At 41.8% G+C, this 140,670-nt stretch overlaps 3 protein-coding genes across 5 annotated transcripts; 1 reads left to right on the plus strand and 2 right to left on the minus strand.

Annotated features, from left to right (window-relative positions):
* Positions 1 to 33,986: 33,986 nt before the first annotated feature.
* LOC121623272 (nodal homolog 2-A-like) lies at positions 33,987 to 35,810 on the plus strand. The gene is made up of 3 exons (XM_041960510.1): positions 33,987 to 34,293; positions 34,744 to 35,522; positions 35,658 to 35,810. Exons 1-3 carry the CDS (start codon positions 33,987 to 33,989, stop codon positions 35,808 to 35,810), a joined length of 1,239 nt encoding a protein of 412 aa, XP_041816444.1.
* Positions 35,811 to 36,351: 541 nt separating this feature from the next.
* Positions 36,352 to 39,519, minus strand: LOC121623288 (eukaryotic translation initiation factor 4E-binding protein 1-like). Its single transcript, XM_041960529.1, has 3 exons — positions 39,304 to 39,519; positions 36,896 to 37,090; positions 36,352 to 36,789 (listed from the first exon to the last, which is right to left on the minus strand). Exons 1-3 carry the CDS (start codon positions 39,437 to 39,439, stop codon positions 36,761 to 36,763), a joined length of 360 nt encoding a protein of 119 aa, XP_041816463.1. The 5' UTR covers positions 39,440 to 39,519; the 3' UTR covers positions 36,352 to 36,760.
* A 5,491-nt stretch (positions 39,520 to 45,010) lies between these two features.
* Positions 45,011 to 111,701, minus strand: ank1b (ankyrin 1, erythrocytic b). Of its 3 annotated transcripts, XM_041959681.1 has the most exons (43): positions 111,576 to 111,701; positions 79,923 to 80,024; positions 75,392 to 75,490; positions 74,251 to 74,349; positions 73,976 to 74,074; positions 73,300 to 73,485; positions 72,599 to 72,697; positions 72,253 to 72,351; positions 72,003 to 72,101; positions 71,503 to 71,700; positions 71,257 to 71,355; positions 70,898 to 70,996; positions 70,217 to 70,315; positions 69,661 to 69,858; positions 69,239 to 69,337; positions 68,940 to 69,038; positions 68,506 to 68,703; positions 68,207 to 68,305; positions 67,761 to 67,859; positions 67,386 to 67,484; positions 66,447 to 66,539; positions 66,154 to 66,226; positions 65,949 to 65,969; positions 64,426 to 64,549; positions 64,114 to 64,177; positions 63,582 to 63,694; positions 62,127 to 62,351; positions 61,402 to 61,556; positions 60,991 to 61,202; positions 58,962 to 59,166; positions 58,672 to 58,768; positions 58,306 to 58,534; positions 57,779 to 57,907; positions 56,185 to 56,304; positions 55,101 to 55,185; positions 53,869 to 53,943; positions 53,644 to 53,775; positions 53,207 to 53,365; positions 52,418 to 52,489; positions 46,431 to 47,076; positions 46,179 to 46,308; positions 45,618 to 45,689; positions 45,011 to 45,079 (listed from the first exon to the last, which is right to left on the minus strand). In XM_041959681.1, exons 1-43 carry the CDS (start codon positions 111,699 to 111,701, stop codon positions 45,011 to 45,013), a joined length of 5,694 nt encoding a protein of 1,897 aa, XP_041815615.1. The 3 variants fall into 3 exon arrangements, with proteins under 3 accessions (XP_041815615.1, XP_041815614.1, XP_041815616.1); XM_041959680.1 differs by lacking the exon at positions 52,418 to 52,489 and having other exon boundaries at positions 46,044 to 46,308; XM_041959682.1 differs by lacking the exons at positions 52,418 to 52,489; positions 65,949 to 65,969.
* Positions 111,702 to 140,670: the final 28,969 nt, after the last annotated feature.

Below are 140,670 nucleotides of genomic sequence, written 5' to 3' on the forward strand. Positions count from 1 at the left end.
GTTCTGGGAACATGACTGCAGTCTGTGGCTGAAGTCTGTGTAACACTGAATGTCTCAAACATAGAGAAAAATACTTACCCTCTGTCCCAGGACAGTGTTCACCGCCGCACTGTCAGTGATGTTCAGCTCGGCCACCACATTTGGCCTCTGCTCTTTCCTGAACAACATGAAGGCATTGGGTGGTTTCTTTATGTGCGGCTCATCTGCGGAGGTGTTCGGTTTCGGATGTGGAGCAGCAGGGCCAAATGTAGTGAAAACATTTGCTGGGAGCTGGTACAACACCTCTCCATTCCTACACACAGAAAGAGAGACAGATGTATTAGATAATAGAAAGCACGTGTGTGTGTGTGTGTGTGTGAAGATACAAGCAGAAGCTCAGTAGCTATAGTGTTCACTGGTTTGTGCTTGTTTCTATTAATGCGTGTGTTTCTTACAGCATTCCAACAGGAATCAGGTTGTGAGGGTCACCTGGCTGCATGATGTTGTGATCGTACAGCAGGGGCCCTCCCTGGTAGATGACGGGAGCAGCTTGACCAGCGTTCACTCCCGGGGCAGCCATCATTAGGCTTGGGTGCTCCAACCAGCGTGGAGCTGCTTCGACGGGGACGCACCCACCGTTTCCCTGGCTCAGATGTTGCACTGACCGAGGGTGGGGGGCATATGGGGGATGAGATGCCGGAGGTGGAGATGGAGGCGGAGCGAGCCGTGGCTCTCCCAGTGTCTGTTCAATCGCGGCCTCCAGAGGCATAAGTTCTTCAGATGGAGATGGAGGCGGAGTGATCGGTGGCTCTTCCAATATCTGTTCAATCGCGGCCTCCAGAAGGGTCCGTACTTCATCCCACGTCATCCCCTCCATGGCGGCATCAAAGTCCGCGCTGTAGTCCATTTCCGATGGTTTTCTCTGAAAGCTCTATTCGTTGAATCCTCTCTGTCTAAAATGTGTAGCTCTCTAGTTCTCCTTGACGATACTCGCTGTTCTCTCTCTGTAGGTTGTAGACGCGCTGAAGCAGTAGTAGTATCCAGTCGTCCTATCGCAAGTTGGGTCACATTCATACAACTCTGGCTTAAAATCTCTGACGTCATACATCCAGGTGCCTGTGCGCCAACGTTCCAGCTGGTTGCCATGGTGTCCAGCACCTCTCCATCCATGCTCAGCTCAGACAGTCAGTGATGGAAAGTAACCAAACACAGTTACTGAAGTGCTGTGCTTAAGTACAGTTTTGAGGTGCTATGCTTTTTACCTCACAAGCTGCAACATTAAAGTGGTGCTTACACATTATAGCGACTTCAAAGAACAAAGAGTCGCTGAGAGGCTGAGGCCGGCCTTCCACTTGTCTGACGCGCTTAACGGAAAAAATCACTGAAATACGAAAATATATTTGACCTTTTTATTTGCGGAAAACAATGATCAACTTATGATATCGTGCACAAATTCATAATCAAAGTGATCACAGTGATCAAAGGAAATAGCGGTCAACAAAAAATACGGCGACCCTGCTCACCGTCCCTCACTCTCCAGCCACACACGACAAAAAAAAAAGGTGAGCAGGGGCTTATGTGTAACATCCCCGCCCATATCCACTTGACCTACATATTCCCTCATCAATAGAATCACACAAACCTAAACAATAACAAACACCAATATTTCAACCAACACACCAAGGAAATCCCTTCAAACTCATTCATGGCTCCCACACACATACATAGGCCTACATATTCATTCCAATCCAACAATATGATATAGAATTTTGAAATGGTTTGTTCGTTTCAATTCAAGTTTCTGCTCGTACATATTCACTCTCAAAAATCTTCACTGTGGGAAAATGTGCTGATAAATTATAATAAAGTTGCACCGCATGGCAGCAGCTTCGAGTCGACACTCAGCCTACGTTGCTGCTGTCAGCTTGTCTGTTATCATCTGCTCCAGGTTTGTGGTGATGAAGGATCACATCGGGGCTCATCGCCTTTGTCCAAAATAAATATGTCAGTTGTATGAGAGAGAAGTCAGACTCCTCTGGGTCACTGTGCTGCTAAAGATTTCCTCATCCTTTCTGCTCTCCAATGCTGCACCATAACCCTTGCAGACATGAAATGTACACGAAAATGAGGCACAGATTGCTGGGTGTCCAGTGATTATTATCAAAATGTTCCAAAAAATCTGCGAGAAAACGCTGAAATATTTACAAGTGTTCAGATGAAATGCACCCTACCTTGAATAAATTTCCATTTCTCTGGAGTTGAACATTGTTGGAAACATTTGGCATGATTTTAGTACACAAGTAAACAAGAAAGGTCAAGTCGTTTTTAGACATTTTAATCATATCTCTCAGTAGCAGTAACATACTGTATCTATCCATGAATGTTGATTTAAGAGCTGTTAAATCATCTCATTTTCCAGCCATTATTCTGTCCCTGTTTTTTAAGGATGTATTTCTGACTTTCTTCTCTGACAAGCTTTGCTTTCTTCATCTTTGAGTTTGATCAAATGCCATGAAAACCAATCAGCATCGCGCATCGTGTCCTTTGAGAAGAGCCATCCCTCATCTGTTCGTCTGCTGCCCTTGCTGCCCTTCATCACCTGATCACGTACCAGCACAGCAGCTCCCTGTGAGCAATTTGCCTCATTTATCGTAACTTTGCAGCATTATAGCTGTTTCTCAAATCATGTAACATACTACTGTAATCGTAGGCAGGTGTTGAGTCGGCAGTGTGTTGTCACCGGAAAAATGATTGTTTCTCTTTCTTTTTGTAATAAACAGTGAACGATGTTGAGACAACCTCCAGAAAACAACCAAAACAGTGTGTTCCTTATTTGCTAAATGGTGGATTCCTGATTGACCAGTAAATAAATTATGACCGACCTAAATCCTCAAGTTTATTTTGTTGTCTTTTGAAAACGCTAAAATAAAAGCACAGCAGTTTGCTGTAAATTGTTTCCTCTCCACCTGAACGCTGGTCTCACTCCACAGGTGCGTTTGTTTACATTTTGAGTCGGTGGATTTCAGCTTTTTTACCACCAGCTTCAGGGTCATAATACATGACAAATAAGCAGGAGTTTTACGACAACATTGTGTTCACAAACAAGTTGACAGTCCAAATGTAAAACGAAACCTGCTCAGGTCTTAATCTTAATGGAAAGGCCACTAATTTCATACCTTAACACACAGAGATCTAATATTCAACAGTTTGACATTAAACTGTGTTTGCTTGCTGACTGATATTTCGATCCTTGACTCCATTTATTCCAAACTCCTCCAAAAGAAAAAAACGTTTCAGTGTTCAAAATCCAGATTATAGACGTCATATAAAAGCCATAATATTCACATTTTATAGTCAGAATAGGAGCTGACTGTTAACAAATCTGGCTACAAGTGCCTGAAAATTGCACTACTTGTTCACATTTAACCACCAACACAGATCAGTGCTGAAACACCGCGCGCAATGCGCACAGTTGCGCAAACATCGGCTCCAGCGCTGTGGATAAGGGGGAGTGACGCAGGGCGCTTTCCCTTGTCGTGGACACAACATTGCGCATACAATTCTGCTGCCGAACACACTTCAGCGTATTCAAAGTTCAAATGGTCTCTTGTCTGGTTCATTATTATTGTTGTTGTATATTCAGTGGGCCACTGGATCAACTACATTTTTAAAAACAAATAGCCCAACAACATCTTTGCTGAATATTTAATGAAATTACATTCATTCATATCTAATCAGCCTCAAACGTATTAAATACATGCGCAATAGGCCAACAATGGCAGGATCAGGCGCTTGAAACTCCAATATAAATCAACCAGTAATTAAAATGCAGCACCGAAAATATCAATCCGGTTTTATTTCATTTTTCGGACAAATAATTGGCTGATGGTACTGTAACCCTCGTCGTGTTATATAAACAGAGCACAGGTAGGTGATGATCAATGAAAGTAGCTGGACCAGTATCAGAAGACACTAAGCTGTCAACAGCCAGTGTTTGTCAACATCAACAATGACACAGAAAACCATGAGCTGAGTTTTTTCAATTATTAGAAATAACCAAAACAATTTTTAATACAACAATACTTTGAACAATGGACAGAAAATAACACATTTAAATAATAAAGCTGGCAACGAAGAAAAAGAAACCCTCCGTTTCCAACGTTGACTGTTCTTTCGTTGGGGCCCTTTCGCAGTTACCATCAGTGTATCAGTGTCTACTCCATCTTACCACACAGTCCGTGAGGGAAGGGGGAATCAGAAAACTCTGCACACCTTGGATAACAATGGTTCACTTTGGTTCACACTGGGAATCACCGGTTCTGGGATCTAGGACTGACGTTCATACAGTCCCCAGCAGGAAAGTGATGGGGTATGGCTCCAACCTTTTCCAGCCGACCGACGTCACCAACACACCACGAGGGAATCCTGGGTAAACCTAAGAAAAAAACCTGACCTGTAGATAGGCCAGACAAGACCCAAAGGGCTTGGAACATTCATTCAGTGTCTGTGCAAATCATGTTAATTTTCTCTATTTCTCCATGAATTGTTACCAATTAAATACACTCCATCTTGTAATGATAAGTTCAAATCATGTTCTCAAAGAAATTCAGTTGTACAACAAAAATCAATTTTACGTTCAAGTTTCATTCGCAGTTATGAACAATAACCACATTTAAAGTGCTTCATATAACCATTCAAGTATTCAATGGGCTTCAAGATTTCTTTATTATCATTGAGCATGACATGTCAATGAAATTTGCATTGCAACCCCCATGTTCAAAACAATAAGAAAGATTATAGAATAAAATTAAGATACTAGAATAAAACATGCAGAAAAAATATTCGTACATATAATAAAAATATACCAGAAATGAAAATATACTAAGACAATAACAATATACTAAACAATAAACAATAAAATATACCAGTGAAATGTACCAACAGCAGCTGAAATATACTAACATGTATAAACGATAAAATAGACCAATGAAATGTACCAATATACTAAAATGGATATATTGAATGCAAATGGATGACCATTTAGTTCAGCATGTGTGTACTAATATGTTAAATACACAGAAGGTGCAGGTGGAGGTGAAGGTGTGAAAGTGCAGTGTGCAGTGGCTCATAGTTCTCACAGTCTCTCATGTGGATGTGGAGGCCCACGAACATGATGTTGTCCACACGCTCCACCACTTCTCCGTCCATAAGGAGGGGGCGTGATCCGTCTTTCTGGACCTCCTGAAATCCACAACGACCTCCTTGGTCTTCCCTGTGTTCAGCACCAGGTTGTTGGCTGAACACCACTGGGTGAGCTGGCGTATCTCCTCTCTGTAGTGGGTCTCGTTATTTGAGGTGAGACCCACTACTGTAGTGTCGTCCGCAAACTTCACGACTGTGTTGGTGGGGTGTATGGCAGCACAGTCGTGAGTAAACATGGTGAAGAGGGCCGGGCTGAGCACACAACCCTGTGGCGTGCCTGTGCTGAGGCATGTGATGTGATGTTCCCTATTCTCACCACCTGAGGCCTGTTGGTGAGAAAGTCTCTGATCCAGTGGCACAGTGACACAGGCAGACCCACTGCATGTAGCTTCAGCGCCAGCTTGTCTGGGATGACGGTGTTGAATGGTGAGCTAAAGTCTACAAATAGCATCCTGACGTAGGTGTTGGGCTGCTGCAGGTGGGTCAGGGCTGTGTGCAGGGTGATGGAGACAGCATCCTCTGTGGACCGATTCCCTCTGCAGGCGAACTGAAGGCTGTCTAGGTCCGAGGGGATGAAGCCTCTGAGGTACATGAGAATAATCCGCTCAAAGCACTTCATGATTACCGGCAGGTGATGGTTGTCTTCTTAGGTACCGGAATGATGGTGGAGGACTTGCGGCACTCAGGCACTCATAGACAGCAGCTTGGAAATGTCCAGGAACACTCCTGCTAGCTGGTCAGCGCATGTCCTCAAAGTCTTGCCTCACACCTTATCCGGTCCTGTAGCTCTGCGGGTGTTGATCCTCCTCAGGGTGGATGTCACCTGGTGCTGCTGCAGGACGAGGAGCTGGTGCTGCTCCTCCAGCCGGGGTAGGTGTGTATCTTCTCTGCTGCCTGATGTGTCCAGGCGGGCAAAGAAGCTGTTTAAGGTGTCAGGCAGGGTGGGGTCGTGGCTGGCGAGCTGAGTGTTGGGCTTGTAGTCCATTATGGTTAGTAACTAACATTTTACAAAAATAAAACACCAAAGTACCCTTTCTAATTCAATCAAAATTGCATTAAATGCAGTCACAAACATATAGTATAATAGAGGCATTAAGGCACCGCCGGCTTCTTTGTCCCTAGGTGAAAGAATGCACTCAACATTTACCTCTTTATTTACTATAATAATAAAAAACAAATAAAACACAAACACAAATAATTCAAATACTCTTCAATATTTTCCCATTTGTAGTAAACGTAACATTAGAATAATAACATCAAATAACGGCGCCAACTAAGTGGCTAGGCCCAAACGAATAGACTATTAGCAACCCAGCGGCATCGTTAGCTTCACAATAGCTCCATTATCTTCACAATAGCGCCGAATTGTTAGCGCCATTAACACATTCAACATAGTAACAACAAAATATAGTAATATCACCATCCCAACATTCTTTTCAGTGTTTCACTCACCACTGAGTCAATGTAGCTCTACAGCGCCTCACTTCATAGACCTGCACTTGTCCAGTAGCACTTTTCTACAAGGTTTAACGTAACAATACAATAATCAACAACTATTTAACAATCTCAAGAATTATTAACTTCATTTACAAGGTCATTTTCAACTCTTACACAGAGGATGATCATGGAATTACTTTTGATTTTATCGATCGGCACACAAGCATGCCAGAGCGAATCCAGGAAGTGATCCAGGAAATTAATCTGTCACATGACATTCACTGAATATTCTGATTGGCTGGTTGTGGAGCATGTGACTCAACCCCTTCCGTAATACACAATGCTTTTGCCATGGTAATTCTTCCTTTTTTGTGCAAATGACTTTATGCATTTTAAACAGACCTTCAAAAGCAACTTCAAACAGATGTATATATCTATGACTTATTTAAATATTTATTCATTTTAATGAATTAATCCCAAATCAGCGGTTTTAATAATTTTCTATCAACTTATCTGTTTATTTAAAATAACATGAATTATTTAAGGGATGATTATGATGCTAAGAGGTATGGTTTTAGATTTGATTTCATCATATTCAAGCCTGGGCTACACGAAAAGGCTGTTCACCCCTCAATCAAACTGAAAATTCATCCCCCACATACCTTCACAGACCGCTCCATTGGGAGAGAGCTTACATCCAACAGGACAGGCACACAGAGCTCCCCAGGCTTCATCCACACACACATGGCTACAGCCACCGTTGTTCATCGAGCAGATGCGACCTGCAGGTCACAGCTGTACATTCACCAGAAGCATTTCACTGCATCACGTGATTTGGAGATTAAGTTGCGGTCAAGTGTCCAGTAGTTTGTTGCAGCGACTGCTATTATTGTAACGTGTCTCAAACCTACCGCAGGTTATGGGCTCGTCGCTGCAATCTGAGCAGTGAACTAGGCCATCACACCTCTCCTCTGAGGACAGACACGTCCTCTCCACACAGACCTGACAGAGGAGGAGACAGTCAGGACTAAACTATTTAATTGGCACACATAACTACCCCTTGTAAGGAGCCTCCTGTTTGTCTTTGATATCTTTTCACAATAAATCTCAAAATGGATTAATAAACCGCTTCAAGGAATATCACCTGAATTTCAATGGACTGCACCTATTGATTAAAAGTATTAATTGAATAAAAAACAAACATTTTCTGTCACCTCTGGCAATAGTTAATTGGGTTTTTTTAATCTGAGGAGGTTTTACGATATGAGTCTCCACATTATCTTTGTTTTGTTGAAGACGAGGCCGCACTGAAGACATCTCAAAGATTGGTTATCTCAATACATGCTGTCGCACTTCAACACTAGGTACTACTCAAGATAAATTAGAAATAGAAGCTTTTGTACTTTGGGTGAGGAGGAGCACACCAGGCTGGACTCATTCGATCAGCTGATCTCAGTCTTCAGCTGATAATTTGGTGACCTCTTGATTGGTTGGAACTACAACTAGCAGCCACAAGGAACTTTATGGAATAGTTTGGACATGTCCCACTGACTGACATTCAGGTTCCTGTGACCCTCCACCTTTCTCAACACACTCCTCTTCGTCAGGGTTGTCCAGGCAGGTGTTCAGTCCGTTGCAGCGCAGCTCTTTGGGGATACAGATGTGGTTTCGGCAGGTCCAGTCAGACTCCAAACAGCCCTCTGTAGCCACACACAAGGAAACTGGCCGGGGGGGCATTCGGGAGAGACTGGGAGTAAAACAAGACACCATGAACATCATGGAAAGACAGGATTTAGTGAATACAATACATTTTCTCTTCAGGCACAAAAGTTCAAAAACTATGAACTGTGTTTACTGAAAACGGTTTACAAAGTGTTCCTGAGCCCATGTAGTAACATCCTCTCTACAGTCATCTGTTCACAGTGGTGAACCTCGCTCCATCCTTGCTTGTGAATGACTGAGCCAACATGTTGCTGCATCAAGTTCAGAATAAGAAGATATTTACAAAAAATCAAAGAAGCTGATGAGGTAAAACATTAAATACATTGTCTTTGTACTGTTTTTCTTTGGAGTTTCTGTCAAAAAGGATTAATGATCACATTCTGTTCTCATGTTTTACACAGTTTGCAGTTAGCGACTGTTCTGGAGTCATGCTTGTGTGTTAACACGGAAAATTGTAAAAATGACTCAACAGTGAACTGCAGGAAACAGTATTATTCTGTCATCTTGTACAAACAGCCATTTGTTTGTCATTATTGTGAAGCGGTTTGTTGACTAAAAGCAGAAACTCAAATCAGTGTAAAATAACTGCAGCAGATTCGATTGAAGCTCGTCTTGTTGACTTGTTAAATATGGTGTTGACCATTTCAGACTCACAAGAAAACAGCTATGGTGAATGAAAATACAGCCATCTTAAATTAATTTAGACAATTTATTAGAATACTTCTTACTTTTGCACAGGGACAGGAAGTATACCTACCTGCACAATCCATTTTATTAGATCCATCCAGACAGTCTGCACCTCCATCACATCTCCAGATATCAGGGAAATGCAACAAAACAGAAAAGGTTGCAAACACATTACATATTGTGTGCTCCTTCAGCATTTTGCCTGTGATTTGTTTACATGCCGAGCCACACGGTAACTTAGAGCCAAACGATGTCTGACTACAACGGACAGGAAAATGTAATTAAAGTTGTCAGGCAGCCAGAAATGTAATGTTTCATCGGCTCAGTAATGACAGTAAAGCATGAGAAATCCTGCTGAGCCAAGTTTCTTGACCTTGTTAAATGTGTTACATTGTGGGTTTATTTAACAGTTCTGATTGAATTCAACTAAATTCAGAGTGTTTTTTTCACACTGATTTGTTATAAATACTGTAATCACTTTTTCCATACCCACCATGTGCACTTTCTACCTAAGTGCAATTTGTGCAAAAACTGTTCTTCTGCCCTCGGTTAGTGTAACTACGAACCGAGACAGCGAGCTAAACATAAATGGTTCCAGCAATAAAAGGACACGTTGTTGTCTCGTTGTGATGACTGAAAAGCATTTTCTTAATTTGTGAAACTGTCACATACACAAAAAGGAAAAAATACATAAGTGCAATGCGTACGTAACTCATAGCCTAACTGTGATTAACATCACACATCACTTGGACAGCACACTGTTATGCTACTGTCAGCTGATGGCTAACAGTATCAACTCACTTTCATACAGCACTAATACATAGAAAATACGACACTGTAAATCCCAAAATAATGCAAAACACAATGTAACACTTCATTGATCCACATATACTTACAGATTATGGTTTGCCAAGGCTTCCAAACCACAAACTATGCGAGAAACACCTCGACATGTTTATATGTCCCGTGCTGGATTCAGTGTTATTTAGCTGCTACTTACGACACTTGGCCACTAGGTGGCACTGTTATTATACATGTTCACAACCAGAAACGCAATTAATGCCACAATAATGGTGACAGCGAAATCTATTGGCAACAGGAAAAATAGAATAGACCAAATAGGTCCAATTTTTACTGCATTATAACAGATGGACTGTTTTACTTCTGAATTACTGAATGTCTGAAAGAACAACTGTTTAATTCTAAAAACATTTTGGCAGTATATTTTTATGGCAATTTTACTTATAGTCCGTTGTGGCAATATATGCAGTATGTATGTATATATATGTATTATAGTGTACAAAATGTACACATATATAGTCAGTTTTTATTTTCTTTTTTCAACTGCTTTTACCGGCGACCTGTAATACCCGAATTTCCCCGTCTGGGGATTAATAAAGTCTAATCTTAATTTGTAGTGGATTTTTGAACATCCTGAACCATTTTCAGTATTTGTTTTCTTTAAAGAATGCTCCATTTATTTGATGAGAAAATCTACACACAACGCTGACAAAGTCCTTTGCAACAAACCAAACTGCTATTGAAGAAAGAAAAAAGAACATCAGAGAAGACTAAGGAGGTCAACTCATCACACAAGGCCACACTGGGCCTAAAACAGTCCTGCTGTGTTTTGCGCTTGATTGTCATGATTGTCACAGAAAGTTTGCTAAAATAGCAAAAGAGCGCGAGTCTATTTTTTCCAGAGCGGCTAAGGCCCAAAATACTATTACATCTTTCACACACCTTTTCACAAACTTTCCCTTTTCACTAATTTTATCCAAATATGGTTTAATGCAAAGCAGGCACAGAAACAAGAGAAATCAATCTGCAAGTTCTAATTTTCCGAGTTTGCATTACAAGTCCAACAAAGCTTGTCGCAATTAACTCCCAAACTGCAGGAATACACGCCATTCTGCCTCGTTTATGTTCAGATGTAAAGAAAATGTGAAAAGGCCCCCGCAGTTTGTTCAAGCGGTGTAAACACGCTCACGTGCATTCAGTCACACAAGTTCGTTAAAAAAAACACAGAGAAGACGTTTAACCTCGGGAAACTGTAAGACTCGTATGAAAAATCAAACAAACAAAATGCCGTACGTCCATACCGGCACGCGGGGCTCATCGGGACAAACTGCGTCACCTGAGCGGAAACGCTTTTATCAGCCTCCCCTGCTGCAGGTGCGCGCGCCATCGTAGACGGTTCAGCTTCCGTTACCCTACATGAAGTACAGTGAAATGTAACATAACATGATGCCATTTACCCCATTCAACAAGGTGCGATTTTTAATGCTTTTTATAAAGATTTAATTATTTATTTAAAATTGTGGCAAAGAGCGAGCTGTGCACGTGCTGCGGTTTGTCCAGTGAGAGCTGGGAGAGCAGCTCACATCATGTGACTCCTCTCCTCTCCTCTCCCCAGCAGCTGTCAGTGCGTTCAGGGAGGCGATGAGGCCATGCGCATTTTGGATTGGATTTGCGCTTTTACGCACTGAACCAATTGCGAACAAAATTCTTTCATTGTTGTTTTGAATCAGTGCCCATGAGTAAAACTAACACACAGATCAGCGTCAGAACAGCCGTGTGGATTTACTGATACGGCGCTGGAAGGTTGCGCATAAATATTCAGCTTTAGATTTAGTTAAGTTCCGCTTTTCAAGATAGTTAACTATATTTTCATTTCTGGCATACTTTGATTACATTTACGAATATGTTTACTTCATGCTGGTTATTTTATTCTGGTGTCTTAATTTTATTATATAATCTTTATTATCTTTCTTATTATTGTTTCTAACATGGGGGTTGCAATGCAAAATTCATTGACATTTCATGCTCAATGACAATAAAGAAATCTTGAATCTTGAACTAGTTTCTCTCCGCTGCTCCAACACCGTCATCAGTACAGCCAGTTGTGGAAGAAGAACTCAGATATTCTACTTCAGTATAAGTGGCAATTCCGTGGAAATATTCATATAAAATGTGAAATACGTGTAAAAATACATGTAAAAACTCTGCATTCAAAATCTAACATAAAGGAATTAACTATTAGCATCATACGCAACCAAGCACAAACGAATTATGCAAAATGGCTCGTTTCAGAATGATATTGATCACTGCATTATAATTATGCATGAATGTGTGAGCATAGCTAATGTTGCAGCTGGTCAGAGCAGGGATAATTTCACCAGCTTTATATAATATACAGCGAGCTTTATCCAGGATAACACATCATGATTTATCAGTTTTTTTTATTAATAGTATGATGAATCTGAAAAATAAGACATTATAATGCCAAATAAGTGTAGTGGAGGAAAAAAATAGCTTCCCTGGTACTGGTTTCCAAAATGTAGTGTATGATGTAGAAGTATACGGTTAGAGTGTAGAGTAGCGTTTAATGTCAATCTTCAACTGATTCCTAAAAATCCTTATTATAAATCAAATATTATTCATGCTGTTAGTACGTACTGTTAGTACGTACTGTTAGTACGTACATTATATCTTTTACTCTGTTTTGCTGTTTTCATCGTTAGTTTTCATCTGTGATACACTTGAATTTTAGTATTTGTTGGACCAGAGTTTTATGCACTTATGGAATACATTTACCCGCTGTGTGTGTGTGTGTGTGTGTGTGTGTGTGTGTGTGTGTGTGTGTGTAAAATGTAACACTTCTTATTGTGTGTATACACATTGTTGCAGATGCTTAATGAGCTAATAAATTGTTGAAAAAACTAAAATAGTTGATTAGTTCACAATAGAAGAACCAACAACTGGAGAAGCTGCAACTGCGGCCTGCACGCTGTGATGTCACCTCACGAGGAAACAACATCTGGAAACCAGTAATCAATAACTGTCAATTCATTCAAATCTTAAACAAATAAAAAGTACCGCTGTAAATAAAAAGTATGACTGGATGGACTGTTTGCGTTGGTCATACGCCTGATGGCTAGTTTCAACATGTGGTTGCTGTTCCCTTTTCTTGTTTGCTTGTTGAACAAAACTGTTTCTCTTGACATTTAAATCATAACAATCCTTTAAATACAGTTGTTGCACATTTATTTGATATTGACAATGCTGATATAAAGAGAAGATGGCAGCTGAGGTGGTGCAGTGAGACGAAGGGGCTCAAGCTGCTCCATCATCGCTGACCAAGTGGCGGACCTCTGTCGTTTGTGTGATGGTGCTGATGGTTTGGTTTTCAACAGTCTCTGTTTCGGTTGGTGCAGCGGCAGGGGCCAGCACTGTGGCCGCTGCTGTTGGAGAGTCCAGCCAGTAGATCTGTGGCCAGCTGCAGTTGTTACACGAAGGCGTTGCTGCAGTCTGTCTGTGAGGCGAAGAGTTCCATCACATCTGTCTGTTAGGCGAAGAGTTCCATCACATCTGTCTGTGAGGCAAAGGGGTCCATGACACCTGTCTGTGAGGCAAAGGGCTCCATCACACCTGTCTGTGGGGCGAAGAGTTCCATCACATCTGTCTGTGAGGCGAAGGGCTCCATCACACCTGTCTGTGGGGCGAAGAGTTCCATCACACCTGTCTGTGAGGCGAAGGGCTCCATCACACCTGTCTGTGGAGTGAAGGGCTCCATCACACCTGTCTGTGAGGCAAAGGGTTCCATCACATCTGTCTGTGAGGCGAAGGGTTCCATCACACCTGTCTGTGAGGCAAAGGGTTCCATCACATCTGTCTGTGGAGTGAAGGGCTCCATCACACCTGTCTGTGGAGTGAAGGGCTCCATCACTGCTGTGTGCACGGGGTTCACACACAGTCTCTTGGCTTGCTGACTGATCTCTCCAGGTTCAGTAGCACATGCTGCAACAAAAACAAACAAAAACATTGTTATAGTCAATGTTTAAATCCAAAGGGATGAACTAATTTGACTCTTTAAAAATAATGTTACAAATAGATTTCCTGGAAAAAATGTTGATGAAATCTATATATTTTGACAAACTGCAATCTATTTTGTCCGAATTACCGAAATATTGTCTTACCTTCAGTACTGGTGGAGACCTTCCTCCTCGTCCTCTTTCTCTTCTTGCCCTACACAAAAACAACACATAAGACTGAGGTTAGTGGGCAAGAACAAAACTATTTTCAGCGACTCTGTGTCATCAGCTGCTGTGGTGTGAGGGAAACATGTGTGAGTTTTGTGTGAGCACTGTGTACATACATAATTGTCTCTGGATGACCAGTTGGGGTGCAGCTCTGCGTGGAGCCGTCGCTCTTTGTCCGCCTCTTCATAATATTTGGCTTGCTCTTCTTTGGATAGGGACTTCCACTGTGGATAGACGACAACGCGCGGTCAGCACACACACACTTAAAAACAGGACTTGGCCACACACACAAAACGGGAGCAGAAAAGTACACGAACAGATGCATAAATGTGCTCACAGATCCACATTAACGAGTGCAGGCTTGTGATAGTAGAGGAAAATCTGTTCTGGGAACATGACTGCAGTCTGTGGCTGAAGTCTGTGTAACACTGAATGTCTCAAACATAGAGAAAAATACTTACCCTCTGTCCCAGGACAGTGTTCACCGCCGCACTGTCAGTGATGTTCAGCTCGGCCACCACATTTGGCCTCTGCTCTTTCCTGAACAACATGAAGGCATTGGGTGGTTTCTTTATGTGCGGCTCATCTGCGGAGGTGTTCGGTTTCGGATGTGGAGCAGCAGGGCCAAATGTAGTGAAAACATTTGCTGGGAGCTGGTACAACACCTCTCCATTCCTACACACAGAAAGAGAGACAGATGTATTAGATAATAGAAAGCACGTGTGTGTGTGTGTGTGTGTGTGTGTGTGTGTGTGTGTGTGTGTGTGAAGATACAAGCAGAAACTCAGTAGCTATAGTGTTCACTGGTTTGTGCTTGTTTCTATTAATGCGTGTGTTTCTTACAGCATTCCAACAGGAATCAGGTTGTGAGGGTCACCTGGCTGCATGATGTTGTGATCGTACAGCAGGGGCCCTCCCTGGCAGATGACGGGAGCAGCTTGACCAGCGTTCACTCCCGGGGCAGCCATCATTAGGCTTGGGTGCTCCAACCAGCGTGGAGCTGCTTCGACGGGGACGCACCCACCGTTTCCCTGGCTCAGATGTTGCACTGCCCGAGGGTGGGGGGCATATGGGGGATGAGATGCCGGAGGTGGAGATGGAGGCGGAGTGAGCCGTGGCTCTCCCAGTGTCTGTTCAATCGCGGCCTCCAGAGGCATAAGTTCTTCAGATGGAGATGGAGGCGGAGTGATCGGTGGCTCTTCCAATATCTGTTCAATCGCGGCCTCCAGAAGGGTCCGTACTTCATCCCACGTCATCCCCTCCATGGCGGCATCAAAGTCCGCGCTGTAGTCCATTTCCGATGGTTTTCTCTGAAAGCTCTATTCGTTGAATCCTCTCTGTCTAAAATGTGTAGCTCTCTAGTTCTCCTTGACGATACTCGCTGTTCTCTCTCTGTAGGTTGTAGACGCGCTGAAGCAGTAGTAGTATCCAGTCGTCCTATCGCAAGTTGGGTCACATTCATACAACTCTGGCTCAAAATCTCTGACGTCATACATCCAGGTGCCTGTGCGCCAACGTTCCAGCTGGTTGCCATGGTGTCCAGCACCTCTCCATCCATGCTCAGCTCAGACAGTCAGTGATGGAAAGTAACCAAACACAGTTACTGAAGAGCTGTGCTTAAGTACAGTTTTGAGGTGCTATGCTTTTTACCTCACAAGCTGCAACATTAAAGTGGTGCTTACACATTATAGCGACTTCAAAGAACAAAGAGTCGCTGAGAGGCTTAGGCCGGCCTTCCACTTGTCTGACGCGCTTAACGGAAAAAATCACTGAAATACGAAAATATATTTGACCTTTTTATTTGCGGAAAACAATGATCAACTTATGATATCGTGCACAAATTCATAATCAAAGTGATCACAGTGATCAAAGGAAATAGCGGTCAACAAAAAATACGGCGACCCTGCTCACCGTCCCTCACTCTCCAGCCACACACGACAAAAAAAAAAAGGTGAGCAGGGGCTTATGTGTAACATCCCCGCCCATATCCACTTGACCTACATATTCCCTCATCAATAGAATCACACAAACCTAAACAATAACAAACACCAATATTTCAACCAACACACCAAGGAAATCCCTTCAAACTCATTCATGGCTCCCACACACATACATAGGCCTACATACTCATTCCAATCCAACAATATGATATAGAATTTTGAAATGGTTTGTTCGTTTCAATTCAAGTTTCTGCTCGTACATATTCACTCTCAAAAATCTTCACTGTGGGAAAATGTGCCAATACATAATAATAAAGTTGCACCGCATGGCAGCAGCTTCGAGTCGACACTCAGCCTACGTTGCTGCTGTCAGCTTGTCTGTTATCATCTGCTCCAGGTTTGTGGTGATGAAGGATCACATCGGGGCTCATCGCCTTTGTCCAAAATAAATATGTCAGTTGTATGAGAGAGAAGTCAGACTCCTCTGGGTCACTGTGCTGCTAAAGATTTCCTCATCCTTTCTGCTCTCCAATGCTGCACCATAACCCTTGCAGACATGAAATGTACACGAAAATGAGGCACAGATTGCTGGGTGTCCAGTGATTATTATCAAAATGTTCCAAAAAATCTGCGAGAAAACGCTGAAATATTTACAAGTGTTCAGATGAAATGCACCCTACCTTGAATAAATTTTCATTTCTCTGGAGTTGAACATTGTTGGAAACATTTGGCATGATTTTAGTGCACAAGTAAACAAGATATATAAGAAAGGTCAAGTCGTTTTTAGACATTTTAATCATATCTCTCAGTAGCAGTAACATACTGTATCTATCCATGAATGTTGATTTAAGAGCTGTTAAATCATCTCATTTTCCAGCCATTATTCTGTCCCTGTTTTTTAAGGATGTATTTCTGACTTTCTTCTCTGACAAGCTTTGCTTTCTTCATCTTTGAGTTTGATCAAATGCCATGAAAACCAATCAGCATCGCGCATCGTGTCCTTTGAGAAGAGCCATCCCTCATCTGTTCGTCTGCTGCCCTTGCTGCCCTTCATCACCTGATCACGTACCAGCACAGCAGCTCCCTGTGAGCAATTTGCCTCATTTATCGTAACTTTGCAGCATTATAGCTGTTTCTCAAATCATATAACATACTACTGTAATCGTAGGCAGGTGTTGAGTCGGCAGTGTGTTGTCACCGGAAAAATGATTGTTTCTCTTTCTTTCTTTTTGTAATAAACAGTGAACGATGTTGAGACAACCTCCAGAAAACAACCAAAACAGTGTGTTCCTTATTTGCTAAATGGTGGATTCCTGATTGACCAGTAAATAAATTATGACCGACCTAAATCCTCGAGTTTTTTTTGTTGTCTTTTGAAAACGCTAAAATAAAAGCACAGCAGTTTGCTGTAAATTGTTTCCTCTCCACCTGAACGCTGGTCTCACTCCACAGGTGCGTTTGTTTACATTTTGAGTCGGTGGATTTCAGCTTTTTTACCACCAGCTTCAGGGTCATAATACATGACAAATAAGCAGGAGTTTTACGACAACATTGTGTTCACAAACAAGTTTGACATTAAACTGTGTTTGCTTGCTGACTCATATTTCGATCCTTGACTCCATTTATTCCAAACTCCTCCAACAGAAAAAAACGTTTCAGTGTTCAAAATCCAGATTATAGACGTCATATAAAAGCCATAATATTCACATTTTATAGTCAGAATAGGAGCTGACTGTTAACAAATCTGGCTACAAGTGCCTGAAAATTGCACTACTTGTTCACATTTAACCACCAACACAGATCAGTGCTGAAACACCGCGCGCAATGCGCACAGTTGCGCAAACATCGGCTCCAGCGCTGTGGATACGGGGGAGTGACGCAGGGCGATTTCCCTTGTCGTGGACACAACATTGCGCATACAATTCTGCTGCCGAACACACTTCAGCGTATTCAAAGTTCAAATGGTCTCTTTTCTGGTTCATTATTATTGTTGTTGTATATTCAGTGGGCCACTGGATCAACTACATTTTTAAAAACCAATAGCCCAACAACATCTTTGCTGAATATTTAATGAAATTACATTCATTCATATCTAATCAGCCTCAAACGTATTAAATACATGCGCAATAGGCCAACAATGGCAGGATCAGGCGCTTGAAACTCCAACATAAATCAACCAGTAATTAAAATGCAGCACCGAAAATATCAATCCGGTTTTATTTCATTTTTCGGACAAATAATTGGCTGATGGTACTGTAACCCTCGTCGTGTTATATAAACAGAGCACAGGTAGGTGATGATCAATGAAAGTAGCTGGACCAGTATCAGAAGACACTAAGCTGTCAACAGCCAGTGTTTGTGAACATCAACAATGACACAGAAAACCATGAGCTGAGTTTTTTCAATTATTAGAAATAACCAAAACAATTTTTAATACAACAATACTTTTTGGACAGAAAATAATAAATTTAAATAATAAAGCTGGCAACGAAGAAAAAGAAACCCTCCGTTTCCAACGTTGACTGTTCTTTCGTTGGGGCCCTTTCGCAGTTACCATCAGTGTATCAGTGTCTACTTCATCTTACCACACAGTCCGTGAGGGAAGGGGGAATCAGAAAACTCTGCACACCTTGGATAACAATGGTTCACTTTGGTTCACACTGGGAATCGCCGGTTCTGGGATCTAGGACTGAAGTTCATACAGTCCCCAGCAGGAAAGTGATGGGGTATGGCTCCAACCTTTTCCAGCCGACCGACGTCACCAACACACCACGAGGGAATCCTGGGTAAACCTAAGAAAAAAAACCTGACCTGTAGATAGGCCAGACAAGACCCAAAGGGCTTGGAACATTCATTCAGTGTCTGTGCAAATCATGTTCATTTTCTCTATTTCTCCATGAATTGTTACCAATTAAATACACTCCATCTTGTGTTGATAAGTTCAAATCATGTTCTCAAAGAAATTCAGTTGTACAACAAAAATAAATTTTACGTTCAAGTTTCATTCGCAGTTATGAACAATAACCACATTTAAAGTGCTTCATATAACCATTCAAGTATTCAATGGGCTTCAAGATTTCTTTATTATCATTGAGCATGACATGTCAATGAAATTTGCATTGCAACCCCCATGTTCAAAACAATAAGAAAGATTATAGAATAAAATTAAGATACTAGAATAAAATAAAACATGCAGAAAAAATATTCGTACATATAATAAAAATATACCAGAAATGAAAATATACTAAGACAATAACAATATACTAAACAATAAACAATAAAATATACCAGTGAAATGTACCAACAGCAGCTGAAATATACTAACATGTATAAACGATAAAATAGACCAATGAAATGTACCAATATACTAAAATGTATATACTGAATGCAAATGGTTGACCATTTAGTTCAGCATGTGTGTACTAATATGTTAAATACACAGAAGGTGCAGGTGGAGGTGAAGGTGTGAAAGTGCAGTGTGCAGTGGCTCATAGTTCTCACAGTCTCTCATGTGGATGTGGAGGCCCATGAACATGATGTTGTCCTCACACTCCACCACTTCTCCATCCATAAGGAGGGGGCGTGATCCGTCTTTCTAGACCTCCTGAAATCCACGACGACCTCCTTGGTCTTCCCTGTGTTCAGCACCAGGTTGTTGGCTGAACACCACTGGGTGAGCTGGCGTATCTCCTCTCTGTAGTGGGTCTCGTTATTTGAGGTGAGACCCACTACTGTAGTGTCGTCCGCAAACTTCACGACTGTGTTGGTGGGGTGTATGGCAGCACAGTCGTGAGTAAACATGGTGAAGAGGGCCGGGCTGAGCACACAACCCTGTGGCGTGCCTGTGCTGAGGACCAGAGGGGATGATGTGATGTTCCCTATTCTCACCACCTGAGGCCTGTTGGTGAGAAAGTCTCTGATCCAGTGGCACAGTGACACAGGCAGACCCACTGCATGTAGCTTCAGCGCCAGCTTGTCTGGGATGACGGTGTTGAATGGTGAGCTAAAGTCTACAAATAGCATCCTGACGTAGGTGTTGGGCTGCTGCAGGTGGGTCAGGGCTGTGTGCAGGGTGATGGAGACAGCATCCTCTGTGGACCGATTCCCTCTGCAGGCGAACTGAAGGCTGTCTAGGTCCGAGGGGATGAAGCCTCTGAGGTACATGAGAATAATCCGCTCAAAGCACTTCATGATTACCGGCAGGTGATGGTTGTCTTCTTAGGTACCGGAATGATGGTGGAGGACTTGCGGCACTCAGGCACTCATAGACAGCAGCTTGGAAATGTCCAGGAACACTCCTGCTAGCTGGTCAGCGCATGTCCTCAAAGTCTTGCCTCACACCTTATCCGGTCCTGTAGCTCTGCGGGTGTTGATCCTCCTCAGGGTGGATGTCACCTGGTGCTGCTGCAGGACGAGGAGCTGGTGCTGCTCCTCCAGCCGGGGTAGGTGTGTATCTTCTCTGCTGCCTGATGTGTCCAGGCGGGCAAAGAAGCTGTTTAAGGTGTCAGGCAGGGTGGGGTCGTGGCTGGCGAGCTGAGTGTTGGGCTTGTAGTCCATTATGGTTAGTAACTAACATTTTACAAAAATAAAACACCAAAGTACCCTTTCTAATTCAATCAAAATTGCATTAAATGCAGTCACAAACATATAGTATAATAGAGGCATTAAGGCACCGCCGGCTTCTTTGTCCCTAGGTGAAAGAATGCACTCAACATTTACCTCTTTATTTACTATAATAATAAAAAACAAATAAAACACAAACACAAATAATTCAAATACTCTTCAATATTTTCCCATTTGTAGTAAACATAACATTAGAATAATAACATCAAATAACGGCGCCAACTAAGTGGCTAGGCCCAAACGAATAGACTATTAGCAACCCAGCGGCATCGTTAGCTTCACAATAGCTCCATTATCTTCACAATAGCGCCGAATTGTTAGCGCCATTAACACATTCAACATAGTAACAACAAAATATAGTAATATCACCATCCCAACATTCTTTTCAGTGTTTCACTCACCACTGAGTCAATGTAGCTCTACAGCGCCTCACTTCATAGACCTGCACTTGTCCAGTAGCACTTTTCTACAAGGTTTAACGTAACAATACAATAATCAACAACTATTTAACAATCTCAAGAATTATTAACTTCATTTACAAGGTCATTTTCAACTCTTACACAGAGGATGATCATGGAATTACTTTTGATTTTATCGATCGGCACACAAGCATGCCAGAGCGAATCCAGGAAGTGATCCAGGAAATTAATCTGTCACATGACATTCACTGAATATTCTGATTGGCTGGTTGTGGAGCATGTGACTCAACCCCTTCCGTAATACACAATGCTTTTGCCATGGTAATTCTTCCTTTTTTGTGCAAATGACTTTATGCATTTTAAACAGACCTTCAAAAGCAACTTCAAACAGATGTATATATCTATGACTTATTTAAATATTTATTCATTTTAATGAATTAATCCCAAATCAGCGGTTTTAATAATTTTCTATCAACTTATCTGTTTATTTAAAATAACATGAATTATTTAAGGGATGATTATGATGCTAAGAGGTATGGTTTTAGATTTGATTTCATCATATTCAAGCCTGGGCTACACGAAAAGGCTGTTCACCCCTCAATCAAACTGAAAATTCATCCCCCACATACCTTCACAGACCGCTCCATTGGGAGAGAGCTTACATCCAACAGGACAGGCACACAGAGCTCCCCAGGCTTCATCCACACACACATGGCTACAGCCACCGTTGTTCATCGAGCAGATGCGACCTGCAGGTCACAGCTGTACATTCACCAGAAGCATTTCACTGCATCACGTGATTTGGAGATTAAGTTGCGGTCAAGTGTCCAGTAGTTTGTTGCAGCGACTGCTATTATTGTAACGTGTCTCAAACCTACCGCAGGTTATGGGCTCGTCGCTGCAATCTGAGCAGTGAACTAGGCCATCACACCTCTCCTCTGAGGACAGACACGTCCTCTCCACACAGACCTGACAGAGGAGGAGACAGTCAGGACTAAACTATTTAATTGGCACACATAACTACCCCTTGTAAGGAGCCTCCTGTTTGTCTTTGATATCTTTTCACAATAAATCTCAAAATGGATTAATAAACCGCTTCAAGGAATATCACCTGAATTTCAATGGACTGCACCTATTGATTAAAAGTATTAATTGAATAAAAAACAAACATTTTCTGTCACCTCTGGCAATAGTTAATTGGGTTTTTTTAATCTGAGGAGGTTTTACGATATGAGTCTCCACATTATCTTTGTTTTGTTGAAGACGAGGCCGCACTGAAGACATCTCAAAGATTGGTTATCTCAATACATGCTGTCGCACTTCAACACTAGGTACTACTCAAGATAAATTAGAAATAGAAGCTTTTGTACTTTGGGTGAGGAGGAGCACACCAGGCTGGACTCATTCGATCAGCTGATCTCAGTCTTCAGCTGATAATTTGGTGACCTCTTGATTGGTTGGAACTACAACTAGCAGCCACAAGGAACTTTATGGAATAGTTTGGACATGTCCCACTGACTGACATTCAGGTTCCTGTGACCCTCCACCTTTCTCAACACACTCCTCTTCGTCAGGGTTGTCCAGGCAGGTGTTCAGTCCGTTGCAGCGCAGCTCTTTGGGGATACAGATGTGGTTTCGGCAGGTCCAGTCAGACTCCAAACAGCCCTCTGTAGCCACACACAAGGAAACTGGCCGGGGGGGCATTCGGGAGAGACTGGGAGTAAAACAAGACACCATGAACATCATGGAAAGACAGGATTTAGTGAATACAATACATTTTCTCTTCAGGCACAAAAGTTCAAAAACTATGAACTGTGTTTACTGAAAACGGTTTACAAAGTGTTCCTGAGCCCATGTAGTAACATCCTCTCTACAGTCATCTGTTCACAGTGGTGAACCTCGCTCCATCCTTGCTTGTGAATGACTGAGCCAACATGTTGCTGCATCAAGTTCAGAATAAGAAGATATTTACAAAAAATCAAAGAAGCTGATGAGGTAAAACATTAAATACATTGTCTTTGTACTGTTTTTCTTTGGAGTTTCTGTCAAAAAGGATTAATGATCACATTCTGTTCTCATGTTTTACACAGTTTGCAGTTAGCGACTGTTCTGGAGTCATGCTTGTGTGTTAACACGGAAAATTGTAAAAATGACTCAACAGTGAACTGCAGGAAACAGTATTATTCTGTCATCTTGTACAAACAGCCATTTGTTTGTCATTATTGTGAAGCGGTTTGTTGACTAAAAGCAGAAACTCAAATCAGTGTAAAATAACTGCAGCAGATTCGATTGAAGCTCGTCTTGTTGACTTGTTAAATATGGTGTTGACCATTTCAGACTCACAAGAAAACAGCTATGGTGAATGAAAATACAGCCATCTTAAATTAATTTAGACAATTTATTAGAATACTTCTTACTTTTGCACAGGGACAGGAAGTATACCTACCTGCACAATCCATTTTATTAGATCCATCCAGACAGTCTGCACCTCCATCACATCTCCAGATATCAGGGAAATGCAACAAAACAGAAAAGGTTGCAAACACATTACATATTGTGTGCTCCTTCAGCATTTTGCCTGTGATTTGTTTACATGCCGAGCCACACGGTAACTTAGAGCCAAACGATGTCTGACTACAACGGACAGGAAAATGTAATTAAAGTTGTCAGGCAGCCAGAAATGTAATGTTTCATCGGCTCAGTAATGACAGTAAAGCATGAGAAATCCTGCTGAGCCAAGTTTCTTGACCTTGTTAAATGTGTTACATTGTGGGTTTATTTAACAGTTCTGATTGAATTCAACTAAATTCAGAGTGTTTTTTTCACACTGATTTGTTATAAATACTGTAATCACTTTTTCCATACCCACCATGTGCACTTTCTACCTAAGTGCAATTTGTGCAAAAACTGTTCTTCTGCCCTCGGTTAGTGTAACTACGAACCGAGACAGCGAGCTAAACATAAATGGTTCCAGCAATAAAAGGACACGTTGTTGTCTCGTTGTGATGACTGAAAAGCATTTTCTTAATTTGTGAAACTGTCACATACACAAAAAGGAAAAAATACATAAGTGCAATGCGTACGTAACTCATAGCCTAACTGTGATTAACATCACACATCACTTGGACAGCACACTCTTATGCTACTGTCAGCTGATGGCTAACAGTATCAACTCACTTTCATACAGCACTAATACATAGAAAATACGACACTGTAAATCCCAAAATAATGCAAAACACAATGTAACACTTCATTGATCCACATAGACTTACAGATTATGGTTTGCCAAGGCTTCCAAACCACAAACGATGCGAGAAACACCTCGACATGTTTATATGTCCCGTGCTGGATTCAGTGTTATTTAGCTGCTACTTACGACACTTGGCCACTAGGTGGCACTGTTATTATACATGTTCACAACCAGAAACGCAATTAATGCCACAATAATGGTGACAGCGAAATCTATTGGCAACAGGAAAAATAGAATAGACCAAATAGGTCCAATTTTTACTGCATTATAACAGATGGACTGTTTTACTTCTGAATGACTGAATGTCTGAAAGAACAACCGTTTAATTCTAAAAACATTTTGGCAGTATATTTTTATGGCAATTTTTCTTATAGTCCGTTGTGGCAATATATGCAGTATGTATGTATATATATATATTATAGTGTACAAAATGTACACATATATAGTCCGTTTTTATTTTCTTTTTTCAACTGCTTTTACCTGCGACCTGTAATACCCGAATTTCCCCGTCTGGGGATTAATAAAGTCTAATCTTAATTTGTAGTGGATTTTTGAACATCCTGAACCATTTTCAGTATTTGTTTTCTTTAAAGAATGCTCCATTTATTTGATGAGAAAATCTACACACAACGCTGACAAAGTCCTTTGCAACAAACCAAACTGCTATTGAAGAAAGAAAAAAGAACATCAGAGAAGACTAAGGAGGTCAACTCATCACACAAGGCCACACTGGGCCTAAAACAGTCCTGCTGTGTTTTGCGCTTGATTGTCATGATTGTCACAGAAAGTTTGCTAAAATAGCAAAAGAGCGCGAGTCTATTTTTTCCAGAGCGGCTAAGGCCCAAAATACTATTACATCTTTCACACACCTTTTCAATCTGCAAGTTCTAATTTTCCGAGTTTGCATTACAAGTCCAACAAAGCTTGTCGCAATTAACTCCCAAACTGCAGGAATACACGCCATTCTGCCTCGTTTATGTTCAGATGTAAAGAAAATGTGAAAAGGCCCCCGCAGTTTGTTCAAGCGGTGTAAACACGCTCACGTGCATTCAGTCACACAAGTTCGTTAAAAAAAACACAGAGAAGACGTTTAACCTCGGGAAACTGTAAGACTCGTATGAAAAATCAAACAAACAAAATGCCGTACGTCCATACCGGCACGCGGGGCTCATCGGGACAAACTGCGTCACCTGAGCGGAAACGCTTTTATCAGCCTCCCCTGCTGCAGGTGCGCGCGCCATCGTAGACGGTTCAGCTTCCGTTACCCTACATGAAGTACAGTGAAATGTAACATAACATGATGCCATTTACCCCATTCAACAAGGTGCGATTTTTAATGCTTTTTATAAAGATTTAATTATTTATTTAAAATTGTGGCAAAGAGCGAGCTGTGCACGTGCTGCGGTTTGTCCAGTGAGAGCTGGGAGAGCAGCTCACATCATGTGGCTCCTCTCCTCCTCTCCTCTCCTCTCCCCAGCAGCTGTCAGTGCGTTCAGGGAGGCGATGAGGCCATGCGCATTTTGGATTGGATTTGCGCTTTTACGCACTGAACCAATTGCGAACAAAATTCTTTCATTGTTGTTTTGAATCAGTGCCCATGAGTAAAACTAACACACAGATCAGCGTCAGAACAGCCGTGTGGATTTACTGATACGGCGCTGGAAGGTTGCGCATAAATATTCAGCTTTAGATTTAGTTAAGTTCCGCTTTTCAAGATAGTTAACTATATTTTCATTTCTGGCATACTTTGATTACATTTACGAATATGTTTACTTCATGCTGGTTATTTTATTCTGGTATCTTAATTTTATTATATAATCTTTATTATCTTTCTTATTATTGTTTCTAACATGGGGGTTGCAATGCAAAATTCATTGACATTTCATGCTCAATGACAATAAAGAAATCTTGAATCTTGAACTAGTTTCTCTCCGCTGCTCCAACACCGTCATCAGTACAGCCAGTTGTGGAAGAAGAACTCAGATATTCTACTTCAGTATAAGTGGCAATTCCGTGGAAATATTCATATAAAATGTGAAATACGTGTAAAAATACATGTAAAAACTCTGCATTCAAAATCTAACATAAAGGAATTAACTATTAGCATCATACGCAACCAAGCACAAACGAATTATGCAAAATGGCTCGTTTCAGAATGATATTGATCACTGCATTATAATTATGCATGAATGTGTGAGCATAGCTAATGTTGCAGCTGGTCAGAGCAGGGATAATTTCACCAGCTTTATATAATATACAGCGAGCTTTATCCAGGATAACACATCATGATTTATCAGTTTTTTTTATTAATAGTATGATGAATCTGAAAAATAAGACATTATAATGCCAAATAAGTGTAGTGGAGGAAAAAAATAGCTTCCCTGGTACTGGTTTCCAAAATGTAGTGTATGATGTAGAAGTATACGGTTAGAGTGTAGAGTAGCGTTTAATGTCAATCTTCAACTGATTCCTAAAAATCCTTATTATAAATCAAATATTATTCATGCTGTTAGTACGCTGATGATAGCACAGCCTCACAGAGCCGCTAGCAGTCGGCTCAGTCGGCTCAGTGGTCATAGAAATATCACACCTCGACCAGAAAATCCACTTACTTCAGACACAGGTCAAAGAAATAATAGTGTACCAAATGTTTGGATAAACTTACTGTGATGTATCGATGCTCAAACCCATTTGAATTTCATTGATATATTTTCCCATCCATTATATCTTTTACTCTGTTTTGCTGTTGTCATCGTTAGTTTTCATCTGTGATACACTTGAATTTTAGTATTTGTTGGACCAGAGTTTTATGCACTTATGGAATACATTTACCCGCTGTGTGTGTGTGTGTGTGTGTGTGTGTGTGTGTGTGTAAAATGTAACACTTCTTATTGTGTGTATACACATTGTTGCAGATGCTTAATGAGCTAATAAATTGTTGAAAAAACTAAAATAGTTGATTAGTTCACAATAGAAGAACCAACAACTGGAGAAGCTGCAACTGCGGCCTGCACGCTGTGATGTCACCTCACGAGGAAACAACATCTGGAAACCAGTAATCAATAACTGTCAATTCATTCAAATCTTAAACAAATAAAAAGTACCGCTGTAAATAAAAAGTATGACTGGATGGACTGTTTGCGTTGGTCATACGCCTGATGGCTAGTTTCAACATGTGGTTGCTGTTCCCTTTTCTTGTTTGCTTGTTGAACAAAACTGTTTCTCTTGACATTTAAATCATAACAATCCTTTAAATACAGTTGTTGCACATTTATTTGATATTGACAATGCAGATATAAAGAGAAGATGGCAGCTGAGGTGGTGCAGTGAGACGAAGGGGCTCAAGCTGCTCCATCATCGCTGACCAAGTGGCGGACCTCTGTCGTTTGTGTGATGGTGCTGATTGTTTTGCTTTTCAACAGTCTCTGTTTCGGTTGGTGCAGCGGCAGGGGCCAGCACTGTGGCCGCTGCTGTTGGAGAGTCCAGCCAGTAGATCTGTGGCCAGCTGCAGTTGTTGCACGAAGGCGTTGCTGCAGTCTGTCTGTGAGGCGAAGAGTTCCATCACATCTGTCTGTTAGGCGAAGAGTTCCATCACATCTGTCTGTGAGGCGAAGAGTTCCATCACATCTGTCTGTGAGGCAAAGAGTTCCATCACATCTGTCTGTGAGGCAAAGGGGTCCATGACACCTGTCTGTGAGGCAAAGGGCTCCATCACATCTGTCGGTGAGGCGAAGAGTTCCATCACACCTGTCTGTGAGGCAAAGGGCTCCATCACACCTGTCTGTGGAGTGAAGGGCTCCATCACACCTGTCTGTGAGGCAAAGGGTTCCATCACATCTGTCTGTGAGACGAAGGGTTCCATCACACCTGTCTGTGAGGCAAAGGGTTCCATCACATCTGTCTGTGGAGTGAAGGGCTCCATCACTGCTGTGTGCACGGGGTTCACACGCAGTCTCTTGGCTTGCTGACTGATCTCTCCAGGTTCAGTAGCACATGCTGCAACAAAAACAAACAAAAACATTGTTATAGTCAATGTTTAAATCCAAAGGGATGAACTAATTTGACTCTTTAAAAATAATGTTACAAATAGATTTCCTGGAAAAAATGTTGATGAAATCTATATATTTTGACAAACTGCAATCTATTTTGTCCGAATTACCGAAATATTGTCTTACCTTCAGTACTGGTGGAGACCTTCCTCCTCGTCCTCTTTCTCTTCTTGCCCTACACAAAAACAACACATAAGACTGAGGTTAGTGGGCAAGAACAAAACTATTTTCAGCGACTTTGTGTCATCAGCTGCTGTGATGTGAGGGAAACATGTGTGAGTTGTGTGTGAGCACTGTGTACATACATAATTGTCTCTGGATGACCAGTTGGGGTGCAGCTCTGCGTGGAGCCGTCGCTCTTTGTCCGCCTCTTCATAATATTTGGCTTGCTCTTCTTTGGATAGGGACTTCCACTGTGGATAGACGACAACGCGCGGTCAGCACACACACACTTAAAAACAGGACTTGGCCACACACACAAAACGGGAGCAGAAAAGTACACGGACAGATGCATAAATGTGCTCACAGATCCACATTAACGAGTGCAGGCTTGTGATAGTAGAGGAAAATCTGTTCTGGGAACATGACTGCAGTCTGTGGCTGAAGTCTGTGTAACACTGAATGTCTCAAACATAGAGAAAAATACTTACCCTCTGTCCCAGGACAGTGTTCACCGCCGCACTGTCAGTGATGTTCAGCTCGGCCACCACATTTGGCCTCTGCTCTTTCCTGAACAACATGAAGGCATTGGGTGGTTTCTTTATGTGCGGCTCATCTGCGGAGGTGTTCGGTTTCGGATGTGGAGCAGCAGGGCCAAATGTAGTGAAAACATTTGCTGGGAGCTGGTACAACACCTCTCCATTCCTACACACAGAAAGAGAGACAGATGTATTAGATAATAGAAAGCACATGTGTGTGTGTGTGTGTGTGTGTGTGTGTGTGTGTGTGTGTGTGTGTGTGTGAAGATACAAGCAGAAGCTCAGTAGCTATAGTGTTCACTGGTTTGTGCTTGTTTCTATTAATGCGTGTGTTTCTTACAGCATTCCAACAGGAATCAGGTTGTGAGGGTCACCTGGCTGCATGATGTTGTGATCGTACAGCAGGGGCCCTCCCTGGTAGATGACGGGAGCAGCTTGACCAGCGTTCACTCCCGGCGCAGCCATCATTAGGCTTGGGTGCTCCAACCAGCGTGGAGCTGCTTCGACGGGGACGCACCCACCGTTTCCCTGGCTCAGATGTTGCACTGCCTGAGGGTGGGGGGCATATGGGGGATGAGATGCCGGAGGTGGAGATGGAGGCGGAGTGAGCCGTGGCTCTCCCAGTGTCTGTTCAATCGCGGCCTCCAGAGGCATAAGTTCTTCAGATGGAGATGGAGGCGGAGTGATCGGTGGCTCTTCCAATATCTGTTCAATCGCGGCCTCCAGAAGGGTCCGTACTTCATCCCACGTCATCCCCTCCATGGCGGCATCAAAGTCCGCGCTGTAGTCCATTTCCGATGGTTTTCTCTGAAAGCTCTATTCGTTGAATCCTCTCTGTCTAAAATGTGTAGCTCTCTAGTTCTCCTTGACGATACTCGCTGTTCTCTCTCTGTAGGTTGTAGACGCGCTGAAGCAGTAGTAGTATCCAGTCGTCCTATCGCAAGTTGGGTCACATTCATACAACTCTGGCTTAAAATCTCTGACGTCATACATCCAGGTGCCTGTGCGCCAACGTTCCAGCTGGTTGCCATGGTGTCCAGCACCTCTCCATCCATGCTCAGCTCAGACAGTCAGTGATGGAAAGTAACCAAACACAGTTACTGAAGTGCTGTGCTTAAGTACAGTTTTGAGGTGCTATGCTTTTTACCTCACAAGCTGCAACATTAAAGTGGTGCTTACACATTATAGCGACTTCAAAGAACAAAGAGTCGCTGAGAGGCTGAGGCCGGCCTTCCACTTGTCTGACGCGCTTAACGGAAAAAATCACTGAAATACGAAAATATATTTGACCTTTTTATTTGCGGAAAACAATGATCAACTTATGATATCGTGCACAAATTCATAATCAAAGTGATCACAGTGATCAAAGGAAATAGCGGTCAACAAAAAATACGGCGACCCTGCTCACCGTCCCTCACTCTCCAGCCACACACGACAAAAAAAAAAAGGTGAGCAGGGGCTTATGTGTAACATCCCCGCCCATATCCACTTGACCTACATATTCCCTCATCAATAGAATCACACAAACCTAAACAATAACAAACACCAATATTTCAACCAACACACCAAGGAAATCCCTTCAAACTCATTCATGGCTCCCACACACATACATAGGCCTACATATTCATTCCAATCCAACAATATGATATAGAATTTTGAAATGGTTTGTTCGTTTCAATTCAAGTTTCTGCTCGTACATATTCACTCTCAAAAATCTTCACTGTGGGAAAATGTGCCAATACATAATAATAAAGTTGCACCGCATGGCAGCAGCTTCGAGTCGACACTCAGCCTACGTTGCTGCTGTCAGCTTGTCTGTTATCATCTGCTCCAGGTTTGTGGTGATGAAGGATCACATCGGGGCTCATCGCCTTTGTCCAAAATAAATATGTCAGTTGTATGAGAGAGAAGTCAGACTCCTCTGGGTCACTGTGCTGCTAAAGATTTCCTCATCCTTTCTGCTCTCCAATGCTGCACCATAACCCTTGCAGACATGAAATGTACACGAAAATGAGGCACAGATTGCTGGGTGTCCAGTGATTATTATCAAAATGTTCCAAAAAATCTGCGAGAAAACGCTGAAATATTTACAAGTGTTCAGATGAAATGCACCCTACCTTGAATAAATTTCCATTTCTCTGGAGTTGAACATTGTTGGAAACATTTGGCATGATTTTAGTGCACAAGTAAACAAGATATATAAGAAAGGTCAAGTCGTTTTTAGACATTTTAATCATATCTCTCAGTAGCAGTAACATACTGTATCTATCCATGAATGTTGATTTAAGAGCTGTTAAATCATCTCATTTTCCAGCCATTATTCTGTCCCTGTTTTTTAAGGATGTATTTCTGACTTTCTTCTCTGACAAGCTTTGCTTTCTTCATCTTTGAGTTTGATCAAATGCCATGAAAACCAATCAGCATCGCGCATCGTGTCCTTTGAGAAGAGCCATCCCTCATCTGTTCGTCTGCTGCCCTTGCTGCCCTTCATCACCTGATCACGTACCAGCACAGCAGCTCCCTGTGAGCAATTTGCCTCATTTATCGTAACTTTGCAGCATTATAGCTGTTTCTCAAATCATATAACATACTACTGTAATCGTAGGCAGGTGTTGAGTCGGCAGTGTGTTGTCACCGGAAAAATGATTGTTTCTCTTTCTTTCTTTTTGTAATAAACAGTGAACGATGTTGAGACAACCTCCAGAAAACAACCAAAACAGTGTGTTCCTTATTTGCTAAATGGTGGATTCCTGATTGACCAGTAAATAAATTATGACCGACCTAAATCCTCGAGTTTTTTTTGTTGTCTTTTGAAAACGCTAAAATAAAAGCACAGCAGTTTGCTGTAAATTGTTTCCTCTCCACCTGAACGCTGGTCTCACTCCACAGGTGCGTTTGTTTACATTTTGAGTCGGTGGATTTCAGCTTTTTTACCACCAGCTTCAAGGTCATAATACATGACAAATAAGCAGGAGTTTTACGACAACATTGTGTTCACAAACAAGTTGACAGTCCAAATGTAAAACGAAACCTGCTCAGGTCTTAATCTTAATGGAAAGGCCACTAATTTCATACCTTAACACACAGAGATCTCATATTAAACAGTTTTACATTAAACCGTTTTTGCTTACTGACTGATATTTCGATCCTTGACTCCACTTATTCCAAACTCCTCCAAAAGAAAAAACGTTTCAGTGTTCAAAATCCAGATTATAGACGTCATATAAAAGCCATTATATTCACATTTTTATAGTCAGAATAGGAGCTGACTGTTAACACAACAGGCTACAAGTGCCTGAAAATTGCACTGTACTTGTTCACATTCAACACAGATCAGTGCTGAAACACTGCGCGCAATGCGCATAGTTGCGCAAACATCGGCTCCAGCGCTGTGGCTCCGGTGGAGTGAAGCATGGCGCTTTCACTTGTTGTGGCCACAACATTGCGCATACAATTCTGCTGCCGAACACACTTAAGCGTATTGAAAATGTCTCGATTTGAGATGTAAGGCACTAAAAACACACACTGCGTGACACTGAGGATAGTTCACTCATTCATAAAAGTGGTCAAAAGGCAGAATAAGTTACTTTTCGGATTAAAAGTTGAGTCTTTGGTACTTCGGTTCCAATCACCCAAACCCTGAAATGTAATGTGCACCATAGTTTCAAACAAAAGCCTGTTTGAAGTTGTGACCAAAGTAGTTTAAAGGAGAAGAATAATTTCATACTAATGGCAGCTTTCTCTGAGGTTTTTTTTTGATTCTTTTCACACATCGCGCTCATCAAAGAGAATCAAAGCTTCACAGCTGCCTCTACCTCTTTCTTCTGTCTTTTGAGGACAGTTTGACTTATGAATGGGATCATTAACGTCAACAATGTCCCTTTATTGTTGCTGCTGCTGTCAATTAGTATGTCAGGGTTTAGACTCGGGTGGTGTTGCATGAAAAACTGATCACAAATCACCTAAATATTGTTTTTTAGATCAGTAAAGAGCCATGGACGATATTATGACTCTTATATTTGATTGTATAAGAACAAGAGTGAGTTTTCCTTTTTAAAAAGTTTACCGAAAAGAAGAAGACAGAAATGTCTAGTTCTTTACATATCCTGACATTTCGCTTATTTGTTTATGTGGCAAAGTAATGTTTGATGTTAATATTTTCTATTATTGATAATTTTATTTATAGATAATGTTCAAATGGTCTCTTGTTTGGTTCATTATTATTGTTGTTGTATATTCAGTGGGAAACTAGATCAACTATATTTTTAAAAACAAATAGCCCAACAACATCTTTGCTGAATATTTAAGGAAATTATATTTATTCATGTCTAATCAGCCTTAAACGTATTTAATACATGCGCTTTTGGCGCATGAAAACTTAAATATATATCAACCAGTAATTAAAATGCAGCACCGAAAACATCAATCCGGTTTGCTTTATTTATTTATTTATTTTTGACAAATTATTGATCAACTATTGACCTTAACTTGGCCCCAGTACATTATTTTTCCACTTTCTGTCCCAGCAGGCTCCTAACAGGTCACGACCTGCGTTACAGAAAGTGACTTTTCTGATTAAGTCCTGTGTTGCTTTCCCATTAATCAGTTGTGTAGCTCGTAATCTCCTTAACTAATATTATTGTCAGGGATTCTTATCAAAGGGATCTCTGATATACAACACAACAACAATCAGAGAAGCGGACTGCTACGCTTTTCACACCTCGGCCACTACAAAGGCCGATTGGTTTCGATACACAGCGACCTTGTCACATTTAAGTGTTTGGGCTCCCGTGGATCACACGCGTCCTTGAACCATCTTGACAGATCTCTTCAAAGGACGTCAGGAGAGGGGCGTGTGATTATAAAACCGAGTCCCAGCATCTCATCTGGACCACTTGGAATCTACCTGCGGAAGAGACAACAGCACACCTGGGAATTATGAAGGGACTCGCGGTGGATTTCTCTTTTGCGCTTCTACTCCTGGTGGATTTGGTTCTGGGTCTCGCCGCGCAGCCCTTTCCTGGCCTGCGCCCTGACGCGCTGCTGCGTGGGATGAGCGGCGGCCCCAGACGCATCGTGCAGCGGCAGCAGACCAGCAGGCTGAACCTCTACATGATGCAGCTCTACCGGACCATGCTGACCGAGGACCGGGCCAAGACCCCGATGGCCAGCGTCGGCCGCATCTGGACGGAGGACAACCCCGCTCTGCACGACTCCGACTCTGTCATCAGCCTCGTCGCTAAAAGTGAGTATTCAACAGCAGATAAAAAAAATGCATTTTTTTTATGGAGTTTGGCATTATGGCTGTGCACAGGGTTTTCCTATAATGACATGCAATGCACGTGGGGTGTATGTTTTATTAGGGATTATACGATGGAAATGACATCATGCAACATTATAGAGTCGCCACAGCATGTGTCATTATTTTAGCAACATGTGCCTCATTTTTCCTTTGATACACACCCACAAAATGTGCATAAGTTGATCAATTTCACTCATCCTAATTTAATCATTTGTCTAATCAAACTTTGCTTGATTAATGCATTTGGAGATTCATGCAGCTATTTTTTGGGATTGAAGCTGTAATGTCATCACCCGCTCACACACATGAGAAATTGGTCTTTTCTGTCAGTGTCTTCTTTTGTACAAGTCATGAAGAATGCTAACCAGTTGTCTTTACTCTGATCTCATTTAGGCTGCCAGCAGATTGGCAAGAGGTGGTCCGTCACCTTTGACATGTCCTCCATGTCTGCAAGCGACAGCGTCCAACTGGCTGAATTTCGCATCCGCCTGCCTGCCTTCACAGAGTCTTCCAGAGCCTCAGTGGACATCTTTCTCTCCCACAGGGACCGGTGCTCCGGCATGCACTGCCCAGAGAACAGGCTTTTCCTGGGCCGCCTGAGAGCTCATCCCAGCTCCATGGTCTCCCCCTCCTCCTGGAAGGTGTTCAACACGACAGAGATGCTCCGTCGCTGGCTGCGGTGGGAAGGCTCAGTGCAGAGGACGGAGGAGGACGAGGCCGAGGCCGAGGCAACGGAGGAGGAAGAGCAGGAGCAGGAGGGAGTCCAACACCCTACAGCTGACCGGGTCATGATGGTGGTCTTCTCAAGGCAGAACCCGAGCGGCCAGCGAACGCCAACCCTCATCCGCACGGCGGAGCACTCCAAGTACGTCAGCCTGGACAGGGAGCGAGTGGCAGCTGGCTCTGGTTCCAGGACAAGGAGCCGCCGGTCCAAGAGGCACCACCAGACCCAGCAGCAGACAGTGGCTGGAGCTGCTCCTGTCAGCAAGCCCGCGGCGGAGGAGAAGAAGGGTCCTCTCTGCAGGAAGGTGGACATGTGGGTGGACTTTGAGAAGCTCGGCTGGAGCGAGTGGATCGTCTATCCCAAACGGTACAACGCCTATCGCTGTGAAGGAAGCTGTCCCACACCAGTTGATGAGACCTTCACCCCAACAAACCATGCATACATGCAGGTAAGCCTGAATTTTGTTACCAAGACAAACTCCTTCACTCTTATTGCACTCAGTATTTGCTGTAGCAGGATACAACTACTAATACCCTGCAGAGATATGTTCTAATCAAGCGTCCTTTTCCCTTTCTTCCTCCAGAGCCTGCTGAAACTTCACCACCCAGACAAGGTACCATGTCTGTCCTGTGTGCCAACGCGCCTGGCGCCGCTCTCCATGTTGTACTACGAGAACGGGAAGATGGTCATGAGGCATCACGAGAGCATGGTGGTGGAGGAGTGCGGCTGCCACTGAGCGAAACAGACGCAGACCTTTCCGTTAAAGGCCTAATAGACTGGAGCCACTGGGCCAGAGCTGAGCTACTCAGAGGCATAAAGTGGATGGATGTCCACAGGCACTTCACAGATATGTGACACTGAGACAGAGGCTGCTGCTGCAATGCAGGTCATGACAGAGGGGAAACTACTGTATACCCTGGACACAACTCTGTAAATTATGCATTTAAAAAAATTAAGAGTTATACATTGTTGGTACTTTTTTTTAGAAGATCAAGTGACCTAAATTGTGCCTTGGTCATGGTTTGACCCAGTCAAGATGAAGACAAAAGCACAATACGGTCACTGACTGAAGCACTACAGGAGGCTGCATGAAGACTACATTTTTTAATGCCATTGGAATGATGAATGCAAATGTGAGAATGGTGTTAGCGCTTTATCTTTGAGATGTTTGGGTCACATTGACCCACTTGTATGTTTGCTATTTACACAAATATAATAAATCATCACTTATCTTGAACAAAGTGGTTGATGGTTTTTATTACAGTGTTTATACAAGAGTTTAAATGAAGACGCTAATTTCGCGCAATGATAATGCCACATCAGGCAAAAAAAGGACAGTGGTAGTAAAGAGGTGTTTAAGGTCATTAAGTGAGTCATTACGTAAAATATTAACGGTTTAATTTTCAAGACTTTGACTTACATGTCAAATATGCTACACATCATACAAAGTGTCCATCAAGGTAAAGAAACAATTGTATGCATCAGTTAGCGTTGTTCTATAAGAGAGTACAACATTTGAACACATATAAAGCATTACAAAAAAATACTGTCACGTTTTCAGAACTATTTGATTACACAGCATTGTAAGACTGGGCTTCTCATTTCAACCGATCACTTTTTAATGCCGGTAAACAAAAAAGCAACGACAATGTCGGGAATCACTCTCATCCTCGTGGCCGAGTCTCCTCAGATGTCCATTTCAAACTGAGCGTCTTCTAGAAAAGGAAAAGACATTGTCGTTGAGCAGAGAGAAACAGATGGTGACAGACACACATAAGGGCTGCAGCTCATCTTCCTCCTTCGCCACAAAGACTCGTTTACCTGCGCTCTCCTCTGTGTGCAGGCTGTGCTCCGTGTTGTTGCCGGCTGTCTGTTCAGGCTGGTCTGTGTTGCTGGGGGAGTCGGGTTTGAGCGGCCTGGTGACTCCCGGGATGTCGGGCAGTTTGGGAGGCGTACGAGTCAGAGGAGACGTCCGACATTGCAGGAGGAACTTCCTGTCATAGATGATTCTGGTTCCTGGAGGCGACAGCGGCAAAGTAAAGCAGAATTAGTGGCGTTAAAGGGGAGGGGCTGCAGTCGGCAGCTACAGGATGTCTGGCAACATCATGGAAAGGATCCCTGCAGAGACAGACCCTTTGCTTAACCAGAAACAGCTGCCGTCTCGCTCTTCTCAAAGCCAGACTCCTTTAACAGAAACAGTAATTTTACATACTTCATTCAAACTTGGTCAAAGTAAACCCTTAATTCACAGAGTTAGATGAGCAAATATTGGGAGATAAGTGAGAGGGAGGTCGGACATCAGAGAGGCAGCAGGTAGAACAATCAGAATATTTTAACATGTAACTCGGTCATTTCAGGGTTTATTTCGACCAAACCAAAACAAGCACACTGATGGTGTCCAAGTGCCTCAAAGGATCCTTTGAGCTCAATAGTGGACCTGTTTCAAAAAGTTTGGTCCCCGTTTGTCCCTCAGACACAAAAACATGAGGAAATAGGATCCAGGTTGAGAAATACCAAAATGTCCTTTTAAATAAAACAATTTCAACTAAAAAAAAAGGAAAATGAGATAAAAACAAATCTGCTAATGTTGACATTTAACTCTTAAAGATAAAGAGCTGAAATGTATAAAATAAAATAAAATTCAGTAGCTAACACTGACATTAAAGACTTAAAAAGGGTAAAGTAAAACAAAAACTTCATCTCATAATCTCAATATTAAACAGTTGTTACTAGTTCAAAAAGGATCAACTAAAATAAAAAAGTCAAAATTCAGACGCTAACCTCAAGGACAAGAAAATAAAATATAACTTAATTTCTGTATCTTTATACGTATACAGAGCGAGAGAGATGTATGTATATTATTATTCCTCCACAGTATTCTGCAGATTTAGTTCATTGTGAGACAAACCAGTTCAAGTGTTCTTCTGTGTGTGACTGTGTGTCTTTACTGTGCACATGTCCACACATGCCCATGACCAATGACCCACTTTTCTCACTGACACTGACACACCTTCACTGACCTAATACTGTTTTATCTGTGTAAATCTGTCCCATCTGGTAATCTGGGAACAGGACACGGTATCAGTTTTAACGGACATGTGGACTCTGCGTCACCTTTCCCACAACCACAGGTGGGAAACATGTTCTGCTTTACTTTCATCACCTGACCGGAGATTTCCCAAGACCTCAGCTTTATAGATGCTCGAGTGAAATACTGAATAAATAGGTCAAACTACTTGCTAATTTTTAGCAGCTTCCGTGCATCCACAGAAAAACTGCATTTATAACATATAAGATAATGATTAGCTCCTTTTTTTGCCTCTTTAATACAACCAGTGTGACCAAGTGGATCTCACATCCAGTAAACACGCTGCTGCAGCTCAACAACAGCCTGCTGTAATAACAACACTATAAATAGGGTATGAGTAAAGGCCTATATTTGCCCATATAGTCTTTGATTGTGTAAGTAATCCACAGCTACGTGTTACTGACACTGAATACTTAAGTCTGCTATTCATAACTGAATGAATGTTTATTCATAGAGTCACAGAGTCTCTGATTCTGTCATCAACAGAGTGTTAAGATCATCTCAGCCTTCAAAGATGGAAGGTGACACACACACACGAAATTATAGGAAAAGGAAAAAAATATGAATTACGCCTGTCCACTGACTTCCCCTTTAGCATACATGAATGCAGCAGCATGCTTCAGGCATGCAGCCACATGTGCAGTGATAGAGCTGTGCAGCTTGCACACTGCAGGGTTTGCACTGCTCTCATAAGTCTCCTTTAACTCTGTTAACTGGAGGTCTTTAGCCTCCACAACCCTCCAACACTGTCAAACATTAACAAGAAAACATGCCAGAACTATGGACAAGACCTTCAGCCTGGCTCTCAAAAGACTCTCCTATCCCATGAACTGTTTGCCACGTCTAATGCATTAATGCCTAATTACATTAAATTTAATTAAAAGATGCTTTAACTGAAATCAATGAAATGTTAGGTTGCTGTTTGGGTCATTACAGCTTTTCTCCATTACACTGTCTCCAGATCAGCACATTATTTCTCCATGTAGGTCTCTTCATATTTCTTTAAATGCCCCTTCACGTCTCTTTTATACACCTGTTTCTTGTCTCATATGTGTTTCCAGCCTTTTATTACTGTCCTTTTAGTTCCTGATAAGCTTCACTTTTTCTTTCTAACTTTCCTGCCCCTGACGTGTCCCAGTACCTCCTGGCGTAGTGCTGAACAGAGTCCCTCCCGGAGTCGTGGAGTAGTCCTGGGGCATGTGAGCGGCATCGTGGATGGCGACCCGGCGGACGGCCGGGATCTCGCGGCTCCTGGTGGCATGACTTCCCGCTGACATCTCTCCCAACACTCGGCTCTGCGGCTGGCCGTGTGCTGCTTCAAACTGCAGAGTCGCTCCAAGTGTGGCGGACAGCGCGGGGGACGATACAAGAGCTGCTTCAGACCACCGACAAGTCACCTCGTGTCTCCACGTGGTCTGATCGCATCCAAAACAACACACGGACTTCCTCCAAAACAAGTGGAGCGGAGCGCTGTGATTGGCTGAAAACAGGGGGCGTCACAACAGTTGGCTTTTTTCCTGATCCTCTCTCAGCCTCAGAAGATATATAAATCATGTATGGTTAGTTTGGAACTATGGCACATTTTAAGGATAAATGGCCAACAATATGAGACTTTTTTCATGTGATTAAAAAACATACATGTGCAAACCAATCAACTTTTTCTTATTATTCATTACAAATATTCTAATATAGTTTCTGCATAGTTACAAACAAATCAGCAAAAACAGAAGGCATCAAAGAATTATCAGTTTCAGCTGGTGGGTAAAAACTTAACTCTGCAGGCTTCATGTGACTTGATGATATTTACAGAAAATGTAAATTCATATTAAGTTTCCTGGAAGAGACTATGGAAAATACAGGTGAACTGCTAGTCTGAACAAATTTGTACAAGTATAAAATCAACGTATATGGAAGATAAAGTTTATAAAGCAAAATAATAATAACGTCTGGAAATCAACAACTGCTTATAAACCTATAAATTCCAGTTCCCAGGAAAATAGCAAGATACTTACAACATAAAGCATTAGTGAACTTACACTGAACAGATAATCGTCCACGTGGGAACTTCAGTGCAGAAAAAAGCTGCACTAATTTCACGTCTTACAAAAACACACACCACATTTCTGTCACATCTTTGTTTATTAAGTCTTGTAAATGGTTTGAGCTGGTGTACAGGGTAAGATGATCTATACATATCTTCATGTCAGAATGATTCTGATCGAAAGGCTTGTATACATATTCACGTTTGTTTATCCTCTCTCCAGGACGATACAAAAGAAAAGAAAACAAGTGGTCATAGCTACAAAGCCTCTACATTCCCCATGATGTGGGTGTTGGCCTAGTCTAGATAATGCTTAAAGAACATCCATAACAACTCTATGAGGGTGCATAGCATTCTAATTAAATATATTTTGTCATATATTTATACATATATTTTCATAAAAACATCTTTTTTTGTGCATGTGCGCAGTTGCATTCCTTAGGATAGAGTAATATGATATTGCGTTTACATTGTCATGTATCCATTCTAAAGGAGTATAGGTGATCTCTATTCTTCGCAACAGTTAAAATTTTACAATACTTTTTTTTTTTTTAAATACATCGTCGTAGATTACACGTCCTCTCAAGTCACAAGCCCGGTAAAAACTTTCTCTCTTCTTCCCCCAGATCCAACACGCACGCACACACACGCACGCACCCACTCACACACACACACACTACACAGACATGGTGGAGTTGAAGTCATCATAGTGTGGAGGTTCACTGACTCGTTCAATTCAGACTGAAAATCCAAATTATGTTTGTAAAAATCCACCCCAGAGTGGTAATCCCAGGATCAATTAAAAATTTCCATTAAAATAAAACTACAGAATTTCACTCAGTGGTGAAGTGTAGATAACTGTAGGCTAAACAAAGGGATAACAGAGGCTATATAAAACATGGATGTACTCTCTCAGTGATGTCTGCCACAGGTTACTGAGGAGCCGTTGTGAAGTTTAGTGTCAGTGCCTGACTCCACCAAACTCCCAGCTAATCAAAAAATGGGCAAAGAGGTGGAGCGTGGGTGGCGGAGAGGCGGTCCTAGCACCTAGCTAATGACCCCATCTACAGTTGTCATGAACAGGTAAAATTTGCTATAGAGACCCAAACCATTTTTGTCCCAAACTGTAAATACATTTATTTCTGCTGTAAAGTTGGCCATTTTAATATGGGGGCCTATGGGGATTTACTCGCTTTAGAGGCCAGCTTCAAGTGGTTATTCAAGAAACTGCAGTTTTTGACATTTCCAAATTGGAATGGCTTCATTTTTCAGGTTGCTGCTTCGAGTCCCATCACTCCGACGGAAACTCTACCCTCTAATACATCTCTAATACATTTATCACCCCAAAGAAAATGATATTTTCTAATTAATTTTCTGTACATTGCATCACCTTCATGATAGTCTAATTAAGTTTCAAAGCTTTCTCTGCACTAATTTTAACAGTACCTCTTGTGGATCTATTTAAAGTGCAACTAAACACACTTTATGCTGATAAGATGCATCGTGAAGACGACTGCATTTACTGCACAGAGGCAGTTCCCCTTGCAAATACAATGGACGGCTGTTACTGAGAAAATGCAGTGAAGAGTGTCGAAAATGGGGTTTGATGTGATTAAAATCTTAAGGATTATGACTTTAAAGGTGAAGTGTGTAGTATTTAGCCGCATCTAGTGGCGAGGTTGCAGATTGCGACCAACTGAAGTCACTCAGAATTTAAAAAAAAGATGCTTTGGCAAGATTACAGAGCAGGTAAAAACAAAGACAAACAAACAAACAAAACCCCCCAACTCGCTTGCAGCCCACAGATAAATGCAGTGAAGGGAAACTAGGAAAATGACTTCAAATAAACAGCTGAGCAGCAGGGAGGTGCAAAAAGCTGGGTGGTGACTGACCACATACTCAATACTCTGTGTCCTTTTTGGTCTTACTTGAATGAAAGAGCTCCCCACCACAAACACACATCCTCAAACACACGTACACACACACACACACACTACCACCCTGCTTCATACGTCCCACCGAGGACCCCCGTGCATCCCCATCCCTCCCAAAATGGCCCCAACACCAAAGTCTTATTCTGAAGCACTCGCTCGTCTTTTGAGAGGAGGACTCGGAACTTAAAAACAAAAACATTTTTGATTCTGACAGAGCAGAACTGAAAACCTGAGTGGAGTAACAGTGGAAAACATGTGATATGTAATTAAAAACGTGCCGCCATCAGACGGGGCTCTCATGTGCACGGACTGGGCATGGGAAATATGTGCATTCGTGTGATGTGGAACTAAGGTGTTCAATCATTCATTCGCTCATTCATTCTGTGTCTCACTCACTCAGGCTACAGTAGCATTTACAGTACTTAAATATTGTGTTTTGATCTCCAGGAAATGTGTGCTACCGTGATATGACCTTTCATAGTGCTGCCGTCAGGTTTCTGCATAAAGTAAATCTTTCAGAGATGACAGGGACAGTAGGCGCTTTACAGTGACGTCAGTGTATTCTTGAAAATTGTGAAACACAACTACAACTTAAATTACTCAGAAAAAGAACATGGAGTTTGGTGGTTTCCACCTTGCGGCGGCAGCAGACTCCTTAATAGGTATCACTGTATTAAGTTAACATATCCTGGTTTATATTTTGCTACGTTAGGTGCTGAAAAAACAAATAATCCCTCTCAGGCCTCTGCAGTCCCACACTGCTACAGCTGAGTCATCCGATCTCGCATCAGCGCGTCCTCTCTGACTCATTCCCATCAAGGTCGATGGAACCAGTCAGACGCAGCATAGCCGCCCAATGTCGAACTCGACCGCTGTTCGTCCAGATGGAGTTTCCGTCTTCACTGAGGAGTTCAGTCAGTCCCGCCTTTCATTTCAGATGCTTTGTGTAGATATACAGAACCCTGGCTTCCATCTTCTGTGCTCTTGTTGTTAAGTTTTATTGCTGTAGCAAACTCCAAAAACACTCTGACCAGGCGATGATTATTTAATGATGTACTGTCTCTGATTAGGTGTGTGCGTATGCATGTGTGTGTGTGCTTTTGTCTGTGTATATGAATGTATGTGTGTCTTCACAGTTCACGAGGTCTGGGGTCAGTGTTAATTAGACAATCACAGTGCTACCTGTCTGCCCTTGCCGCACAGCTCCGATCAAGCTGTAGTAGCATCTTTTACGCTTGCTGCCATTTCACTAGGAATCCCTCAAACCACTACATCCTCACATGAATCAGATCCTCCATGACTTCTCCACTTCTTTCACTTTGTTTCAAACGGACGAACCAAAATTAGACAGCGAGGCCCTACAGCTGCTGCAAACAGATAAAGAGGGAGCACACACAAAGTTTCTGGCGTTAGATGGAGGAGCTCTAGATGCTCATGGAGAGGCCTGTGATTTTACTGCATATAGACTGAGGCTACTGATAAAGGTTGTGAGGCAAGGTGACGTGCGCTACTGGGAGAAATGATGGAAGAAGGTAGAAAAGGTCACGGGGGAGGAAAACGTCTATCTTTGTGTTGTAGAGCTGCTGCACAATGCAACCGAGCAACCAACCGCTTTTCCAAAGAAAACATTCCCTGTTGTCTGAAAAACACATTTCCCCTGAAAACACGAGGGGTTGAAAGAGCGTCGGCTCCCTGCCGAGGTCGGACGACGCTTAAAACCAAGGCGGGCAGCTTTCAAAGGAACGAATAACAAGAAACGAGCTTCATCCACAAAGGAAAAGACGCCAGCACACGCAGACGGGAACACTCACGAGCAGGGGAGCACAGCGGCTTTCTCATTCCAGCACTGAGCGCGCCATGACATCACAGGGGCGGCGAGCCAATCATGAGGCGGGGCTCAGGGCCAAGCCAGAAGCGAGAAACACATGCGGCAGAGAAGAGTACACGCACACGCACGCACACATACACACACTGACACATGTTCACGTAGCATAGAGTGCATATATCACATTGAGAATAGTAGGGGAAAGGGTCCACTGAAAGAAGCATTGGTAGGCTCAGCGGAGGCTTAGCTGAATACACAACCATCCATTGAGGGATTTTTTTTTGGCTGTAGTGTTATTGGACTCAAATTGCTTGCCACTCCAGTTGGGGGGGGGGGGGGGGGTAAGGGCATTAAAATGGCCTGGGGCCCAAGCGTGGGCCAGCCCCGTACCGTGTACCCCTTCAGTTTGTAGATAATGACAGTTCAAAAGGTCAAAGGGCATGCACCAGCAGTCATCATGCGATTACAGTTCACAGGAAGCACTTTTTGTTGCTTTTTTTTTTCTTGGTTGTTTTACTGACATTTATATTTTTTGTAAAAAAAAAAAAAATCATCATGCCTTAGTTTAGTTGATATTTTTCTTTACAAATGTTATAAAACTACAAGTTGAACTTTTTTTTTCCTCGGTCTCGTTTCTTTTGCGGTGCTCCATGGTCACGCGTTGAGGATGATTCTGTGTTTGTCATTTTGTAGTTTGCACTTCTTAGTCTTTGTCTCACTCTTTCTTTCCCTTGCTCATTTTCCTCTGCGGTCCGGTTGTGTTTTTGTGTAGGATGATTTGGCAGTGGCTTTCCGGTCCTAGAAAACAGAGAGGGACACCATCAACACTCAAAATACAGGCTAAACAATAATAAAAAAAAAAACATTATCAAAGTGAACAAAATGCCAAATCTAGGGTTCTAATTTTGAACAGAACAGCATGTGAGAGACTACTGAGCTCTAACTGAGTCCAATAAGTTGCCATACAGGCTTCTATCCAAGCACTGGGATGCACAAGTGCTTGTTGTGTGTCCCGTACCTGGAGGACTGGGTAGTACGTATGTGTATTTCAGTGTTTAACTCTCCGCAGACTGGTGCGCTGCACTGACTGAGCGCCCTTTCTAACATCCACCCCCACCTGGAGCAAGGAGGGAGGGAGGAGGGAAGGAGACAACACTCGGACCGGTTAACTGCTGAAGCCTCTACATGGAAGCAGAGCAGGAAACTAACTTGTCTGTCCACCGGCCAGCCTCTGTGGCTCGCTGCAGTCCCCAGAATTCACCAGCTGTCACTGTTTTACATCCAGAAATTCATCAGCCAATCAGGTTGGAGGAGCTCGTTCCCAAAGAAGCCACTGCCTGAGACATGTTGTTCAGCGGTGATGAAAGGCGGTGAAATCACACTTTTCTACTAACACTCATTTTGTACAAGTAGGTCGTGCTGTATTTAATTTTTCACATGTCTAATTTCAGAATCATGGTTGGCTTGTTGTCAAATCTGCTGATGGGGACAAAATACGTTTAACCATCATTTGGCTGGTGGCTACTGTTAATTTCCCACCCTGTGTGTCAGGCTATGCGACTGATTCACAGGAAAATGCTGTCTGTCTGCTTGAGTTTACAGTGCTGGTGTGTGAATGTCTCTCAGTGCGAAGCGTGAAAACTTGGCTGACTCACCTTTCGAGCGAGCACGTTTCCGTGTTCGGAAACAAACTGCGCCTCAGCAGCATAGTCCTCTTTCTCCTCTCTCTGTGCAAAAATAACAGTTTCCATATTAATAGCAGTTCACAGGACTCATATTTGTCAATATCAATAAATTCTTTGCAATCAGAAATGCAAAACCAAACCAAAAAGCATCGGACATGGCTGATGTCCCCATGTGTTGCACCACACAACACATCATTCTGGTCAGGTTCATCAAAACAATCAATTTTGATGATCGTTGAGCTGTTAAGTGAGATTAAAATTGATGGTTGTGAGCAAAAAATCAAATTGAATGGCTGTCTTCCCAGCTGATAATAATTCAAAAAAGATAAAGGGATGGAGAAAGATGTTCCCCTTCCAGGCGCAGGAAGCAGCGGGTGGTCGGCGTGGCAACCTGACCTGGCCCCGCCTCAGCTCCTGTTCCCAAGCACGTTGGCCCGCCTCCTGGTGAGAGAAGCCCAGCCCCCTGTCAAAGGGCTGCGTGCCCTGCAGGAGGCGCCCACGCAGCACATGAGAGTAACCCGTGTCACACACCGGAGTCAGCAGAGCCTCCTGGGCCACGCGCAAGCCCGGCACGTCACGTCCCGATGACACAGAGCCCACCCAGCCGTGCAGGGAGTCCTTGTCCGGTAGGTAGGGTTGAAATGCGCCACCTCCCACCACTCTGGAGATCAGAATGCAAAAGCAAAAGGAGAGAGAAAGAAATAGAAGAAAACCAAAGTGATGCAAGGAGTATGTTTCTAGTAAAAACAACACACAGCGTAGTCACAGTTAAAGCCGACGTACCGGTTATCTCCATTGTGCTCCGTAGCTCGACTCAGTCCCGACATCTGGGCGTACACCTGCTGGCCTGCAACAACAGAAATCCCTTCCACTGAACCCAGCCCTACACTTCCACCTCCCCCTTTTGCTCCTCCTCCTGCTGCGAGGGCCTCCCCTCTCCTTCCATCTGACCTCTGACCTCCCAGCTGCCCGTTTAGGTTGACCTTGGGGACGGCGCCACTGGCCCTCACCCTGTCCCTGTCTGCCAGCACAGTTGCCGGCTCCTGTGGCGCCTCCTCCTCCTCAACCTCCCCTTCTTCCTCCTCCTCCTCCTCCTCCTCCAGCTCCATGATGGAGCCGCTGGCCCCACTGGCTCCGCTGCTCGGGCGACCCAAGCTGCAGGGAAGGGAGAGCGTGGCGCCCTCCGAGTCGTCCGCCCGACTGCTGCCCTCCAGTGAGGAGTCCTCCACTGTAACCAGCGAGGGGCTGACCCCTGCTGGCCACACCTGAACGTCCGACATCTCCATTAATGTGTCTTCCTCGGTGGTGGCGATGGGGGCGCACTCGAGGCTGGAGACCTCCTGCCAGTAGGGCTCCGCACCCAGCGGAGAGGGCAAGCTGTACTGCATGGAGGCCGGGGACAGCAGCTCCTCCTGCACCAGCCCATAACCTGGAGGGAAGACAGGGGCGAGACAAGAGAAAGACTAACACCACGCAGGCACAGCCAGGGGAGGATGGGGAGGTGGTGGATCGACTGTTTCTCCAACCCATGAGGAAACAGTGTGGCTCAGCCCTGTCCCAATACACCACGAAGGAGAGTTTTTATAACGCCAGAGATTTTAGATTAGGATATCCCTCAGTCCATTTCAATTATTAGCGAAAAGGGAAATATGCTGATCCTAAATCCTGAACCAGCAATCTGACTTAAATAAATCCAGCCGGTGTGTTTTATACTACTTTCAGTCTTAAAGTAGAACACTGAAAAATACTGATCTTTCAATTCTGAAATCAGCTTCCCTCATCTTTATAATGATAATTTGTCGAATGGTAAAATATTTGGACTGATTTCCTTCTCTTTATGGGTTTGATCTAATGCACTTTACGTTATTGTCATTGGGACACAGCAAAGAGAGTGAGGTGGGGGTCAACAGGGTTTTGTGTACCATCCATTGTCTGTGAGGTGAATGGTGCAGGGCTGTAAGAAAGTAAATCTGGAGAACATACACTGTGTTCCTCGATAAAAAAGATGAGTACTTATACAGTAAATTGATTGTGGGGTTGGCACGACATAAATGTATCAGTTCGTTATCTGAGAAAAGTGTTCCAATTTCATTTTAGTATCCTGATTGCAAGTGGAGCTCATTAAGAGGCTGGTAAAGATAATCAGTCCATTAAAGCTGCTGGATTTACATTTACAATATTTACTGGAGGTTCATTCAAAAGACATTTTAAATTTGCTGTTCTTTAGATCATCATTGGTGTTAACCAATTGAGGCAGCGGCTGGGTGCCGTACATTTCCCAGAATGACAAAATACAATATTTCCCAGCAGTTCTGATACAAATACCAAAGCTCTCTAATATCGTTCCAACCCATGCTCCTGAGTCGGAGTCAACAGCATCTTGCAGATTCTGCAGAGGAAAATGCAAGTTACTGTTGCTCTTGCATTCTCCTGTAGCAACACAGTCATGCATTTATATGTCTGCACCCAAAGCATCCAAATAAAGGTCACTGCACACGCACACGCACGCACGCACACACACACACACACACACACACACACACACACACACACACACACACACACACACACACACACACACACACACACACTCCCATACATACATAGAGACACGGTCATCAATACACGGGCACATTAGACAAACCTATTACGTTTAAAGACTTGGTTGTGCCAGTTAATTTATTACTCTGCTCAGCCTCTTAAGGTCCAGGAGGACTTCATTGACAAATTGACTGTAAATGAATAAATTACATTTTGTGGATATCAAATATTATTCAACACTTATAATTGAACCTATAATGACTTTTGAGTATAACGGTATAGCATATAACATATTATATTATAGTATAATAGTATTTAGTATAATAGTATGGTATATAATAGTACTTGTCAATATATTTTTGTTCAACTTTGGTTCTATTACAACTTTAGTATATATTAAGACGTCATTCACTAGGAAAATACAAGAGGACACACACAAACACACGATCAAATACACAAACACACATTTTATTTGGTGACAATTCTTCTTTATCATCCTAACTTCAGGGTAAAACAAATATGTGTGTAATATCAAAAGATATATTTCTATTTTGATTTACTGCACAAACAGAATAATGAGAACAACTTTGTTTTCTCCGAGTTTTAATGTCATTCAGGTTCAGTTTTTTTTTGATAGATTGTCTGGATCTTGAAGTAATTTTTCTCACTTTTTTCCTTTTCTCCCCTAATAACTTGATTGAGTGTCCTTTTGATTCATTATCTATTATCTAAATGTAACATGAAGACATGGTTGAATGTCTTTAATTATTCAGAATAAATAATGAGACATTTTCAGTATTTAAACTAATAAACTTTGGAAACATTATGTTGAAAAAAGCTTATAATGTACTGTATATGCTACACATCTTTGTCATATTTAAAAACAATAGTACTCTCACACATTTCAGTGCATGTGACAGGTTTGGATTGGGGATTGATTGTAAGTAAAATGTTTTTGATAAACTGTTGCATCGATGAGTTCAGATGAAAGAAAAAAGGTGAAATTTGAACAGTAAAGGAGCACTTCACCCAAAATCAAAGTTAGGATGTGTTCACACTGTTCTGCTTCAGAGCCCTAATCCACCAAAGTCTGACCAATGTGACAGGTTACAGTCATAAACATGTGCAAACTATGTCAAGGCTTTCTGGTTTCTTTTCCTAGAAGAACCTCAGGCAGAGTGTGAGCACAACCGGTTTTATACATAATACTGACAAATGTCCCCTTTTCAATGAAATATGGCAATCAAAAGCTAACATATTTAGCATTCCCTGTGCTTACTCTAGAATAATTAGCATTTGTTTGCAAGAATCAATTAATCTCATGTGTGGCGGTTTGACTATACTTCACAATCCCATTCATTTCAAAACCAGCCTGTCTATTAGTGATTATGACTGTGGAGGAATATAATAATAATAGCATGAAGAAGGATGAGTAAGAAATTTCAACTTTTAATGAGTGTTGTCTATCAGTACATTTACTGTATGGAAATTGCTGTAATGTGCAGCTGTGGAGGCATCGCTACCGAGGCACTGATTAACCCGATAAATTTAAGTGAACAACTAGATGCTCAGACATGTTTAATGCTCTCCAAGTATTTCCTTTTTTGGCAAAGCTAACATACAGTATGCTTTTTTGCAGAAACAGCACATGTTATATACCCTTAAGGTTCGGCTACGTTCAGAAAATGAATGAAACATCTTACCTGAAAGGCAATTAAGTGTTTTTTCTATTCTCAGATTTTAAAAGCTTACAGGTCAGATGAATCAATGCAGATTAGTTGCTCACAGAATTTCACAGAAAGTCAAATAGTAGCTAAAAACCACTGGAATCCACATCAGCTCTGACCAGTAACAGTATTAATGGGTGAAATACCTCTTTACTGTGTAAATTGTTGTGCATACGGACTAAATGTGAGTAAGCATGTGTGTGAGTGTGTGTGTGTGTTTCTGGGATGGTACAGGGCCAGGGGGATGAGCGGTGGCGTCAGAATGAGGTGAGCAGGGAGGAATGAGTCAGAATTAGAATGAGTTAGAATGAGTTAGATGGATCTGGGTTAGCCTTTCCCTTCACTCCCGCTATTTAAACACAAACACACGCACAAGGTGTCGAAGGCACAGGACGTCAGTGAAGCACAAATAAACAAAAAAGGACAATACGTTGCACAGCACGCGACTCACTTAGCACTGTACACGCACACACACATAAACACATACACATACGCACAGCACTGCACTCATATTGAAATACAGATGAGAACACACAGTTCTGGCTCACAGGTGAGCCTCACATGTACAGAGGTAAATCACGCACGCCCAAAACAATACACAAACACGCCTCACAGCAATATCCCTGCTGGCAGATAACGTTCAGACAATGTTGACAGCGAGTCCGTCATCAGACTTGGGCAAAACATTGATTGCGAAAATCAAATTAAATGTTCAGTGTAGATTGATTTTAACATCGTTTGAGTGAAAGCATTTCTTTCACTTTTCACACATGGTAACTGCATGAAAACACTAGTCATGCTATAAGAGAAAACTAGAGTCCCGTTCATCAAAAGCTGTACAGTTAGATATTTTGCCCATGAATGAAAGACATCGTGTCACAGCAACATTGTGCATTGAACATTATGTGCTACGCAGCTGACCGTGTGTTACAGCGTAGTATTAAACAACGAACCATTTATTTTACAGGAAAAGAAAAAAAAACAACCCATTTGTTTGTTAATATAGCATTAAAAAACAAGACTGAAATACATCCATTGAACAGAGAAAACATTTTACACTGTGAAGAAAAACTTCATACATTGAAAGCATGCCATGCACATAAAGATGTCAAAGATATCAAAAACAGCAAACAGCAAACTTTATTATGTTCAGGAAAATCCTCACTCACAACTCTCATTCACTGTACAGACACAAATCATCTTCAGTAGACCTGGGTAGAATGAATTTTAAGATGTTTTGATATAACTAAAGTAGTAAACTGAGCCTAGCTGTTCTTGCAAGGCATTCCAAACTTTTCTTGTGTAAAAGCAAAATATCCACACACATAAATTCCTTGCAAGCTGAAGGAAATATAGTGATTTTCCTGACTTAATGTGAGTGCTAACAAATTCAGCTACTATAAATTAAAGCCCAGGTCCGAAACACACTCACACACAAACTTACACACACACACACACAAACAGATACTGTAACAGCAAAGCATGCAGCATGCACATGCACCAACTGTAGTACACACACAGAGCTGGATTGAGAGAGGAGGAGGAGAGGGTCCCCGCTCGACTGAACGAGGGAGGAGCGCGGGAAAATAAGATGACAAGAGAGGAGGAGGAGGCCCAGAGGTCAACATGAGGTCATATGAGGTCAGAGGTCGGACAGGAAGAGCTGTGAGGAAGAACAGCAGGAGAGGGGGGGAGCAGGAGGAGGAGGAGGAGGAGCAGGACGGCTGGGCAGCAGATATGACATGTCATAGGTTCAGAGACAGACTGAGAGTAGGAAGGACAAGAGAATGTCCTGAGCACAAGACAAAAGTTCAAGACCGTGAGAACATTGTTGCAATGTCTGCTGTCGATCAGACGTAGTGAGGAGCCAGATTCTGTCTTGTTCTCAGGGAAAGAAAGAGAAAGGCAGAGAGAAAGGAAAGAGTGAAGGATAGAAACAAGGTATGAAGGCCCAGAGCACACTATCAACTGTGTACTAGCGCCACTTCTGACTAGTGTATCCATCCCAGACACACGCACATGTATGCACACACACACACACGCGCATGTATGTGCGCACACTCTCACACAGGCACACGTGCACACATGTAATCTAGACAATCCCAAACATCCTTAGCTGAAAATCAGGAATTACCCATTTGTTAAGCCTGCTTGGCTCTAAAAATGTCTACGTTTACTCTTAAAATCTTGTCTGTAACCGCAAAATATCCTCGTTTCTCATATTAAGTGAGGAGAGTAAGAACCGTCATGTTCAGGGCTCAAGTATGAGGTGTGAAAAACTGTAACTGAGAAAAAAACAAAACATGATTGTGCCCCAGTGAGGAATGCACAGAGGCGGTGTTAGTGCATGCTGCAAAAGGCCAGGGTTTATGGTGGGAGAATGACACCATTCCTCAGACCTCAAAAACATCATTTGAGATTCATTACCATCATCATCATCATCATCATGTACATGTCATGAGCAGCAAACCACCATGCAGCCCGAGTTCAACTTCAACTTACCCCTTCTGAAAAACGGGGGTCTAATAACTCTTGGCTTGTGCACTAGGCGTGGTGGCCTTGTGTCCGTGACCTCTTGTGGAGCAACAGAGACAAGGTACAATGGCTGTTACCCACACTCACAGGGAAGCAGGGAGGTTTTCAGAGGTGGAACGTAAGAGAGAACAACAGCTCACCTCACCCACCCCTTTCAGTGGCGCTGACTATGCCAGCTGTTGTGACCAACAGATTTGTTTACAGAAAAAAAAGCATTCCAGTAAATAAATTCTGGAGGAATAACTGTGAAATTGGTGCAGAATCATGGCGATTTTTCAATCAATTTACCTGTAATATTCAGTATATGAACCGCTGAATTCCTTTTCAACTTGAATTTGCTAAGATTACCAAGTCCACCAAACACTGTACTTGGTAATTGAAGCCTCTGATTAACTTTCCTCTTTCTGCTTGAGTATGAAATTCCTGTAAACTTTCATTTCTAATTGTCACAGATGGGACAATCACATGAGCTAAACATCAGTCCCACCATGAATGTATTATGTATTCATCTCATATATTGTGTATATGAAAACTTTATTAACAATGAATTTTTTTGTCATTTTTGTAACATATCTCAAATAGAGACAACTCTGCATTCTTTAAAAAAAGGATTTATAACTTAAAATAAAAACATGAAATGATCTAACTTTGGTGTTACATTGTTTAGCTTCAAGGAAACAAGGCTTTAGGACTACATACAAGAGTGCAGCACACTGTTTGCATTGCGCGGCGTTTGATGTGTTTGTGTAGTCTTACCATTGATGACACTGGGGGACAGCAGGCTGGAGTCGCGGTCGCTGAGTCGACAGGCACCCTCCTCTAAAGAACCGGGTCCTGGCTGCGGAGCCTGGCCCTCCAGAGAGGTTACAATGTCTGCACGGTCGATGTTTTTCAGGGCGGTGTACAGGCTCTCCACTGAGGGAGAAACACGTTGATGGTGGGGTGGCAGACAGATGAAAAGACAGGAACGGAGAAGTATGTGCCGGAGGAGAGGGAAGTCAAGAAAGATAGGAAGTCAAAGAGTATTCTAGAGCCAGACTGAACAAATATAATGATGTAATGTCACGTGTTGGTTATGCAATGCCAGATTCACGTTTGTGCTGCAATTGATGGACAGAATCCTGCAGAAGGCAACATCTGTGACTTGAAGCAGTTTGCATGTAATGACAAATGACAGTAGTGTCTCCACTTACTCTTGGCCCTTTTGCCTTCTCTGCTGGCCCACAGGTTGAGCAGAGCAGAGCTTTGGTCCAGCAGGGAGTTGGGATTCTCCACACGGATCCTGTTGATGTCGTCCACGCCGAACTGAAGCTCGCGTGCCAACTCTGACAAATGGAACAACGCAAATAAATAGATAACGTATGAAAGCAGATAGATGCAGCAGATGGATAGCTCCTCTGATCTTCTCAGCGACTGACCTGCCCAGCTCAAACCCAGCTGCTCAGATATGATGTTGATCTTGATCTCAGTCCTCTCCATGGCATTCACAGTGGCTAAAGAAAAAAGCAAATGCCAGTGTCACCTCGACAAATACGTATACATTCATTGAACTAAGGGGATTGTAACTCTGGATCTAATTAAAAATATGTAGACTCTCTAAGTCACAATTTATTTGGACTGTCCAGTTGATATATATTAATATAATTTCCAGTAAAATGTCATGTCAAAACACTCAGAGCTCAGATCAGAGTTAATGTTGGGACCCAGTGGTCAGATAATATCAACTCTGGACCATCCAAATGGGTGTTATTGATAAACACTCAAATACTGCAGGCAGTTTCTATTAGATTTTCAGTTTCATTAAATCTTCTGTATCCTAAAAGACTTGCTGTTGACTCAAGTTAATTGCATCACTTACCTTGATAAAAGCATTGCTCTGTTGAAGGAAATAAGCAATACCCAAAACACTGTTTTTGTCCAAATAATCTTCAGGTTAAGCACACCATATTGACAGGGGAGGTCAGAATTTGGGGTTCATTCAGGTGCTAGTCCCACCAATCAAAGTAGCATTCAGTAACCATTATAGAGGGACTGAGGTGCAATGTAGCAGCGCTGTGTAACTGATAGACAGAAAAGGCCTTTCCTCTTCAACTCTCCCGCCATCAGCAATGTTTGAACCAACCAGCCACCTTGACTCTGTTCATTTACCACAGGCCAATCAATATAAGGACTCCTCTGTCTAGCTCCACTGCGAGGTCCTGCCCATTCCCAGTGCTAAGCTACGGTGCTAATGCTAACAGTATCTGCTGCCATGCCATTGGAAATCGCAGTGGAGACACCAGCGCCATGCAAACCAATCACAGAAGTCATTCATCTACCAGGACACTGAGGAAAGAAAAGGCTAATTGCCATGTGCAATGGAGCCATTTTGGGTTATGTTGGGGGCTGCTGCTCATCTTTTGGTCGCACATTCAAAACGGTTTCCTCTAACTGCACTGCAAAGGACTCTGGGGCATATTGTAGAGCAGTGCATTGCATCCAAGGCTTAGTCTTTGTGCCATGCGTGCACGCGAGACAGATAGGGGGGATATAGAGAGGGCAGAGTGGGAAGCGAAGGCTTGTGGGTAAAGGGGGCAGTGCAACATTCAGTGCCCATCTCCACTGTGTATAAGTCAGGAGAGGGCAGAAGGTCAGGCAGTGAAAGACTCACCCACACCAGGCTCGTTCAGTGCACTGTAACGTTCCCTCAGGGCGAGGGGGGTTAAAGTTCGCCTGCGCTCCTCACTTCCAACAACCTAGAAAACAAAAAAAAGCAGCCGTTTGCATCCAAAGCGATTTACACGAAGATAAATAATTCCTCAAAAACAATTCATAAAAAAAAAGGGGTGTGACACCATTGGACTGAAACAAAAGAGCACATAGCCTTGTTCAGGCTTGCAATTAGCTTTTACAGTGTATTGATAAGGAGGTTGTAATACCACATCCAGTCACTAGATGCCAGTAAACATATGGTCTAGAGCTGCAAGCTACAACGACAGGTGTCTTGAAAGATTACTGGCAGAAGAAGAAAGTGTAATTACACTTGCTCTAATGTGTGTCTACAGAGTTTGTGTATTAGCAATAAATATTACTTGAAAAAGTCAAGTTTCTATTATAACTTTAGATTACAGTTTACAACTTCTTTTTTTCATCCCCATGTGATGGCAGTGCCCAGTTGTTAGGTTAGCAGGCTGTTCTGTTGGCCTCTACCTCATCAATACTGTGTTTTCATCTCTGGTGAGAATTAGCTGGGTCAGTGTCTGCTGGTATCTGAGCTGGCGCCTTTCTCACCGACCCGATTGTGCAACACATATCATGCTGTTTCCTTGGTAGGCTCAGCAATCCAAACAAAAAAAAAAAAGACGCACCAGATATTTACATGCTGAAAAGAACCCTTACCAGCCCCTGCAGGCTATTATAGCCGTGGATGTCACCAAAGGACGTAATCTAACATTACAAACTTTTTTTTTTTTTTGGTTAGCATGAAAATATGATGTATTCATATAGTACAAGCATTAATTAAGCAAAAAACCCTGTTCAGTTTATTTGGACTGACAAAACGGAATGACAAATATCTGATGAAAATGGCCGACTTAATCCCCCTTCACACTTTCTAAATAAGACATTAGCTAGACACCTTAGAGAACAACTTTGCATACCCAGACCTCTGTCTCATCATGCACATGGGCGTCCAGGGAAACTCAAAGGTTTGTGTATGTGTGCTTGCAGGGAGGTGTCTGCAAGCAAGTCCTTACCTTGACACATGGTGGCATGGTTATGTTAAGGTTACACAGTACATGCTGTGTATCCTCGTACTTGGTGCACTTCCGCAGAAAGGATAAAAACCCAGCTGCATCCTTGTTACTGTCTCTGACCTAACATAGAGACATGATAGACAGAGAGAAGACGAGAGAGAAGGAGAAGAGGAATATGGAGAAAATGGGGAAAAGGAAGAAACCAGATAGAGGGATGAAAGAGAGATGGGTGAGCAACAGGAGTCAGCAAGGAGAGATGGAGCAAAGAGGAAAGGAAGGAAGTGAATGAAAGAGACAGGGTAAGAGGCAGAACACATGAGAAAAGAAAAGATAAGATAGAGAGAGAGGAGGAGGAGGAGGAGGAAGAGAAAACAGATCAAAACTGGTATTAGATCCCTCCACAACGTCTCGAGCATGTGGCGCAGTAACATGGGACGAGAAGCAGGGGGAAACAGGGATGGAAGCAGTCCACAGGCAGGCGAGAGGGAGAGATTTACCTGCACATTTTACCTGGACGTCTGTCAGACCAGACAGTTACAGAGTGACCGTGAGAGAGAGAAAGAGAGACAGTGAGACAGACACGTACAGACAGGCAAGGCCGCAAGATAGGAAGGCAGGCAAAGAAAATGAGGGAGTCACAGGACATGCAAACAATTACCCAGAGAGTCAACAGGGAGACAGGTAAGTTGTTTGTTGCTTGGCTATACCGTAATGAAAGGATATTACGTATATTTAAGTATTCATCTAGCTGGTACTGAACAGTAGTGTGTGTCACACTGACAGACAAATAGATGGGTTACCAAACAAAATGAACAATGAAAAGGCAACAAAAAAATGACATAAATATGAAAAGAGAGACATGAAAAAGACACAAACAGTGTGAAAAGTCAAGGTTTAAGCAACATCAAGAAAATTCAGAGGGACAAAAAGAGACAATTAAGAGCAGAAAGGAGGACTAATTTTACAGTGATGCATCTGTAAACAGAGGGACACTTCAAAACAGGGTACCATTACATATTAGGGAGGTGTTTGTTATTACTGTGCACATTCATTAAAAATAAAAAGAGCCAAAAAATTCTTTAACTTGCAATTGGTTTAGAAAGAATAAACTGGATTTGACAAACACAAAGACGAATAAGAGACACACAGATTGAAAATGTATCAATACATAAAAAATATCAATAATTATCGCTTCAAACTGCATGAATTTATAGTGACTTTAATGTTTTTTTTTAACCTTAATATTAGACTTCATGTTACAGTTTTTCAGGTGTAGATTAGACTGTCATGGTGTGGTATTGGTCCTGAATGAGTGCAGAGGGATTGCAACACTGCTCTGTTATCTTCACTCTTACATGCTAACGGTGAGACTGCCTGACAGATATGACGGTGAAAAGCAAACACACAGAAAACACTGTATGAACAGGTTGTTCGGGTGATCAGCAGGTGGGTGCTCAGGAGGGAAACTCACTAACTGGCGAGAAAATCGTTGACACACTGACTCCAACAACTGAACAAACAGAACCACAGTACAGTATGAACACGTAGCGAGTGATAGAAAAGCAGGCACATGAACAGTCGGGCAAAGACAGACCTTGACTGAGACCGGCAGCCTGTTATCTCTGAAGGCCTGGAAGCTGAAGCTGCGAGGCTGCTGGGTGGCCTTCCTGATGGGCACGAGGTTGCCAGAACACTCGAGGTGCAGCGGCATGCCCTCCATCAGCTGTGGAGAGTTTCACAAAACAGGGTGAAGGTCAAGGGTGGCAAGATAAATCATAACAGAAAGAGTATCTGACAAGGATTTGACTCTTGTAAAACAGCCAGAGTGCGGATCGATATCATAAGACACAAACTCCTACTCCTCTGTACTGCAGAAAACTCTCTTGTAGAAGGATCACGTCTCCCAAGACGGGGAAGTTTTGGGAGCAACGCTGGCAATGCCTATATATGACTTTTGAGCAGCCACAATTAAATTCACATTATATAAAGCATTAGAAACAAGAGCCAATTGCACAGATTATAAATATATTTGCACTGTCTGTGAACTATGCCTGATTGTTGGTTGCCATGATCCCCAAACTTTCTGCAACACCTTTCCCCTTCTCTGGATCCTGTGCTGACCTCAATGTCTCGGCTGCGGGCCACTTCGGTGAAGTTTTCGTGCAGCTCCAGTGTTTTGTCCATCTTGTCGTCTGTCATGCAGTAACAACGCAAGCGTCCCTCGCGCGCTTCATTCATCTTGGCGAAAATAACAAACTTGGCCATATATGGAACAGACATCAGCTCCCGGTACAGCAAATTGGCAAAGGTCACTGCCTCTGCCGTGCGTGGACAGTCTGCCAGCCAGAATCTGGATGAGGTAGAAGAAGAGAAAAGAGAAGGTTGAGAGTGGAAGGTAGAGACTTGATTAATATTCAGTGTGTAAGACAGTGAGGAAGAAAAGCTGACTGGTAATACATTTGTCTTGATTAAGGCGGAGATACTCACCTTGCAGAAACATTGGTGGTAAAGTTGGCACAGTTGTTGGCGTACATCAGCTTGGTGGTTCCAGTGATGTCCTCCCACTGAGCGGGCGCTGTGCCACCTGACATACACCAACCACACTGTGTCATTCATGCCCTGATAACCAAGGTAACAGATGCCTACACACAAACTTTTACAGCTCATTTTGTGTAATAGGTGTATCCAGAACATTTGAAATAATTCAAAAAGTCATTATTTCACAGAAAAAGTAGGCACAGTTCTTGTCTTTTGATTAATTTCAAAATGGATCCTACCAATGACACTGCAGAGGAGGCGCAAGCTGGTGGTATCACCCTCCCCAGCATCCCGTGGACTCTCCCTCCAGGATGGTGGCAAAGGGATGCGCAGTCCAATTGGACGGTGAAATTTGCGTCGGCGTGGCTCGATGGTAACCACTGGGCTGAAGGTCGCCTGGTTACCAAGCTGCCGAGTCAGCAGCTCATCTGGGATTGGCTGCGCCTGAGGTGGATGCGGGGGGGTGAAAGGTTATCATAAACAAAGGATGTCAGAACAGATGGTGTAAAGGATAAGGAGTTGAAGAAGGTACATAAATTTGTTAAATATAAACTCGAGCATAAACACAATATAAAAGCTGAAGTAAGTAGAGGTGATCTGGAACAATAGCAAATAGAAAGGAAAAAGAAATAAGGGGAGGGTAGAAAAACAGAACAGAGCAACAGATGTGCCATAAACTGAAACATCAAACTCGCAGACATACTCACACATGCAACCAATTCATATTTCACAACTGACCCAACTCAGATCAGTGCATCAGCTCGGTCAGTGTGGCTCACAACTTAAATCAGGGAACTGAGGAGTGATGAATGGCTGGATAAAAGGAAAACATAAACAGAGCAGCATAAGGCAAAGCAAAAACTCATGCATAGCATCAGTGCTGTGACAAATCAGTGCTGTGACAGACAATGTAAACAATGCACACTGAAGTGACCAAAAAAGCGTAGAACCCATAATCCGTCGTAATCGCTCTGTCGTGAAAAACAAAACCAAGCCGAGGTGTTGTGTGAACGGAGCGAGAGCGTTTGCCAGGTTCCCATATGTGTGTCTGTGGAGGTCTGGATGAGTGACAGTCGACCACACGTTTGCCAAAAGCTTCAGTTTGGCAGGACAGACACCACGTGTTGCAAATGCTAATTTGGAAATGGCGCAGAACGTTACGACTGAGGCTGAGATACTCCTAACGTTATGTTGTCTAGTTCTTAGCAACAGTACGTGCAAGGTGATGTAAGCTTTATGTCACATAGGGTCTAAATCATATCATAGCTAGTGTTACAACACTTCTGACTTTTTCACGTAGCCGATTACTGCATTTCTTGCCTTGTCCTCGCTTTTCTTACTGTCTCAAAGTCGGGACGGCTTAGTTAGAAAAAGCTGACGTTATATACTTCAATACACCAAGCAGAGTTTAGTTACATTTGAATCAAAAGTTTTAGGGGCTTTAAATGTATGAAATAGCCTGTATCTGATATATAGAGGTTAATGTCTCACATTGCAAAAGACCGTACATGTTTTTGAGGATTTTAGCCATTTATTGCATATTTTGCAATAGAAAGCATAGTATATGCATATAGCCCAATGCTTTGGACTCTTCATATTTACTTCATATATTTGAGGTGGCTGTTGGTTTCAGGTCAGTTTCAGTTAAAGCAGTTTTTCTGTTCACTGTAATGAAAGAACTAAAGTAAATATATACTGTAATTAAATAAATGAAACCAACTACAAGAAATGTAAGGTGGGAAAAATCAATTTAAAAAATGTAACATGTGCAATAAATGTTGGGGAAAAACATGCGCAGTTCACAAACTCCCTTCAGACATCTGATGAAGAATCTACAGTCAAAATACAGCATCCAAATTCACTCCCAATGACTGATGCACAGCGCTTACATATTCAGGCTCATTTGTCAGATGGACAGATCATCAACTTCAGGATGTGAAATCTGTCAAGTCTCAACTCACAGAGACTGAGTGCAGCCAAACAGAAATGCCACAGGTAAACACGCTGGCATAGAGCACTGAGGCACAGACTGAGAGTCAGCTGTTTGGTAATACAACATCTGTCTTCAGTCATTTCTGAAAAGCACCAGATTGTCTCTCTGTTGTACCAACAAAACAACAAACACCCAAGCAATTATGAAAGATCTTGCGCAGGATCTATCGCATGTTTTTCAAACATGTCATTCCCTCTCCTCTCCATCACTCCTGCTCACTCACATCTCTCTCCCTCTGGTGTATTTTTGCTCCACTTTTCAACTCCTCTCCTTACCTGCAGTCCCAGTCTCACTCTCTTGGTGACGGCCGTCTCGGGGAAGATGGCCTCGACGTGGGGCACCAGCTTACTGGTCAGCCGGCCCCCCTCTGGACCGATCAGATCGCTCTCCTGCTGAATGCGGGAGACCACGGCGAAGTAGAGGGGGAAGTCGGTGGAGATGATGCGACGGATTCTCTTCTTCTCCAGCTCCTCTTGACTCTCCAGGTCTAGACAAAGAGTGAAGAAGAAGAAAGTTATTGTATTCTGTGTCATTGCTTAGACAACCCTCCCATAAAAAACTAAACATAAAAATCTCCTCCCTGTACCCTTGTTCTGCAACTCCAGGGTCATAAATCAAGATTAAGACTGATGTATCTGCAAGCGTGCAATGTCGCGCCAGCAGTCAATCATTACCATCACACTGACCTTCATCCATGCCATTCAGAATTGTTTCCAGCACTTCGTCACCGTAGCGATTGCGATGCTCCTTCCAGACCGAGCCGTTTTCACTGCGGAGGACCACAAGCTCTCTGTCCCCTCGGCCCAGTGAGGCAAAGTGGGGAATTTCCACTATTACAGGCCTGTAAAAGAACAAAAGAGATCTGCGTCAAAGTCTGTTTTTGAATCAGATTTCATGCTTGGACTTCTATTCAACACACAGAGCATCATGGATTAGTTTGAAGTAAGAAAATAAATAAAGACAAAATGGGGTTTGGAACATAAACAGATTTTGCAGTCTTATTTGAAAAAATAAAAGCATTAATATCCAATTTTGACTTGCAAACCTATTAATGTCCACTAGATGGCATAATAATCATTAGCTTGCAGTTTATTTTTAAATGAAACAAGACACAGCACATTATTGCAATCATGTTGCACAGATCCAGTGCAAGTCATTATTACTTCTGGTCTCTAGAAAATATCATTCCATGAAACTGATCAAATGTGCAACATTTTTTTATATTACTATAAAAAATCCTACATAACCTATCAAACCTTAAATATCATTTGCAGGGGCTGCTACATGCTGCAGATATAAATGCACATAGAAAACATTTGCACACAAAGCTCTGATTGACAAGTAATTCATACATGAACTGAATTCAAAGCCAGCCAAATGCAGCAAATAAACCCATATAAAGTTGACTCACCCAAGGAACTGCATACTGGACGGCCCTAGGGAGATGATACGGCTTGCTAGCCCCTCCCCCTCCACCAGCGGAGGAGGCGTGGTCAGTTTTTGAGGTTTGACCAGGCGGCAGGTAATGCGTGTTGGGGCAGTGCAGGTTCGAGGGGGAATAATAACTCGCAGGCCATGGTGCCTGCTGCCTCGCATGGAGCCTCCTCGAGCATCCACCATGAAACTCACCAGGAAGCTGAGAGTCAAACAGTGATAAGATGATTAAATGAAACGGCTCAGATGATCGCTTAATCATCTCTAAACTTGATGTGATTATGATCGAGATGCTCTTAGGCTAAAATAACACAGGCACATGAAATTTAACGACCGATACTGGGCTTTCCTTTCTGCTGAATGAGACAGAAGAGGAGTTGTGGTTCATTCAGCAGTGCTTTGAATTGATCTGGTCTCTGTCTGAGTGATTCATGAAGGAGACACCAATCGACTATGAGGGTGCCCTTTTCATTAGATTGTCTCAATATGGCAGGCGAGGACAGGCCATCTGGAGTGGCCACTCAGTGCAGCAACAATGACATAAATAGATTTAAAAAAAGAGAGCCCCATGCTGTTTTATCCTGCATTAGACAGGCAGCTTAATACAGGTGAGTGTGAGTGTGTGTGTGAGTTTGTGTGGCAGGGTGACTCTTTCCTCCTAACACCCTCACTTTATATTCTACTTTTCCACCGCTGACTCATTGTGCCGTGCATGAATTATGACTAAGCAGACTTCATAAATTAACATTCTTGTGCTTTATGGGCACATTTTGTCAGAAAGTGTCTGGAACACACAAGGTAAACAGATCTGATGGAGGCTAATATCGCGCCCAGGTAACGCTCCTCCTCGTTTACAATGCTTGACCAGAAATAGATGTAGCTTTTTCATTTTTTTCCAACAGAATATCTGATGCCGCTTTTATAACCAGAAAGTCTTTGTCGAACTTGCGTCTTCAGATGCCAATGTGGTTGCACTTCTGAAAGTTTGTCGAAGTGATGAGCTCTTGCTAGCATGCTGCCTCTCTCTCTCTCAGAGGACGTCTTTGTGACTCTGTAAGTTTGTGTGTGATATCAAAACATACCTCAATCACGTGTTTTATGCATGAACAATATAAACAAAGTGTAAACACAGGGACAGTCACCGTTACTGATCGTCACCATTGATGTTTTGATGTCAGGTACGTCATAACATGAGTAAAAGATGAGGGATGATTCAGCAAAGTGCAGCATTCTCAGCTGCATTTGAGTTTAGAAATCTGTGTTTTCTTTCGTATACTATCAGTAACAATATGCTTATAATCTCATTGAGTCTGCCAAAATCCCTCAGTTATATGATAAGCCTAACAAGCAACATCAATCCCTAACATTATTTAACATAAACAGAATAAAAAAAATGAGAATTAACATGCAGTGAAATGTTTTATTAGCTGACCCAGTGTGAATGGGGCTGGCCACAGGGCTGACATTGTCCGAAGTCTCTGTAGCCGGACTGCTCGGGATAAGAGAGTCTTCATCATACTCCTTTGGCAGGGGGATCGGGGTGTGCTGGGGTCAGAGAGGGAGGAAAGAGGACAGGCAGTGAGTAACTGAGAGGCAGTAAAACAACCATGACAGAGAAGATTAAGATTAAGAGACAGACAAAAGCAGAGGGGGATGGCAGTAAAGACATAGACAGGCAAAAGGAGAGAGGGAGGAGAATGCGGTCATAAAAATACAGCACAATGAAAGGAGTGAGAGAATAGAGAGAAATGATAGACAGGAACAGGCAGAGAGTAAACCACAATCTAACAGACGAGATGGAGAGAAAATCAGAAACCAAAAGAAGAAATAAAAATAAATATTCGACTGCTTTTTAATACTGCAGGTATTTGACTGTCACAAATTAATAGCTGTCTTCAATTAGATAATGAAACAAATGACTACAAAATGTAGTGCGCCCTCTAAACATCACGAGTTAAGCTCACCTGATCCAGCAGTACAGTCTCTGGGGACACACAAGGGATCCTGGGAATAGCTGGAGAATATGGCCTACAGGAGAGGAAGTGAGAACAGTCAACAGCTCGTCCTGCTGCTTCTCATAATCTAGGACAGAGATACTGTAAACGATGCACGCGAGACATTCACAGACTCCCTCAATCTCATTTTGCAATAGTTATTGTTTGGTATTGATGAAAATAAATGAAAGCCCGCTCGAATCTCTGTTTCAACCGTGATCTGTAGACCCCCCCATTTACCAGACAAAACAAAAGTACAAAGGTGAGCACACAATGACTTACGTGGTACCCATGCCACCTTCAAAGTCTCTCAGGGTTTTCTTTGGGGAGAGGAAGTCATCGTCCTGGTCCTTGAAGTCATCAAGCTTCAAATAGCGCGCTCCATCCATCCCGAGCAACTCGTCTCCTGTGGGGAAAATACGGAGGTAAGAAAGGCGGAAAAGGAGCCAAGAGGAAAAAAAAAAAAGGAAACTGGAAAGGAACAAGTTTGCACATAAAGAAGTAAGAGAGAAAAGGACGAGACCAGGGGAAAACAGGGCAAATGATGCTGATCTCAACTCTCAAGTTCTTCCACTCAGTCGCACAATGTACGTTTTTTACTGTAAATCAGCTAAAAAAAATCTGCCAATGGGATTCATCTTTCCCCCCCAATGCATTTGGACTTTTTTCCTTTCTTTTTTTTATGAGTGACAGTATCTTGAACTGTGGAGGACATCTCCACTTGAATCAAAATACTGTCACTTGATTCAATTCTCGATAGATGAAAGCAGTAATCGTTGCACCACCGTGCTTCCCATCCCTTCACCTTGATGAAACCACAGACAAAAATGGCCACAAAGCAATCTGAAATATTTCAGTCTAAGCAATGAAGTCAAACCAACAACAACCAGAGCCAATGGAAACCAAAGGAGTGAAAGAAGAGGATCGGTAAGACAGTGAAGATTAACACGATTTAGGACACTGCATGGACGGCAAACTGCAAGGCACCTGGTGACAGCTTTTTTTAGTGAGCATGCCCATTAAAGATGTAATCACATGTGGTGATGGTTGTTTCTGTGTGGGAGAAAATACCTCAATTATTAAGGAGGAATGATATTGAAATCATAACAACAATAGTAAACCATAAACCACTTCACAAAACAGAGCTGCTTACAGACAATTAAACATTCATTGGAATAAGCTGCACAGGTAGACAACAAAATGTTACAGAAGAAAAAAGCAATACAGTTAAACGAGTACAACAAGGACAAAATACACTTAAAAAAATGAAGCTTGCGTGTAAAAATGCTGTCGTAAAGATGACGTTGATCTGATTTAATGTGACTGCATGGACAGCTACTGTACATGCTGTTTGCAGGAGAGTGTCACAGCTGGGGCACAGCATGTGTGTAATCAGCTTATTGATCGATTAGGTAGTTAACAGTAGGCACACTCAGGTTCAAAATGGATGGATTTGGAAGGGACGCATTTGTCTTTTAAAATACTGGAGTTCTGTCAATAATGAGTCCACTTACAGATGTGCGTTGAACGCTGGTAAAAGATTTAAAAAAATGTTGTGACTACATGCTGATGAAAAACAGACGCATTTTTTTTAAACAAATCTCTGAGCGAGAGGGAGAGAATAAAGATAGAGAAGATAAAGAGTGAGAAGAGCGAACAGGGCTGGACTTGAGACAGAGTCAGCGAAACCCAATAGAAAAGACAATTAGTGACACACAGAGAAAATGAGAAAGTGCAATTGCAATGAAGGCACAAGTTCACGAGCCACCGAACCGGACAAGGCAGAGATACAGACACAGTCCTACCTAAGGTTAGCTGGGCAACCCCTACAAAACAAATGGAAAAGGGTGTTATATACAGTCATACACGTATTTAAACTCATGGTGGTACTTTGACGTGTCAGTGTACCTCCCATACAGTCTCCTACTCCCAAAATAATGAATCAGAGCTGAAAATTCATTATCAAAGATGTAGTTGATGTGTTTAACATAATCAAATTGAATAACATACCTTCATCCTCAGAAACATCCAAGATCTCATCTACTGTCTCAGGAAAACTCATCCGATGCTTCTCTGTCGTGATCTGTGAGGAGCACACAGAGGTTGCAAGAGCAGGAGATATGCAGGGACAGAGGAGTGAGCGAATAGGAAAGGAAAGAGAGGAGAGCAGATGGAAAATGCAGGCGAGGGAGCTGAACCTTACTGAGACAATCGTTTGATTGAATGTCTGAGTCACGGTGTGTCAAGGCTACTTCTTTGCGTATTGGCGTAACCATGTGAACCATGCATGATGTGTTGCTCACCGTGGAGACCGACTCCTCGGTAACCAGTTTCAGCACATCTATGACAGAGATGTAACCCAACCGCTTAGCGATACCCAGAGGAGATGTCCCGTTCTATACAGGGAGAGACGAGAAACATCACGCAGAATATTTTCAGAGATTTTCAACTCTGTTTAAAATAGAAATAAAAGTAATTTAATTCTTTATAAAGAAATATTCTATAAAAATGTACATTTACACAAAGGCAGTTATTTTGCCGGATAATGCCAGTTCTCAGAGTACAGGCAAGAAACACAAAGTAAATAAACATTAAGTCTAAATGCAAATTCAAATGTACGTAGGTTTGATGTACTGATATGGTATGTATGTATGCTATATACTATATGCATGTAAATATATAGCACGTGTGTACAAACTGAACTGATGTTCAAAAAAAATATGCATAATACGGGACATGTAACATATTGACCACTGTCCACAACAAAAATCCAAATAAAAAAAATATATTATTAGAGCTACAGTAAGATGACATCCTTCAATGTGAAATTAGCAACATGTTACTAAAGTCAGAAAATATATCTAGTATTATACACATTGCAAAAATATAATACAGTATCATTTGCATATAGGGATGAATGTTGACTGGAGACAAGGGGATACTCATGTGTATCGCACGATAGAATCTCCCTGAGCAGTTCATACTGCTTACAATCACCACAGAGGTTTCAGCAGTACTTCAGTACAGCGATATTACAGCACAGTATTGTATATTGACCATCTTCCTTTAGATATGTGGTCAACAGTGGACATTTTGTCATGTCTGTTTGATGGAAATGACAATTAATTTTTTAAATCAAATTATGTCTGTCAATCAGACATCAGTGTGCAGGCACAGAGGAAATGCCTAGTGCTGAGGGGAAGATCACAAAAGGATGAGGTATTTCTAAAGGTGTCTCTCACCGAAGTAATCTCATTGGGTTGGGCTCCGTGTTTTAACAACAGGGTGACAATATCGGTATGGCCCTGCTGAGCTGCCTGGTGCAGAGGGGTGTAGCCCATCTAGAGAAAAAAAAAGGGAGGGTGGTCAGACAAAAGAAGAAGCACAGAGAAAGCAGCATTTCCATCTATGATTTTGGCACCTGATGCTTATACCAGTGGTGTCCCAGCCTATTTGCTCATGCTGGTTATGTAATTGCTGGAGATTGCAGTGTTTTAATAAAGCTTCATAGCACTGACACCAAACATCAAAGAAGTAAACAAAAACACACCAGGAGTCATTAGGCTCATATGCAGTCATACACAGTCATCATGTTATACAAATGAGATATAGTTTACCCTTGTCTTGCTATTCACATGGGCCTGCTGCTGCAGAAGGAACTTCACCATCTTGATGTTGCCATAGTGACAAGCTACATGAAGGGGCGTGTAGCCCATCTGGGACAAGGAGGGAGAGACAGTTGGCTGTTGTTCAGTGGCTTCATTAATGCCTCCTCACAGACAGCTTGGAACAGGAGCTCACAAATTTGTAAAAAGACATCAAACATGAGCAGTCTGAGAAACGATGTATTCATCAAAAAGACGCTTCACAGACTTTTATAAAATAAAGAAATATAATTATATCAAATTGCTATCCACCTCTATGACTATGACAACATACTGTAGGTTTAGCCCACCTGATTCTAAAATCCTGTGGCTCTATCTTCAGTGTCAACTTTTAACTCATGTCAGCTAATAATGCCTATTATATCATTGCGTGTACCAGTGGGGATGGTGTAACTTACCCGTGAGGCAGCGTAAATGGAGGCTCCTTGTTTGACCAGCGTGTCAGCGATTCCCACATGACCTTCCTGAGCCACAAGATGCAGAGGGGTCAATCCATTCTGAAAGACAGAGAGAATGGACAGGAGACCATGAACAATATGTCGTTTGAAACAGTGTTTTCAAGGTATATTTATTTCGTTGGACAGTCTGGTACCCACACAACATTTTAAAAAATGATTGCAATCATACTTAAACCCTGTTTTTGAAAGTGAAAAGCTGTATTCTGTGAATCATATTTCACTCCATTCTGACATCGTACCTTGTTCCCCAGATTCACATTGGCCTGCTTGGAGATGAGCAGGGCCACAATGTCGGGCCGCCCCTCCTGTGAAGCCAGGTGTAGGGGCGTGATGCCTTGGAGGGACTCTGCGTTGGGCGTCGCCCCATTCTGCAGCAGACAACTGGCCACCTCCATCTGGTTCTGCTTGGCCGCTATGTGCAGGGGAGTGTAGCCATTCTGTGGCGAGAAACAAGGGCATACAGACACACACAAGACTGGGTATTGCTTTTCTGAACACGGTTCATTTCTAGTTTAAGATTAAAACTTCAACACCGTAGTGAGAGAGTGCTTCAGAGCACAAAGACTGTCATGTGAGTTAATTTATGTGTATTGCGAGCCCATTTGTTTTGGCGTGTGTGTCATTGATAGGCTGCCAGTGTGAGTATGTGCACACGCATATGTGAGCATCTTACTCGGGCAGTGCTGTGTGCAGATCCTCCCTTGCTGACCAGGAGTTTAACAACATCCAGGTTGTTGTGATGGACGGCCACATGAAGGGGTGTCAGACCGTTCTGTTAAACACACACACATAAACATGTACAAACACATATAAACCCACAGACATACACAAAAACACACAGAAACACGTATATATGAAACACATACCGTGATAAATCATCTCTACGTCGGCTCTTCACAGCCGAGTAAAGACTGCATTACAGTTTTTGTGTACTTCAGGGAGCTGAACTACAGGAAGCACAGATTGTCTCACCTTTCCAGCTGCATTAGGGTTGGCTCCTCTCTCCAGAAGGAGCTCAGCCACATCCACCTTCCCATATTTAGATGCCACATGGAGAGGAGTGAAGCCTTTCTGCTCAAAAGAAAACAAAATAGGAGAGAGATATTCCATGCGTGTCATTGTTGTGTATCACACTTGGTGAGAGGCTAGGCTTTCTTATTCATTTTCATATTGTTTAGAAAATATGCATTTTTTTAAACCAAAACTAAGTCTGCATGGTAGATTGAGAACAAAGATGAGGAGCAAAATTATAGAGTAGATACAAATATGCATAAAATAAACAAGGAAGTGCTCTTGAAGTAGGAAAATTACAATTGATGCATTTGCTGGATAATTCAATAGAAAAAATTTTTATCATCATTTAACCCGGGCTGTATCAATGGCTTCTGCTCTACCTTTGTCATCTTGGTCTGCTGTGCCCCGGCGTCCAACAAGATTCGAATCGTGTGGACATGTCCTTCTCGTGCAGAGATGTGTAAGGGTGTGTGGCCTGCAGTTGTGGCTGAGTCAGGGCTGGCCTTGTGCTCAAGGAGCAGCTTGACGAGCTCCTTGTGGCCCATGCGGGCTGCACAGTGTAGGGGGGTCTGGTCATCCTGGCCACAAGGAGAAAGAGGTTCATTTATGTTTCAGCAAGGAAAACAGATGTCATTAAGCAGAGGGTAATAGAGTAACACTAATAGCCAGCCATTGAAAACTGCCACTGATGCCTGCTAATGTCGCTTTCCAGACAACTTGGAGCTCGAACAGTACAACTGAACGGCACTCAATGTCAGAGTTCCTATTTGTAAACTTGGGACAAATTGATCTACCTCAACTTCATGAAGAAGCAGTTGTCTGTTTTATGAAGATTTTTTCTGCAGAATGACCCACCCAAGAAGTACTGCATGGCAGCAACAGATACAAACATATATTTCAACACAAAGTTTGTTCACATGTCCACATGGCTCATACCTTCGCCTTGGCGTCCACTTGGGCTGCGTTTTGCAACAGGAACTGAGCAACTTCACAGTGTCCTGCTCTGGAGGCCATGTGGAGGGGGGTCTCCACTTTCTGGTGTAGATAAATACAGGCGATGAAGTCCTCCATTTGTATGTTTCTAACGTATTTTCAATTCATTCAGTTACTACATATTGCTGCACATTTCATAAACCGGGTACTTCTGAGCATATGCTAGCCCACACAGAAAAACATTATTTGTAATTTTAATCTTTAATTCACAATCTTTTTTTTTTTTTAACTTTTTGAGCAAGTTATTTTTATCATTTCAAAGAAAAATTTGTTTAAATCCACTTTGTTCATATCGGGGCCCATGGTTCAGACCGGTCTATTAACTTCAGTCATTTAGAAACAATTCATGCTCATTTAGTAATATCCTTTTTAACAGCACTTCCTGTGTCGACTTAATCCATCTATGGCTAATTGTTTAATGTTTGACCTAGGAAATTAATCCTCTCAAGTAATTAATTATTGAATTCAGTGCGGGATTCACTCTCTCTTAAAAATATGAACACGCAGAGAGGTAACTTTTTGTGGCACATCTGAACAAGATATTAAGTGTTGGAAAGTGACTTAAAAGACAAGAAAATAGGTGGGACTTCAGTTCAGTTGTGGGGTCGAAAAAAAGGTTCTCACCACATTGGAAGCATTGGGTGAAGCCCCTCTCTGGAGCAGGTTCTTCACTATGTTCAGATGGCCCATGAATGCCGCTACATGTAGAGGAGTGAGACCAGACTGCACATGCAAAAACAGACAGCATCAAGGCTCAATATCAACACAGATCATCATTATTAATATTCCCAATTAGTGATCAGAAAATAGCCAGTTATGAAACTTTAAGGCTGAAGACACTGACATTAAACTGGTGTTATATCACAGACATAAAATGCAAACATATGCTTGTCACAAGCATGTCACAAAAGAAGAGGAGTGCTTGATGAATGCCACAGGGGAGAAAACTTTTCATTATCAGACTGTGTCCCTGGTGGTCTCACCTCTGTGACAGCTTCTAGAGAAGCCGAGTGCTTAAGCAGCAGGTCCATGGACCGCATGTGGTTCTTCTTGCAAGCAATATGGAGAGGTGTGAAGCCATTCTGAAACAGAGAGGAAAAAGTGCACAACTAAGCTACACGCATGCCTTCAGCTCTGTCTTCAGTTGCATGTCATCCAGTCACTATGACCACCTTGACTGATTGTTGAAAGTCATCTGAAATAAACTGCAAAATAAACAGCAAACCTACCAGAGCACGTGCATTGGCTTTGGCTCCCTTGTCCAGTAGGACTTTGGCCATCCTATGGTGACCACAGTGGGCTGCTACATGAAGAGGGGTTAAATGGTCCAGTGTGATATCATCAATCTCAGCGTTGTACTGCAGTAGCTGCCTGACGCAGTCCATGTGATCCCCCTGAGCTGCCATGTGGATGGGGGAGAGACCGTTCTGTAAGTAGAGAAAGAATGGGACACAGACAGAGGAAGAAAAAGTTAGGGAGAAAAAAGGTGGAGGAGAGTCGGAGATTTTTCATCGTTGAGAAAAAAAGGCCTGTGCATGTATCAGGCTGTGTGTGTACCACATAGTCAATAACATTTAGTCTCTGGTGTTGAAGAAAGCAGAGGATGAGTCCTTAGTCCACACTGTGCTCGCTCGGTAGTTTTAAGAGATTCAGATCAAGATTCACAAAGCACTTAGCAGCAAACCTCAAAAGACAGCAGTGATTGCTGTATTTCATTAACTTCATCTACCTTGGTCTTAGCCTGGATGGGAGCACCGTGTTCCAGCAGGATCTCAATGATACGAACATGACCATTCCTGGCTGCACAGTGGAGAGGAGTCAGCTCATCCTACAAAGAGATAAGTTAAGAAAGAGAGAGACAGGAGACTAATTAGAAAGGTATTAAATGACGTAAGAGACAGAAATAAGCAAAGGAAGGGAGGAGGACAGATGGGGGAGCAGATACTGGGAAGGCAAACTGGAGCCCTGTGGTACACTACCTTAGTTTTGGCATCGATCTGTGCACCTCTGTCCAGCAGTAGTCTGACCATCATCACATTGCCCCTCCTGGAGGCTATATGAAGGGGCGTGATGCCATTCTAGAGGAGCAGTGACAAGAAATGAGTCAGCTGAATAAATCATTATCATCTGAAATCGCTGCATCACAATGCAGGTATGACGAAACAAAACTATCATGGAAGCTTGTGAAAACAACAAAATGTCTCGAGAGGGTGTTAAGATTCCTGCATCCTTTATAATATTCCCCCCTCAACATACAGTGTTTGAACCACATCCATTCATTCCTCTCAGATGCTGTTTTTGATCCTGCAGCTGAGATAAACTGACCTTGGGGGTAAAGTTTACATTGGCTCCTCTGTTCAGCAGCAGCTGGGCTACGCTCATATTCTCATAGTGGGCCGCAATATGCAGAGGCGTGAAACCAGTCTACAGAGAAAGCAAACAACGGCAAAGTGTGAGAATGAAAGTGTAAAGAAGCATCATTACAATCTGTTTATGTGAATATTAAAAACACGGTTACAACAACGTGCATGACAGATTGAGATAGAAGAGTGCAGATCTCTGCCAGGTGTGTGTCTCGGGTAGTGACGTGTGGATTGGCTCTCACATCATCCTGATCTGCATATGTGCATAAATCATCAGTCCGCCACACACCAGAACTAATTATTTTCTTTGATTTGGAGACCCACACCTGCATGGACATTTCACTCTACCGCTCTCTACCAGTCCCTGTGGGTTATACTGCAAGCTTTCCAGGTGATTTCTTTATTGTGTTGCAACCCAAAATATTATATTTTATTACACTATTTTAAGGTTTATTTTTATCATAAACAGTGTTATCCTTATGTTAGAAAATGTGGCAAACTGTATCCCTTTAGTATTTGCTTGGAGAGTATTCTTTTCATTCATGGAAACTGCATTCTGATTATATTTGCTCTATTTCTTCCTGCCTTTTTGACTGACTGTACTGTCATTGTACAGTAAGTAAACCATTACACCAGTACATCAATGTCAGTCAGTGTGTATACCTTGCTGAGAACATCAGCATTGGGGTCGTTCTGGAGGAGCACTGCGGCGGTGCGCGTGTCGTCGTTTCGAGCGGCGATGTGCAGCGCAGGGAGGCGGACCTTGCCCTTGGTGCCATAGTTGATGAGCAGCGCCACAACGTTTTCATGGCCCTGCTGGAGGGCTACTGCCAGCGGAGTGAAGCCGTCCTGAAAGAGGGGACAGCAGGACAAAGAGATGAAGGGATGACAGAAAAAGCAAAGGGGATGTGGGTGTTGGGAAGAGGCAGGAGCAAGAAAGGGATAAAAAGAGGGACAGGAAAGAAGGCAAAGTGAAGTGGATGTCATTTTATATTATGTTCCAGGAGCAGAAACAGGAAAATATGTGACATTTACTTGTAATCAGAAATGTTCCATTATGAAAGGATATTAGGCAAAATGTTAAAATATCTTTGATACATAACATGGAAACTTATAAATGGGCCTCATGTCTATTAGAAAATGATCCCATAATCTTTGTTCATGATTATAGTCAATGACAGCTTTGGCATTTTGCAGGTAATTTGTTGCTTGTTTCAAGAAAATGAGATTTTCAGACTGAGCAATACACAAAATCAGTTGATAAGAAGATTTTGTTTTCCAGTGTAACACATTCAGGCCTAGACAACCTCAGACGTCGCAATCAAAAGAAGAGACGTACCTCAGTTGGGAGACTCTGATTGGCCCCGTTCTCGAGCAGGAACTTGACCACCTCTAAGTGATTCTCCTGTGCTGCCATGTAGAGAGGACTGAACCCTTTCTGTTGGGGCACAAATGCACAAACACCCATTAGACGTGATGTTTGTCAGGTGTTTATCTTGACACACACGCACACACGTCCTTGCAGATATTATATGTAAATAGAGTATATGGACAACTCTTGCACACACATAGCCTTCCAGACTCTTCTCTTGCACACAGCTTGCAGTGACTCACATGTGACTGGGCATTAACGTTGGCACCGTAGTTGACAAGCTCAGCCACCACTTTCTCCTGCCCTGCCAGCGCTGCGATATGGAGAGCCGTGTTCCCTTTCTGGAGGTCACACACACATAGACACACACGGGAAAGAGAGAGAGAGAGGGAAATTAGAGTGAAGGAGAGGGAAATGATTACAACCTAATGGCCTAGATCTCTACACCTAAATACAGCTTGTGTATTGTACTCATCCAGTATATAAGATAAAAACTGTGACAATGAAAGCGGGACAGTTTTGTTCAATTGGCACAAACTGGCTTTGAGGAAACATTACATGTACGTGTACGTTTTTTTTAATTAATAATTCCTTTAACTTGTTCCTCAAAGTTTTTTTCCAAAAAAAATCTGCTATATATAGACCCTGAGGTGAAAAATCGAAAGATTGACTATCTCAATAAAACTGTTAATGTCCCTTATGACACTGAAAGCCACATTCAATAATATATGTTATTAAAAAGCTTGTTAAAAATTCATCCAGTGTCATGATCTATGTTTTAGCTCATATGTCACCGTCACCCACTGCAATGGCTACCTCCCAAGCAGAACCTTACTGTAGCGATCTCGTTCCTTGTAATAATTTCCTCGTGTTAACATTGTGTTTCCCTTTGCTCCAGATGTCCCTTAGCTGTCAGCCTGCACGCTTCAACCCGCTGCCACCTGCCTTCTCTCCGCCATTCACATTGTCCCTCTCTCTGCGTTCTGGCCATCGGTCATCCTTGTCATCCTCACCCTGAGGACTGCACTCTGGCCAGCCAGCCATCAGTTCTCCTCGTGGCCATCTCTCCTAGTTTACCTTCTGCCATAACTCATCTGTAGAAGTACTTAGGCATTAAACCTTTTCAGTTACTCCTCGAGCATGTGTGCTGCATTTGGGCCCACCTGGTTCGAACAATACCTGCATTTAGCTAAACCTAGAAACACTGCTGGTTTAGCTACTTTGCTGGTCTAGCTTGTAGCTCTGTAGCTGCAGTCCAGCTGAATTAGCTCTGAAGCTAAGAAAGTTTTTGGGAAGGTGAGACAGTTAAAAGAGCTTTATTCACTTCAGTTCAGCATGAAATGCTACTTTTCATTAGTTAACACACAGAGGGGAGTAATTTACCTTTGTGGTGGCTTCCAACTCAATGCCAGAGTGTAGCAGCTCCAGGACCATTTTGACGTGACCTTCTTTAGAGGCCAGGTGTAACCCGTTGAGACCGTTCTTAAGGGAGAAAACAGAGAGATTTCATCAAATTAGAGTTAGAAGAAACATATACAGATACGATACAATATTTCCTGAGAAGTTATCACCAACTCATATTAAAGTATTAATAATTAGTAATAAGCTATAGAACTTTCAAATGACATTTTTTTATTAACTGTATTTTAAAGCTTCAGTAATAACCAAGATTATTCTAATCACAGTTCACGTTAACTGAAAGTGATACCACATCTCTCAGGGCAACTTAATGATGTTAGGCTGTGGTTTTGCGAATTAGTGTAATAATATATACACACGAAGCAACTGTAAATCAATCTCCCACCGCAAATCAATTAATGAAACATATCTGTACAAAGACTTCTCAGAAATCTGTCTTTATATCCACGCCAAAGCCAACCATGGCTGCCTTTGGCCTTGCCCTCTCCTTGGCCTTGATCATTGTGGCGTTGAAAACAAGCGTTGCCATAAAGTATTTCATTGCCAAAATGTGGTGTTAGTGCAGCGGTCTGAGTACCCGACTGTAATGTGTTTGACTTCTGCTGCTGGACATCGTTAGACCCCCAAATTCATATCCCATCTGTTTTAAATGGAAGCACTTTAGTGATTGGATAAACACTGTATCCTTCAGTCCCACAGCCCCCTGAGCACTGCAACATATGCCAATTTTCTCCAGCTGTGCAGAACACCACTTGTCTTGTTACTGTACCTCTAAAAATAACTGATAAACCCGCAATGACAGCAGGAGGACTCAGTTGCGACAAAACGAACAACCTGATGAGACTGATGAGTAAGGAAGAGAGCAGGGCAGGGGGTGGGGTGGTGGCGTTGGTGGTGGGAGTGATATCAACACTGTCTGTCTGTCTGACTGTTTGTCTCTCTGGTTATAATAATTCTGTATTAGTGAAGTCTGAGCTGCAACCTGCTTGCTGTAACCAATCTGACCACCAGGAGTCTCCATTACCCACGCTGTTCACAGGCTTCTCATCATACTGCGGTGTCACTCAATTCAAATGGGTAACACCATCTCTCTGCGAGCATGCGCACAGTGCTAGAAACTGTGCAATAGTGGGGGTTACACACACTGTCAACTGTAGTGCGTGAACGTCTGCTGTGCACTCATGGGACGAAAGCAAAAACACAATGAGATTCAGTTATGATTTTAACTAAAAAATAACACCCTGTTAACACCCCATCAGCAAACACCTACATGTGTGAATTTTGTACATTTATGCACACAATGGTGGGTGGTTTGATAGCAGGATAAACTGAGAGAGAGTGGGAGAGGGAGAGACAGGCTGCAGGGTTGTTAGCTATAGCAAGGGCAGGTTATTGCTGCAGAATCACATAAATCACATATAAAAATACCATCTCTGTCCTTGCCCAAGTCCTCAATAAAAAGCCATAAATATAATGCTAAAAAAAAGAACTGCACAAGGAAATTGACGCAAGGCTGCTGGTATGAAATGCAATTATTGTAGATCATATCGAGAGTCATTAATTCATTGATTACAATCTTAATGTACAACCCAGGAAAATTGTGCAAAATTTAGGTTTGTTTTTATTTCAATAGTAATCTATCTTCCATCTCCGGCACATGTGTGTGTGTGTGTGTGTTGCATGCATCGACTGGGGGAGTCTTAATGCCCGTCTCGCTGACAGTGTTTTGTCTGTGTATAAAAACACTTGTCAATTCATTCACCAGACATCACTCCCCCTCCACAGCCGTCCTTAACACAACGACACAACATCAAGTTGGTGTGTGTATCCTACCCGAACGCATTCACATTCACATCTCATGACATCCAGTCACCTGGATTTGTAGTGTTTTGGGCATGATGCAACAAGGTGCAAGACAGCAGACAGTAGGGCTGAAGATTGAGGGAACTATAATCTAATATACTCAATTATTTATGCGCACCACTTTACACAAGGATGGAGAATCAGGAGGTCTAGGAGTTGTGAATTTTTAATTTTCTTTTTGGTCTTTTATTTTACGCCATTTGCTGATACTGCAGACTGGCACTCCATTGAGAATATGGTGACATTATGTGGTGCATTCACGTCCTGCTTCAAGTTACTTTAAAGGCTAGCACCAAAGTTTGTACAGTTTGTTATTTCTCGGTGGGATAAAATGAAGCTCCTAAGCACCAGTCTAAATTCAATCTGTTTCATAAACCATGAGCTTTTTACTGAGGCAAAGCCTTTAACTTTCCCACAGCGGGGCAAAAAGAGGCTCCGTAGTCTCCCAGACCAAACCTTTTTGATAATATCTCTTTATCTATTTTTATTTACTGTAAAGTTCTTGATTCCTTGAAGTTCCAGGCTTATAAGTTCCCTTGGCAGATAGAACAAGCTACTTATTCAAAGCATGAAAATTTAATCTAAAAGCAGAGAGCATTAATAAAAGTATTCATACTATTATTTAAGTCACTAATTAAGTAATGAGCAAAACCTAATGACATCATGAGTGCAGCTATTTTATCAAAGTAGAATTTGGACTGATGTCAAACTGCCGTCCAGAAACACTGATCATTATCTGATGCACTCTAAATATAATCACAAATTCGACCCTGAAAAAAACGAATCTGTTCAGAACAATCTGGAGATAACTTAGGAAGGTTCTTCTATTTTAAACATCTTCTCTAAGAGCAGGGGTGGAGCCAGACGTTGTAAACATTCCTGGTTGAGCCCAAACCTGGTGTGGTCTGGGGGATATTTTTTTCCTATTTACGTCAGCTATATGGACTATTTCTAAAGCCATTTGGGATGATGTAATGCCTAAATATCTGCACATCATTTGGACAACACATGTCTGTTGCCCAGGATAAACATCCTGTAGGGCCTACATCCCATTTTGTATCTGACTGTTCTCCAATTGTCCTCATGATGACTGATGACTAATTTTCACTCCTGCCACCTAAAAAGAGGCACAAATTGTCTGATATTGCTATTTTTACTTTACAGAACATACAGCAGGTGTGGTGGGAAATTGGTGTGTACAATCTTACTATTCTTGAAACCTATTTTAGTTATATTATGCTGGAGTTCACAGAAAGATGTTTAGCTGACAAATCTGCTACATTTGAATCCATGCCATAATAATGGCAAATCAAGTGACTCTGAATTGAATATTAGGCCAACAGTAAAACAGATACAAATTCAAATTCAAATTATATTAGATTTCTTAGGGAAATAGCATAGTAGGATAAACAAGATGGGCATATATTATTATCCAACGGTGCTTTATTTAATCTACTTTACTCCTTTCATCTCAACACATTTTCATTTCTTGTCCCTCTTCCTCTTCACCTGTTTCCTCCACAAATCGTCTTAGTCTCTACATCATTCTTTTCCTCACTTTTTCTTTCACCCCTCCGCTTTCTGTGGCGGGAGGCTGAGGTTGACTCCTCATAAAAACTTTGCCATGTCCATAGTCCACAAGCTATTCAGCTAGCTAGCCAGCAGGTTTGCACATTGAGGTGACGTGACTGAACGAAAAATGACACACAAGACAAAAACCCTCCTTGACGATGTTGGGGCGGACCTATAGATGGTGATATTTCCCCAGCAACAGAACTTTCGCTCTATTGATTTGGGTCAGAGAGACTGAGGGGAAAACAGAGGTGCGGTTATTTTAAAAATCTTAAAGATTTGGGGCTTTTGAGAAAAGAGCCATGGCTGGAGACCCAGAAGCGACCCCACAGCTTCACTATTGGCCAACATTGTCCGACTATCTGGTCTAACAATGGGGTAGTCCCTACATATATTACCCCACAGACAGGATATGATAGCCAGAAGGCACTGAGCACAGGGACTGGTGTAGCCTGACACATCTCTTCACTTCTTCCAATGCGCTGCCCCTGGGCATGAATGAATGAATCAGAGATTGGATTCAAGGAAAAGAACTTATAAAGCATAATGAGTTTAGACCCTCCTGTAGTATATAAAGTGTATCATTCAGACCTGCACCACTGGAAATTCCTCCTGAGGTACATTAACAGCTCAAGCAGTACAGTTCTCTTATCTCGTTCTGCTGCTACTGGGTTCAGCATGACTCTCATTTTTTACGATACACTGACAATCTAGTCGCCTCAGTGGCTAACCTGAAAGAGTTCATTTACTTGTGTAACTAAAAGATTATTATTCATACAGAGTAATATTTCTCTGTTATTTATTGTATTCACTCTTAACTTTTACAGTTCTCACTTTTTTCAGAATGGATTTCGACTCCTGCAGAGCGCAAGCATAGACTTGTTGCATTCAGCCACAGGCTTTCCATGTAAATTCAAACACAATTGATTGATTGATGAGCCCTCATTTAATCGAATCATTTGTTAATTGGAATCTGCAGGTGGCATCTTTCTTTACGCCCACACACACGCAAACAGCTTTATGGAGACCTGTTGCACTGAGTTCAGTGAAACCCTCTTACTTGATTAGCTGTGTTGATGTCGATTCCATTCTTGATGTGATCCAGAGCCTTGTCCAGGTTCCCTGAACGAGCTGCGCGCAGAAAGCTGGTGGCTGCATCCGCCTGCAATGAACAAAGAGGTAGACTGTTAAAAAGGAGGAGGAGAGCGTGTACATGAGTGCATGAAAACTGGAAAACATGTAATACAGAGAAACAGAACTCTGCAGCAAAAACACATTCATTCCACCACCGAGAGGTACAAGCTAAAGACAACAGAACACAGATTGCAAATCTACACCAACATGAACAGGTCTGAAATACACACAAACACTATTAATACACACAAACACTCACTCAACATCAACTGCTCCTCCAAAATGATTCATAAGTCCTCCATCAGAGGACGCAGTTGCTACTAAAAGCCTCAGTCAGGTTACACATCAATAAATCCATTACTATAATATTACAATCATTTCAAGGCAAGGCACACGCCTGTATGCCGGAAATACAATACTACATTCACAGGCTCTCCTGCCCCCTGTAAGAGGCTAAAAATGTCAGACTCCTTACAGTCAAGCTTCGCCCACACTGCCAGTTTGGCAGGCGTTCACAGCCGAGCACACTCCGCCACGAGCTCCGCTGTCTGCCTGTCTGATCTCAGAGGAAATGCTCCTGCGGTTCGTGTCTCAATGTGTGTGTCGGTGTTTGTACGCCCACCTCCGAATCCATTCATCAGCCAATGGTGTAATACGGATGACCTGCACAAATGAGATGCTTCCGACGCCCTGAAGAGGAAATACTGCGCTCTTCGCCCTCTCTCCGGCCCTGTCATCTGCAAAGTGATGGATCTGTTCGAGCTGTCATTCTCAAGTGGTTTAATTACACGAAGTGCTGAAAGACATGCCTGCCCTTTTTCAAACGACTGAGACGTTTCATTTTCCGTTCTCCTCACATCACTTATCTGCATCGGGAGCCAGTGTTTCTGTGAACCATCTGACAAACAAGATTATTTAGACTGTCCACGGCCTTCTCCCTATCCGCTCACCAGGCCTATTTTCACTCAACGCCATGCTTGTCCTTTCAATTTATTCCCATTATTATCATCATTAATATTAACATCTCAGGATTTCCTTCTGAGAAAGAAATAATTTCCATCACTTTTCATTTGACTGCCCACATGCTCTGTCTCCCTGTTTACTAAAAACAAAACAATTGTTAATTATCTTCCTTTAAGTAAACAATATAAGCAATCTTTTATTAGAACGAGTGTGTGGTCCTGCCACTAAACCTTTTTTTCCTTTTCTCAAGCCAGTGTAGGAGTGAATAAAAAGCTGATATTGGTTGAAAACTGACTTACAAGTATATTCGCTTATATTGAAAATATTACACAAGTTTGGCTGATATCCAACAGTGTCCTTTTAAAGCCTTTTCTTTCTTTCTAGTCTCTTCCTGCAGCACACCACTAAGTGTCTGGGTAGGAATGTGATGTGTCACTTACTCATCTCTTTGCTTTGAGAAAGCTTAGACATGACTGAGGCTGAGAGACTGAACTTCAAACAGTCACTGACAAGAGACTCTCCAGCTTAACAACCCACATTGTTGGTACTGGATGTTTTCGGTGTCTGTCACATTATGCAGAGTTCCTCATTTGTTATGGTGTGTTTTGACTGTGATTCTACAGCCTAAAGCCATATCACATTTCATCGTGTACTCCTTTCATGTTTCTCTTCTCCTGTTCTATGATGTGTTCATGGTACGCCCTGTATTACTGATCACCCTCTCCATCTGCAGCCCTCCTCTTCTTCCCTATGACTCCACCACCTTCGTGAACCAGTTCACTATCAGCATCAATCATCTGCGACATGAGTTTGTTAATGACCGCTGGTCCCTTTGTATGTGTGTGTGTGTGTGTGTGTGTGTGTGTGTGTGTGTGTGTGTGAAGGCAACAACAGCATGAGCTGAGAGCTGACCATATTTAGCAGAAAATGAAAAATCTTGCAGCACCTTACAGTAATTCGTTCTATACCAGCTTGAGTTCATGTTGCTGTCAGGCTGGAATCCATTTTCCTCCCTGCTCTCCCTCTCCCTCTTTTTTTTTTTTTACCCTCCTTCCTTTCATGCATCTCTCTATCACAGATTAGACATCCAATCCAATCCTACATCCAATCCTAGCAGTTCACTTTATGTCTAATCATGGCGCCAATTACAGAAAATAATCAGATTAGTGAAACCTCTCAGTACTGTACAAATCTACCATCACAATTTCTTTTGTTTTAGCGTTTAGTTACTTATGACTTATCACTTAATTACTTTCAAATTTGTTTGCTTGTTTCCTCTGTTTAACAGGTGCCTCATATCAAACAGGATGAAATCAGCCTGAGTAAAAAAGTTTGGAAGGAGTGTTAAATTGAATGATTGCTGCTTTGTGATGCGATTTTTGCTCCAAAAGGACCTGAAAGTTGACATGAAGTCACTCTATATCCTTGAGTCTGCTGCCTCAGGTGATTGCTGTAATTAAGAATTTCCTGTATGTAACAGAGGAGATACACTGATGGCTTGTCAGGCTGATTCACAGTCACCAATGTGATCCGCTGCTGTGCAGGCCTTTTTTGATATGTAATGCCACACTCTCTTAATGGACAATGTTTACCTCAGAAGACCTCTGTGCCCTAAAGTACGTTTGCATCTCAGCGTCAGATTTCAAATTTTCATTTTTTAAGTTTGAGAATGACTGTATTTTAAAATAAAGCTATTAAGCTTTCACAGGCTGCAGTTTTAGTGGCCATGACCAAAAAACAACTGAGGTCAGTGTGCAGTTTGTGATTCAACCATAACTTCCACTATATGCCAAGAAAGAGACAGGATCTTCAGGTAATGACTAACTCAGAGAATAACAGAAAAACATATGTATATACCATCGGTGTGAACACACATGCTGGCTAATCTAGACGATCGTAAATATAAACATAATGGTCTGTGTTTACAATAACATATATGAACGTGGCCTCATTAAGGAGAATGGCATATTCAAAGAGTCGAAACTGATGGACCTGATGGACAAGTCAGCGCTGAACCACATGAGCCTAGAAGACAACACACACCAGCCAAGACAACACTGAGACAGTGGCAGACATACAAACAAAAAAAAAAGCAACATGTGAACTGGTTGAAATGAGCAACGTGTCACCGATTCGGAATATATTTAGCGTCACCCAGATGTATTGCCACGCAGGTTATGAAGTTTATTCTGACTTGAAATTATAGCTCTGTAGCTAAATTTTAAAGAAGCTTTTTATGGGGATTAGCATGTATGATAAATGTTTCATGAGAAGACACTTCACATATACATATACACTCACTGTTGTACTGTTTATTGCAACCTTTAAAGCTATTATACCATCAGTGATTACTTTTGTCAGCAGGCCAGATTTCAGAGAAAGAAAACGCTGTTTTTAACATGCACATGTATACATACAGCATAAATTTCAAATGTAATGAAAGATTAAAATATAACTTCCATATGTAGGAAATATGTCAAATGTTGAATGAATCACTGCAACATGCACTCAGTCCATCATTGTCTTTGCTTCTTTTACTTCATTATCCTGTTGTCCTTGTGGCTTGTGCGTGTTGCACGTCGCCTTTCATTTCTGTGTGTCAGTGTGGCGAACCCACACAAATCTGATTAAATATCTTCACAGTGAACCACAGACTCATATATTTCATGCTGAGACAAAAATAATCATGTGGACAAGTCCAAAGTCAGAAGGGGTGGAGAGTTCAGACATTAACACCGAGGCAGAGAACGTTGAAGCTGCAACCACATGTGGAAATTCAAGGCATAAATGGTTCAAGCAGCTGATTTGTTGTATCTGTGCTCTTCTATAATTGGCACACAAACACACACAAATGGTCTACTACGAGTGAGAGCAACTCAGATTGATAGTAACTGACCTTAAAAGATGAGTAACACCTCACTGCATTTAAGAAACGTATGATAGCGCTGAGTCACACAGAAAACAGGGTGGCTGAATCAAAACATAAGCTGTTATATAAGCTGTCGTTAATTCTACGTGTGACTGATTCAATGATCTGACAAATTGGTTAAATAAACATTTATACTGGAATGTTTCAGGACTGTTCTCTAGGCAGTCAGGACTTTGGGAGAGGGGAATATACAGACGCTGAATCTCTGAACATCACGAAGTCTCGATCCTGGAGGCATTTGAGGGTTTTCTGTACTGCGGGTCTTCTCTGACTGAAGTCATTGGCAGAACAATGGCTACGTGTACTTATTGTAGTGACAGCTCCTGTCACTTCACATTTTGAAACAAGTCCATGTGTCACTTCAAGTTGAGACTTCTTCTCACAGTTCAACATGCATCTCTTCTCCTGCACACAGTTACTTTGTAGGTGATCATAGAAATGCCTCCTACTACAACCACACCATAGGCACTATATAGGGTGGTCAGGTCCTCACCTATCCTTCAAGATTTTTGAGCTCTGTCTAAACCTTGCATCGTGCTGGGACCCTGTAAGCACATGCTTAAAGATTAGACTTTTTAATAAGATGCAGCAACATTTTGACTTGCAGCATGCCTCTTTCATCCACATGGTGATCATTTCTTGTAAAATGCACTTAAAAAATAAATAATCTTCATATCCTCATTCTTTCAATTCAATTTAAAACAGGTAACTTACTACTACTGTGCAGCTAACAATAATCGTATTTAGCCATGGGATCTCCAAAATACAACAGCTTAAACCTATAACTATTACGTATTTCTATGTCTGTATGTCTGTTTAAAACTAACAGTCATATTTTCTGCTGCAAACAAAACACCCAGGTGTCATGAATGAGTGTATGTAGAAAGCCCCAAACTGTTTTTTTCACTGTCAACATCATTAACAAGACAGTTGGGGGGGAAAGGAAAGGCAGACAAGAGGGGCGAGAAGGGATGCAAACAGGAAAGTGAGAAAAAACAAAGAAACGAGAGCAAGACGTAACAATGTCTTTACATCCTGTCTAACACAAATTGGTCTCTACAGAGAGATCTGGCTGGTATAGTAGGTAGCAGCCTGCATGTTTGTCTTACGAAGTGAACTGACGCAGCATATTTTGGGTGCATTATGATGAATGCTGGTGGACAGTCACAGATTACAAGCGTAGATGGCGGCCGTTTGTCATTGCAAGCATAAACAAGAAACTCATTCACATAAGGCTGGAAAACAATGCATATGAAGACAAATTACCTACAGACACACACACACACACACACAAACACACACACACACACACAAACCCAAACTAAAAATAGCTGCATAGATGCCACAGTATGTTAGTGTTGGCACCAACAGGGAGGGAGATGGATCACAGTAATGAACCCTCATGGGTTTAAACAAAGACCCACTTCTACCACAAAAGATAGAATCTCAAATGAACTCGCGCACACACGTAAAATAGGGCCAGACACAGAATGTAACAATGTGGAGGAGTGGAGTTGAGGGTAGATTTACGCACAAAGCTACGGCGCACATGATTTGCAGGCTCTGACAGCGGGAAACAACGAAGAAGAAGCCTCGCAGGCCCGTGCTGTCGAGTCTATCTCACAGTCATGAGCACGAGTACAAAAAAAAAAAGAAGTGAAAACAGATGTGTGTGCACATGAGTTAATCTAGGTGTGTCAGTAAGAATAAAGCAACGTTCAGCACCAGGAGAGCTCATTGTTTCATCATTGGATTCTCTCGTGGGACAGCATCCCCAAAACCTGGCTGCTGAAAACTGTACAGTGCAACAGCAGAACACTTTAAAACAAGTTATCTAATTGATTACTTCTAATATGACTGCCAGCTTTTCTTCTTTCCCACTTGGTTCCACAACTCTTTAAGCAATTCCCCAATTCCTTTGACTTGGGCCTCTAACGGTAAAATATTAACTTTATAGGAACACTATAAAGTTAATACTATATTCCTAGAGTTAAATAAAGTTAACTTTATAGGAACACTATAAAGTTAATAAAAACCACTGATTAGTATAATCACAATGAACTACCTGATCTTGACCACTGTCTGTTGCCATTTTCACATACTACACCCTGTATCCTGAGCCCTTCAGTTTGGACAGGAACTGGAGGAATATTGTCCGTCCTCCACAAACCTTCCCTGGACCACAGTTCGGATCAAACAGCCGAGCCTTGGTCAAACAAAAAGAGTGGTTCTGACTTTTGGGTGTGAAAGCATCAATAACTGAGTTCATCTAATCTATATTCTGCGTGTATTTTAGAACATTTTCAGTATCCTTTTGTGAATAAAACACCGAATTGTGTTAAAAAGATGCAACATACAAATGATAGAAGTCTCTTTACAAATGAGCAGTTATAATTTTATCCCTCTGTTGAGGGAAGTGTAGATCATTTCAAGACCACGTCTATGCCGGGCAAGATGAACTCATAGCCCTGAGAATGAAAAATCAATAGAGTCCAGCAGGCTCTACAAACTGGGAGTTGATCCAATATTGATGGATGGATGGATGGATGGATGGATGGATGGTAAGAGGGTGTGGGTGTGAGATGGCATTCCACAAGTACATATATAGGACTGCACATACTCATAGACACAAGACACAGAATTCAAGTGATTCAATACGGGTAGTAGCACACATGTTCGAAATATGACTGAAAAAACATTTACTGTACATATAAAGACATTTGATCACCATTTTTTCAGGGACTTTCTTTTTGCAACTTGCAAGACTTAAAAATAAATAACTAGTTAAGAGAGACACTTTTTACAGTGTCGCTTTTTGAAGCTCTCCAAATTGAGAGAGACTTTGCTCGTGACTCCCGCCTAACAAACAGTGAGACTTCAGATAAGGTTACATGCAAGTCAATCAACTGCACGGAGCTCTCTAATGAGAGATGTTCATAAAGATGTTCGATCCAGTCCAAATCCTCACGCTAATCCTGCAGAGCAGAACTCGTACAGTACAGACTGCATACACTTGTGTGCATTCAAACCAAACCAATCACAATCCAGAGATAATCCAGAGTGCATTGAGTGCACAGCAGCACAAACAACAGCGCAGGTGCCAAACAAAGCCTGTATACAGTAGATGATGTATCTGTGTGCCTTCTATCATCTCTCACTGAGTTCAGTTCTGAGGTGCACTACATAAGTGTGATGGCAAACCAACATTGGTTGGAAGCAAAGTAGTCTATGAGTAAAACTGGCTTAACACAGCAGACCAGTCTAACAAATCTTTGTGCAACCAGCTCCGTATCAACAAAAGGCTGCTCATCTGAGGTTTAGCTGCGCTTCATCTTAAAAATAAAAACAAGCTCGAGTAAAAGATTAAATCATTGTTGAGATGAAGATATTTTGCAGCGCACCAAAATTCCTTTTTGCTTGTGAAACAACGATGAGACACATCAAAACGAGGATCTTCCTGTTGTCTTCTCTATCCCGGTGCTAAAACAGAGCATCTGAAATATTTATAGCCTCTGTCAGGCCACTGCTTCTGCAACCCATTACAATCAGAGCATGCTTTTCCTTAGTAATATATATATATATATACATATACATACACACACACACACACACACACATTGTGCACTTATACTGCTCAATTACTTTTATTCTATCAATACAGAAATGTAAGGATAATGCTAGTACCGTACACACATTAACACACACAAACCCACAAAGAAATAGCGAGAGAGTATGAGAAGAGAGACAACTACTGCACACACACATGCATTTATGCACACTTTGTGCACGTGTACATGATTAATATTAAATGTCTTGCTCTCTGCATTGATGATGACATTCAGGGATAAAAAGCGATACTTAATACAAAATGATTTGTGATACAATGTGAAAACTATTTCGAATGATTACATGTGTCAGGAAGCTTCAAAATACTGAAAGACGTGTTTCAGTGATCAATGAGCGTATTAGAAGAATCAGTGCTGAACTCTTTTAGTGTGAAGCAGCCTAAAATAAACACTTTTTCTTCCTCCCCTAAAGCTACATAATTTATTATTCTTCCATTTAACTTTCTCAGTCTTAAGTCTTACTTTATAATCTGCTGTCGCCTGAGGATAATCCCCCGGATGCACACGGAAAGAAATACACCTTCTTTACTGCACATTTTCATTGCCTTTCTAAGATGTGACCAGGGCCCGCTCCATGATTTCCTTTTTGCTTTACTACTCAGTTTGTGTTTTGAGCACTTCTGCCTGCAGCACAGAAAAGAAATGAGCCACAAGAGAGAGAAACTGTGAGGGACAATAAAGAAATGTGCCACAGGGTGAACTCCTGAATTCACAAGCACTTCTTCATTTTCTCCGCCACACATCATGACCACTCATTTCTTGTCATTACTCCTTCACCCTCTCTCCCTCTTGCTTATCTCGCAGCTTCGTGCAACCTCTCTCTTTCTCCCTCTCCCTCAGTCTGCCCCCTCTCTCCCTTTTCATAACAGTTCAATATTTATGAGCACTGCAGAAATACTACTGGCAAAGCATGCTGGGTAGAGCTGTCCCTCAGAGTCTGCTCCTGACGTCATAACTCAGTGCTGACATTCTGGGCTTCCTGCCCTGCCTCAGTGTCCGAAAACAACAGTCAAGTTCCGTGCCAGCGCAGCCGACATCTGAGGGTGCATTTTAATAACACGCAGGAAATGAAATTTTGGAACTGAGTCATTAACTCCACAAACTGTCTTTCTCTGGGTGGATGGATCAGCTGCTGGTCACTGCGTCTCAAGATCCAGTTGTGAAAACTGCTTTTAGTATTTCAAAGTATCAATCACAGCAAAACGCCATGAATGTAGGGATGTCTCAATCAAGTTTTTTTGGTTTATTCTGATCCGAGTCTTTCAGGTATCTTTCAATACTTACACTTACCGAAATGTATTAGACACAGCTGTAGCTCACGAAATCTGACACACCTTATTTTTCATGAGTTTTTTTTTTTTATCCAAATACCGAAGGCCCCAGTTCAAAATTAAATAGATGAGATTAAATTATTGATATGAATAAAAGTTCAACCGAGAGAAAAAGACTCCTGAAATTGATGTGAAGCGATCAGCTGGAGGGAAGACACATCACTCTGCTGCAGTCGTTGGAGCCACGGAAACGCTGGCGATTGTAAAGTGGCTTCACAGAGCGAGAGGGAATCAGTCACTGAGTACAGACACTGGCTGCAGAGAGCAAACAAAGCTGACAACAGCCAAGTTTCATTTTGGCTTATCATCAAGTTACTGACGGAATTCAAGTTAAAGGGTTGGAATCTGTTCAGCTTTATTTTAGCTGATACTGATCATTTAAACTATGCTGGGATCGGCTCGATACCAAGCCTCACACTTGACTTGAGACTTCTCTAAATCTTCTACTGTTGAAGTAACATAATGGCAACATGGCAAAGAAAACGCAGTGAGAGGAAGAGGAAGAGAGAGTAGTCACTGTTTGTCCACTGTTAGAGAGTAGTTTAAATAAAATAAAATAATAAAAATTCTGACAATTAATGTGATCAATAGAAATATCACAAAAAAGCAAGCAAAGACCATAGACCCTGTTCATCATTTCAGATACTTTGACCTGCAGGACACGCACAGGTGTTACTAATAACTTTAATGATGACTCAGTTCCACTAAGTGTCCCAGTGATCCAGCACGCAACACCACACCCTGAAACCAGAGCACATAAATAGCATATAGTCATTACTAATGTTACACCTTTGCTGCTTCTGCTAAGACATTAAAAAAGGTTCGCTATGAAGAAGTCTATATTCCCAATACATTGTTACGATATTGTAAAAAAAGCCGACGATTAAACAAATGAAAAACATCTCTTTGTTGCTGGAGAAATGTTTAATAAAATCTGTGTACTGTTTTAAAGTTAGGTTTAGTTTAGGTTTGTGCATGAAACATGGAAAACAAATAAAAAAAAAAATCCACAGTGGGGAAGAGAACTGCAGCATCCATTCTCCACTGAAGAGGTGCATTTACATGAACAGCAGCAGGTAGTCTGGAACATTTTTGGACGAGGACTATTTTTACCAGGTGCTTGAGCACTCCTCCTTGTAATTTTCCCCTGAAGCGATGTGCTAAGAGGTTTCGGGCTGATTGGCCAGAGCAACATTAACTTTGCTTGGAACGAAGCTGTCTGTGATTGCCCAATCAGCTTTAAGAGGTAGGCGCTATGAAACAAGTGCAGTATGATTTAGAAGTTGATTTCAGCTGTATGTGATCACCCTGGACATGATGTGACTGACCTTGAATGTGTGCTGGCACAAGGAAGCGCTGAGTGTCTCACTTTTAAAATCCTCATTTGGAACACCAGGCAGTTCAGATGGAAGCACCGGCTTTGCAGGCATCCATTATAAACTGCCACACTTTACACCTAAAACTCTAATTTAAAGCAAAACTTAGACTTTTTTGAAAATATGCTTTTTGCCCAATATCTGGCAGAGAGTTAGGTGACAAGATCAATACCACGGTACCTCCTAAAACCAGCTACTCTGGAAACCATCAGTTGATAAAAAAGTGTTAGTGTTAAAACTATAGTGTTTTTTTATTTGTAGTGGGAAAGAAGATTTGCTTTGCTTTTATCCTTTTATTATCAAATGTATCAGTTCATTATTGGATTTTTTTGCCATGCAGACTCTCTCACATATGAAAACATTGAGGTGTTTTAGAGGAAGATTTCAAACAGACCCCTTGAGAGAGTTCATGAGGTGACTGCTATTACTGCTGGTGTACTGTGACACGTCTATAAAATAGATCTGGCAATTAGAGCTTGCTCTAAAATATGGTGGTTTAGCAGAGTATTAATTTAATCACGTTTAAATGTACAGTCCTCCCGAGAGAGGGAGGGAGAGGGAGAGAGAGAGAGAGAGAGAGCTCATGTTGATAAGATAGAGGGAGAGAGGGGGTGTCTGAGCATGGACAGAAGTGTTTTGCTTTCTTTTGTGACTTTTTTCTCTTTGTTTTCTGTTGCTTTTTCTGTGGTGGGATATCTTGTAGCACTGACTCAAAGGTTGCACTCTGGAGGCCTGCATCAGCACCTATGAAGCTCTCTGAACATGTGATGTTCATGCAAAAATGGCAATTTGCCCTTTTTTGGGGGGCTTTAGAGACTCCAAGAAGTTGCTGTCTGTTGCCAAGAAATTTCATCACAACCCCTGGTGAGACAACAAATTGTCATTTCTGAGAATCAGTTTCGGTGCGCATTAAACAAACAAAGTATATCCTGTTAAATGGTGAACAGCTAGTGTCCTCCTGCTTCCAGTCTTTGTGTTAAGCTAAGCTAACTGGCTGCAGGCTGTAACTGTATACTTAACAGGCATATATAAATCAGGCATATCAATCTTTGTAACACGACATGTATCATTGTTGTTAATATTTGATTTAGGAACAAAATAAACAAACGTTGGGTTCAACATAAGGAAAGCTGCATTTTAAATGGATTAAAAGTCCTTTCTGAAAGGGGAGGGGGGGGCAGCAGCTCATAAATGGTGCATATGCTGCAACTGCAACAACAGAAAAGGGAAGAGGTAAAAAGGAAGAAAGGAAGAAGATAGGAAGATGGGGAGCCACTATGTCTGAAAGTCATGTGTGCATAACTAATGCAAAGCACTCCACTGCACATGGTCAATGACTGCAGCACCTCCCATCGGGCCAATATACAATCACAAAGACGGGAGGGAGCAGGCAGCAGAGGGAGGAGCACATGATGGATGGGAAGGAAGAGGAAGATAGGAGGGACATATAGAAGAGAAGGTGGGAGGGTCTTTATTTCCTTCCAAATAGAGGAAGACATAAAGGACATAAAAGGGTAATGGGGGAATGAATGAGTGAGAGGAAAGGAGACAGAGGACGGGTGAACGTGGAGAAGCTAAGAGGAGAATCTGAATAGCACTGTGGACACCTGAGATCACATAAGAATAAAGATGGCATGTTAGAAAACAGCCTCAGACTGTTTTCCAGCTTCTCACCTTCGAGGCTGTCCACAAAGATGCGTCTTTGGTGGTTGAAAATGCTGGCGTTACTGCGGCTGAAAGGCCAAATCAGAAATGAATGCATTCGTGTGGACTGTGTGACTTTTCCTCAGTGATATAGAGGAGCAGAGGTCAGGTGCAAGTGGGAAAGATGGAGAGAGGGGAGGCTGAAAGCCGGCTGTGAGAGGAGTCACGTTAACGCAGCCTGTCTGTGTGTGATGGGGGAGATGGATCTTTTAGAGCAATGAATCCCTGCAGGGAGATTTTCTTTTTCACTTGTCCTCCCCCCGCAGTAAGAGGTCAGAGGTCATGTTCAGACACAAAGCAGCACCTCTGGAGCTGGTGGGGAAGCAGACACTTGAAACGGAGGACTTCAACCTTCAATCAGGTGCCGTGTATCAGTCTGGGCCGTTAAGATAAGGACAATGAAACTGTCATCATAACGACTAATTCTCTTCCTTGTCTTCTCTTTTGAATTCACACATACATGGGAAAGAAAGGCCTCTCTGTGCCACCGTCTCAGTGGTTGACACACTGTTGTAACACTTCTTGTTTCAGCGCTGTCAGTTTATCGTTCCATCCTCCCCCATCCATCTGTCATCTGTTCATTTTGAGGTGATCTCAGGCCAAGACCGAGGCTGCTGCCGTTGCTCTTGGGCTTTGGTACCTCCAGTCTGAGGATATTTTACTGTAGCTTCACAAAATCTTACGTACACATTTGCACAGGCATATTTTCACTGCTAGAAAATATCTTCATTATCTTATTGTATTTGGTAGTTGTAGTCCTGGAAATGCTTCTTAAGTGCATGCACAATATGCTAGCAACCATCCTATTGCACTTAATTTATGAATGATCTTATTTCAAAAGCTTCAAAAATAAAATGTGTGTAGACCAGTATCACGTGTGTGTGTGTTCTAGCTATTATGAAGCTCAGTGCGAACAAAGAGTTCAGTGTTTAATTTTTGATACAGTGTTAATTATTTATGTTCCTCCATAACTGTATGATCTCAGTAAACCTATATTCTGAATAAAATACAATAAAACCCATGCCTTTAGAAGAATGTTGTTCAAACATACATCTGTAAACGTAACACTAGAGACCTCAAAGAGTAGTACGATGCTCCCTGTTTCATTGCCACTCAGCCGGACTGATTCATGAATATCTGTGTATCTGTATGTGTGTGTAAAGCATGCGTGAAGATTGTCAAGGTACATTCTTTCTTTAGAAAAGCTTGTTTCTATAAAAGATACACCCAGACACATGTCCTCCACTATGTCTTCACCAGTATGGCAAAATAGTCGCGTGTGTATCTATTACTGAACAAAATGGATAAAAGGGGGTAAAACAATCAAGTTGCACAATTATATCGAGATATTTGTCATATAATAAAAAATATACAATACAGAAAACAAACAACCCAGAAAAACGTAAAAACAAAATGTGCAGTGCCTTGAATTGAAAAATTAGCACAAACATGACAAGCATAACTATGATAAACCAAATGACGACTGGATTAGATACCGGCAAGTAAGTTAACAACAAAACTCAACATGGAAGTGACTGTAAGGTCACTGCAGTATGACTCAGTAGTTGAAGGCAGAGTTGGATGTTAGATGTCAGAGTATCTGAGATCGCAGCCTGAGAGGAAGAGATGGATGTGCTGAGAGGCGTAGGGGGCTCGGAGCGGGGGGCAGGAGCCGCTGCCCAATCGTGACGTTGACTGACTGACTACCAAATCACCCGTGTCATGAATCAGGACTGTAGAGGGCTCCCAAGCTGACACGCACTAACTCACACAAGCACACGGACAGGCACGAGAGAAATACACACACACACGCACGCAGTCTTAACCTGTATGTTAATGCACGTGCATCTGAAGTCACGAGCGCGCACCTGTGGGCTCAATTCATGTGTGCAGACACTGCAGCTTGGACAAACACTGTAACATGTATCATCTTCAGCCTGCTGCCAACAGGCGGTCACAGAAACTGACATATGTTCCTCACTGCAGGATGTAAAGACTCCGACAAACACACGAAAAACACACTTGTCAGCTCACTGCTCCCAGCGTGCGGCTCATGCAACAGACGCAAGCCAAGCGGCAGGGCCTCCATATGAACGGTGGTCAAGAGGTGTCCAGTTCTTGAGCCATGACCTCGCTGCTCACGCTTTTCTCTCTCAAAATGTTCCACACTTGTGCATAAGTGTTTCTCTCCCAACGTAAATGCAAACCAGCGATATCTGACATGAAAACTAGCTCTAAAAGCAAACCCCCGAGCAAGCTTTAAGCACGGCTGGGGATGGAAATCATCTTGTCAATGTGGGGGACGGACCTACAATGATGGATGGCTTCTCTTTCGTGAGAGAGCGTATATCAGATTCTGTTTTTTGAAAATACATCTGTGCATGTCATGGACCACCTGAACAACACATGGACATGTAATTATTTGCCTGATCAATCGCATCATTCTTCTTCATGTCTCATTACATGCAGTTTAACATCCAAACACAAACATGAACTGATACAAGCTTTCACTATCATATTGCATATTACTAATATGCAAACAGTGTGCACCTAATTGGTTTGATGCTATTTTCAGATCTTTCATAATAAATCTGAGTTATTTGAATAGGGAAAAATGGAGACGGAGAAAAGAAAGGACCCAAAGTCTGAAAATATTCTGTATCTTCAATCCTTTAAAGAGTGGAGGACATGCTGTTTTAAAGAGAGAAATCACCGTAATTTGTATGTCTATAAGCACAAATAATATCAATAAACAAAACGTGTTTGCATATCTTATGTGTGTCTGGGCATATATGTGGCAGCTGTAGCTGTTCTGACATGAGCACAGCACACTGGCTCCACTGTACATGTCTGTGTTAGTGACAGCAGGCCATCACTAATCACGCAGTGGGTGTAGAGTCATACCAGTAAGGGATATGCTGAGAGAGGGATGGGGGCGCAGAGGGGCTGATTGAGGATGAAGGAGGAAAAGTCAAAGAGGACGAAGGCAAGATGAACTACAGGACAAGATCACAGGAGGGCATGGCTACATCAAGCTGTTATTGTGAGTTCACAACCACCACTATGACTACTGCTTCTAAAAATAAACAATGATACAGCAGCTGTATTAACAATAGCGGTATCAAGCGCTGCCTTGAGAGAATGAGACTTGATCGTGCCTCTTTTTCTTGAAGTTATTAAACCTGCTACACTGGTATTTTAAAGGTTATACTCAGAATGAAATGTAGCAGAGATGACATTAATATTTTTAAGTCCATATGACATTAAGAAAGACAATCACCATTTATAAAACCAGAACCACGAAATCATCTTCACACGCCACCATAGGAGGATAATTGCATTGTCCTCGGCCGCAATCTGCCATTGCTGGTCTGATGGATTTCAGAGGATGGGGACCACTCCCTGAGGCCGGTCGATATACAGCCAACTCCTTATGATTCAGCATTGCGCGCAGGTTCACAAGGGGCATTTTAGCCCACGAGCAGCCATTCATCAATGGGACAAACTCCCAATACCAGGGTCAGGAGCTGAAGGTCCAGGGGCCTGTCAATTTAAAACAGCAGCGAGTGGTTTGTCCCCACAGGCCAGCCAAATACGATTCTCCGCAAAGTCAAGATGAGAGAAGTGAGTCACAGAGAGAGATACAAAGAAACCGGAATGCTAAATGAATCCTTAATATATAGAAAAATAGGGCCATGGGCCAAAGCAGACACCCAGGGGATCACTGACATAAACATAGACACAAAAATAACCATTTTCACAGATGCAAGAACCGTAATATACCCAACAGAAAACATACTGTACTGTACCCTAGTTTAAGGCTAAATAAATGTACTAAAATGCATCATCAACCATTATCCACAACACAAGCTGGTGCAAAGTGGGTAGCAGCATGACTATGACACGTCACATGATGTCGCAATGAGAAGTCGCTCAGCCCTTTCCAAAGCACATGCTATAATAAACCTTATGCACCGGGGAGAGCTAAAAATATAGGCTAGACAAGCTGACACACTGCATTTGCAGAAAGCTTCACTTTGTTCAGAGCACCATCAATCATCCTCATCGTTCACCAGTTGCTGATGCTTGTTGTCGTCTGTGCTGCATACCAAACACGTGATATTCACACACAACTGTACGCTAGGGCTGAATTTGGTGTTCGCTGTGTGAACATTGGGCATCATTTGAAGCCAATTAAATAACCAGAGAGGTAAGCTTGGATGTGTGGACACTGTTTTTTCATGTTGCATTTGTGTAGTCTGGCAAAGTCAGGCATAATGTTATTTCCACACTTCATACTGCAACACAAGCTCAGCTGACTTTCTTGGTACATGAAAGCCCACTCTGCTGCGCTGCTGCTGTAGGTAAACGTACTTGATAGACATGCTCCCTGGTACACTGACTGCTGCATGTTATAAAATATAGTTTGGGTTTTCTGCCAAATAAAGACCAAACACTATTACACAATATTTCACACTATTATTTCATGTTTGACTTTTTGACAGTTTGACAGTTAGACTTTAATTGTGATTGGCTCTGACATTAGGTTCCATTATCAGACTACAGAATCCATACAGCTAGTGCCCTAATCACGGCATCAAAAAAGACAGACCTTCCATGTTGGAAGACACACTTGTCATATGACTAAAGCACCTGACTTTGAGGACAATCTTTGTATTACGCATTCTTTCTAATTAATATTTCATGTCAGAGTGAAAAGGCCTCTCAAGCCAAGTTATAACCAGAAGATGAGAGACGCTGGGGAAAATACTGCTGCAGTCTTATTTATCAGTTGTGTTTGAGTATCTGCTATCTGGTAGGTCGTTCTGATATATAAAAATACCTGTGATAGACAGGAGCACTACTGTTTGAATTTTTAAGAAGCATAAGCTGCAGAAAAGACTTCCAAACCTGTCTTACTGGGTCATGACGATGCCCGTTCCTGACCTCATTTATTATTTCAAACGTTTAACTGGCATGGGAGAGACTTTAGCTCTTCCAGGTTTGCACTTGGTAAAAGATTACAGCACATGCTATATTTGCAATGGCGAGAGTTGTTTCCTCTCTTTTTCCAGCAGGGGAAGCAAATGATAGCATAATCAATCACTTTAGACTTTTGGCACGGTTCAGTGAGTTTGGTGCCTTGAATTCTGATGAAGGAGAAGGAGCTTCAATTTGTGAAGATACAGGATTAAGGGGATGTGTTCAATGTGCATATTTGAGAGGCAGTGAGTGTGGGTGTTTTGTCCTCTCACCTTGGCCTTTCCCGTGGGACCACTGGTGCAGAGCCAGCAGCACACACCCTGTCACCCTGTCAGTCGGTCATACCGCCTTAAAACAGCTGAGTCAGACTTTCTGCTACATTACAACCAGGCCACGATCCACAAATATTTCAACTTGTGTGTGTTTGTAGCAGCGTATTAATTCACACATGCAATTAATCAAACAATCAATCAAATCAGTGATCCACATGAGTCCCTGTGGTGAACAGCAAAGTGTAACACTCAGTGATGTGGGAAGCTACGAGCCTGGCAGCCCCTGCATCATCAGGCTACTGTACCGTAGCTGGTCTGAATCAGTATGTTTGCTAACCAGAGGCAGTGCTGTGCATGAATCATACAGTGGATCATACAGTAACAGCAGCGAATGACTGTGCTGGTGAGAGGGTTTCTCACTGGCTGTGCTCCATGCACTTCTGACTTTGGCACCAGAAGCTAACAGGAAGTAAACAAGACAGATGAGAGGACGCCAAGCAAGAGACGATCCTCCGGGGAAGACAAAAGACTGCATTATCCCTTGTACTGTTTTGTCATTAAGTTCCTCATCGAATAGGCAATTATTCTGAAAAACAAGGGAGAAGGGTTCAAATCACAAAACAGCTCTCCACTCTGCGCCTCCAGAGCAGGATTACATTTCAATCTGTTCCTGTGTTCCTGTTAACTCGATACCATCTAAAGGGTACGAAAGCATGGTTTATGACTCAAAGGCTGTGACAGTGTTAATAATTATTTATTGTACTCAGCCTCCAAGGCTGTGTTCAGACTGCTAATGGATGGATGATTTGTGCTACCTTGCTGACACATTGAAATGTTTTTGTATCACTAACTGCTGATGGGTTGCTGGAAACTGTGCATTAGAAAAACAAACTATTACTACTATTAACTAACTTACTGTGATATGTTTTCCTGTGCTGTTTCACCTGCCTACTATCCCACGGTCTGAGTTTTTCAAATGACAGGTATCCATGTTGGATCAATGGGCTGCAGTCAAAATCTTCATGGAATTAGAGAAGAGCTTTAGGGGAGGATAGAAGGATGGAGGAGGCGGAGCGGTGGAAGAGAGGGAGAAGGGCAAATGGCGTGCACCGAGCTTTCCGGTGAGAAAAATCTCCATGTCAGTTAATGAGGCTGAATCTGCACACCAAGCAATGAATTAACATTTGGTCTGGTGTGGCGCAGGGTCAGTCACAGCAGAGCAGTAGAGCACTCTGTCACTCACACACACACAAATACACACACACACACACACACTGGTTAAAAAAAGAGTGATTATTTTAGGCTGGTCATGCTCCAGTGGTGTCCGTATTTGAAAAATAAATCCCCAAAACAGACTTACACACACACATTTCCAAACTTTTGAAGCGTGGTGAACTGCTTGACTGCTTGATGATGCGTGACATTGATTCTAGACTTTTCCTATGATTTTTAGAAGCTGCGAGGGGCAAAAACACATTTATATTAATTTCCTGGCTTAAGATTTTACCCTGGTTCTTTATGGGGGAATTAGCCGGGCTGACACATTAGTTAGCAGCCAACTCTGGTACTCCAAATACAGTGGCTGAATGATGTGGGCAGTGGTACTGACGTGCTAGACGAGTCAGTTTGGCTGACAGAAGCATGTAGGGGATTTCAGAGAGAAAGCCTTTAAATTGTCTGAATCCTGGAAATACAGACTTTTGACAGGCTTGTGGGAGGAGGAATACAGAATGTGTATGGAGCCTCTTTACAATGGGTTCTTGGCTTCAGCACTCTAATCCTGTAAACTACGTACTAAGTTTGGACATACAACTCCAATTCCACAAAAGTTTGTGTAAAACATAATTAAAGCAGAATGTGATAACTTGCTGATCCTTTTTGACATATATTCATTTGAAAACAGTACAAAGACAATATATTCAATGTTTGACCTCATCAGCTTCATTGTTTTGTAAATATCTGCTTATTCTGAATTTGATGCAGCAACACGTTTCAAACACGTTTGGACAGGAGCAACTAAAGACTGGGAAAGTTGTGGAACGCTCCAAAAACACCTGTTTGGATCATTCCACAGGTAAACAGGTTGATTGGTAACAGGTGATAGTACTGTGATTGGGTTTGAAAGGAGCATCCTGGAAAGGCTCAGTCGTTCACAAGCGAGGATGGGGCGAGGTTCACCACTTTGTGATTGACATGATTGCATGAAGGAGATTACTACATGGGCTCAGGAACACTTTGTAGAACCACAGATGATAAACACAACTTGTTTGCAAATGGTCTACACTTCACGCAGCGTCACAACTTTTTTATTGTTGGGGTTGAATATTTATTTGAACAGGGACAGTACACAAAAAAACATTGACCTTCTATAAATCAAGGACAGTCCCTGAACAAGTAGGCAGAATAATAAATTAGTGTGAGAATTAAATATTAGACACACGACCACCACCCTCAACCAATCCTGGTTGCAGATAAACTATCGTATATACAGTAGATATATACATTTGAGCTTAAAGGGTCATTATTGACCTGGAAGATGATAGAAAATGTTTGCATTGGCAGTGATAGTCTAAACATAACCATAAAAAAGTTGAATCGTGCTTTAAGTGCTGGTGGGTACTGAATTATAAGAGCAGATACTTGGAACACAAATTGAATATGGTGTCAGTGAACATTTTAATATTAATGTTTTGCACCTTTCCAGAAATGCTAATTAATTACATTTCCTCATAACATTCATAAAAAAACATAATGTGGGTGACATTGCATTTCATTCAAAACATACAGTATCTGCAAATTAGAAAAATATGAACATAATTTCTAGAAGACAAGGTTGGAATTGCTGTATCAAAACATCAACGGTGCAAGTTCAGCAATGTTTTCCTGCCATTTTCCTCCAATGACCTCTACAGACGACAGAAGAGTCACTGACCTTTTACATTTTCGCATGTGGTACTGGAGATGTGATTATTCATTCAACACATAAACATGTCATCATGTCAACCACAGCCCTCTTTCTCTGCTTCTACCGTTAAAAACCAGGAGCAGGAAGGAGTATTGTGGTGAAAAGAGGAGGGATGAACACCTGAGACAGCATGAGACATGAGCGAGAATAAGTGGTAGGAGTGAGAGGTGGGGGAGAAGGAAAAAGAGGGGAAGAAAGATGGCCGGATGCAAACAGATACTGCAAAGAGCCGGGATAAGCAAAGAGACAGAAAGATAGCTGACGGACAACGGTGCTAAGGGCATGGTGAAAGAACAAACAGTTGCTTCACTTTTCCCTCCTTCCATAAGGGTTTAAAATTGAATAAGCAATGAAGTATTTATACAAATTCAGTGTGCATTTTCCAACTCATTGCTTCCGTACAGTAGACAGCCAAAGAGGAGAGTGCAGGGAAACATGCAGCACTGCCGACTGGCCTCTTCTCATCCTTTTTCCTACATACATGACACAGACATAACAGCAAATACGCAACCAGAAACACAAGATTGCACAGAGGGAGGGGAAAGGCAGAACTGTAATGAGAGAAGGAAGAAGCAGCGGAGGGACGATGAGGATGACAAGGATTTAGAGTTGCCTGAGGAGAAACACTCGGTTTGAGTTTGCTTCTAGCCGTCTCCCTGTTGCCATCAATGATGCTGATGCAAGCTGTCTCGGATCAGGGAGTGTGATGTGATATCAGTGAATGAATGGCAGCTGGTCTTGGCAGGGATGTCTGAAATATGCTGATGTTGTATTCTGTCCTTCTTAGGGATGGGACCTGATAAGATTTTATTGACCGCAAAGTTATTATTACCTAATTGACTCCTGATCAACTTTTTCAGCATCAACGCAACTGTTTTATGATCTCTGAGTCTGAACACAGTGCAGAAACAGTAGTAGGATGTAGAATGCATGCATGTGGTGTGCAAAACCTCCACTGTTTAATCGCTGCTTCATTTGGAACCGGTTCTCAACTGGAACCAGTTCTTGATTCCCATCCATACCTACAGGTTATGTGAATGATACCACGCCGATTAGAATAAAATATCAACATGCAACACCACAATCTGATGTCATTTTAGCCCCAAGCTCAGAAAAAACACACAACATGTGAAATCTACGTCTGCCTTCAGCTGTACATCGACTGACACATAACTAACCTCTAGGAAAGCAGGTCTCTTCTACTGTTGAGGAAAAAGTGCAAACCTTTCACTGCGCAGTGACACTCATTCACCCTTTCTCCGCACATTTCCCCTCCCTGTGCAGCAGGCATAAAAGGGTTTCGCTGGCTGGAAGCTGACGGGAAAGTGGAGCTGTCTGTGGCCTGAGAGCCAGTTAGCTGTAGCGTCAGTCTGTCTGTCATCATGTAAAATGGATGACATGAGAGAATTTTTGTATAGCAGCCATTTTCATTTTGGTTTTCTTAGTCTTAGAAGTCTGCCTGCGTGGCGCTAACATTATTAGAACACAGGTTGGGAAGCAGTGACACTCATGCATTAAATGTCAAATACACGGCATTCATGGAATTTTGTGTAGAAAGATGTGACGGCATATTGCTGGTGTTTCAACCTTAACTTGAAAATACCATTACATATATTACGGCTAACACTGCTGTCATTTTCTTGTGTGAAATGAAGTCACGCTGTAGAGTGTAGAGTGTAGATCAGGCATCTCAAACCGGTTCCATAAAGGGCCGCGTGGCTGCAAGTTTTCATTCCAACCAAGGAGGAACACACCAGGCTGGAATCAATTAATCAGCTGATCTCAGTCTTCAGCTGATAACTAAGTGATCCCTTGATGTTGATTGGTTGGCCTGATGTGCTCCTCCTGGGTTGGAATGAAAACCTGCAGCCACGCGGCCCTTTATGGAACCGGTTTGAGATGCCTGGTGTAGATGCATGAGTTTCACTTCAATGTCAGAAAAACAAGCCAGCATCGATAGAAGTGGTAAGCTTGGAGTTAAACCAAGCTTACCGACAGTAAGTCTTCTCCTTTAACCCAGTCACTTTGATTTTATCCGTGTGTGTGTGTGTGTGTGTGTGTGTGTGTGTGTGTGTGTGTGCATGCAGGCTGCCCACCAGCACGGATTGATTATAGAGTGATGAGCATGAATAGGGAGGAGCCATTCCATCTGCCATCAGGCAGCAATCCCACTGACATATGACACCCTCTCTGATCATGCAGACACACACACGCACACGCACACACACACACACACATGCACACCCACAAAAACTGAATAAACCACTGACTGATGCGTGCATGCCTCAGTGGATGAAAGGTGACACTACTTGTCAAAGAACACTCCAGAACATCATGAAATTAGCATTTTCCAATCATACCTCGCTTTTCAGTCCCAGAAAAGCCACAGTAACTGCTACATGGGTGGCATCACAAATCAATGATCCTAACAGACACGTCCAAAAATCAGTATGATTGTTTTTTGTGATTCAAAGTCATGCAAAGTACTTCACAGGAAAGCTAACTATGTAGCCTTCAAGAGAAGTTAATGCAGGAAATTTCTAAAAGGTTGCTGAAAATATGTTCAGGAGAAAAGAAATCTTCAATTCAAGTCAGTCAGCTTCTCAGTCTGAATTGGAGAAACGTGCCTGTGTTTGTCATGACCAGGCTAGACTATCATAATTCTCTGTTTTTGGGTCCGCCACTCAAATCAATCCATGGATCACTACTCATCCAGAATTCAGCTGCACAACAATACAAAAGTATCAGACCACATAAGTCCAGTCCTCCGAAACCTTCAATGGTTTTGAGAATACAATTCAAAATCCTCCTCTTAGTTCACAAAGCTTGCAAGCCCAGCAGATCTCTCGGGTCACAAGGTGGAACCCAAACTTAACATTCTTATCTTAAAAGAGGTCTTTGCTTTGTATTGTATGGGTGTGTCCATTCATGTTTCACTGTCAGACTCATATCTTCCAAATCCAGCTTTTTTCAAGGCCTAAGATCAATATCAACTCAGTTTGGAGCATGTGAGGAATATACAGTTTCATCACAACTTCAAGCACTTCAAACTGCATCATAATTACAGCCAGTAACAGGATGAACGTGCAATAAATCATGAAAGTGTCTCACAGCACCACCGCTATATAAAAACCTTGATCACGCATTGTGTCCATTAGCCAGCAAACGCGCTGTAAAATGTGTTTAGGCCAGCAGAGGAAAGTGATGGAGTCAGGGTGTGCCTGAGAGCGGCTGCTTCAGTGCATTAGTGGGCTCCGGCAGGCCACATGATCCATGTAGACCTTGAGGAGCACTAATTCTATTACATAATGTCCATCTCCAGCTCTAAGTGTGTGCATGTGTGTGTGCTCTTTGCGGGCATATCAGTGTGTGTGGCATCGTGCCAGTCTGTATCACTTTCACTCTTCCTCTAATGATTCTTAGGAATTAACAGCCCTGACATACTGATTTTGCTAATGACCTGTGATGAGTCAACTGCATCATTAGTATGAGGTACACACTGAATGTAGGACAATTATGTAAATTTGATTTGTTTTTAAGCGCTGTATGTTTTAGATGTGAAAGTCTGCAGCTGCTTGGGATGGAAAACAAATCTGGAATACAGTTGCTGTCTGACTCATGTTTTCTTACTGGTACAGTCTCATCAGAGGCGCTGTGAGCTGAAATGAAGCTCAGCATTCACAAAAATCTGGGACCACGCAGAGCAGTTTAAAAGCGTAACTAAAACAACAAGCTTTCTTCACTCCAGGGTTTCCTATCTAGCCGCCGATCGGAGCAGCCAATTAGATGCCGAATCACCATCCCAGGCATGCCCTTGTCCATCTCCTCATTCCTTCGTCATCCCAATCACGTGCAGGTGTCACGCCGTAATCACCATGGTAATATCAGTCGACTCAGCTAGATTTACAGCTCTTACCCCTCCCTCCTGCGTGGCAGGGCTTCACATTGGTTGGCCTTGCTTACAATGGTGATGGATGCTCTGATTAACAGATACAGGCTGGCAGATGAGCTGTGACTCTTGAGGAACTCAACGACACGCACTGATCTAATGGGCTATCGGCAAAGTGACCCTCTGGCCACACCAACTGTTGCTAGTGTTGCAAAACAATGATCAACCTGCTAGAAATGTTTACATAGGTACTGCAAGGGTAGAATATATGTTATGACAGTTGAAAAAATATGGTTTTAGCCTCACATCCTCAAAAGCTCAAAATCTAAACATACCACACAGACACAGTGTAGGGGGCAATAGGGCAAGACTCAACACACCCTAAAACCACAATTCTTATGATTGGGGCTGAATAACTTCACTTATTCTGGTACTTGTTCATTTATTTCTTAGAAACCCTGATACAGTTCTCTTGTTAGGATGGCAGATTGTCTTTAGTGAAGATAGAAGAAAATGATTAATGAATTCCTACATTGTATACATGTACTTTTTCTTTTCATCCTTTTTGTCAAAGGTGTCTGACAAGGCACGCTTATCTAAAATCACTTTGATCTCCACATCAAAATATGTGACAGAGTCGAGTCCTAGATAAACCCTCAGAGAGGTCTGATAAATATCGACCATCATGCTTCTATTCTGGAATGTTCCTATGTTGTTTGAGCAGGTACGGATCCGGGGCAACATCAGATACAGTATCAGAGCAGGCGCTCGGCTAGCACGCAGTAGTGGTGTGTAGAGAGATGGGTAGCTCTGGTCTCAGATGCAGTGTAATCCTAGGCTGGCAGGTAAATATAGCCTGTGGCTGCTTTGGGCTGGGCTGAGTGCTGCTTTTGCACTGCTCGACCTTGGCTCATCCTGCCCTCCCTTTCCTCAAAGGAGATAAAAAGGCACCAGCCCACACGATTGCAGGGCCTGCAATTCCTGCAAATTTAGCACTTGTAATGCAGGAAATTCCGACACATATTCAAAGCAATGTCTAATAATGTTGACCCAAAGTTTGCATCGGTGCAGAATGTGGGACGACAAGCCGGAAGTGCTCCATTAGACAGACTGACTTCCGCCCTGGACAACAGCCCCCTCTGCAGCATCTATCACAACCTTACATAGACAGGTTTCAGTTATATGAACTTGAAAGCATGGACTGCTGGCTAAAACGTAAATCTGTATCATCTGAAGTGGAACCTCCTGAAAAAAAAAAACACTGGAACCCAAAGGAGTAGCACGCAAGCATTGGGAAAACAGCGTGGAGAGCCAGAACATTTTCACATCTAACTCAGGAATTATTTTCACCAGATCGTACGACCAGAGAGAACTAAATATGTTGGAGTTGTTTGGAGAAACAAACTATAAAGGCATTAAAGGCAACTGTTTGCTAATAAGCCATAACACATAACTAGTATGTATCTGTCACCTTGTTTTGATGTTTTTCAGCCCCCTAGTGACAGAAAATGCCCAAAGAAAACTAAAAAATATGCACAAAGAAGGAAAAATCACATACACTAGTACCCTTGGATTCTAATAAACATACTCCATTTCCTCCTCACAACAACACACAATCAACTTTTCATACCACCTCCTCCGCTGAATCTGGGACAGCCTACAATACCTTATTGAAATGCAATAGAATTGCATATCTGTGTGCCACAATGCCTACAATGATTTGATACCTAGTTTACAGAGAAAAGGAACTCAAGCTGTCAAAGGGAGCAGCTGAGCAGGAAGTGATACAAACTTTATCAGTCATGTTTAAAATATATAAAGATTTGTGACATGGCTGAGGATCATAATGCTGTGTGCTTCCATGCTACAGTATCCTCTCTTGAATTGTCTGATGTGATTATCAGTTTAAATTAATATGTCCATGCAGTTCACAGCAGTCAGAGGAGTAATGGCTCGGGCAAAACTGGGTGATACAGTGTATGGTTAGACTGCTTTTCGAAAAGATTGGAGTCCACTGTGCACTGCAACAACATGAATTTTGACATGTTTCATTCGTTTGCATCCAAAGCTCTGAAATATGAAAATAGCTACACCAGATTAATGTTCTCCTTCTTTATGCAGATGATACAACTTTTAATTACCAAGGTTAGGCATTACTGAAAAGGATTTCTGACGTCTCGTGTATTGTTTTGTGTGAGAACAAAAGCGTGCAGAGAGGCAAAGAAAGAGGCAAACAGGCAGCACAGAGTTTTGGCTTATTAGAGTTGAGTATCCATAAGGTTGCATGAAAGTGGAATGAGATACCCTGAAGGCCTGCTAGTCCACTCACACTCACACACACTGTATGTGCATGCAGACACGCAACTTCTTTGAAAACACGAGCACACACACATACACAAAAAGCACACACTATCCATTAGCAAATCTTTGGATCCATTGTAATAAGTGCAGGCCTGGAGGAAAGAGGGAAATGTAGAGGCCTGAGGAGTTCATGCTAACGTACTACAATGAAAGGTTTCACGTCCCAGATTAGATGTTTGACTTTTATTTACTTATTTAGTGGTGTACTAAGACAGAATCCAAATTCACACAGTTGCTGTAATTCACAACACTGGAATTTTATGTCTGGAAATTTTATGCTTTCACCTATGTTCATGGAAGAAACCCAGGCATATTTCTAATGGATCGGTATTAAAATAAAAGCCAATCAAAATTTGATCTTTTCTTTGCTGAACTCTACTATGTTTTGTCCAGCCTGCTTGCAGCACTGCTCTTCTTTATCATCTAGGCCAACCCATCTAGGCTGTTTTAGTCAATATTTAATCAATATTTAGGTAAGTATCCACTCGGACTCAGTTTCAGCAAATACTCGGTGTTAAAGGACTATGACCGGGATCACAGCCAGAAAAACTTGATGGGGACATCTCTAATTCATAGCAGCATAAATCAATGATTGTCATTGGACTGTTGTGACTAGTGACCAGTAAACATAAAGCAGTGATCAATAGTGCAAGACATAATGGCCAGAGTATGGTCAGACAGTAATCCATACAGCCAGTGAGGCAAGAACACATGGAGCTAAGCATTGAACGCCACAGTTTATTCCACATATGACACAATGCATTATATTACACAAGCAACATTTCAAACCGCATGCTGACTTTACGTGTCTTTGATGAGGAACAAATATAGCTATTTTTACACTGAGAAGAAAAATATTAATACTGATTCACAATACATTTGCACACAAGAATATTTGTTGTTATTATGTTATTTCCAATAAGGTCTGTTCACACAGCACGGCACCTTTCAATCCTACACAAAAAAAATAGCATTTAGTATATCCATGTGTAATGGATGTAATGGTATTTCAGTTTGACTTAGTGACATTTATGCTCTTGTTCTTCTTTCAAAGATTACGCTTTTTTCCCCCAGATATGAGTGAGGAAATACATGACAGATAGGGAGCGACAAACTTAGATGGCAAAGGTCATAGACCTATTCCAAACCAGGGCTCTGCAGCTGTATGGCATGCACCTTAGCCAGCAGAGAAAGCAGAATGCCCCTGCACTTTCTGTGCAGATTCCCTAACTACATTACTGTCCAGTCCATCCAGAGTTATGAGAGGATCTCTGCTGGCACTGTAGTGGATGACCTTTGTACAAGAGGAGGAGTAGGGGAGAGAGATGCCATGCTGCCGAGTTTGATTTACATCGAATGGAGCTAATTAACATCCCCAGAACATTAAGAACCTGCCTGTGTCTCCTCTTTCCCTCTCTGCCTCTTTGACTTCCTCATTCCTTTTGGGTGCATGGCAACAATCTACTGGAGGCGGAAAGACAGATTCAGAGTGAAGAGAGAGACAAAGAGACATATTTGATGAAAGAGGTGAGAGTGAGGGAGAGAGAGGCCACTCAGACAAAAGCAGTGATGCAGAGACAGGAGGGTTTTTTTTTGGTACAAACTCCTTCCTTCCTTATTGCAGCATGAAATGTGCCTTAAGCTGTGAAATGCTGAAGAGGACAATATAACAACACTGAACATCAGCATTGCTTTTCATCTCTTTCTTACACAGCATCATCAAGGATACCGATAGATATAAGCTCTTGCTGATACAAATACAAAAAAATATTATTTTTTTTTACGAAAAACTAAGAGGAACAAATGTTTTGCAGGCCATAAGAGAGGCCATTCCATACTTGTTTTTGGATTAACTAAGAAATCAAGCTTGGGTTTGCACTTTTTTTTACACTAAATTGAAGCAAATTCAACTTTCAAGGCATCGCAAGCCGTTACAAAGGAGCCAGCTGAGAGTGGCTATGAGTCAAATGACCAATACTGAAATCTTAAACATAACAGCTCGATTGATTTTTGAACAGGCAGCAAATGTTAACAGCATGAAGATCAGAGATTGGCCAAACTAAGTGCAGTAATGTTAAGTATGCACTCAAATTGCCTTTCACATCTCAAATGATATCTACTGTAGGGTAAAAAAAGCATTAATATTCCTGATTTTCTTTGGCTTGCAGTGACTGTGGGCTCAGTGGACTGGAAGAGGAGCCTAAAAAGAGCATATTAATTAGAAATCACAACACAAGATGATTAAGGCAGCATGGATTTTCCTACAGAACGATGCATGGACTCATATATAAACAGCTCCTCTCAATCATCATTTATGACCCACTAACATTGTGTGGTGGTGTCTACATCTGCACAAACCCTGTATTTTCTTAATCGTTGTGTGCATTGTTGTTCCGGGGGTGTTAACATTCAGCAGTGGGCGTGCATCCGTCAGCCAATAACAGCGCACAGGGTGTGAGGGCGGGACTCAATGAAAACACAGCAATCATGTGCCAGATGCACCCAAGAGTAACCATTGAGCTGGGGAGGAGGGGCCACCTTTGAAAACCTCAACGACAAATCCTACTCATTCTGCCTCTCAAGTCACAAAAGAAAGAGTAAAACAAAGCAGAAGATGTCGACGGGAAAAAAAAGCCTACCTGATCTACTAAATGTAGCACTACCAACCCACGAACGCCTCTTTCATATTTGCTCACTGAGGCTGAACTGAACTGAACTTGTGTAAGTAACTCAGCGACACATAAACATGTATATGTTTTTTAAATGAGCTGAGAAGCGACTTTTGGATTAAATATCCAAATGTGAATGTCTACACCGTCTAATGGCTCCACTGGTAAATTAAATACTAAACAAACATTGCTGCAAAAAGAGGTTAGCTATGTTGTTAGAAACAACACAAATGATATGCTTGATATATCCATGTCAACAGACAGCATCTTTATTCTGCCCACAATAATGTATATGCTTTATTTGGTCATTTCTGAAGGCCATATCTCATAAACTACATTCTTATAATCTGATAGTCCTAATTTCAGTCTTGTATGGTTACATATACCCCGGTGTGCCCCCACTGCCATCATCCAGAACCAGTGTGTTCACTGTCTGGCTGAGACTGGTATAAATGTCTCGTCTCCTGTTTCATCTCCGACAGCACTCAGCTCAGTGTATTCACTGATTCCAAAACCTTACATAACCTTAACAAAGTTGTTTTTACTGCTGAATCATAGGATCAACTTAAGACAACCTTATTTTAGTGGCCAAAACCAATTTCTTAGTTAGCTTTGTTACACAACAAACACAGGGGAAATGACGTTTTCCTATTGGTCATTGGACATTGGCTATGTCCAATGTCATCCACTCTACGATGGAGTTATGTAACCTTCAAAAAATTGGTGTCAACACCATCTAATCTTCATGTTTTTATGGGACTGTATAAAAACTCTACTGCATATTTTATGCTGTACACAAGTTAGCACAATAATACAAGGATTTGTTAATTACACAGGTTCTACACATTGTTCTATACTGGAATTCAAATTCAATGATATAACCTAGAATATTACATTTTTGAGAAATGAAACTAAAGGACAGTGCATGAAGGATATCACAGCGGGCCTTGCTAAGAACAGTTTCACAGGTTCTTCAGTGAAAAGTAAATCAGTAAAACAAGCTAAACATACTGCTGAAAGCCGACTCTGTGGCCTCAGAAACCTTTAGCAAACCCGTCTACAGGACGTCTGTTCATGCTGATAGAACATTAAACAACTTCTCTAACGAAAAGAGATTATACTCCATGAACACCCCCACTCTCATTGCAGATTTCGTTTTTGGACCAGATCTTTTCCTTTGTGTTTCTGCCTTTCTGACAAGTGCTCATTCTCTCAGTTTCTCTCTCACACACACACACACACACACACACACACACACACACACACACACACACACACACGCACACACACGCACGCACACACACACACACACCTCACAAAGTGAATATAAAAAGATCTGTCTGTCCTCCGTTTCCACCAACTGCACGCCAATATGTGCACACAGAAATACTGCAGAAGGAACAGAAAACAACTGACAGCTGGCTTTTGCATTGAACACCGAGCCCTCTGTGCATGGCATAATGTTGTAAATTCCAATAAGGGATAAAATTCCAAAAATTTTTTTTAATCCATTCAACAAGTACCTTTCACAATGGAATATGTGCGTCCATAAATAATTTCAGTGCTGGCAAGCATGCGTGCACGGCAGCACAACCAATAAAATCTGCACCTAAAGGCACAGCCGGTGTGGGAGAGTGCAGGGGAGAAGTGAGACGGGGGAGTGAATGAGAGCTCTTATGCCTACAGGATCATATCTTGTGTGGTTAGTTTGTGACAACACATTTGAATATTAATATTCTACACTACAAATATTACAAGAAACAAATGATGTATAATTATAAACAAGATTTCTGGATAGAACAATACATGCAATGTAAACATGCACCAAAAATATATACAGATGGGTTAAAACTGCATCTATTATTAGAGTGTACCTCCATCTTCCCCCTCCATTTTACATCTCCCCCAATGAAAAAGTCTGTAATATGGGGGAAGACACCACATCTGAGACAACACAGCTTCCTGGGAAGGAATAGAGCATGCAGAGCATGTTGAAGGCAATGTGATTATATGCATAATAACACATGTACATGCAGTGCACTGAACTTGCATAGCATTAATATGAATGAGCTGCGCCCATGTAAGGCTGAAATCCCCCAAAATGCTTGTCATGTGAAAGACAAAAATGACATTTCCACTTATTTGACCAACAGCCTACAGTGGTCACACCTATAACATCATAAATCATCATCATCTCCCTTTCCTTCCACCATAGCTAAATATCTGACGGAGCAAACAACAACCTGTACCAGAGCATATGTGCTTGACTGGTTAGCCAACACACACACACACACACACACACACACACACACACACGCATGCACACACACGCACCAGCTGAGGCCACAGGACCAACTGTGTAATTATACATGTGTAATTGCATCCTCACCAATCTTGCACAACAGATGCAGTGAGGCAGAGACTGCTCGAGAGATCGAGAAAGGCAGGTAGAGGGGGAAAGATGGATGCAAGAAACACCATCACCTCCCCTGTCTCCTGAGACAGCCATACCTTGCGCCGGCGGTCCCTGGATCGATTCCTCTTTTTTATCTTTTCCTCCTCCTTCTCCCTCTGCTCCTGGGCGGCGGCCTCCGCAAGGTCCTTGGTCTTGCGGAGCTGCTTGGCGGCTTGCGCCATGGTGCCGCTGCTACTGCTGCTGCTGCTGCTCCAGTCACCGTTGCTCCAGCCCTCCTCTCCTTTGCACTACCACCAGTCGTCCCTGTTTCCTCTTCCTGTGTCCCTCTGTCCCCCGAGCCCCGTCACTTACTACCTCGTCTCTGGTGGCCACCACGACATGTGTGCGTATAAGGCAAGCAGTGGGAGCGTCTGTGTCCAAATTTTTGTGTGTACGTGGACGATGTTGATGCTACAGCAGCCACAAGACAGCCTCCAGCAGCCACAAAGAAAGATGCTACAGCTAGTGGTGCTGATGCTGCTGCCTGTGCCGCGGCTGCTACTCATCCAGTCAGCTTGCACTGCGATGAATTGCCTCCCCTCCCCCTCCTTTCTTTCCTACCTTCCTCCCTTCTCTCCTCTCTCCTCCCTCTCTCCCTCTGCCTTCACAGACCAGTCACGCAGTCCTGTGCTCAGCACGGTGGGGATCCTGCTGCAGAGCTCCCTCTTTTTATCTGTCAAATGTCCTCCTCTTCCTGCTGCTCTGCCTCTTTCGCCACAGATTCCTTCTCTGTGAAACGTTTTTCTCTCACAGTAGCTGTTGTTACGTCTTCCATAAGTGAGGTAAAAAAGATGAGGGCGCCAAAGCTGCGGAATGCCTTCAGATTTTTTTTTTTTTCTCACGTCTTGCCTCTCTCTGATCATGGTTTTTCCATGGCACCTCCTTCCTGGAAACAGATGGAGAGAAAGAAGAGCAGTGAGAGATGGAAGCTTGTAAAAATAGAAATGAATGTCTTTTATCTAATATACAGCATGTGACTGCTGGTTCTTCTGGAGAATGATTCTTTGCACAGCTTGGTCACTTTCTGACTATCAACGGCTGATGTTAAGGTGGCAAGGCAACATGGTCCCATACGTACATTAACATCTGCCCATTTCGTTGTTTTTGTGTCAGAGGCAGACAGGAAGAAAAACACCAACAACATGAATGCTTCATAAAAGCTGCATGCCCTCTCCCTCCCCTTTCATTCTACCACTTTCCCTCTTTATATCACATCAGGAGGGGCCTGCATGGCTGTTTGATGCTGCAATTCAGCAGCAGATGAGTAAACAACAGCATGAACAGACACTATGATTTAAACATGATACAGGCAGAAAGGTGGTGACTGCTGTATGTTCTGATGTCCTAAAACAGGTATCTAACCTACAACTTTTAATAATAAATGTCCAGTTTCTGTTTTAATGCAAATTTGTATTATTTTACAATGTGAGCAAAAATGTTAATAATCCCTTGTGCAAATGAAAAATGAATACCACTCATCAGGCATTTAGTATGACTAATAGTCTACAATTTATCTCCTTGCTGTCATCTTCACATTCATCTCTCATTGTACACATAATGTCACATGATATATTTCCTCTCTGTGGCCCAAGTTTCAACTTGAGAGAGAAAATGCACTGACACAAAAATGTCTCTCATTAACTCCCCCCTCCCACCCCTGCAACATCATCTTTCTGCAGAATGATGTTGCAATATAACATGCAGCATAGCCTTCAACAAAGAGACCATGTGACAACACGGGGAATACACACATTTTACATCTATAGGCGCCATGTGCTAACAGATTAACACCAGAGCCATTCCATCATTTCAAGACAAAAGGCACAACATCAAATCAATAATGTGGCTTTATAGGAATATTCAAAATCTCTCGACAATGACAGTATTTCTGAAGATGTTTTATCTTTGCCAATAATGTAACCACTAACTTTTATTGTTTCTGCGCCTCTGTTTGTGGGTTAAATGTTTCACTGTGCATTTATCTGAGTGACAGCTTTGTATTTTCTTGTGCATGACGCTAATGGATCTATTAAGCTGAACGTAATAACAACAAAATAGTGCAATAGCCTCCACTGCACTCTAGTTTGCCTGATGAGCAGAATGGTTTTGTGGAATAGCTGTCAATGTAACAACACCGATTATTTTAAATTCCACAAAGAAATTACCCTCAAAGACATGCATGTGCACATTCAAGGCTATGTGTGCATAATGAATACTAAAGAGGGAAAGGGCTTCCGTACATAAGATTGATGCTTCAATAGAGGTTTATTCAGTAATGTGTCAAATGGTCTTTGGCAGGCATACATCTTTTGGCTGACCACTCACTTAGGCACTTAAAAGAATAAACCATAGTGGGAGGATCAGGCCGGTGTCCGGAGGTCATGCATCACTGTTTCCTACATGCTGTTTAATTGTTATGAAAATTACCCAACTTGAATTAATGTATCATTCTCAGGAACTGAGCTGCTGTTTATCATTGCTAACCAATGGTAATAAAAAAAAATTAAGAGGCATGTTGTTGTGATATAACATTACTTCGTCCATAACCCACAGTTTCAGCCACTGGCTTACAGGAGGGAGGTCTGCATTTGGAACCACATCTAGGTCAACTGCTAGCTAGCTAGCTAGCTATCAACAATGTCTCTGACTGCATTACTTTATGTCTATTTACCCGCAGTTTTTGTCTCTCATGTAATATGTTAAAGCTAACATGGAAATGGCCCTCTCACCCATGAAAGAAGGGCCCGACTGGGGCTACATGTAAGCCATAAAATAATGCAGCTCAAACACACTAGGCCGCTAGCAGTTAGCATGTGCATCTGTAGCAGGTAGCGAGCTTGTGCTGCACCTTCGCTGCTGAATGAATAGAAAAATGAACTATGCTAAGATAGCAACGTACAGGTAGCCAGCAAGCAACACAAGCTAAGAGTTAGCAACCTAGCTAGTGAGCTCCATTATTGTAACGTTATGGCTAATATGAGTGGCACAAGTATGGGTAGGCTAAAAATTAAGCTTAAGGTTGTAGGCTCAGGCTGTCTTAGCTAATAATAACAACAGCCCTCGATGTTTTGCAAAGTAGTAATAAAGGATAGCTAGTGGTACTTAAACTATTTTCTACATAACTTGTTAAGTACAAAAAGTACGACAAGACAAGGCAGTCTTTAAGCTAAGGTTTTATGACTAGCTAACGTTACTAGTAAACACAGCAGGCAATGCAAATCAATTAATTTATACCTTGCTTACCACAATCTTCATGCAAACTCATGAATAAATTATGCATCATTTTAGGTTCATTTTGTGCCTAGATTGTTTCTCAACAGAAACCCAGTGGTGCCAAACCTGTGAAGGTGTGCTCTGTGAGGCTAAACCATGAGAATATAGAGTCATACTGCCACCACACTGCATGAGAGAGCAGTACACGAGCCAGAAATATTATAATTGGTGGGCTTTGTGCATAATTGGGTGTACAACGAGAGCTTAAATCCATAAAAAGAAATTCGTACTGGAAATGAATCCATCTTAGGTTTTAATGTGCATGCACTTGATCATCGATGAGAGCAGGACAAAGCCGCTGACTGTAGCGATGAAGAACATTTTAGTGGCAATGTCATATTCAGTTAAAAAAAAAAAAAAAAAAAAGCAATATAAATGAGGAGTTGAAGCAGATGGTGGTGGGATCTGTCATTGATGAAAACAATGACAATACTGGTGCTGGATCAGATCTGATTCCACCAGTTTCTCAGCCAAACTGTAGCGCGCTAAATATGGAAAATGATGACGCAGCAAAAATATCTGTTATCTGTTACCTGAAGGAGATTTTCTGTGGTGAAATGAGCTGAATGACTTAATAATAACACAAGGTCTAGGCAGAGAAAATTGAATAAAGCTAGATAGATAAACCTAGATAAACCTGCTTTTAGAAGTTCTGAAGAAGACTTGGGACACAAGCTGTACCCTGTGAAAGAATTTTGAATGTTAGATTCAAATCAAACTAGTTTAACTGCTGATACAAAAATGCCCTGAAATGTCAGTTAAGCTGTGAATCAGATGATTTAGATGATTTTTGTATTTGGAAACAGCTGTAGGCCTTCATGGTGTATGATTACCTTGGTCTTAAATGAGATGCCAGTATGAGTAGACTTATCCTGGAACTGACATAGATGTGATTATATTAACAGCATAACCACATCAGTACTGTACTCCATAACAATCACCAAACAATACTGAAATAAAGAGCGATACACTGACTGTTGGGAACTAGCAGATTTGTCACAATTTTTGAAAATGTCTGCTGTGTCAGCCACTCTAAAATCTTGTGGTGTTACATATTTTATAAGGAAAATAGACACAGCAAAGACACTTCAAATCTCCTGAGTGCTTTAAGGAATATTTTGCTTGGATTCTCAAGGATGCATGGTCATGAATGTCATTTTCACTAAGTAAAAATGAAATCTGAAAGAAACTGGCAGCTAGTGCCATGGCTACAGGAGTGAATGATGTGTCATCTCTCTCTTTACTTTGAGTTGCAGCAGTGAAGTCATGGTTCATCAGTCGCCATATGGTGTAGCATGAAAGTGTAATATTAATTGCCAGCATGTCACGCTCTACATTCCTGAGTAGATTAAACTGTTTTCCCACGGATGGTGATTCATGATTCTCCAGCGCTGAGATTTACAAGTACATCACTGCTATTTAAAGACTCAAACTGCACTGCAACGTCCTTGACCGCCTCATGTCCACTATGTTGTAGCACCATCAGGTGGTAGCTGCTTGTTATTACTACTAAAGGACATTTCTCTTTATCCCACTTCTTCTTAAATTAATTTTGAGTCTTTATAAATGTAAAGAAAGAATGCCCCTTAAAGGTAATTGTGTCCCACTTCACAAAATTTATTTAAATCAAATTAGATTTGACAAAACACAGGTTATGTCTGTTATAAATACTTGTCCCCACACAAATGTCAAATATGTTTCTTGATAAAGTGTTTTTTACATTTTGCACACTATGATTTCAGTATGGTGTTTTTCCTTAATTTGATCTAGTTTGTATCATTGTTTTCATGTTTGGCTTTTTAATATTACATGGTTAGATGATGGCTCTTTGTTCGTGCACTTTATTATTATTATTATGATAAGGGCTCAGTTGTTGTCTCAGAAATATTCATATATGTGATGGGTTTTATTGTCTAATGTCCCCGAAATGTCCTACTGTATTGCAGTGTCTTTCCAGGTTTGTCATGTGCCATCTGGCCTAACTCCAAAGCGGACTCTGGATCCACTGGTCTCTGCCCTTGACGATGACTTGCACTTCCCTCAGCAAGAAAAAAAAAAACAAACCCTGGTACTCGGCCAGGGCTGCTGTGTCCAATCTAAAGTCCACACGCATCTCTGAAATAAGAAGAGAGGTTGCGAGTGCTGTAACAAAGGACACTTCGTTCTCTTCACCTTGATGTGATGTTTACCTCCACGTTGTTCTCAGAATCCATCAGCTACATGTTCCGGCACAGCCAATCATTTATAAATCAGGTGTTCTTCTAGAAGTTGTTTATTAATGTAATTACTTCAAAATCCTATAACCTTGGAATTTAAAATTGAGAGTGAAGAGTTTAAGTGGAAGGATCTATTGGCCACAGTTCATCAAAAATGTGTGTAAGTGAGTGTGTGTTTGCTGGAGTGGTGGCTGTCTGTTCACTCTCAGGACCTAAATCTGGCCATAAAAACGCTACAAGACAAATATAACTTTGATTGCAATTGCAGCTCTAATGTTAATGTATTCATCTTTATACGACGATAGACTGTACCTTACATACTATAGATGAAAGTTTATTGTATGGAGATTCACAGAACAGTGGTTCGAATACCAACTTGACATTTCCTCTGGTAATGTTTCATAAGAGGGAGTTTCTGTACTTCCTTTTTCTTTACTACTTCTGCTAGTACCAAAACTACTTAATGCACCTAATGCTATTACTATCAGGTCTGGAGCACCAGTGCACAACTCTGCACACTTACACACTTGTAACTGTAGGTGTCAGCAAAGTTTCAACATAATTTCATCCGTCAAACAGGGCAGTGAGGAGAAAGCAGTGAGCAGATGAAGAGGATCACACAGTCATTCATCATTTGCTACAAAATTACCAAAATGCAAGCAAAATATGACCTGATGAGTGAAAAAAACACTGCTTATGGTTTTCTTTTCTTCCTTTTTCTGTCTGTCATCATTTTTTGTGCTGTTGAGCTGTTGTCTTGTGTCACTCACCAATAATACTATGGCATTTTTGTAACATAACATCTAATCAAGCAATTGCAGCATGACAAAAAGCCATGGTGCAACCCTTTAAAGAACAATACTGCTGGCTCCATTAAGCAATGCTCAGACAGGTAGAAATGATATATTGCAATAAAAGGCCAATGCAGATGAACAGTGGAACAAAAAAGGTATTTGAGTTTGCTCAGCAGTTCAGCAACTGCACCACAGGACAATGGGAAGGTGTGTTTTCCATTCTGAGAACATATCAACTACCCTGGTTAATCTTGGAAAAAGCAAATAATGGACAAATATAAAAACAGGGGAATAAATAGCTTCCAGTAGATAGTGCGACATTATGTTAAATTTGAATAGGAGGGGTGATGTAAACCCTTTATGTGAACACACAGTACTATCAGCAGTCTTTGTGATGTGATACTTTTGCATTTTCAAGTGCTCACACAGTAGCACTGACAGTGACTGTTTTAACGTGAATGAATAATAAGTTTGAAGATGAGCTTTAAAGGCATAATATGCAACATTTACACATAAAAATGTCTGAAAAGGACTACTCCTATGTTGTATATTTTGTTGAGTTGTGTACTTAAATTATCTCAATCTGTCATTTTAATCAAGGTAACAGTGAGTTTCAATCGGTTGCCTGACAGTTTGGACACATCCCCTTTACCTCCTCCAGTTCCTATAACTGGAAACAAGGGAAACACCAGATGGTATGTCGGAGAGTGAAGAAGAAAGTCAGCAAACCAAACTTAACGCGAATAAAACCTTAATACATTACCTTTTTGTGAACATTTCTGCCTGAGTCACATTAGATACATTTTCATTGGCAATGGAGCACTGCAGGGATGATGTATTTTTGTAGGCCAACCCAGAACTTAGTATTGCCCTCATTTCCTGAAAAAAAAAAGGCTTTTCTGACTTTTCCATTGGATTTTGGATGATTGCAGAAAATAAGATCTGTTGCAAACAAAAGTTAAGCACAGTTTATTTTTCAAGTGCTTTCCAAAGTTTAGGATAATTACAGCAAGATTGAGATTATTCAGAAATGACCACTTTTATGATTTTTGAAGCATAAAAGCAATTGCCATAAGTAAACAGCAAACAACCCCAACAACCCCTGTAGCCCTTTCTGACTGCAACTGAAGCTGTTAATACTGCCCTCTCCAAAGCCACCGTCCAAACCAGACTCCTCTGTCAAAAACAGAATTTCATTATTCATTTGCTAATCTACTTCATCATCACAACAATTCACGAGTAGGGTGTTTAGTGACGTATTTTATGTTGTAGAACAAAATGTGAAAATCTCTTCAGCTTGTGTTAACCACAGGCCGTATTTCAGGCATCTAACCAAAAACGTATTCAAAAAACCCATTGACTTTGAGACGAGGGAACCGGAAGTGGAATGCTAACTCAAGTTTTAGGATTCATTCCTGCGGCATTCTGTGGTGGTTGTATAACAGTGAAGACAACAATACCCATAATCCCGCGCCACTTCAAGACATCATCAAACTTTTGTTTTCACTGTGTTGATGAGAGACCCCTAGCGGCAGAAGTTGGTCATTCTGTGACATGCACGATAAAATGAGCAATACCACTCTCATGCCTCTCGAAGCTACAGTGAGGAGGCAGTTAGTGTAGCTTAGCTTCAAGACAAGAAATGGGTAAAAGAACCCGACAATTTGGGGTTTTATAGGGGGTTATTTGCGGGACAATTTCTTAGCCAGGCACATTGACTTTCTAGTTTAGTCATCACAAGGCAACCAGCGGAGAATCCAGGAAGTCAACGCACCCAGAAATAAGCCAAGAAATAGTTCAGCACGTAACCCTCGGTGAAAACCACATTGTGTTATCACATTTCAGTTTGTGACAGATTAAAAAAAAAGATATAACATGGTCATTATAGTGAGCTTTGGTAGTGCTGACAGGCAGATTTTCTTAACCTTTGGACAGAGGCAGGCCAGATGTTTCTCCCTGTTTGTCATCTCCAGACTGGACTAAGCTAAACATTTTTTGGCCATGGCTTCATATAAGCTTGATCGTCTCATAACTCTCAGGAAGAAAGCAAACAAGCATATTTTCAAAATGTCAAACTATTCGTCAAAGACTAAAGTACTTGCGTAATGTATTCTTGGGATGACTCCTGCATATTTGAATGGATCATAAAAATTAGATTGCTTCAATTGATTTCAGAAAAAGGAACAGAATCTCTGTGTCCTTTTCAAAACTCATGCTGTCTATGACCGCTCCTCCATTAGGAACCATTGATCATTAGAGCTGGACATGCCAGACCCACTCTGTGAGAATCGAAGTGCTCTGGGGGTGAAAAGCATTTGGCGGACACCCAAAAATTATCTCAGAGTCACCCCTGTGGAAGCCAAGATGCCACAATACTGCAGACCAGCTTCCTGTCAAGGAGAAGAATAATGCAAACTTTCTCTCTTTCCGTCTGAAATGCTGATGAGGAGACTAGCCCACACGGCAATTCTGCATTGCATGTAATACAGTCTCCTTTTTCATCGTCAAAGCCCTTTCAGTGAGCAGCTGATGATTGTGCAGCTTGCACATTTATCTGCCTTTAAACACAATTATTGGATTGCTCCTTGTGCCTTAAATTTGCACCTCCCAGCAGCAACCAAGCTCCTGTCGTTAGTTTGTGGGAATAAAAAAATTAGTTATGTTTAAAGGTGCTGATTAACTCTTAATCCAGCGGCAGATTGTTTTTACCCTGCAGCCTCGCCTCCCTCACCCTGCCGGGAAATTCGCCGACCTCTGAGGCTTGGATTACCTGGCAGGGCCTGAGAGAGCAGCTCAAGAGCACTTGAGGACAAGGCTCGTGCTGCTCCCGATCAATGTTCATCGACTGTCTTTTTTTTTTTAACAAGAGTTACATTACAGTAAATGTGTTTGCTTTGCAGTGGTTCTGCAGACTGCAACGGCAAATACCTTGTTCCATAGATTGGGAGGTAAATCTGAGACGTAGAGGTCTGATCCCTTTCAAGTGGCTGCCAGAAGCGTGACAAAGCAAGCGGCCTTCTTTATTGCAGCTGTAATCTTCAGTTTATGTCATGCGGCAGCATGATGCGACATGACGTGACATGATGGGATATGATATAAAGTGGTGGGAAGGGTCAGAGCATGATAGAATGTGATGGCACATGATGGATATCAAAGGATAGGACAGGGTACGCCATGATCTAATACACATGACTCCATTGCCGCACCCACTAAGCTGCAAAACCAATGGGAGCCTAACTCTAAGTAGCCCGTGCAGCAGTATATATAAATGTGCTTTACTCTTACATCATAACCTATGCATGAAATAATTAAAGTTTGAATACATTTTGAGTTTGTTTAAGCGCTTAAGTTGTATGCATTGAAGAGTTTTCTAATTTGGCCAACACAACAGGCTGTCAGTGCAACATTTTCATTCATCACCTTATTACGTCGGGGATCATGTTAGACACAAAGCAGATTTCAATTGGAGTTGTGTTTTGGGCAATGTAAATCCAATCTTCACTCTACTTTTATTTCTGTTTCAGTCTCCACCAACTCCTGAGGCAAAGATCTGGCTCTTTAGCTGCTAAATGCTCCACTGTGTTCACCAGCTAGTCGCCGTCTGGTGATGAGCAGGAAGTGTACAGTTGGTTTAACAGTTGTCTGCTCCGTCTTGAAACCACATTCAGAGTTTCTCACTAAAATAAAATGTTTTTTAAGGGCAAACCATAGACTCTATAAAACATGGATGCGGTCTCCATCTTGGCGGTGCCCGACTCCTCCAAAATCAAATGGGTGGAGCTGAGGGAGGCAGAAGGAAGTGTGGTTTCTGAAACCTAGCAGCTATCTTAACTAAGCATAACATTAAACCTAATCCCTTTTTATCAAAGGGAGGGTAGTGTTTGTAGTGTGGGGGTCTATGGGGGCTGACTCACTTTCGGGGACAACCTCAAGTGGCAATTTGAGGAACTGTGGTTTTTAGCACTTCTGCTTTGCCTTCATTTTTCCCCGGAGGTTGCACCTCACGGCTGACATGTTAAATACATTTCATGGCTCATACAAAACATTGTTTACATCCATGGTTGTATCAACTGGTGTTCCTACATTCCTTTGTGCATCACTGCCACCACCTGTTGATAACTTTAGGATGTTGAGTCCCTTGGCCCCTGGGTGCGCTGCATCACCCACATGCTGTTGCATGAACATGTGAATCTTTGCAGAAACAAAAAAATTAACTTAAATAGGATGAAAGTTAATTCTTGACCTTGGAAACAGTATTTTTAACTAATGGCTGTTAAATAAGATTGAAAACAAAGAGACAAAAAAGAAGATTTAGGAATAAACTTCAATAGATACAAATAAATACAAATTCGACCTGAAACAGGGCTAGAGTAGTACTTTACTCATGGAAGTATATTCAACATAGACCACAAATTCTTCTCTCTCCTGTCATTGTTTCTGTTTTCATATGCCTTTTGATGTGCAGCACTTGATCTTTATCTTTCTTTACATTTTCTACTTACTTACATTTCTACTTATATATAAACTATGTTTATTTTTATGCACAGTGGTGGAGGAAGTATTGAGATTCCTTACTTAAGCAAAAGTACTAATACCACACTGTGAAAATACACCACATCAAGGACAGTCCTGCATTCAAAACCTGACTGAAGTATTTAAGTATTATCAACAAAGGTACCAAAAGCAAACGCATTATAAAACGGTCCCTGTCAGTGTTTTATCTTAATATATGATGTTTTTGGATCCATATTCCTGCTGTATTAATGTGTGTGTTGTATTTTACTGCTGGAAATGTTAAAGGTTGAGCTAATTTTAACTATTTTATAAACCTTTGGGTAGTTTAATGTACAACAATGCATCACATTCTATAAGATCATCATGTGTTTGTAGTGTTGCTGTCCTGTGAGAACCACGTATCTCTAAAAAGTCAACTTCTCATGAGAAAAACAGCCCGTTTTCAGCTTTGTGAGGATGCGTTTTCCAGCTAATCGGAGAGGGTTCTGAATATCTTATTTATCTTAAGAAGTAGGAGAATTTTCTCAACCCATAAAAGCACGCTTAATCCTTCAGTTTATCACAAACATTCAAAATCAACACATTTGGAGATACGTGGCTTTCATTGGAGAGGGAGAGAATACAAATTGGAAAAATAACTAAACAATAATAATAATAATAATAATAATAACTAAAATAACTGAAGCTGTCAAATTCCTTTTATATGAAAACCCTCTTGGTTATAAACCTGATTCTGATTCAGTCACATCTAAAAAAGTAGTGCAATCTTCTCTGTGAGACTAAGATTAAGGCTCTTCTTGTGAAGGGATATCTCTTTATTTTCCATCAGTAATCCCATCTTGAATTATTCCTCACCCTTTGCAAAGGCCTCATTCCTCTCAGAAGATGCAATCTAAGCCTTGCGTCTCCTCACTTTTCAATTACTTCCAAACACGCAGCGCTGACTCACATAACCCCGCTTCAACACATTAACACCATCAGCACCTGATAAATATAAAGCACTTTAATAGTGTGTCGTTAAAGTTATTAAGGTCATTAAAGTCTCAGAAAAGATCCCACTCTGAACTCTCAACAAATTAGACACATTTAGATGATCTGCGTGAGTCTGGCTGGGGGTCATTAAGTTTGCTAACAGTGGAGGGGAGGGAGGACAGGGTGGCAGATGGAACATAAGGGAAGATTTTCATCTGCTGCAGTGTTTCTTTCAAAGATGAGTTAAACTTCTCGCCTCTTTTCGACTCGTGTTTTATGAATGTGTTTTTATGAACTAATAAATAACAGTTTACAGCAGAGGGTGAGCCGGGAGGACTCCAACAATTCTCAAGCCAAGCCTTTTTTAAATTACAACACATTTATTGACCGAACATTTGCTCCAAACTGTAGATAAGCACTCTGTTTATAGGACAGTGCAGTTTGGAGCTGGTGAGTGGCACAAAAAACTCACTCCTCTGTCCTTTTGCCCCCTCTCTGCCTCACTGCAGAGAGACAGAGGCAGAGAGACGAAGAGAGGCAGCGGTGTTCAGATCAGGAGAGGGAGGGGGCACAGTTTTTGGAAACGGGGGGTGGGGGGGGGCAGGGGAAGTGAGCTGCACTGCAGCAACTGGGCGTTGGCTCAGCCCACAGATGGAGGCAGAAAAAGGCAGAGAGGGAAACACAATGAGAGGTGCAGGGGAAATCTACTCAATGTGTTGTGAGGAGGATCGGGCACAAGTAAACACAAAATGTCAGGAATCTTTTTATAGACAAGATATCCTCCAACATGTTGACATTTGTCTTTGATGACTTGAATTTCTTCTGAGTTCTTGGTAGGGCTGGCACTAAAGTTTACAGTGACATTGTTTATTAGTTAAATGGCTAAAAGTATAAATACACAGTTGGAAATTAATTCAGTACATTTAAACACTTGTTTAAAAATGTTCTGAATTACTTCTAAAACATCCTTTTATACTTTGGTGTGGACATTGCAATGGTGAATTAGCTGGACTTGAAACACTGTTTAAATGTACTTCATTTAAAAATGGAAGTTTAATGGAAATGCATTTGAGGTTTTTTTTGGTGCTAAATGCTGCACTTTTTACTCCACTTGTTAAAAAAAAAAGGTAAAGTTACTAGAGTTTACTACTGGAGTTACTAGATTTCCATGCAAAACATAGGGACTAGTTTATAAAATATGATGCATTATGGTAAATAAAACATCATAATATAATACAGGAAAGCAAGGGGCTTTTAAGCATGAATGTTTTTACTTTTTAAACTCTTAAGTACATTTATCTGACAATATATATTGTAGTACCCTGAATAAAAATGTCAGTGTCTGACTTTTACTTGTAACATCTGTCATTGTGGCATTCGTACTTCTACTTATGCTCTGGATGCACATCAGTCCCTCCACCAGCGGTTAGGTCTGTTACTATAGGTCAACGTATACTGAGGGTTTATGTAGTTAGTGAAGGCTTACTTTGCCTGTTCAAACTCAAAATTATTATTTTGATTTCCACCAAAGATGTCAAAGTTTCCAAAGACACTAAATATGTCAGACTGTGGGGAAACAAGTATAAAACACTGCAGAAAATATACAGATTATATTTATATCTTTTTAACTTCACTGCAATACAGATTATATACAGTATTAACACAGTGTAGAAGAAAAGAAAACATTTACATGTTGTGTCTCTGCATGCTGTCAGTTTTGTTTGTGAGACCTTCAGTTTGGATTCCATATAATTAATTACTGCTTTATTAATGTTCAAACAACTATAACATCCTTTTACACTTTTAATCATTACACTGAGGACATGTGTAATGATGAAATTGTTGTGTCTGTTGTTGTCGATGTTCACCTGTTGCAACGCCTCACCTACATCTGCTGTATTTCTGTGTGCAATGAATGACCAGTCACTGGGCTTCACATAATGGATATTAATTCATCCTATGCGCACATTTTTGGCGATGTCCCAGTATAGTTCATCATTGGTGCATCCCAAATTCTTATACTATACTATGCATGAGTGTTATTAGCTTGTTCAAATGAGGCTACGTCCCGAGCACCCACAGCAGGGAATTTCAGTCCTGCTGTCATATAGTAATATATACAGCCATAATGTGCAAGTCGCTCCCTCACCACCCAGCCCACCTTAAGAAAGGCAATATAACGTTTAATGCTCTAAGCAGTTTTACCCCCTCCCTATATTTGCCTGTCCCGGTCTTTCTCTCCTTTCCCCTGCTGTCCTGCTCTTTCTGCCTCTATATTTTTGATTGTCTCTCTCTTTCAGTCGCTCTACCTTCCTCTCAATCTTTCTCTCTCCATTCCTTCTTTTCCTCCATCCTCCCTCTTTCTTTCTTTCTCTCTCTAGGCCAGGAAAATGTGCTGTGTCTGCAGGGAGGTTATTTGGTGCAGGGAGTAATTGATAATGGTGCTGCTTTTGCTATCAGGAGAGCTGTGTTTGCTTTTAAATGAGACAGAGACAGAAACGGAGGGAATTGCAAGTTAGAGAGGGATAAAAAGGCACGAGTGTAAAAAGAAAAACTGAGAAGGACGGTGTCAAAGGAACACACAGAGAGATACTGAAGGAAGTCAGAGAGGGAGACAGTTAGGAGGGAAAGGGTTTTGAGGTTTTTCCTAACTTAAACTATAGATTTTTTTAAAACAATAAAATGTCAGCAAATGACTTAGACTCAGTACAGGAATTATTTTTTGATAAACATACTGTATTTAAGCACCTATGTGTGATGGGATAGGCTGAAGCACTACACAACTGTGGCTAGGTTGTGCATTTTAATAACTATACTTCCACAAATTTACATTAGAAAATATATGACTTTCTTTCTGTGTATCGTAGTTGGTTTCATGATCTTTAGGAAAGAACTTGTGATGTTTTTAGACCTAAATTGCATGCCCATGTCATGCAAAGTAACCAATCAGACTAGAAAAATTGATTTGAAATGAATTGATTTAATGAAAACCATGATGACAGCATGACAATTATCACAATAATGCTCAAAATTATTGTTGCATATCTGTAGGGTTTTTAGTGCCTTCCATGTAATACAGGACTTAAACAATTGAGACATCACACAGCGGTGATGCCAAACACTGGAAATCTGATATATAACATTTGATACTACAGTAAAACAAGGCAAGTAAACTGTTTCACCTGTACATGTTGGCAGTATTTCGAAAATACCTCTCGCCTGGGATAAAGGCAAACTTATATTTGTCAGACAAACTCGGCCTAAGGAAAATAACATTTTTAAATCCAACACAAGCTGAAATAAAAAGAGTTTTTTTTTTTTTTCTGTGTTGTTGATGCAGTCGTTTACAATTCAGAGTTTCCAGCACTGGAGCCTGACTGCGTCAGCCCTGCTTCGCCACTGAATGTGCTCGTGAAATATTGATGAGATCTCCGAGGCTAAACTCTGGCTCGCTGTGGCCGCAGGTTAGAATTGTAATTAAAATGTTAGTCCCACTAAAGTATACAGGCATCTCTAAAGTGTACAGGCAACAACTGTAACATACTTACTGACAACATTAACTGTAAACTAGATGCACAAGCACATACAGTAACACACAGGTATGTCCAATCACACAGGCACAAACACATACTGACTTGCATCTAGTCCCTGGTCATGATATCTTTAGGTGTGTATTTTCATATTTCTCAACCCTTCTGTTATTAGATTTTCATGCATTTTATAAGCAGAGTGAGTTGAAGCTCAAAGACATTCTCGTGCAAACTTCTCTTTGACTTTGAAGAGCTAAGCAACAACATGCAGGAGGGACAAAAATAACAAAGCTGCAGAAGAGAAGAAAGAGTTTTGGGATGAAACTTCCTGCTCGTCGTGCACAGGGGAACACGTGCCACACCCAAAATGCAAAACACCACACCACGCACACTCCGCCCCCCTCATCCCCCTCTCCCTCTTCAGAGGAAATGAGATATGCTGATGAAGCTGGCAGGTCTCTCATGGCTGAAGACGAAGCATTTTGGCACTTCTGAGACATCAGTGAGTCAGGCAACCCGGGGGGGTAGGGGGCTGCGATATTTTATCTCTGTCAGTCATCTGTTTTAACCGTGCTTGCTTCTCTTGTCCTCGTAGAGTATGTTCTCAACAATGTGCAATGTGTCTCTGCTCGGCTTCTCTGCCTCTGATCCCACTGAATCCCGCTTTTTTTCCTTCGTGTAGAGGGCCAGCACGGAGTTGTTTTTGTGTTTGTGAGAACTTGAACATCTAGGAATGCTGTTCCTAGAGTGTTTTTTGACTGACTTAGTGTAACTGCAACCAGCCAACACTCGAAAATCTTTGCAAACAATCTGCTGTGCGACGACTTTCAGTTTTCTGGACTGCAGACACAACTGCCATTCGGTTAATTTCAAGCCGCTCACTGCACTGCTGTGAGCCAAAAACAAAAATACGATGAATGGATGATGGGAAGTAAATAAATAAATGGATCAGAAATGGATCAAACAACTTATATGCAAGCTGCATAAAAAAAAAAATTCTTGGACTGAATTTTATTTCTGTATTTGAGTATTTGATTTATTTAGACTGTAAAACACTTCCTAGCATAGTTATACTACCCAAGCTTCAAAAATTCTATTAAAACAAATTTTCTTTTGCCCAGGTAGGTCCAGTGGTGTCACAAACAGGATGGAGGACTGCGAAAGTGTTTCCTGAACACGCACTTTCTGCCAGTGTGCAGCAGTTTTCTGCAGCCTGTGTCTGCCTCATGAAATATGCAGAGTTAAGCTTAGTCATTGCCATTCACCAGGCGGAGATGCGTGGCTTTGAGTTTCGTGACCCAAACCAAAGAGACGGCTTACTCAACCGTGATACTACACCTACTCTGTTCAGCCTGACTGCCTTACAGCACAGTCCGTAGTATGAAAAGGTAGTGGACTATAGAGAAAAAACAACCAAGTCATGCTTTGCATTCTTTCAAATGGCATGAATATGCAAACAGGTGAGGGTGTGAGTGCAGACATTTCTGTTATCTTTGAAGGAATCATCCCTAATGTTGGCAGTATGTGCAAAACAATGCTGATTAACCCCATGTGAAGTGCTACAATTAACATTTGGTTCGGGCCTTATTGCACAGAATCTGGTCTAGTCTTATTTTGTGGAAACAAGTGACAACAATCTGCCTTTGAGGTGAGATTAGTGCAAACAAACTTCTTCACATTATTTTTTCCCAAATCAAGTGATGCTAATCATCCCAGTTTTGAAATTTTTAGTTATACTTTAGAGGCTTGGCTCATAAAAGGCTACAGTGTTTCTAATCATATTTAGACTTTGTTGTCCCTGAAGGGAGCTGACAACAAAGCACAGAGCAGCATAAATTATCAAAAAAAACTAGAGTTTATATAAGCCATTTAAATGTACAAATCACACCGTGAATTGCACAATGGAGAGAGGAGTGGTTGGGCAGTAAGGGACTGCAGGAGTTGATTTTGAATAAAAAATGGGAAGCGCTAGGATTTTCATTTCGGAGCAGAGCTGAGGCACAAAGCTGATGTAAGGCTCCAACAACCATGAGTCATCTCCACCAGGGAAGCACCCTCCCTCCTTCTTCCATCCATCTTTCCATCCATCCATCCACCATCCCTCCTTCCCCTTAATGCGTCTCCTCTCTGCATCTCATGATAGTTTTTTTTTTTTTTTTTACTTGAGGAAGTGAGCCACTGAGTAATGTCGTGCTACATGTTTGAGAGCAGACCTCGGGGAGTTGCTCAGTAGGACTGTCTGTGAGTTTATTTCTCTGCAAAAGCCCTGTATGATTAATGCAAAACATGTAATACCCAAGGTGTACATTTTTAATTTCCTGAGCCGCTATTAGTAGTATACATATAGTTTTTATAACTGAGCTGGGACTGCAGTCATTTGAGCAGAGATGCTTTGGAGGGAGAGGTGTAAAAAGAAGAGCGGAACAAAACTGGGAAAGAGGGAAGAGAGAAAGAAAAAGTACAACAGAGTGAAATAAGGAGCACAGAAAAAATGAGAGTAATAGAGACAAAAGGAAGAGAGACTCAGAGGAACTTTTCAGCTTCATCTCTGGCTTTTAGCACAGTCACCATGGGAAAAGCTGTCAGTCACTGGCATAAAAAAACCACTCAATATGAAACACACACCTTTGTTCATCAGTTCTCAGTGTGGAAATGCAAACCATTGATATTAACCCTAAAGCCAAGTGTTAGCCCTCAAACAGCCCTTTTCAAAAACTAGCATAGTGCATGGCTGGCTATAATGTTAATTCCTGCATATTAAATCCTCATCTGCAATTTTCTTCAATTGTCCAATGAGTATTTGCTCTTAAAGTGTACTAAAGTGCAGCTAAATTAACCTAAAATGATAAACAATAAAGAGAATCTAAAATGATGCAGCAGCAGATGGCAGGATCCAGGACCACCACAATACTCTGTTCTTTGAGTGACAGATTTGGAATAAGCAGTCAATAAGTGGAGCCGCTGTGCTGTAAAAGCCCCGTGAGGACAAGACTGACGACCGTTCGCCCCTATTTGTTTAGAGAGAGCAACGGCTAATGGGCTAACTTCATCACTCAGTAAGTCAGGGACAGACGTTTTGCTTTTATAGGGCTGGACTCGCTTTGCTGTGGTTCAGCCAAAAATGTGGCCACAATGTCTTCACTCTCAAGAAATGTGGCCACAATGTCTTCACTCTCAAGTGAAAATTCAAAGCGGTCGTCACAAAGATAGGAGTACCAATCACTCATGCAAAGATGCATGCAGACACGCATGCATGTTGGTAATTATTGACATAAAACTTTGTAGCCAACTGTAACCATTACAACTGCAGTATAGGCCTAACTGTACCCCTATGTTCTGCACATATAATAAAGCAGAGAAAAGTGTGATGTTATTGCACTGGTGGCATTGTGCGAGCCATCAATTTGGAACGTGTGGGGAATATTGGTGAAATCATTTTTCCACACACGCTTGGTTCACATACTCTTGCAGTGTATGCCTCATGGGCAGTGATAGAGCTGACACACAGGCACACATGCATCTTTCCGGAGGCAGTCGCACTGACTTGAGGGATTACACATACTGTCTCAGAATACTAAGCGGTACTTAGTATGATTGGCTACAGGCACCTCACACTGGTGCCGTGCTACTGAACCCATTACTGTCTGTAAATAAATGCACCCTCGTTCACCTCCAGCCATTGTCTGGATCTCAATTTAATCTCAGCTTTACGCCCCAAGTCTGAAAAATGTCACTGAAATTCTCTCGATGGTTGTGGTGCAAAGAAGTACGGACCACTTACAGATTCGAACAAACAGAAATTCCTGTTTCTACAAATTCAGAATTCGTATAGGAAACACAGGACTTGGACTGAACCAGGTTGATTTAATGATTTAGCCATAAAATTTCCAAATTGTTTCAGCAGCATCTGCTCAGCACCAAATAGCAGACGAAGTTAGAGACTAGTGTGTGAACATAGTACAACCAGTTAAAGTCCTAGGTTGGAGGGGAACAAAACAGAGCTAAAAGGAGAGGGAGTACTGGACTTAAATTCATCAGCAATCACAAACACGACTCTAAATGAATGCTGATGTTTCTATCTGTCTGCTCAGTGTGTAAGTAAACTCCTGTTTGCTAATGCTGTATGATAATATATATATTAACATATGCTGCAGAATTTCTGAGCAAATAAATCACAAAAAGTAAATGACAAATGTCAGTAATACTCTATTATAAGACTCTGATCTTGCCATAATTCCTGAACAACTGTAGCTTGCACTTGTTTGTACAGGGCAGGCACATCACACCGATTAAAATGGCCACATGAAGGAACATTGTCGCATACTAGCCTAGCTCACCTTCCAGTCCGTTCCTTTCTCGTTTCTCTAATCAACTAATTTGGGTGATACTGTCATTAATAAAGTGACACACACCCCTAAAGATGGCACTACATGAGCTTGACTAACCCGGATAACTACTAAGCCTACGAGTATGCTTTCGCTAATTGAAAATTTGACAGTAATTCGTGTTTCGCGTAGCCTAGTTGAATTCCAAACCAGTTTATGGAAATTAGTCAAATTCGACTGTTTGCCAAGCACGCTTGACAACAGATGGAAACAGGCCAATACTGTGTGTGTATGTATATATATATATGTGTGTGTGTGTGTGTGTGTGTGTGTGTGTATGTATATATATATATACACACACACACTGTATATGTATGTATGTATGTATGTATGTGTGTTAGTGTGTGTGTATATATATATAGTATGCTACTGCTGAAAGAATTACAATTAGCCTAAAGATATCTAAAAATCCTTTACTTTTGGGCCACAGCTATGCCAATTTTAATCCAGACACCCTGACATTCTTTCTGACTGACTTCTTCTAACCATGACCACTATCGACCCCTAATGACAAATTCATGGTTGTGACAAATTCTGACATATAGGTATGAGGACTTGTTGAGTGCAACAGTTTGACTGCATTGACAGAGACCATCCCCCTCACTGCAACAAATGTTCTATTCATGCTGCAGCAACAGATACAGTTACGTAATGAGCTTCGAATGGATAGTTAGCATCCCCACATTGCACACATCCCGACACCCACTTTCCTAAACCCCACTGCCTCTGCTCTTTTCCCCTCTCTCTTTCTCTGTCTCTCTTTCCCTCGCTCTCCCCTCCCCTCCCCTCCCCTCCCTCCTCTCTCCCTCCCTCATTCAGCTGTATCATGATTCTGCAGCTCAACCTCTGCAGCATGACTCCACTTTCCTCTCTGCGCCTCTCCAGCAGCCCGGCGGCAAGTCTAAGAGAAATACTGGAATGGCTTAAAAAACTGCAGGCGGACCTACACTGTAGTACACGCACACACGCACACCCCCTCGCCTCGCTATGTCACACACACATGCATTCATATACCAAGGTGTTTTTACCAACAATGCACCACACATTCAAACTAAAGGCTACCTTTATTACCACAGACAGTTCAAGTCTTTCTTGATGCAGTCAGATGCCTTTGTGCTTATGTCAGACAGAAATAGCATTAACTAAAGCATACAGTTGTCCCACTGGAAGTTTTTGAGAAATAAATGACCTACAGCACCACATAAACATCATTTGTACGCAGTCTCCCTTTGTCTTTATACTTTATATGGAGCTAGCCCTGTCACGACTCAAAGGAAACAAAGTAAAAACTGTGTTACATTGATTTATGAGGGTGCAGGCGCAGAAGAGTTCATGAAGGCCAAAAAGAAGGACAAGAAATGGATTATGTTTTAAATGAAGACACCAATCCTGTAGTGAAGGCTTTCAGAGTGAGATATTTCTATAATCTTACTGATGAACAACCACGACGACCCTGAGACCGTTGCTGAGGATCTTAAAGGGCGAACAGCATTGACCAGTCATTTCAAACACTGTACAGATACAGCATTCCCCTCTCATGCATTTTAAGTAACCACTTGAGCCCATTTTTTTTTTTCTTTAACCACATGTCTTCAGAGAAATAGAAAATTCATATCCCATGGAGTTTTCTCATCTCGGGGTCTGGCTCTTACAAGGTTATTTCCTGTCTGTGACTCCGTCTGGAACCCTTAATTTTTAACACTTACTTATTCTCCAAACATTTCATCAAAGGTTCCAGAGAAGCTCCAACTTCCTGTAATATCAGAAATACATATACCCATTCAAGCAGCTCTGTCAGGCTGTGCAGTGCTTTGTGCTAAATGCTGATGTCAGCATGCTAACATGCTACATAACAATTGCTGCAAGTTTTGCACTTATAGCATGTTCACCATCTTGGTTTAGTGTGTTAGCATGCTAGCATTTGCTAATCAACACAAAAGTGCAGCTGAGGCTGATGGGAATGTCATTGCGTTCTGCTGGTTATTTGTTCACAAATCAAAGTACAACCAAGACATTTTGACATGATGACGAAGCTGGATGAAAAAGTAAGGAACAACAAAAGTTATTACCATTCATCCGGAGGGCAACATGAATGTCTGAACCAAATTTCATGGCAATACATCCAATAGCTGTCGTGACTATTTTTCTCAAAACTACAAATGTCAACCTCATGGTTACCAGAAAGGAAATGCCAAACAGTCACCAAGTAATTATATTATAATAATAATTTATTATTATATGATCCAAAATGTTGAGTTGGTGTCGAGTTTGAAAGTCAAGTTGCTCACTGGGCAGTGAACAATGTCCGCTCTGAAGAAGATGAAGTCTTGGCCTGGATATCCAGATATATGCTGGCTACACCGTGAGTCCTGAAACACTGGCCGTTGCCCCCAGACGACAGCCAATGGGTTCAGGCCTTGCCAAGTCATTAGGTTTAGTGTCCTGGGAATGATGAATGTCTGTACCAAAGTTTGTGCCAATCCATCAGATGTTTAGAAACACTGCATGAGTAATAAGTTTAACCTGAGTTTAATGAAAAGGCAGGAGCAGACAAACTAATTAGGTCTCACCCAGTGGGGACCAACACTTCACAGTGTTCCATCTGTTAGTTGCTGAAAGTTTTCAGTCTGGACCAAAGTGATGGACCGACCAGCTGACACTGACATCCACATCGCTGTCTCTCTTTCCTCTTAATAAGTAAGGCTTCGAAATCTTAAACCTGTATTTAAAAAAATAACCTCTTTTTGTTTCTGTCTTTGAATGGAATAATTGCTGAAATTTAAATTAAACACACACACACACAGAGTTTCATGTTTGGGTTTTTCTGCTGGCGAGGTGCAAAAAGAATTTCCTCTTGTGGGGCAACAAAGATGAACTTTTTTTATGAACTGAACTGAACACACACACACACATACACACACATAGACAAACACACACGGGTACTGTACAACAAGTGATGACTCACATCAGTTAGATTCAGGTGAGTCATCCAAGTTGAACAGAGAGAACGGTTTCTTTCTCCCTCACATATCTATGCAACAATATTCTGTTTACACTCAAATGTTTCATTTAATTTTGTGCTGACACTTTTCTCCAAAACAATATTTTTTCCTTTACTACAGCAGAGTACAAATAAGATGAAAGGAGTGCTTACAAAGACATGGTTCAGCATCTGTCAAGTGTTGGCTGCAGTAAATTGTTTTATGTTGTACATCTCATTGGTGATTTTCCCAATAGCTCGCTTAACCGATTAGAGTCTACTGGTCTGTGTGTATGGCCTCTCAAGTCATGTGATCATTTGGCTATGTGGCTGCACAGTGTGGCATGTTTTAAGTATTTTTGCAAATGTCACTTTAGTTATTCTAATTCTTTGTCTGGTTTCGTCACACTTTGTCTGGTGCATCAGAAAAATACGCAATGAGGTAATTCCTTGAAGCGCGAGAACTGGATGAGCCACAGAAGATGCAACATTAAAATGTCTAAAAAATGATGAAGGATGGAGACATAAAAAGAGAGACAGTCTGTGTAGGTGGAGACAGCAGAGGAGGGGGGAGGGTTGCAGAGACGGGGGGTGATGAGAGACTCTGCAGATTAAAAACACGACGTCAGACCAGTGAAGATGGTCCAGGATAATGGAGACAGATAGACATTTACAACTAAAATGAGCACTACCTATATAAAATGACATATATATTCTTTGCTGAGTGCCTTGAAGAGTGACAACAGGAAGGACGGCTGGACAGATAATTTTCTGTAATAGATTGAAAGCTAAAAAAGCTTATATAAATAAACAAAAAGACAGACTCACTGACAGTTTCAGCGTTGTCGCACACATCATCTCATCTCAGAGTGACCAGTTGTCTCGTCAGTTGAGTTGCCATGTACAGGGCCCGTGGCCCAATTGTTGGCCCAATTGTTGAAAAACGTGTGCTAAAGTGCCACCTGGGAGCCAAAACGCGCGCTAAAGTGCCCTCTTGGACACCAAAACACGTGCTATAGTTCCCCTTTTGGACACCAAAACGCGCGCTAAAGTGCCCTCTTGGACACCAAAACGCGTGCTTAAGTGCCCCCTAGGAGCCAGAACGCATGCTAAAGTGCCCCCTGGGAGCCAAAACACGCGCTAAAGTGCCCTTTTGGACACCAAAACGCGTGCTAAAGTGCCCTCTTGGACACTAAACGCGCACTAAAGTGCCCTCTTGGACACCAAAACGCGTGCTAAAGTGCCCCCTGAGAGCCAAAACGTGTGCTAAAGTGCTCACTGGGAGCCAAAACGTGCATTAAAGTGCCCTCTTGGGGCCAAAACGCATGCTAAAGTGCCCTCTTGGACACCAAAATGCGTGCTAAAGTGCCCTCTTGGATTCCTAAACGCGTGCTCAAGTGAAGTCCTTTTCGCCCCTGCCCTTCAAAAAGTCTGTGCACGCCACTGGTACATAGCCTCTTTCTGATGAGAGGATCATAAGCATGACTCAGGCAGTTGGGACCCTCGGGCACCAGGACCTAAAGGACCTTAAAGTTATAACGTGTAAGAATAGGCCACCTGTCAAAGGTTACCCCAAACAAATAGGGGGCAGCATATCACCAGGGTAACCGTTAACTGCTGCTTACTTAAACTCTCTGCTGTAGCTATCTGTGGCTGTCGCTGCTGTTAGCTAGTTAGCTCAGATAGCAGCTAGTTCTAGCTGGTGTTGGTGTTTGCGATGCGGGCAACGGAACTGGGCTCAGCAGCCTCCGAGTGAACAGCGCATTGACACCAAACACAGCCTTTGAGAGGCCGCGCTGACGACAGGGAGGTGATTTACAGGGGGCCCTGACCAGGACGATGAAGACACAGCAGGCCGGGACAGAAGAGCCATGAAGTGGGAGAGCTGGTTCATATTTTTTCAACTACAAATGGCTGGGGTTAGCTGGTTCGCATGCTAACTTCACATTCTGTTGACTGTTTTTGAATGTTTTAAACTAAGGAGCCAGAGTTTGTTGAGGAAAAAAGAGACACTGACGAAATTAAACAGGGGTCTGGCAGTGGTCACCCACAGTGGGGTAATTCAGTTAAATCTGCTCGGCTTCTGCTGATCGATCACTTCCTCCTTCAGACAGCAAAAGCTGCTGACTTCAGCATTAAATACCTTAAGACTCATCGTGAGGAAAGTCCTTGTCAGCATCTGTGAGAGAGACAGAAAGAGAGAAAAACACAGGACACAGATGTGCAGCGTACTGTGTGTGTGTGTGTGTGTGCATGCATTATTCATGTTGTGGGGACATTAATCTGTCCATGCAGTCACATTGCAGGGATCCGCCTTCCTTTTGGGGATAAAAACCAAACCCACATAACGTAAATCATTAAATGTTCAGGCGAATTTTGAGGTTTAGGTTAAGGTTAGGGTGGGGGTTAGGGTTAAACCTGCAGAAAATTCATGTCAATGTATTGTCCTCTGAGGTGATGAAAACCCAACTGTGTGTGTGTGTGTTTGCACGTTCACCACATTGTATGATTCTTCCTTTTGTTCTGAATGACCCTGAAGAACAGCATCCACAGCAGCTTCCTGCAGCAGCAGCACGATGCAGGATCTCCACCCACAGACATCGGGTCACTTTATTTGCAAAGTACACGTGTACACGACATTGGGGACATATTGACAACTAACGCAGTCACAGAGTACATGCTGACACGCGTGGTTCATGGACAACAGGGGCTCACGCCGCAAACATGCTGAAGGCATCAGAAAGTGCTTTAAATACATGCCATCCAACAGTCCATACGGAATGTGCTGAATATGGCAAAGCAAAGGTACATACAAAGGAAAACAATAGTAAATATTTTTACTCAAGGCTCTGAATACTTCCGCCACCGCTGATTGCTGATTTGAAAAAATTGTCCATTATTGTTAACTCATCCAAGTTTAAGGTCTCTGCAACTTTACGTTAATATTGTCAAAGCAAAGTATGGTCACTTAAAGCACTAAATGTAAAAACAATCATAAGCAAAATAGCTGATTTCAGAATCATATATATTATATCAATGCATTACAATTAGTGATGCATTAATGCGTAAACATCACTAATGTTGCAGCTGGTAAAGGTGGAACTACTGCTTGGGAGCTTAATGCATAATAACACATCCTGATTTGTCAGTTGATCTATATTTTTTATTGATAATCTGAATCTGCATAGTAGGAGGCAGAAGTAGAATTCAATGGAAATATGCAAATATTTCAAAATTGTACTTAAGCACAGTACTAAGATACATTGGACCACTGGCTGCTGTGTGTTCAGAGAGAGCACGATATCTGGAACACATAGTACAAAGCTCTCAGGGTGACTGACGGCGGTGGGACGGGAGGTCAGAGCAAATATTATCATAATACATAGCAGGAATAAGCAGTCTGATTATCAGGGTAGACTCTAAATCATTCATCTGCAGCACCAAAGGCTGGATAAAATGCAAACAAGAATATAAATCACAGGTTATTCAACACAAAAGGAGTTTCCTTTTTTCACTTTAGTAGAATATAAAGTGTGTGCACTTGTCTGTGTGTGTGTGTGCTTTAAATTGGTTTTGCATTTAATGGGGGAGAAAACAGATTTATACCACACTCCACACTTTGTCATATACTTTGTTGATAACTTCATTAGAAGGCGAAAGATTAAATAAAATGTCAACATTAGTTTCAAAGTTTGATGTCTCCCCCGGCGAGGAAAAACCAACCGAAAGAATATTTTTCAGGTTGCTTTTCAAAACTTTTCAGCAGAGCAAATGATCTGCGTGCTTGTGTGCCTTCAATCTAGGTCTTGTTTTCCCGTTAATTTGTGCACATGAACTATACTTGAGCGTGAGAATCACAAACTCCTAAAGACAAATGATCTGAATTTTAACTCTGATTCTTTTTTATTCTTTGTGTGTGTGTGTGTCTGTGTGTGTGTGCACTATTTCTTGGGTTTTTGCCAGCCGTTTTCCCTGTGCGAGGAGAATGTGGAGCAGTTTTATTTCTGTGGATACTTAGCCGTCCACCGAGAATCACCTATGAGAAAAGACGCTGCATCTGCCCGAAGGAAGTAAGTGAGGGAGAGAGAGAGAGAGAGAGAGAGAGAGAGCTACTGATGCATTGCAGATAAACTGCAGATCCGAGTGTAACCCCTCCCTTCGTCTCCTCCTATGCAACGCCCCCACCTCCGCTCTTGTTGCTCTTTCTTGTCCTGCCACTATGCATGACATCATCACTGCCTCCAGACCTCCCACCAACATCACCCCATACAGCTATCTACAGCCTGTCACACCCTGCTTACCTCACCATCTGATCCTCTTCACCTTACACCTCTCACCCATTCATCCCACGAGCCAGCAGAGCTTTGACCTTTGCAGAATACGGCAGTCCGAAGTCTTTGTTTCACAAATCAGCAAAGACTCAGTTTGACGTGAACATCATTCTGTTCAAAAGCACAATTTTGTTGTGCAGATTCTGACACATGCGCAATGTTTTTTTTTTTTGTTTGTTTTGTTTTTCTTAAAATTTGAATTGTTTGCACTTGCACTGGCAAAGAAATCCATAAGACAAACATTAATTTACATGAACCTAATTATATAAGGCTCATCATATATTGGTATTAGCAATGTATAAAAAGAAAAGTACTATTTATGCAAAATTGTCCCATTCAGGGTGTTAATATATTCACTACACTATTGGATTTTTTGCTTGAGGCAGCATTTTACTGCAGTTGGTTGAGGTGGAGCTAATTTCAACAGCGTTCTTGGGCACTTCAGTCTATAGCAAACCATCAGAGGCAGATCATATGTTTTGTATATAAAAATATCTGCAAAGTACCCTGCAAAAGCTCTCATCCCTGATAGGACATGACCGAGCCCGTGCAGTACACTCTAGCACTGCTCCTTCAGTGACAGGCTGCTTCACCCGCGGTGTGTGAGGGAGCGATTCTGCAGGTCCTTCCTTCCTGCTGCTGTCAGACTTTACTATCAACACTGCTCCCAGTAGACCACACATCAAAACTAACAAATTAAATTCCATGAAATATCAGTGAATACTAGATATGGCAATATCAATACCATGTACCGTGCCATAATGTTAAATCCAACTATTGCCTGTTTTACCCTGTTGTACTTATATTATTTACTTATTTATCATTCCTTGCTTTTTTTTTACTGATGATTCTTGCTATTACACTAATCCCCTTTGCTGCTGTAACACTGCAGATGTCCCTGCTGTGGGATGAATAAAGGATTATCTTATCTTATTATATGTAGCTCATAACTATAGCTGTCAGATTAATGTAGTGAAGCGAAAAGTACAGCATTTCTCTCAGTAATGTGCATTTGCATACGGAAAAACTCAAGAACTCAAACACCCCAAAATTCGACATAATTACAGAACATGCAAATGTTACTTCAAGACTGAAAACAAATACATTTATACTTCTAAGTGCATTTCTGCCATTTGGGTGCTATTTTCACCTCACTGAGAGACAGTCCCTACATTTGTTAAATAGCTTTATGGCTGGTGAATCCTCTAATTCCAGGTATTCTGATGTCACTTGTTTCAACTCTTAAAGAATAAGTCTGTTGATATTATCTATTTTTCTTACAGTCTACAAATTCCAGTAAAAGACAAAAGCCAACAATGAATTCATCTGCCTAATATAAAGCATTCTGTGTAGCAGATCTCTACCTTATGGAAGTAGAAATAAGCATCCTGCTGCCATAAATACAAGTACACACCAACACGTACTAATCTGCAGCTGAAAATAGACCCCAACATTCACTAGACTTATAGATATGGAATAATACCAAACTCAACTATGTGATGTTTTCACTGGATGAAACCCATGGCTCAGTGGTTTTGCACCATTCCATCAAATGCAAATATTCTAAAAGTCTTAAGATCTTTGGAAATCTCAGCTAGAGCATTAAATAAAGTTCTGTGAAGTTTAATAATATTTGGCTGCACAGCATAACTTTGTAATAACCGATCAGCAGTTCTCATTAGGTTTAAACTGTTAAAGGAGTGAACTGAGATAATCCAGTAGACTATACATAGATTCCTAGATAGCCATACATTTACAAATATAACTTAGGGCCTTTCTGCAGGTTCAGAGTCATGTCTTTCACTAATTAGTTTTCTCTCCACCCAAAATGTGAACCCACGTATAGATTTTCCTGGCTGATATGTGCATCAGCAGAGCTGTGAGAACCTCTGGGAAAAATGTTAATCAATATACAACAAACCACAAATGAGAGCTGAATGTGCAACAACCTGAATCCTCCACTGTCAAGTCTCAAGTGCACACACATGTGCAAACACGTGCAAAATGATGCAAAGGGAGAAAAAAAGTGATGCAGTAACATGTTCCAAATGCATCTTAATAAAACTGCATGTAAAATGAAAAAAAATTATTGACTGAATACTTAAAAGCTATTATACCTTTAACAGCAACCAATTTTATGTCAACCTAATGCTGT

Source organism: Chelmon rostratus, chromosome 19, assembly GCF_017976325.1.
Source record: "Chelmon rostratus isolate fCheRos1 chromosome 19, fCheRos1.pri, whole genome shotgun sequence".
Lineage (NCBI taxonomy): Eukaryota > Metazoa > Chordata > Actinopteri > Chaetodontiformes > Chaetodontidae > Chelmon > Chelmon rostratus.

What these genes read in the sequence shown, in the direction of transcription:
- LOC121623272 (XM_041960510.1), top strand. Translation starts at nt 33,987, where the DNA reads ATGAAGGGACTCGCGGTGGATTTCTCTTTTGCGCTTCTACTCCTGGTG. An exon ending in CATCAGCCTCGTCGCTAAAA is followed by an intron (nt 34,294 to 34,743) that starts GTGAGTATTCAA and finishes GATCTCATTTAG; the next exon opens with GCTGCCAGCAGATTGGCAAG. An exon ending in CAAACCATGCATACATGCAG is followed by an intron (nt 35,523 to 35,657) that starts GTAAGCCTGAAT and finishes TTCTTCCTCCAG; the next exon opens with AGCCTGCTGAAACTTCACCA.
- LOC121623288 (XM_041960529.1), bottom strand. Translation starts at nt 39,439, where the DNA reads ATGTCAGCGGGAAGTCATGCCACCAGGAGCCGCGAGATCCCGGCCGTC. An exon ending in GTTCAGCACTACGCCAGGAG is followed by an intron (nt 37,091 to 39,303) that starts GTACTGGGACAC and finishes TGTCGCCTCCAG; the next exon opens with GAACCAGAATCATCTATGAC. An exon ending in GCACACAGAGGAGAGCGCAG is followed by an intron (nt 36,790 to 36,895) that starts GTAAACGAGTCT and finishes TTCCTTTTCTAG; the next exon opens with AAGACGCTCAGTTTGAAATG.
- ank1b (XM_041959680.1), bottom strand. Translation starts at nt 111,701, where the DNA reads ATGGCGCAAGCCGCCAAGCAGCTCCGCAAGACCAAGGACCTTGCGGAG. An exon ending in ATGTGAATAGCAAGACAAGG is followed by an intron (nt 67,485 to 67,760) that starts GTAAACTATATC and finishes TTTTTTCTCTAG; the next exon opens with ATGGGCTACACCCCTCTGCA. An exon ending in TCTGAATGGCATGGATGAAG is followed by an intron (nt 61,203 to 61,401) that starts GTCAGTGTGATG and finishes CTCTTTGTCTAG; the next exon opens with ACCTGGAGAGTCAAGAGGAG.